Genomic DNA, 108,219 nt, shown 5'->3' with positions numbered 1-108,219 from the left:
GGATGAAATCTTAAAAGTCATTTTATAGTGAGTATTAACAATTTCTCCTCTCTAATATTATAGGACTGGATTTTACAAAACATGAGTTTTACATAGAAGATAGAGAACATGGAAAATACTTCAAGCAAAGTGACATCAACCTGAAGGTTTAATTCTGTCAGTATTTCTGAAGTCAAATATTTCTTATAGTATTTATCAAAATTGTTATTTCTAGTTCTTTAATATTTATGAAAGTTGTATTTTTGTTGATGTGATGTGTAAATGCTTTATGACTATTGAATTAGCATTTCCATCTTTTCAGGTAATTTGTCAATATTTTTTTTTTATTTGGAAGGCATCTCTGTAAAGCATCTTTAAAGAAAACATTTAAAATGCAAATGCAATATATTATTAAATATAATAGTTGAGGGAGTAATGCTGTAACTAATTTTTTAAGGTATCTTATACGTAATATTGACTTTAAATTGTGCCAAAATAAATGCCAGTATTGTCCTAAAAAGTAATATTTGATTTTGATGTCATGTACTGAGTGGCTTCTGAAATGTGCATTTCATCTCCAAGCCATCCTATATATTAAAGTGTTTTTCTATGCATTAAGGACTAAAATTTTTACGTTCTCACTTTTATTGGCTTAATTAAAAAAAAAAAACCAGAAAGGTAGTAAGAAACTTCATTTTAGTAAAGTGAAGTTTGGTAGAATTTTGGTTTTTAGGTACTAGCTCAGTTTTTCTTTTTAAATGTATTTCCTACATACATCTCACATCTTATTCCAAAGAGGATGTGAAGCTTTAAAAATATATAACAAACAATAGGATAACATGAAGTGGATGAGGAAATTTCGATGATGGGAAATAAAGACAGGAAACTAATAATATGTAGTTGTATTTTGGATGAATACTTTTAAATGCATGTTATAAAAGCCTATACCTTTGATAAAAAGGTAGCTGTAAGTTTGGTCTGAGTTTTCTACTTCTAAAGGTGAAGGACTCATGAGCATTTTCAAGATTCACACTTAAAAAGTTTTTTTTTTTAACGTTTATTCATTTTGAGAGGGAGAGAGAGGAGGAGAGAATCCCAAGCAGGCTCCACACTGTTAGCACAGAGTCCTACATGGAGCTTGACTCAGGAACTGAGATCAGGATCTGAGCTGACATCAAAAGTGGGATGCTTAACTGACTGAGCCACGCAGGTGCCCTCACTCTGTTGATAAGAAAAACCAAACAACATGTTTAGGAGAAGCCCAGCCTTTGCTAGGACTAAACACCAATAAAGATCACAGGTTTTCATAATGGCTACCATGGGATACAGCACCGTGTTTTCAAGTATCCTGGCAATGACAGATTCCCTTCAATGCAAGCTGCTGTCAGCACACCCAAACTCAATTAAATATAAATAATTTTAAAAGTAGCAAAAATAATACTGAACAAATGGGCAACTGTCCGATGATTTGACTTGATCCAAGAATAAACATTAAATAGTGGAGTGGGGGCTGACATTCTTTGAGTTATGGATCACTTTGAAATTCTGATGAAGCTATAGACACTTTAACAAGGAGTTTTATGTACACAGTGTCATCATTTTGTGTATGATTTTGGGGGGAGGGGTCCATGAACCCCAGGTTAAGAATCTCCAATATTAAAGAATAAATAGTTTGCATGGCTTTCAAGTATTATTTTATAAAAATTATTTCATATAACTGAGTTTTGTATAATGAGGTTTTAGATAATATAAGGTTGTCAGTCTAATAAATTCCTATATTGAAAATATTTTATCTTGCCAATTAAGGACAGATCCCTAAGCTCATCAAATTAGCTGGTTGGAGGGTAGGTTTTATGCACAGATGACCAGAAAGATACATAAAAAACTGCCTAATTCATTTCCTGCAGGTGGAGGCATAGGGTCATGACTTTCCTTAGAAGATATCTCTCTTTTACAACCTTTGGGCAAATGATTGAAGCTCAAAAATTCAATGTCATAAAGCAAAACCAGATAATTTTAGCCTAAAAAATTGTTCAACTAGTTATCAATCATAGTTGTCATACAAATTTTTATTGCAGCAATTATTAACTTTTCAGTGTTAATAAAATTAATTGTTAGCTATCCAAAATAGGTTAATTGAAAATGGCTTCCTAGATCACCTAACTGAATTAACAGGCTACATTGGATTATTAAAAATAGTAAAAAGGACATTTGCCAAAACGGGCAGTCTGGTTTTAGAGCAGTTCATCTTAAGTCTTTTTGCTGGTACTTAGATACCATGTTCTGTTAAAAATCCCCTCCCTCCCCAGCAATTTTTGGCACAAATCATGCCATTTTTATATAGAAAGATATATTATTATGTTTTCATTGTTCATTCATTCACAAAAACGTATTGAGCTTGTAGGTATACTGCTGAATAATCCTTGACTCACAGAGCTGCCATTGCAGTGGGACAAAGGTACAGTAGGAACTAATACACTAATTCAAAAACAATTTTATGATATGAAAATGTAAGTTAAAAAAAGAGAAATGGTGGTCAAATGTGATTGAGTGGGGGACAATATGTATTTCTCTTTTGCCCTGTTCAAAATCATCTGACTAGATCATTCAAAAGATCATTTTTTTAAACTTTAAATAAACTTTATTTTAGAATAGTTTTAAGTTTGCAGAAAAGTCGCAAGGATAATGCAGAGATCTTGTATACTCCTCACCTATTTTTTTCCTATTGTTAACTTTTTACATTAGTATGGTATATTTGTCATAACTAATGGTCCATTACTGATACATTATTAACCAAACTTCATATTTTATTTGGATTTCACTAGTTTTTCCCTGATATCCTTTTTCTGTTCCAGGATCCCATCCAGGACTCCATAATACATTAAGGTATCATGTCTCCTTAGGCTCTAAGAAGGTGTTTTCATTCAATGACCTTGACAGTTTTGAGTGCTGATAAGGTATGTTACAGAATATCCAATTTGGGTTTGCTTGATTGTTTTTCTTACAGTTAGACTGAATTTATAGGTTTTTTGGGTGAAGACCACAAAAATAAAGTACTGTTCTCAGTACTTCAGATCAAGGGTATATGCTATCAACATAAGTTATCATTGATGATGTTTAACCTTGGCTAAGGTAGTGTATCCCAGGTTTCTCCGCTATCATGTTACTTTCTCTTCTGTTTCTATATTGTATTCTTTGGAAGCAAGTCACTAAGTATAACCCACATGTAAGAGAATGGGAAGTTATGTTCCACATGCTGAAGGAGGGAATATCTACATAAATTATCTGTAGATAATTTATATGGGAGATTTGTCTGCCCTCACTCCCCCCCCCTTCTTCTTCCTTCATTCCTTTTCTTTCACCATTTATCATATCATTCATTCGTCATCATATCAGTAGGAACTTAACAGGCATTTATTTATACTTTGGGTTATAATCCAGTACTACTACATTACTTATTTTGTTGCTGAAATTGTTCCATCTTTGGTCATTGGGAGCTCTATAGGATGTTCCAGACTCATCTTGTGTATTTCTGCCCCATCCCCAGAACCAGCCATTTCTCCAAGGAGCCCTGGTTTCTTTTATTGGAGAATATTATCAGAAATCAATATCTAGGCACTAGGTGTATCTATAGAATTTTGACCTGATAGTACCAGGCCAATTCCTGACTGTCAGGGGCTGCTTTTCTCTTTCTCAGAAAGCATCTTTGACTGTAAACTCAATATAAGCAACTATGAAACATAACTGCTAATGAAACTAATGTAAGCTTAGGTTCTGTTGGCAGAAAGTATGTAAAAATGAGGAATACTGTTTTCATTATAACCTCCATGGGACCTACAACACCTGGAAATCTTTGTTTAGTTTGTCTGGTCACAGTTTAAAGGAAAATTAATAAATGGTGGCACTTCAGAAGGGGCTAGCCAGATTCATAAAGTCTGGAATGATTAAATAAGAATGATTACAGAAGGGGCACCTAGGTGGCTCAGTCAGTTAAGCATCCAACTTTGGCTCAGGTCTTGATCTTATGGTTTATGGGTTTGAGCCCCATGTCAAACTCTATGCTGACAGCTTAGAGCAGCTTACAGCCTGGAGCCTACTTCGGATTCTGTGTCTCCCTCTGTCTCTGCCTGCTCACACTCTGTCTCTCTATCTCTCCAAAAATAAACATTAAAAAAAGAGGAATGATTACAGAAAATAGATATTTGACCGGAAAAGACTTAGGCTGAACACAATAGTTTTTTTCCTGTGATATGAAACATATCTTGTGCTCCAGAAGACAGAGGAAGAGATGAGTTATTCACCTAATTATTCACTGGTTTTCATCCAATATAAGCAAGAACTGGCTAATAGAGTTTAACCATGGGATGAGCTCCCTCATGTGGTAAAAATCTCATTACTGAAGCATGTTGAAACCATTTCATCTGTATTCACTAAACTCCATTTTTATTCTTTTGACTCTCTTTGAATTTAGTTTATTAGCAAAAGTTTCAGTTTGAGAGCTTGAAATTTTGTCTCAACTGACTCATGGAAGAAAATATATTGTCTGCCTTTCAGCCAGGCTGGATGGACTAGAGGGCTCAAGATTGGTATAGGAGCACAGGATGTGAGGAGAGACAGAGACCTATTATAGTTAGTGACATTGTCATACTGGTTCACTTGCTTACTACAAAGGTGGCTGGAATTGTAATATGCAAACACAATGCACATCTGTCTACCAAGGTTAAGTGTCTGTATGAAGCAACACTATCCTCCATCCACCTACATTTATTTAGCTGTTAAATGGCTGCTAGGTAACAACCTGCCCTATTTTACCTTTCCTCTTCCTGATGGGTAAGATCTACACAGCAGAGGGGAAAGGTCCAGCGATATCACAGACTACTTTGTAGTCTGTCCTAATCAGTTTGGAGATATCGCATTGTACTAGATACAAAAAATTATATTCAACCAAGTAATATCAATTCTATTTCTACACATTGTTTGTGTAATCAGTTAATGTAATAGTATTTATGTCTTAAATACTTAAAATTCATTTTGGATAAAGTCTATCACTGTTATGGAGTAAATACATGTGAACTACCTTAATATATCTGTGTTTAGCATTACCTGTATTCTGTTGGCTGAATCTTCCTTTTGAGCTCAGAACTTTGCTGCATTTGCAGAGCTCAAGGGAAAGGCTGTCAGGAGCTGGGGCCACCATTACACTGATTTAATGATTTATTTACTGAAGTGTTGGTTTCAATAATGAATGAAATGTAGTTTCTACCTTGTGCTTAGGGAGCTTAGCATCTGAGGAAGAAGCATATAGTCTACAAAATGAGGCAAGATTTGTTGTTCTTAGCCATGAACACTTCATTTTGATTGTGTGTGTATCTGACATACTTGAGGTGTATTTGTTGCTTTTTTGTATGGACATCTCATCATTGCGTGTTCTTATCCACATCTTTTCTTGACCCAGTAACTACTCTTTCATGGACTCTTTGTGCTTAGGGCTTCCTGTCAAGAAGAGGAACAAATTATGATTTCTAATATCTTGGTGGTGGTGGTGGTGGTGGTAATAAAGAAAAGGATTCGGGAGAGACAAAGCTGCATGGTAAGCTGATGCATGTTATCTATTCTTGTGGGCCACAAGGAGAATAGGCAGCTGGGCCAGGATTAGAAGCTGCTGGCCAATGGTATACTGTCAACTCATTTTAATTAGAACATGAAAAACGTTGCACTTTCTCCCCTTTTTGCAGATGCTACTACCTTCACAGATGGGGATAATGGAAAGTTTCTGGTGGAATGTGAGATGAGGTAAGAGGAGGAGAAGGGAGGATGAAGTTGGAGGAGGTGGGTCCAGTGGGGTGATGGAGCCTTCTCTTATCAGATAACATGGACTCTATGCAGGTCTTCCCAACTTTGGATTCAGTAGCGTCATGTTGGTAGCTTGTAACTGGTCACAGTGGGAATATTTACACCATGCAAATTGGCAAACACTACAAATAAGGGCTATTTCCTCTTGAAGAACCAGTTGCTACACAATTACCAGTATATTGCTGAGTGTGCCTATGGGCCTAGAATCTAGACTCAAATACCAGCATATTTTCCTATTAAAGAAAACAGGTTCTTGTCTCTCCATATCCTGGACATGAATTCAACTTTGTGGCTTCCCTAGAGTTGATGGGAATGGAGACAGTCTATGGAAACCTCCTAACTGCATACATACATGGACACTCTGTTCCACATCCAGCATTAAGGCATCTATCTCCTGTTTTTTGGAAAGATATCTCCACCACCAAAGGAGGGAAAACACTTCCCAACTCTCCCCTTCCCTTCCCCATTAAAGAAGAAAATAGCATTAGAATTAACTTTGCATATTTATATATTAAGAGTAAAACCATCTGTATTTTTATTTTTATTGTTTAGCTCATGAATAACACTTGCTTTTTATAACAGACATAATTTATTTTACTTTGACCAACAAATTGTTGCATATGTTTTTTCTGCCCAGTACTTACATGTACATATGATAACAATATCCTGATTTTCCAGTCCATCTCTATATTTTGTTTGGAGTTGGCCTGCTTCTGGCTCTGGGAGTAGGCAGTACTTAGATCTGGCCAAAGTCATGGTGGATGGCTCAGTGGGCATGTGACCAATCAAGGGTCCCAACATGTGGAGGCAGTTGCAGACATTGTGGAGAGACAGGCATGTATTTTTCTGTACTGGGTATCAATTTGGGAAAATATAATCCAGTAGCTGCTAGGGAAGGAGATTCTACACAGTGCTTTAGTCCCTGGATCCAACAATGCCTGCAGTCTTATTTACTCCTAGATTTGATAGCTACAGAGTGCCTGTAAAAGTTTTTATTGGCTTAAACCAGATGGAGTAGTCATGCAACCAAAGGAGTTTTAACTGATACTATATGTTTTACAATTAAGAGAATTAGCAATCTTTCAAAAGAAATCGATGACACCTCTTCTGATGCCAAATGTTGATATTTTCAGTACAAATAAATTGTGTGCTTACTTTTATTTTTTCTTAGTATTTCCTGCAAAAATATTCCAAAATATTTGCTTTATAATTATAAATAAACATGTATTTAACTAAAATAAACAGACTTTATTTCAGACAGTCTGTATACTGTCTTATGTAGGAGCGATCTTCTTTGGCTCATTCACAGTTTTGGCTGCTCTCACCCTTTGTAAGGCTCCTCCTCGAATAGGCAGTTTTTTAAGAGCAATGTCTGTATCAGCCAGAGGTCCTCCCAGTAATCGGGCAGGAGTGCTTTCCACTGTTACTACCCGACCAGAAGGCACCTGGAAAAGCAAAAGGTATATATCTAAGAGTTCATTTGCAAAATTTCCCAGTAAGAGAGAAACCCATTCATCCTTTAGCTGACTTTGGAAAAGATACCAAATTATAGCAGTTTCTTGGAAATCCTGGAAGGCTGATCTGGTCTAAACCAGTACTGGGTGAGAGTGGAGGTACTTTAGAGATAAATATGCCTTAACTATGGGAAATGTGACCAGTGAAAAGAACAAATATGAGACAAAACCCCATGGAAATAACATTCTATGGAGACTAAATTCAGTATCTACTAAGAAAAGTCATGAAGCAAAAACCCTTACCGTTGTGTTAAGGCCTTTAATATCTGTCCTATGAAATATTGCATTTGGAGGTTGCCCACTGTATCTAGAGGATTCTATAGCTTTTTCCTGAAGCCTCTTTGCTTTCTGAAGATTTTTAAATTAGAAAGAAAGTAGTATTAATTTCTATTAAAGCATTAACTATTGTACTTAGAATGAAGTATATGAAGTACATTTAATTGTGCCTGGCTTATACTTAGACTGTTCATTAAGTAGCCCTGTAACCTACACTTACTCACTTAGGCTAAAAAGATCATTATTAGTAAGTTATATCTTTTATACAATGCAGAAGACACCAGTCACCTAAAACCATTACTGAAATTTCCAGAGGTACCAGTCATATATGACCAAGGAATAAGGCGGTCCTAAGGAAATCATGTTCAATTTTTAGCACATAATTTAATAAGCTACTAACTTGGGTGATGCATATTTTCAAAATATTTTTCATAAATTAAACTAATCAGAACACTTAAATGCTTCAAACAGAATAATATAAATTGTATAATTTGTTGCACTTATATTAAAAAATTTTTAAGTTTATTTATTTTTTGGGGGGGGGGGAGAGACAGAGAGAGAGAGAGCGAGAGCGAGCATGCACACACAAGAACCATGGAGGGGCAGAAAGAGAGGAAGAGAGAATCCCAAGCAGGCTCTGCCCTACCAGCACAGAGCCTAATGTGGGGCTCAAACCCATGTACTGCGAGATCATGACCTGAGCCAAAATCAAGAGTTGGACACTTAATCACTGAGCCACCCAGGTGCCCCTGTTGCACCTATAGTTAAACTCAATAGTTGAAGCACTGCCACAGGTGAAATTCAAGGTAACAAATGATCTGCATTCTTAAACAAATGAGGGGATGATTTTCATTAATTATTCCTTAAAAGTACAGATAGTTGTGAGGATGTTTTATAAGTTGGGAAGAATTTTTATTGAGAAGGGGGAGACATGGTACCTCAAGTGAGCTTTTGTTCTTAACTTTGGTTTTGCTACCTTAATGTGGTTTCACTATTTTCAGGGCCTAACTTAACATTCAACAATTTCATATCTAGTGGAAGAACTGTAACATTACATAAAAGCATATCCAAAGTATTAATGGAAAAAGTGGGAAAAGTTTATATATAAAAAAAGTTTACATAAAAGTATATCCAAAAGTATTAATAGAAAAAGGAGGTTTTGGAAATACTTGCTGCTTCTCACATATCTCAAGTAAACATTCAACATTATAAACTTTTTAGATTAGTTTCTAACTTATTCCTGAAACAGCTTACCACACATTTTTCCAAAGGGATGTTTCTTCTCAATTCTCATTTAAGCTTTAATATAACGTTACTTTTGATGGTCATGGAAGGGAAATACCCTTAGGGGAGAGAGTACAGACAATTATTTTTTCTGTCCTTCACTCTACTTCTTAAAGAAATGACCAATGAATAAGAAGACTCAAAGTGGAAAGTAGGAGCACATTTCTCCTGCTCATTGCTGGCTAACTATCATCTCCCTTATGCAATCCAGGAAATCATCCTTGATTCCCATTGCTAGATCAAATAAAACTCCAAGTAGCGTCTTCTGTAATATGAAAATGCATAGTTTCACTTATTATGCTACATTGCGTGTGAGGATCTAACAGTGTTGGTATTCTATAGAAAGGTCAGCAGAAGGGGTGCCTGGGGGGCTCAGTCAGTTAAGCGTCTGACTTCGGCTCAGGTCATGATCTCGTGGTCTGTGAGTTTGACCCCTGCATCAGGCTCTGTGCTGACAGCTCAGAGCCTGGAGCCTGCTTCGGATTCTGTGTCTCCCTCTCTCTCTGCTCCTCCCCCACTCATGCTCTGTCTCTCTCTCTAAAAAAAAATGAATAAACATTAAAAAAAAAAAAAAAAGATCAGCAGAAGGGCCAAATGAACATTCCTGAAAAAGTCTGTTTGTCTGAGTTGACTATTTGTTGTGGATATCACAAGATTTTAAAAGTCCTACCTTTAAAGTTTTAGCATTTGATGTTCTGGCCAAGAAATTTTCCCATGATTTAGTAGCCAGTTCTCTTTGCTTGTGTGTGGCTTGTATCTGAAATGAGAAAGATAAGTAAGAATTCCAGTTTCTATGGAAGAATACCAAAGCGCTTTTTTAAAGCCCTTACTTTGAAGGAAGACCTAGATTTTGCCAATGTAAATTTTAGAATGACTAGCAGAGGATTAGAATATTCAGAGTTCAGCAAAAGTCTAAATATGGAGGAAAAATCCTTCCTTCACTATGTGGCTAAGGTTTGAACTGCTTTCCATGAAACGTAATATAAAACTGTTGTTATAAAAATATAAAATATAAAATAACAATAATCATTCTCCAAAGACTGATTGCTTTATGTGATTATCACTTGTGAAGACACATCATAATCCAGAACAAGCTAAGTAAATGACCCAACGGCAAATTCACGGGAGAAAATAGATTCCTACTGCCATTGATAATAGTTTACGCGAGGTTACTTCAGGAAAACTACTAATTTGTGACTGTAGCAATTTAACACAAGCAGTTTTGTGAGAGTGCCGTTTGGTTGTGGTGATGCAGTCTAGGGAGGTAACCACTAACTGCAGGCTACTTCTAAATTATAGAAACAATTCTCAACAGGCTATTTACTAAATTATAATCAGAGGACACATGCCCTTAGCATATATTATTAAATTTATGAATTATGAACCTAAGAGTATTTAATTAAACAACTACTTAAAAATAAATGGGGTCAAAGCCATGATAACACATCAAAAATAACCAACAAATCAACAGTTGTTAGTCCACACAGCAGACGTTCTGCCATTCTACAGAACTAATGAGGCAGCAGGACTTCCAAGAGGGCTCTCCCGCTTAAGAGAAATAAATTACTTAAATGGCAACATCTATGCAATAAAACCTCTTAAAACTTTCAAGCAAATTGGTGTCTAAGATGGAGCAGAATTCACAGGTGGATGCAGACAGAATTCCTACTAGGCTGTAGATACAAACGTTTAATAGACTATGTGAAAGATCAGACAATAGAAAACTTTGGAAATCACCTTAGAGAGTTGTAAACATTTAATTGTAATCATAAAGGGTCACCAACCAGAAGTGGGGAATCTGCATCACCTTTGTATCTGGAGACAAGCTAAATAGCTACTTAACCTGTTTGTTCAAAACTTCTGTTGTATTCAGTTTCTGACTGAACACAAAGCTTTAGGAGAATGGCTTATATTTTCCTGGAAGGTTTTTCTGATTAAAGTCAGAGGCCAGCTTACCTCTGGATTTTTAGATAGAACATTCATTGTAAGTTTTATGGTACTGAAATGAGGATGAAGCTTTATGGATATGCCTATGGTTGGCATGCCAGTAAGGGCCTATCACAGAGGGATGGATGAGGGCCAACTTTCCCAGTGAGGTTAAATGTACAGTCACAGAGATACACTATCAGACACAATTTGCCAAGTGTATACCCTTAAATAGACCACAATTTTTGGAACTGACATTTCAAAAAATGTATCTCAGTTGTCTATTTTTTAAAATGTAAGCCTGTAGAAATCAAATTACAATGCCATAAATTCATACTGAATATAGTAATTGAATCTCAGGCTCTTAACTCCATGGTTTCTTTAAAAATTTCACAAGAACACTGAAAATAACTATAAGAAAAAACTACACAATAACTCTAAGTGCTGAAACACAAATCAGGCAAATATATCCTCTGGTCAACTAGCTTATACAATGAAATTATCTTCTGCCTTAAAAGTATATGTGACTTACTTTTGCATATACTTTTTGTTCATTTTGCACATCTTGGTGTGCTTGGCTTTCAATCATCTCACTTTGAAGAGAAGCAACCATCTTTCCAATATTTTCTGATGCTGTTGTAATAGCTTCCAAAATTTTTTTATCTGTAGTGACTGGTCTTAACTTTTCTAATTTTATTTCTTCATAGATTTCATTCCATATTTCTCCAATCTGTTATAATAAAGTTTAAGTTTAAAAAGTTAAATTAACCAAAAATAAATGATATAATTTTAGGTAATCCTTTATTTGGGTGGTTGTTCCAAAGTTAACATCTACTGAACCACCCTTTCCCATCTTACTACTTGGGAATAAGTGCATTGGGAATAATTTGAGGCAATAGTTACATTTGAGTATTCAGAAGTAATTTATTAAATATTTTATAGTGATAAGGTATTTGTGGATGAGGCTCTACTACCTAAGTCTAGTTTACTGTCATTGTCACTGCCCTCTGGTTTATAGTCACACTGTTTTCATAGTTGCAGAAACTGCTGCTTTAGTCTCATCCTCTGGAACTACTGATGTTTTCCTCCCCAAACCCATGTATTAAAAAATGAGTTAAGGAGTGCTTGGCTGGCTCAGTCCATAGAGCATGAGACTTTTGATCTCAAGAGTCATGAGTTCAAGTCACACACTAGGTATGGAGCCTACTTAAATAAAAAAATAAAGAATATAAATTGCTTGAAAGAAAAAAAATCTAAGTCAGGCTGAACTTGTAGGACATTGAGCATGGGGATTCCTGGGAGTCTAGAGTCCTGTCTCTTGCCCCTTATTTTCTACCTAAGACTGAATCGTAAGCTGTTAAAACTCCATGGTTTCATCATACTGACAGCTCATATTCTAGGTTGTCTGGAAATTAATGTGCTTGAGTATGCTTATATTTGCAGAAAATTTATATATCCAGGATTGGGAAGAAAAGGAGCTTTGTTTTCATTTGAAAATAGGTTTATTCATTGGCAACATTCAAATATATAATACTAATATTAGTAGAAGAAAATGTACTTAAAAAGACGTTGCTGACACTTCAAAAGCATTTATTTGCCAATAAAGATATAACCATCAGGGTGAGCAACCTAATATCCTTTAACTGATATTTGATTACCATATAAACTAATAATAAAATCTTTAATAAAAATTAATTGATTTTAATAAGCAATAATTCATTAATAATTCAATTAATTATAGCTCCTAATGCTCTATAAACAGAAGAAGTTATATTTTAAAAATTCTGTAAAACTTCTGAATGCCTCTGTCAGTAACATCCATCTTCTTTTATAAATAGTTAGATGAAATCACATCCCATGGAAAATAGCCAGTTAATTAATTGCATGTTTCTGGAACAGTATCAGATGCAAAATGGAAAATAAAAACTATACAGTACATGGTTGACTGCTTACAATACATGGTTGACTGCTTACAACTATGAATATAGATCTTTTATTTCCCAATTGATTTTTTTTGTCATATCAGAGTGTAATAACAAGATTATAAGAAAGTACTTACTTTAAAATCAAGGTATCTATGTATGATACAAAGAGTGACAAAATCTTCAGCAGATAGGCCAGGTAAATTTTCAAAATCTAAACAAAGTTTATAAAGAAAGAATTACTATAACAAAGCAAGTAATTCCAAAAAAAAAAAAAAATAATAACCCCATATATCTATCATAAAAACTAATGCAAACAGTTATTTTTGTTTCATCTTGATTATAGAAAAGTTAGTTTTGTGAGCTTTTGGCTTCCTCCTATAAGAAACCTCTGCCAGGTCATCCTTATTGAGTCACTGCTGTGGTTAAGACAATGATACTGTATTTTCAGAGACTGAATAATGTTTGAGTACCTTTTCCCTTAATAGGAAGCAAGGACTAGAAAAAAAAAAGAAAAGGGAAAAAAAGAAGGACTTTAAAAATGCAAGTATTTCAGAATTCTTGTGTTTAAGCCTAATCATCTAAACTAACCACTTTTAATCCTGGCTGCACCTAGAACTGCCTGGGGAGCTTTGAAAAATGCTGATGCCTGGGCTCCATACCCAGAGATTCTGATTCTAATTCATCAAGGGTGTAGGCTGGACATTAGAGTAACAATGAAACATGCATTTATCTGTATCAGGGGACTTTTTGATCATGTCTGAAAAATAGACTCCAAAGCAAAATGAACTTGCACACTCTGCAAAACAGAGGCTCTTATGAATGTGACAAGTAGCTTCTTACCTAGTTTGCCCAGCACAGCATAAATTTTTGCTCTGATATTCTCGGCAACATCCATAATTGCAATAGTTGGGCAGTTTGCAGGCAGTGGCATGATTTTTTGCTCTTCTTGGAAACTAGTAAATAGAGGTTTCTTTGTATCTACTCATTGCATATCATGAAAACACAGAAAGGACAGGTAAAAACATTAGTAAATTAATTTAATTTGAAATTTTACTCCAGACATAGAATATATATTATAAAACAGTGCATTGTATATGGTTATTCTTGTGAAAGCATAAGTAAGCCAGTTATTCCCCATTCTATGGCAAAATTTAAAGCTTTTTTATTATTTACGTACAATATGAAAATTTCACAAAATAACTATTTTAGGGGTGCCTGGGTGGCTCAGTCAGTTAAGTGTCTGACTCTTGATTTTGGCTCAGGTCATGATCTCAAGGTTCATGGGTTTGAGCCCTGAATCGGGCTCTGTGCTGACAGGGCAGAGCCTGCTTGGAATTCTCTCTTCCTCTCTCTGCCCCTCTCACGCTCTTCTCTCTCAAAATAAATAAATAAACATTAAAAAATTACTTTTGGGGTGCCTGGGTGTCTTAGTCAGTTAAGCATCTGACTCTTGATTTCAACTCAGGTCAAGATCTCACAGTTCGGGGTTCAAGCCCTGCGTCGGCCTCTACAGTGGTGGCGTGGAGGCTGCTTGAGATCCTCTCTCTCCCTTTCTCTGCCCCTCCCCTGCTCATGCTCTCTCTCACTCTCAAAATATATAAATACACTTAAAAAAATAAAAGTGATTCATCCTTATATACAACACCCAGCGCTTCTCATAAGTGCCCTCCTTAATAGCCATCACTCATCTAGCCCATTCCCCCCACCTCCCTCCATCAACTCTCAGTTTGTTCTCTATCATTAAGAGTCTCTTGTGGTTTGTTTCCCTCTCTTCTCTTCCCCCACCCCTTTCCATATGTTTGTTTGTTTTGTTTCTTAAGTTCCACATATGGGTGAAATCATATAGTATTTGTCTTTCTGTGATTGACTTATTTTGCTTATTAGCACAATGTATTTTTACTCCACGTCATTGCAAATGATAATATTTCATTCTTTTTGATGGCTGAGTAATATTTCACTGTATATATATACATACTACCTCTTCTTTATCCATTCATCAGTTGATGGACATTTGGGCTCTTTCCATAGTTTGGCTATTATTGAGCATACTGCTGTAAACATTGGGGAGCACATACCCCTTCAAATCTGTATTTTTGTATCCTTTGGGTAAACACCTAATAGTGAAATTGCTGGATTGTAGGGTAGATCTATTCTCAGTTTTTTTGAGGAATCTCCATACTGTTCTACAGAGTAGCTATACCAGTTTGCATTCCCACTAACAGTGCAAGAGGGTTCCTGTTTCTCTGCATCCTCACAAACACCTGTTTCTTGTGTTGTTAATTTTAGCCATTCTCACAGGTGGGAAGTGATATCTCATTGTGGTTTTGATTTGTATTTCCCTGATGATGAGGGATATTGAGCAACATTTCATGTGTCTGTTGGCCATCTGGATGTCTTCTTTGGGAAAGTGTCTATTCATGTCTTCTGCCTATTTTTTAACTGGATTATTTGTTTTTTGGGTGTTGGGTTTTATAAATTCTGTATACATTCTAGATACTAACCCTTTATCAGATATGTCATTTGCAAATTATCTTCTTCCATTCAGTCAGTTGCCGTTTAGTTTTGATTGTTTCCTTCGCTGTACAGAAGCTTTTTATCTTGATGAAGTGCACGTTTGCTTTTTGTCCCTTGCCTTCAGCCACGTGTCTACTAAGAAGTTGCTGTGGCCAAGGTCAAAGAGGTTGCTGCCTGTGTTCTCCTCTAGGATTTTGATGGTTTGATGGTTTTCTGTCTCACATTTAGGTATTACATCCATTTTGAGTTTATTTTTGTGTGTGGCGTAAGCATGTGTATGGTGTATGCATGTCACTGTCTGGTTTTCCCAACACCATTTGCTGAATATACTGTCTTTTTTTCCATTGGATATTCTTTTCTACTTCGTTGAAGATGAACTAACCATATAGTTCAGTGCATTTCTGAGTTTTCTCCTCTGTCCCATTGATCTATGTATCTGTTTTTGTGCCAGTACCATAGTGTCTTGATGACCACAGCTTTGTAATACAGCTTTAAATCTAATGTGGATGAATCTTAAGAACAATATTGAATAGAAGAGATCCAGTTGTGCTTGGAAAGGGTCTATGAGTAGGGTCTTTCTGGGGTGTTTACAATAGATCATTTCTCTTTGTTTTTCCTTTAAAAATCATTCCTATTGTGGTTTAACTTACATGCAATAAAATAATTGTAACATTTTATATATGTATTACATATACATATGCAATGTATAATGTAAACTGTGTATTAGTCACATAGATGTTGACTTTATAATAATTCATTAGACTATTCATTTGTAAAAAAAAAAAAAAAGTAAACTGCATGAATATGAATCAACAGAAATGTGCAAAATACTATACAGGCACTCTATTTATATCCCCAATTTTATCAGTAAATGAAATGGGTTGAATCTATTTGTAAAAGCAGGTAACTCAAAGGAACTTCTTTAGGACATGGTGTTAGGTTTTGTTTTGTTTTGAGTTAAACAATATAATCAAATACCACTTCCTGAAAATATCTATAAAAATATGAATCTGCTGATAATATACTTTTCTTCCATTCATTCAGAATTTATGATAGCAAGTTCTTCAAACTCTTGTGAAAAGAACCTTAAACAAAGGGGTGAAAGTTCTCATACTTCCCTCATATCTTAAAGATCTCTTTCTAAAAATATGGGTGAAAGATGATGAAGTCCTATGGATGTAATTAACAGGGTGGTGGCTATTCTAACAATATTTTATTATATATTTGAAAGTTGCTGAGAGTAGTTCTTAAAAGTTCCATCACAAGAAAAAGATTGTAACTGTGTGGTGACGGATGTTAACTAAACTTATTGTGGTAATAATTTTGTAATGTATAAAAAACTAAAAAACTAATGCAATGTAAAATTCAATTATGTCTCAATTAAAAATATACATCTAATTGCTATTATAACAGTTATAAATACACTTACCAATGATCATCCCATGTTTATCACGTTTTACTCCTAGTTCTTTTTCTTCCTTTCTCCATAATTTAATTAAAAGACTAGCGGCTGTCTGGTCCTTCTTCCCTCGCCAAGCATTAACATGAGCCGTAGTTTTGGGATTATCACAAAATTCAACCATTATTCCAAGTACTAGATTACAGAATTTTTTTTGGTTCAACTTTTGCAAGGAAACAGGAAAGAAAAAAATGCAATAAATTTTAAAAATTATTACCTTCAAAAAAGAAAACAAACATTTGTATTACTGATCAGTAACTTTCTTCTAAATGACTGCCTTAAATTTCAGACTGAAGTATGATTTGGGACAATCTCCTATTAAAAAGTATGTTTTCAAACATTAAGAATTAGAAAATATAAAAAGAAAAAGATTCAATATAATTCTGATATAGTCATGAATATATGTCATGACCAAAATGTAATGATTAGGTTCAGTCAGAAAAAGAGAGATTATAAAAATAAATGAAAATGTTCATTTTAGGTAGAGCAATGGCAACAGTACTATACATAGTTCACTGTATTTATAGGATCTTTCCAATTTACATGATTTATTAAGGTTTATAAAGACTCATATTAACTATAATCTCATTGTGATTAAGAAAATAACTGATGGTAATTGCAAGTGGAAGTCATATATGAAAATAGATACAAATGAGATGTAATTTTGTATTTTGAAAATCAGCATCCAAAACAGTAAGCATTTAAGAAAAATCATCAAGCATATTCCTTTGTTTTGCTACTAGTTTTCAGCAAACCAAAATTTAGGTATAGAAAAGTCCATCCACAATGATAGCCTCCTCCACACAATAATTTGTGTCTGAAATATTTTTTGTTGATTAACTCATAGTATACCACTAATAGAATATAGCAAAGGAAACATGTAACCTGTTGTTTGAACTGCAAACATTATCAGTTTCCTCTTTTATAAAATGAAAGATTATAATATTACCTGCTTTAAAGAGTTATTATGATGAATTATACAAGACTGCCTGGCACATAGTAAGTTCTAAATAATATCTAACATAATTAGCAATTATTGCATACTGAATAAATATTTTAGCAGATTGTATTAAGCAGAACTCTTAACTGAGTTTTTTATTCCTATACATCACTTTCAGGAAAAAGGGGCAAATGTCAAAGGTTGGAGTTGATCTAAAAATTTCATTAAAGAATATTTTTTATCTGTAATTAACTTGATTGGTTTGATCCACATTAAGTACAATCTCATAATTATATTCATAATAATAGAAAACACTTACATGGTAAAAATATGTCAGGCACTATTCCAAACAAGTGTGTATGTGTGTGTATGTGTCTGTCTGTCTATACACACACACACACGTGCACACGCATATATAATCACTCATATAAATCTCCCAACAGTGCACGGGGTAGATACTGTTATCTCTTTTATAGATGAAGAAACATATTACAGAGATGTTAAATACTTGTCCAAGGTACACAGCTAACAAGTATTGGAGGCCTCAATCAGACTGATTGCAGCCTATGCTCATAACCATTGTGCTATATATGGCTTCTCCTAGCAGTCTTCTTCATGCCTTTCCATCAGAGAAACCCTAGTGGTGAAGGAGAGTGAACACAATTGAGAAATGTCTGTGAAGTCTTTTATATAATCTTAAATATTCCTATAGAATTTATTATTTTATAATTATTTTTAATGTTGATTTTTGGGAGAGAGAGAGAACACAAGCGAGATCATGACCTGAGGCTTCACCAACTGAGCCACCCAGGCGCCCCTATTATATAACTCCCTACTTTTGAGTCTTTAAATAAAAAGATTCTAGGAAGATATGCCAAATTAATTCTGTGACTTTGAGAATCTCCTGACACATCACCATGTGTCTCTGGGCACACCTGTACTCTCATCAGAGAAGCATGGTGAGGTATACATCATTTAGTAGAGCCACACATATATTCTTCCATATTATGTCCAATATCTCTGAATTTTCCAAGGGTTTCTGGTCATGATTCATTCCTGTTTATCAAAGTTTATCATTATTTATGTTTTGTATGTAATTTTTTATATCTAATGAGTTTGCTCTCCTATCTGTAATGCCAGCTAATTTTCTTTCAGAGAGATGAAGGGACACAAATAACTGTAGTACATTTGCTAAATCCAATTAAGTTCATTATTCTGTTAATAAAATCATGAATGGTGGCAATCACAGGCAGGGACAGAATATCTCTCAAAGTTTTACTGAAACCAAAATAACTTTTCCTCCCACATTGTCTTGACTATGGACTTACTTAGAATTCAGGCCAGTAGAAAATGACTTTGAGGATAATTGAGGGTCTTTGCCATTCTTAATTGGTATTAGATGGCAACTATATTTCCTGACAGGCTTAATATATCCATTCCTGTTCATTCTGTGAAATGGTCTATGACATACTAATTCCTCGCATAACCTACAAACTATACACAATTCTTAAAAAATACTGATCTTTACTCCTTTGTGTAATGTAGCCCTTAACTTTTAATACTAAAAGAAGCTAGAAGTTATCAATAATGATTATACATTTTGATATTGTCTAGCACTTCACACACTATTTCCTTAAAGGTTGGTGGGGAAAAGAAATCCCATAAAACAAATTATCTTTTGTTATGTATTTGTGAGTTCTGACCTAAGTACACTGGTTTCTTCAGAGGAGGGATTTTCAGAGCTTTTACCTATACAAATGCAAATTATGATCTCCAGGTGAGATTTTGTTTAATGTTTACTTCTTTATTTTTGAGAGACTGGGAGAGTGAGCACAACTGGGGGAAGGATGGAGAGAGGGAGGGAGACACAGAATCTAAAGCAGGCTCCAGGCTCTGAGCTGTCAGTTCAGAGCCTAACGCAGGGCTTGAACCCATGAACCGTGAGATCATGACCTGAGCCAAGTCAGACACTTAACTGACTGAGCCACCAAGATTTTATTTAAAACAAACATTTAAACATGATTTGGGGACACATTTAATTACAGAATAGTGTTCTGTGGCAATTAGCTTTGGAAAGCTTTAATAAAGACATATTATTAGTAGTATTTTATAATTGTTAACAATCATACTTACTGCCAGTAAATCCAAAAGGAGAAAAATGCCTTCCTTTTCAAGAAAATAATCCTCTAAGGGATAACATCCCAAAATACAGCACCTTAAATAAAAAGGAAGTTATTCCTTTAACAAGGATTCTACTATCTATATATATTGTCTACTTCTATATCTTTGACTATGTTAGATGCCTCATTTAAGAGAAATCACGTATAAGAGTTTTCTGTGACTGACTTATTTCACTTAGCATAGTGTCTTCCAGGTCCATCCATGTTGCTATAAATAGGATTTTCTTTTTTTAAGGCTGAGTAATATTCCATAGTGTGTATATATACCATATTTTCTTATCCATTCATCTATTGATGGAACATTTGGGTTGTTTCCATATCCTGGTTATTGTGAATAGTGCTGCAATGAACATGGGACTGCAGCTATTTCTTTAAGATCCTGATTTCAATTCTCTTGGATATATACGTAGAAGAGGGATTACTGGATCAGGTGGTAGTTCTATTTTTAATTTTGTGAGGAACCTCCATGCTCTTTTCCATAGTGGCTGCACCACTTGGCATTCCTAACAATGTCAAGAGAGTCTCTTTTCTCCATATTCTTGCCAACATTTCTATATCTATATATCTCTATATATATCTACCTACCTGTCTATCTATTTACCTATTTTTGTTTTGAATAACCACCCTAGCAGGTATAAGGTGATATCTCATTGTGGTTTTGATTTGCATTTTCCTGATGATTAGTTGTTCCATATGAATTTTTAGGATTGTGTTTTCTATTTCTGTAAAAAATATCTTTAGGATTTAATAGGGATTACATGGAGCTATACATCACTTTGACTAGTATGACATTTAAACAATATTAATTATCCCAATCCATGAACACAAGAAGTCCTTCCATTTATTTGTATCTGCTTTCATTTCTTTCATCAGTGCTTTATAGTATTCAGGGTTTAAGTCTTTTACTTCCTTGGTTATGTTTTTTCCTAAGTACTTTATTCTTTTTGGTGCTATTCTCTTTGATGCTATTTACTTAATTTTCTTTTTGCATAGTTCATTATTGGTGTAAAGAAATGCAACTGATTTTTGTAGATGATTTTGTATCTTGAAACTTTATAAGCTCATGTAAGCTCATGTAAGCTCATCAAGAGATAATTTTACTTTTTTTCTGATTTAGATGCCTTTTATTTCTTTTTCTTGCCTAATTGCTCTGGCTAGTACTTACAGTATTGAGTAGAAATAGTGAGAGTGGGTATCTTTGCCTGGTTACAAATCTTAGAGGAAAAGCTTTTAGCTTTCCACCATTGAGTATAATGTGGGTTTTTCATTTATGGCCTTTATTGTGTTAAGGCAAGTTCCTTCTCTACCTAATTTGTTGAGAGTTTGTTTTTATCATGAAAGGGTGTTGAATTTTGTCACATGCATTTTTTCTAGAACTGAGATGATTGTGATTTTTGTTCTTCATTGTGTTAATGTGGTATATCACACTGATTGATTTGCTTGTATTGAGCAATTCTTGCATGCCAAGGATAAATCCCACTTGGTAATGGTGTATGATCCTTTTAATTTGTTGTTGAATTCAGTTTGTTAATATTTTCTATAGGACTTTTGCTTCTATGTTCCTCAGGAATATTGCTCTGTAGTTTTTCTTTTCTTATAGTATCTTTGTGTGGCTTTGGTATCATGGTGATGCTGGCCTCATAAAATGATTTTGGAAGTGTTCCCTTTTCTATATTTTGGAAGAATTTAAGGATTGTATTAATTCTTCTTTAAATGTTTGGTAAATTTCAACTGTGAAGCTCTCAAGTCCTGAGCTGTTTTTGTTAGGAGGTTTGTTTTTTGTTTTTTAGAGAGGGAGAGAGAGCACAAGCTGGGGAGAGGGGCAGAGGAAGAGAGAGAAAGAGAGAGACAGAGAGAGAGAGAATCTTGAGCAGACTTCACGCTGAGCACAGAGCCCACACAGGCTTAGTTTCACTATTGGGAGATTATAACCTGAGCCAAAATCAAGAGTCAGACACTTAACTGACTCAGCCACCCAGGTGTTCCAGGAGGTTTTTGATTACTGAGGCTCAGGCTTTCTAATTCTTCTTGATTCAGTCTTGGTGGGTTGTATGTTTCTAGGAATTTTACCTATTTCTTCTATATTGTCCAATTTGTTGGCATAGAGTTGTTCATAATAATCCCTTATGATCTTTTTTATTTCTATGGCATCTGTTGTGATATGTTGTTTCATTTACATCATTTATTTTGAATCATCTTCCTTCTTTTTCTTCGTCTAGTTAGTGCTTTGTAGACTTTGATATGTTTTCAAAACAAACCAGCTCTTATTTTTCTGGATTTCTTCCCAATCCCTCATTTATTTCTGTTATAATCTTTATTATTTTCTTTATTCTGCCAACTTTGAGCTTAGTTTGTTCTTCCTTTACTAGTTCCTTTATGTGTAAAGTTAGGTTGTTTGAATCATTCTTCTTTTCTATCTAGGTATTTATCCCCATAAACTTCCCTCTTAGCACTGCTGTTGCTGTATCACATAAGTTTTGTTATGCTATACTTTCATTTTAGTTTGTCTTGAGAAATTTCTAATTTTCCTTTTGCTTTTGTCTTTGACCCAGTGGTAGTTCAAGGGTGTGTTAATCCCCATGCATTTGTGAATTTTCCTAACTTCCATTTGGTATTGATTTCTAGTTTTCTTCCATTGTGGTCAGAAAAGATATTTTGAATGATTTAAGTCTTCTTAAATTTGTTAAGACTTGTTTGTGACCTTGTAGGCAGAACCAGCCCCCCATCCTGTGGTTATCTAGGCGCTCTCCAAAAACTACCTCATTGACATAAACTCAGATGTGGTTGAAAGGGGCTTGTTATATATAACAAAAGACACAGCCTTCAAAAATTATTACTCTGGAGCTATTACAGGAACTGAGAATAAAAGACCAAATATTGTAACAAAAGATGTTCTCATTGCTCTTTGTGTTAGATCTATAGTCAGTTTTTCCCCCCAGATATGCTGCAGTGGGGCTGTCATGAATCCCACCCAAGCAGAAAAAAAGAAATATGTTAAGTGTTAATGATATTTGAAACTCAAGTAATTTTCTCCAAGACAAAATTTCATAAATTAATGTTAAGAAAAGCAATATTTATTTATTTATTGCTATTTAGGAATGCTAAGACATTTGGGGAAAAATATTGGTTAGGAAATACCTAATCAATTGGTTTTTGACTCTTCAAAGAGGAAATGAGTGAGGAACTGTATGAGTAAAAGTATAGATGCTTGTGTTTTTCCAGACCAGGCCAAAATGGAATGGATTCAAATCACAAAAACAAGAATTTAAGTTTATATACAAACTTGTATCCTGAGTTACAGACAAGATTGCTTTCCAAAGGATGTTAGTAAATATCATTTCTGGACTATTGAAAAAAGAAAAAGGCAAAAAGGCAAAAAAAAAAAAGGGGGGGGCATTGGAAGAGTTATCTTTATGGTGTGATGTTAAGGGAAGAAAAAAATTTTTTATGAATTTAGCAAAACTTTAATTGAAGCTTAAATTGTGGTACAAAAATACATTTCAACTGATTTAAGAGAGAAATTATTGCAACAAAATTTTCCCTCCTCTATCATATACACTAGAGTTAATTTCAATTATTATCCAATCTATAGTTTTAATTGTTCTAGGCTTTTATTCCATACAAATTTGTGCAGTTTTAAAAAATTAGATAGAAATCTTAAATCTATTTAAAAAAATCAGACCTCAAGCCAACAAATGTCATGAGGTAATTTTCTTGTATTACAGTTCTAACTTGGTTACAGTAATACTCACCAAATGCTGTCCAGTGTACTAAAAAGAAGTACATTATAGCCTAATCCACTCTGAAACTTCATGGGGTCGGTTTTCATTACATGAAGAATTATATCCACTCCTTCTGTTCCGAAAATTTCCTAAGAGATTTATTTAAAATTATGTTTTGAAATAATCTCATCCTTTTCTATTTCATTTTGTCCCCTAAAACTTTTTTTACCAGAGAAGCAGAAAACACTGTTACTTTATTACACAATTTTTTGAATTAATACTCAGTCTCAGGAGTTTAGGACAAATTATTATAAAGCTAATCATTTTAAGAAAGGGCATCAATCACTATGCTAGCTTAATGTCTCTTTATAATTTTTATTTTTCCCTTTCTTTAAAAAAAAAAATAAACCATAAGCTTGCCCCATGATTTTCTTCCACATTATAATGAATGTAGTCCAATATCCTGTCAGATGAATGCTAGATAGCAAAAACTAATTTAAGAGGCTAAAATTCTATCATGGAAGATTTTTTAATGCTCCCAAGAGAGAAATATACATACATATATGTATACATATATATATTTCTCTCATATATATATATATGAGACTCATATAAGGTTTTGTAAAACCTTTAATAATTTATATCAAGTTATTACCAGTTAATATTTCTCCCTTAACAATTACCTTTCCCATTGCTTTGTTGTTCAGTTCTGCTACCCAGTAAGCAAGACTATGAGCATTTTTCCAGAAGAACACAGGCACAGGATGACAGAATACAAGGAAAAATTGCACCAAAGCTCAGAGCGAGGTGTGGATTTACTGTTCTTGCTGGCTTTCCCTAAAACCCCTCTATTGAAAACTTCATAATCTTTAATTTTTATCTTTCCAATTCTATCTTTTGCTATTTATCAATCTTAGAGACTCAGAGTTTATTATAGAGTTTAAAAAGATCAAAGGGAATTAAGCTCTTTTTTTCTAATTTTTAATTCTAGTTATGAATTCAATTTTCTCCAAGTTTTTATTTAAATTCCACTTAGTAACACAGTGTAATATTAGTTTAAGGTGTAGAATTCAGTGATTCATCACTTACATACAGCACCCAGGGTTTCACACAAGTGCTCCTTAAAGCCCATCACCCTGAATCAAATGTAAACTCAAAAAAACATTTATAATGCTACAGCCACTTTGGAAGAACTGTTTTCCAGTTTCTTAAAAACAGACACCTATTTTATGAACCATTAATTGCACTCCTAGGTATTTAGGAGAAATGAAAGAATGATGTCCACAAAAAACTACTATAAAAATGTTCACTGAAGCTTTCTACATAATAGTCCCAAATGGAAACAACCTAAGTGTTTATCAATAGGGGAATGGATAAAAAAAATTTGGTATATTCAGAGTGAAATACTATTCAGCAATAAAAAGGAATGAACTGCTGATACCTGCAACAATATCAATATATTTCAGAAATATAATGCTGGATGACAGAAACCAGTTATAAAACAGTAAATACTATGTGGTTCCATTCATGTAAAGTAAATAAATAGGCAATACTAACTTAAGGGGATAGAAATCAGAATAGTGGTTACCTGAAGGCAAGTGGGGGGATGGCTGCTAAGGGGCATGAAAGAATTTTATAGGGATGGGGCACCTGGGTGGCTTAGTCAGTTAAGCATTTAACTCTTGATTTTGGCTCAGGTCATGATCTCACAGATGTGGGATCAAGCCCCACGTCAGGCTCTGTGGAGAGCATGGAGCCTGCTTGGAATTCTCCCTCTCTGTCCCTCCCCTGCTAGTGCTTGCTCTCTCTCTCTCTCTCTCTGTCTCTCAAAAATAAATAAATTAAAAAAAAAGAATTTTATAGTGAGATAACAATAGTCTGTTTTAATTGGGGAACTGGTTAAATGGGTATATACATTCATCAAAACCTATCAAAATATACACAAAATATATATTTTATCGTATATAAGAATACTCTAATTACAAAAAAGAATATTAAAACTTCACAGGATTAAAAAAACACCAACATTTATGAACACCAAGGAAAAGTTTAGAGGGAGGAGTTAAGGTGGCAGACGAGTAGGGGGACCAGGATTTCCCTCCTCCCTCAAACACAGCTCTATTGAGGTTAGAGCATTTGGAACACCAGGAAATAAATCTGGCGGGGGGGCGGGGGGGGTGGTTAGCAGAAGGATCTCCACGGGTTGAGGGAGACAGCTTAGTGGGTCAGAGGTGCATGTATGCAAACTGGGGGAGATAAAACAGTGTAGGCATGGAGGGGAAGGAACCTCTTCTTTGGAGAGACAAAAGGGAAAGACAGAGGCTGTGGAATTGTGGTATTGTGTTAGTACAAGAGTAAAACCTCTCCAGACCACGGACTGGGGAGTGAGAAATATGGAGAGTGCCAGTTTCTACCTTGCAAACAGCGCCAGGAGCTGAGGATCGGAGTTTTAAAAATTGTGTGGCTTTCTTCAGACTGACAAATTCCTGGACACTCACACACTACCAAAACTCAAACAGGAAGAAATAGAAAATTGGATCAGACCCATAACCAGCAAAGAAACTAAATTGGTTATCAAACATCTCCTAACAAGTAAGAGTCCTGGGCTAGATGGCTTCCCAAGGGAATTATGCCAGCTATTTAAAGCAGAGTTAATACCTATTCTCAAACTGTTCCAAAAAATAAAAATGGAAGGAAAGCTTCCAGACTCATTCTAGGAAGCCAGCATTACCTTGATTCCCAAATCAAACAAAGACCCTACTAGAAAGGAGAATTACAGGCCAATATCCTTGATGAACATGGATGCAAAAATTCTCAACAAGATACTAGCAAATCAAATTCAATAGCATATAGAAAGAATTATTCACCATGATCAAGTGGGATTCGTTCCTGGGCTGCAGGGCTGGTTCAATATTCACAAATCAATCAATGTGATACATCACATTAACAGAAGAAAGGATAAGAACCATATGGTCCTGTCAATAGATGCATAAAAAGCATTTGACAAAATACAGCATCCTTTCTTAATAAAAACCCTCAAGAAGTCAGGATAGAAGGAATATACCATAACATCATAAAAGCCATATTATATGTTATAATATAACATAACATCATGAAAGGCCCTAATACCATCCTCAATGGGGAAAAACTGAGAGCTTTCCTCATGAGATCAGGAATACAACAGGGATGTCCACTCTCACCATTGTTGCTTAACCTGGTGTTGGAAGTTCTAGCTTCAGCAATCAGACAACAAAATGAAATAAAAGGCATCCAAATTGGCAAAGAAGTGAAACTTACACTCTTTGCAGATGACACGATACTCTATGTGGAAAACCCAAAAGACTCTACCAAAAACTACTAGAACTGATACAGGAATTCAGCCAAGTCTTAGGATATAAAATCAATGTACAGAAATCGGTTATATTTATATACATCAATAATGTAGCAACAGAAAGAGATATCAGGGAATCAATCCTATTTACAATTGCACCAAAACCCATAAAATACCTAGGAATAAACCTAACCAAAGAGATGAAAAATCTATACACTGAAAACTATGAAAAGCTTATGAAAGAAATTGAAGAAGACACAAAAAAAATGGAAAAATATTCCATGCTCATGGACTAGAAGAATAAATATTGTTAAAATGTCAATACTACCCAAAGCAGTCTACGTATTCAGTGCAATCCCTATCAAAGCATTCTTCACAGAGCTAGAACAAACAATCCTAAAATTTGTATGGAACCACAAAAGTACCTGAATAATCAAAGTAATGTTGAAAAAGAAAACCAAAGGTAGAGGCATCACAATCCTGGACTTTCTCCCGTTTATTACAAAGCTGTAACCATCAACACAGTACGGTATTGGCACAAAAACAGACACATCGACCATGAATAGAGAATCCAGAAATGGACACACAAATCCTTTGTCCTTTGACAAAGCAGGAAAGGGTATCCAATGGAAAAAAGACAGTGTCTTTAGCAAATGGTGAGGGGAGAACTGGACAGCAACATACAGACGGAAGCTGGACCACTTTCTTACACCATACACAAAATAAATTCAGAATAGATAAAAGACCTAAATGTGAGACAGGCAACCATTAAAGTCCTACAGTAGAAAACAGGCAGCAACTTCTTTGATCTCGGCCACGGCAACTTCTTACTTACATGTTTCTGAATGCAAGGGAAGTAAAAGCAAAAATGAATTATTGGTACCTCATCAAGACAAAAAGCTTCTGCACTGCAAAGGAAATGATCAACAAAACTAAAAGGCAACCAACAGAATGGGAGAAGATATTTGCAAGTGGCCAATCAGATAAAGGGTTAGTATCCAAAATCTATAAAGAACTTACCAAACTCAACACATGAAAAACAGATAATCCAGTGAAGAAATAGGCAGAAGACATCAATAGACACTTTTCCAAAGAAGACATCCACATGGCTAATATGCATATGAAAAAGATGCTCAACATCACATATCATCAGGGAAATAGAAACCAAAACCATAATGAGATACCACCTCATACCAGTCAGAATGGCTAAAATTAACAACTCAGGAAACAACAGATGTTGGCAAGGATGTGGAGAAAGGAGAACCCTCTTGCACTATTGGTGGGAATGCAAACTGGTGCAGCCACTCTGGAAAACAGTGTGGAGTTTCTTCAAAAAATTAAAAATAGAATTACCCTACATCCCAGCAATTGCACTACTAGGATTTTTTCCAAAGGATACAGGAGTGCTGACTTGAAGGGGCACATGCACCCCAATGTTTATAGCAGTGAAATTAACAATAGCCAAATTGTGGAAGAGCCCAAATGTCCATCAACTGATGAATGAATTAAGAAGATGTGGTATATATACATATAATGGAATACTACTCTGTGATGAAAAAGAATGAAATCCTGCAACAACACAGATGGAACTGGAGGGTATTATGCTAACTGAAATAAGTCAGTTAGAGAAAGGCAGATATATGATTTCATTTATATGTGGTATTTGAGAAACTTAACAGATGATCATAGGGGAAGGATAGGAAAAATAAGATAAAAACAGGGAGGCAAACCATAAGAGCCTCTTAAATACAGAACAAACTGAGGGTTGATGGAGGTGGGTAAAATGGGTGATGGGCTTTAAGGAGGTCACTTGTTGGGATGAGCACTGGGTATATATGGGAGTAATGAATCACTGGAATCTACTCCTGAAGCCAAGATTACACTCTGTGTTAGCTAACTTGAGATTAAAAAAAAAAAAAAAAAAAAAAAAGTTCATAGTGCTAGGTGATTGGGAGATCTGAACAAAACTTGGATTCATAGGCATACTTACCTTTCTAGGAATATGATGTTCACAAAGACCAGATAAGATAAGTAATATATCAGATTGAATTTCCAAAACAATGGCTTCTTCTTTGTCATGAGACTTGATTATATTTTTAAAAATGCCTGGTATGAAAAAAATCGAAAGAATGTAAACTTACTGGACATTGTATTTTTATTTTGATCAATTACTGTTTTGAAATCTCTTCTTAAAAAAAGAAAAAAAAAGAAACTCCTTATAAAATTTCAGCTAAAGCAACTATTTTAAAAGGGGCTGTTTTCATTGCACAGTTACTTAGAAGCTGTAGACAGATGATGATAAAGGGATTCTTTGAACACTGACTACAGTCAGTAGCCCCATATGTAGAGCATGTCTAGTACAGAATTAATGGAGTGACATTAAAAGATGCCCTAACAACCTGATACTTTGCCCAGCAAACAAAACTCTTTAGAAATATACAGAGTGCCATGAGGCAGAGATGAGTGCTGCTGCAAATATATGACTAAAATGCCTGATCCCAACTTGCTCATCTCCTTATGGTTAACAGGGTCAATTTTAGGCAAAGGTAGATCTCTCTAAATGTTTTATTTTTCTGTTACTTCTTTCTGCATTTTCTCCTTATGTCTACCTGGAGGTGTCTTCAACAACTTTAGATAGCAGTATTCCCATGTCCTTTGAAATCTCTCCCCTGCTTTTAATAAAAATTTAGAAAGATTGGAAAAGAGCCACTTACACTGATGGAATGACAGTCACAATAAAATTTTGCCTCAAAAAGAAGTTTTCCTTCAAGCTTTAAATGAGGAACAAAAGTCATTGCTTCTCTGTTAAAGAAGTCCTTGGCATTAGCAGGAAGGGGTGGAGTTATGTTCCAAACAAAGTAAGAGGGCCACAGAAATCACAGCTTATTTCCATAGCTAGCCCTGAAGGGATGATTTTTGGTCCCATTAGAACGAAGGACAGGTGCTGGATCAATCTCTAGGGGGCTAGTTGAGCATGCTGGAGGCCCGGTTTAGGAGCATGCCAGGGACAGATGGGCCAATGCTCCTTTATTAGGAACACCTAGGAATTCAATCTCATTAGCCAGAGGTCAGATTCTCCTTTCTAGAGGATTTCATTTTCCTTCCTACTTGAGTGCAGGTTTGTTAGTTTTCATGTTGTCTATCCCACATGTTATGTTAATATTGAATTATTTCCTTCATATTTCAGTATCTTTTAGCTCCTTGCCTTTATCCTCTCCTTGTTCTATTCTTTTTTTTTTTAATGTCTACTTTTGACAGAGAGAGAGCGAGCAAGCGTGCGCGGGGGGGGGGGTGTTTCAGGGTGCAGAGAGAGGGAGACACAGAATCTGAAACAGACTCCAGGCTCTGAGCTGTCAGCACAGAGCCTGATGTGGGGCTCGAATTCATGGACTGTGAGATCATGACCTGAGCCGAAGTCGGATGCTCAACCGACAGAGTCACCCAGGCGCCCTCTCCTTTTTCTAAGTCATCAGATATATTTATTCCAGGTTCCTTTTCCTAATACATCATTATACTTAACTTCCCTAATCAAAACCACTAATGGCTCCCCATGCCTAAAGACAATGCTATTCAAAACTCTTTCTAGCTTGGCTCCTAACTAGACATATTATATCTCATATTATTTGTTTTCATAAAACATTTATTTTCAATTTCTGTTTTTTATTACTTTTAAATTGAAGTATAGTTGATGCATATGTTCAGTTTTATGAAGACTTCACTTAAGCTAGTTCAGCACACATTATCATACATATTTTGACACCATGTCTCTGCCCCTGCTCTTCCCTTGCTTGAAAAACCATCTCCTTTATTTTTCTGTTTGAAAACTAGCTTTACCCTCCTACCCAAGCTCAATAAAGCTTCCGGCTTAATCCTGCCAAGATTACCCAGCCTTAAAAACTATTGATAACCTCTTAGTTTCTGTGGTATTTACTCTCTGTATTACTCATTAGGGGCCTTACTGATGGTGTTAGGTAACACATGCTATTTTTCTATGATAGACATCTTTTCTTTTGTTCTCATTAAGGCCAAGGTCCTGTGCCTGCACAAAGAGTATTATAAACATTTGCATTTACAATGCAATTACTATTTGTTGAACAAACTATTTGTTGAGCCTTCTGTTGGATTGAGTAAGGGAAGGCCACTACTGCCTCTAAGAACTCACATGATAAAGATCAGCTTCTTTTAAGTTAAAGGGAAAGGATTTTAAGAAGAAAAGAATCCTTCTACATTTGTTTTCCCTTGTCTCTACCCCACTTCCTACACAAGTAAGATTAATACTCCTTCCTGGACATATGAAAAATTGTATTTTCTAGACTCCATCCAGTTAGGCTGGTACTGAGTTCTGTACAATGGAATGTGCATAGAAGTGATAATATCTACTTTTGGGTTTGGTCATCCTGAGTAAAGTCATCAAGAGAGTGAGTGTTTTTGCTTAGCACCCTTCTCAATATCCTCATTTTAAAAGGCACCGCTATTAAAGGGTACCACTCTACTCCACTAATGATGGAAGAGTAGGCACTTTAACTTAACATTGAGAAGAGTTTTTGAGTAGGCATTTGTAATTAATTGACATCCAACAAATTATCTCTTACTCATGAGGCAATTGCTGAATTTGAATATAACCAAAATAGCTCTTTTCAAAGTCAGGAAAGGTTAGGGCCAGAGGACTATTTATTTCTTAACTAGAAAAAGGTAAAAAGCTTTTAAGGTGTTCTGAGTTTATACTGAGCTCACATGTATGTACTTTGGGGTAAGGTGATTCAACAGTCAAATCTAAGTTGAAAATCAAGGATATGGGGCACGTGGGTGGCTCAGTCAGTTAAGCATCTGACTGGCTCAGATTATGATCTCATAGTTCATGGGTTCTAGCCCCATGTCAGGGGTTCTAAGCTGACAGCTCAGAACCTGGGGCCTGCTTCAGATTCTGTGTCTCTCTCTCTCTCCCTCTCCCCTGCACGCTCTCTCTCTCCCTCAAAATAGCCCCCTCAAAAATGAACATTGTTTTTTTTTTTAATCAAGGATATCCTGATATTTCATAACAGAAAAGAATATCCTATGTACATATCTGTATATCCCAGCATACCAGTGTTCTGGTATGTCAGATACACTGGAAAATGGAATGTTATCCTCTTCCTGGCCAAAAAGTAGTGATCATATTACTAGAAAAATGAAACAGTAGCCCATTACAAAAAAAAAAAAAAGATAATCCTAAATGAAATAGTATCTGAATTGAGTAAACAGATGTTTACAGAATGAGTGATCATGATGTTTTAGTAAAGACAAACTGTCTTATATAGCAACAATATGAAACAAAAATCAAGAGAGTATTCAGGGGTTTTTAAGCTATAAAGACAAAATAAATTTGTAAGAAATATTTCAAACAAAACCTCTAGTTTATAAATATTCTACTTTCATAAGTATACAAACATGTTATGTTTACCTATCAGTTGCTGAATTGTTCCCTTTTCACAAAGATCATTGTTTATAGTCTCATCCTCAAGATAGACCATGGCTCTCAAGAGTCTTAAACTGTAACGCATCTGGGCAAACTTGTTGCCACGGCCGCCTGTACCATGATAACTATTACCATGACTAAAGAAGGAATCTGTGGAGAAATATTAATAATTTAATACTTTGTATCAACTTACAGCATAAAACATTTCAAATAAAATAGAATACATCAAATACCTTATATATGTATGCTTAATTTTAAAAAGATGTTAAAATTTTGTCATACTTGTTTTTTTTAGAGAAATAAATAGTATCCCTTCCCCCTTCTTCTCTTCCCAGAATGGAAATATGCTTTAAAATTTTACTCAAATGTATCATATTGTGTGTATCTGTGGTAACTTGCTACTATTCTTCAGCATTACGGTTTTTAAAGTAGTCACACTCTTACAGACTGAAATATTTAATTGCTTTCAACATTCATTTTATAAATAAATCACAGTTTATCCATTCAGTAGTACAAACTGCTACAGTGAACATTCTGGTTCATGTCTCTTATTCCCACTGAGAAAGGTTTTGCCACGTGACACCAGAATCATATAGGATATACCCACATTGAATTTTACTTAAATTCCTAAATTGCTTCCCAAAGTGGTTATATGGATACAATGTATAAGACCAATAGATTTTCCCCAATCTGTTAAATGGAAAATGATAGTTTGTTGTTATTTGAATTTGCATTTCTCTGAGAGTACCAATAGGGTTGAATATCTTTTAATGTTTTTTTTCCTTTTTTTTAAATTTGAGATTTTGTCTGTGATTTGGCAGTCCTTATTCTTTGTCACCTTCTCTACAGAGTTATTTTCTTCTTGAGTTCTTTATGAGCCAGGACTCTAATCTTTTATTATTCACAGAAGTGGTAAATGTATTCTCTCAATTTGTAGATTGTTACTTTATTCAGATTTAGTCACACAGGCAATTCTAAATTTTACATGCATTCATCTTAAATTTATTATTAAATGCATTCATCTTCTGTATAGTTTAGGCTCTTCTGGTTTTTAAGTCTTTCCCTACCCTGTTATCATGAAGATATTTTCCCATGTTTTCTTCTAAGATTTTTAAAGTTTAACTTTTCACATTTTGGGCTTTAATTTATTTTGCATTTCATTTTTTTTAACAAGGTGAAAGAACCTAATTTTTATTTTCACTGAAAGCAATATCATCTCTGATAATGCCAACCTCCCATATATTCTATTTTCATTGATCTATTCCTTGTCTAATACCGTACAGTTTAAATCACTATAGCTTTATGGTAGGTCTTGGTAAATACTAAGGCTAGTTCTCCTTTCTTTTTTACAATAATATGCATTCTTTAAGAGGTTCTTTAGGGGTACCTTTGTGGCCCAGTCAGTTAATTGTCCATCTCTCGATTTTGGCTCAGGTTGTGATCTCACAGTTGTGAGATCGAGCCCCATGTTGGGCACGCACCTGGTGTTAGGACTGCTTGGGATTCTCTCCCTCTCTTTCTCTGCCCCTCTCCTGCTTGTGCGTGCTCTCTCTCTCAAAATAAATAAACAAACAATTAAAAAAATAAAAGTGTCTTTAGAAGTAGCATTTTGTTTAAAGCTAAAATAATGTTCAAAAAAGTACTGTTGTGAGTATTGTGTATAGGTTAAAAATGGGTTTCTGGAGCTGGAATGCCTGCATTAAATCCTGGATGTGCCACTTCCTGTGTGACCAAGAACATGTTATTTTTTTTTAATTTATTTAAAAAAATTTTTTTAAATGTTTATTTATTTTTGACAGAGAGAAACAGAGCGTGAGCAGGGGAGGGGCAGAGAGAGAGGGAGACACAGAATCCAAGGCAGGCTCCAGGCTCTGATCTGTCAGCACAGAGCCTGACGCGGGGCTCAAACCCACAGATTGTGAGATCATGACCTCAGCCGAAGTCGGACACTCAACCGACTTAGCCACCCAGGCACCCCTGTTGTTTAACTTTTTTGATTAAGTTCTACCCATCTGACCAACAGGGATAGAAATATTACCTATAACCCCTAGATTTGTTGTGAAGACTAAATGAGTTAATACTTGTTAGGTGTTTAAGGCCTTCCACACAGTAGGTACTCAATAACTGTTAGCTCTAAGTCTTCCTCATATTAGACAGCATTTCCTCTTTTTCCTTATAATCTTTTGTAAACATAAATGATATAAAGAATGACCGAAGAATTGTTTTATTTAATGCACAGCAGTTTACCAAGAAAAAAATTAGTAACTCAGCATATTAGAAAATAGAGGATAAAAAAAATCAGCTATAATTTTTTCCCTCTCTCATGGATATATGATTTTCTTGATCTACTGAAAATGTATCATACCAAATTATTTCTAGAGCAAAATTACTACAAGAATTCAGTATCTTCCTTATAAACGTTTTTTTTTTTTTAAAGAAAGTCATTTCTCATTTCCTTTCTGAGAATGATGAGAATTGAAATAAAGTATTTGTACAAATTGGGAGTTTGTTAATTTGGTAGGCTATTTGTGGAGTCATTACTTCTGGCTGGAGATTTTAAGCTCCATGAAGGTAGAGATTTTATTTTTTTGAACATAAATGTATCTTTAGCAGCTAAAACAATATCTATACCCAGTAAGTATTCGACAAATATTTGTTGAATAATTAAAATATTTCCAGGACTTAGTATAATTGTTGGATAAGCCTAATGATACAATAATTTAAATCAGGTTATATGAATGATTTCTTTTACTGAGAGGTACGCGTTACCTATAGTTAGGATATTTACTAATGTGTCAGACTTTAAATGAAATCTCAGATTTTTTTCCCTTAAAACAACATGTAAACACATGAATATATTTACATGAATATAAATCACAAGAAACCAGATATATATTTTTATTTCTTTGCTTTAATTAATTTTATTTCTTTTTCTATGCATATATTGAGAGTTCCGTTGAAATTTGTAAATTAGAATTTTCACAGGGATCACTCACCTTCACTCTCACACCATTGTAAGAATGCAAGGACTCGAGCATTTCCCTGACACAACATATACTCTTCTGTTAGTAAAGGAGCCACTGATGACAAAGTGGCAATTGCGTGCAGTTGTAATTCTTCATACTGTGCTGCAGACCATTCAATTGTTTTCTGTTTCTCAGGTTTTTTAACATAGGTAAACAAAGCCAAGATAACTTTGCCATCAATTAATAGCTATGAGAAAGGGCAAAAAGTACTTTATTAGAAGCATAATTAAAACAGTTTTATTTAATCTAAGAAAATTAAAAATTTCCAATATTATGTTTTATTATGATCATTAAAAAATTATTTCCTTCCTAAAGATCCCAGCCTATGTTAAATAGCAAAACAAAAAACAAAAACAAAAACAGCAATCGGCTATGATCCCCTTTATCTGGGATATGCACTCTCTAGCTGACAATTGTATAAAGCAAGTATTAATGTTTTCATATATGCTGCTTATATATGTAATTTAGCTTCTGCCTATTATTAAACCACAGTAGCAGAAAATTTGGAGCAAACAAACTGCTGCCATTTCTCTCTTCCCTTCACTTTTTGAAAAAGAAACACTTCACAGACTCAATTGTATACTATAAAGAAATCAATTTTATCCAAAATAACGACTATGGCTAACTTTTAAGCACCTGCAATATAACTTATATAAATTTTCTATTCAATGAATTCCACTCAGGTCACAAGCCATATTTATAATTACATGTCTAGAATTTTAAAATGGTACTGAATCCATTATTTCACTAAAACAGAACAAAAATGTATAGCTATTAGAATAGGACAATGTTGACAGTTGACAATTGTCAATGTTATAGCTAATTCTTTTTCTTTTCTTTTCTTTTTTTCTTTTCTGTTTTGAGAGAGAGTGTGTGCCAGCAGAGGAGAGGGGCAGAGGTGGGGGGAGAGAGAATCTCAAGCAGGCTCCACACTCAGCTCAGAGTCCAACATAGGGCTTGATCCCACAACCCTGGGATCATGACCTGAGCTGAAATCAAGAGTTGGACACACAACTGACTGAGCCACCCAGGTGCCCCACGGCTAATTCTGATTGATGCTTATATATGGTTCACAAGATAGCAACACATGATATGCTATATTCTATTCAATTTTCTTTTCATTTGGTATTCTTTTTTAATTTTTTTTTAATTTGTTTTTAACATTTATTTATTTTTGAGACAGAGAGAGACAGAGCATGAACAGGGGAGGGGCAGAGAGAGAGGGAGACACAGAATCTGAAACAGGCTCCAGGCTCTGAGCGGTCAGCACAGAGCCCGACGCGGGGCTAGAACTCACGGACCACGAGATCATGACCTGAGCCGAAGTCGGACGCTTAACCAACCGAGCCACCCAGGCGCCCCTATTTAAATTTTTTTTAACATTTATTCATTTTTTGATAGAGACAGAGCATGAGTGGGAGAGGGGCAGAGAGAGGGAGACACAGAATCTGAAGCAGGCTCCAGGCTCTGAACTGACAGCACAGAGCCTGACGCGGGGCTCGAACTCACGGACCATGAGATCATGACCTGAGCCAAAGTTGGATGCCCAACCACCTGAGCCACCCAGGTGCCCCTTCATTTGGTATTATTCTATAAAGATTTTTTCACAATAACATCTATGATTATTTTCTAAATTTTCTACTAGTCCATGTGGAATGAACACAAGATGTAGATGTGAGAAAATAGGAATAAGAACAATGGCTAGTTCTAGCATTACTATAAGTACTAAGTAGATAATGTTTTCTTAATTTTTTCAATGTTTATGTATTTTTGAGAGAGAGAGCGCGAGCGCAATTGGGGGAGGTGCAGAGAGAGAGAGGGACACAGGATCCGAAGCAGGCTCCAGGTTCTGAGTTGTCAGCACAGAGCCAGACGTGGGACTGAAACTCACAGACCCTGAGATCATGACCTGAGCCAAAGTGGGGAGCTTAGCCGACTGAGCCACGCAGGTGCCCCTAAGTGGATGTTTTCAAAATACTCCATGAACTTCAAATAATAGGACAGGGGCGCCTGGGTGGCGCAGTCGGTTAAGCGTCCGACTTCAGCCAGGTCACGATCTCGCGGTCCGTGAGTTCGAGCCCCGCGTCAGGCTCTGGGCTGATGGCTCGGAGCCTGGAGCCTGTTTCCGATTCTGTGTCTCCCTCTCTCTCTGCCCCTCCCCCGTTCATGCTCTGTCTCTCTCTGTCCCAAAAATAAATAAAAAATGTTGAAAAAAAAATAAAAAATAAAAAATAAAAAAAATAATAATAGGACATATATTTATCATCATTACTATTAATGGACCACAAACTTACGACATAAAACAAATTAGTTGATTCCACTGCTTACATACTGTATTAAGAATCTCACCACAGTTGTTATGCTATTTGACTCTGTTGTCAATTAAAATTGGTTTGTAAATTGTAGTGTACATTTTGTCTCCATAGCTATCATTTTAATAGTTATAGAAGACTCCACTGTACTAATAAAACCATATTTTATGGAATGATTTTCTATTTGGCAATTCAGAAAATACACTTAGTTTCTATAGAGTATATATTTTTGATGTAAATAATAAAGCTATGGGACACCTGGGTGGCTCAGTCAGTTAAGCGTCTGACTTCAGCTCAGGTCATGATCTCATGGCTGGTGGGTTCAAGCCCCATGTCAGTTTCTGTGCTGACAGCTCAGAGCGTGGAGTCTGCTTTGGATTCTGTGTCTACCTCTCTCTCTGCCCCTCCCTCATTTGTTCTCTGTCGCTCTTTCTCTCAAAAATAAGTAAAACATTAAAAAATTTTAAAAAAAGCCATAACTTTAAAGACAATTTTTCTTTCTCTGGGCTTTTTTAGTGTGTGTGTATGTTTTTCAAAGTTGTAATACCGAAAAATCCTGAGTTCCTTTAACCCTCATAATAATTCCATGAGGTAGGTGTTATACCCATTTTGAAATTAAGATATGTGGGATTTTTAGAAACTAGACAGCCTATGTGGGATCACGTTGCTAGAAAATGGCAGCAATGCATTCTGCCTGACTAAAGCCTTAGTCATAATATGATCAGAGACAGACTATTAGGCTGGATGGGCCTATATGGATTTTCTTTAATTTTTTTTCTTATTCAAGAGATCTAAATACATAAATAAATCAGTAAGGTTCTCCTGCTTTTATTTGGTTTATGTGGTTTAAATTTAGGTAAATTCACTGTTTATTAAACAGGTAATCAAAAGAAATTTTGCAAAGATGAAATTCTGCCCAATAAAAGTTACTTTCTATAGTAAACCTATGTGTTGATAAAAGATTTGCAGTCATGAGTTTTAAAAAGTTACACTACAAAGTGAGGCAATTTTAGCTTTGTTTTGATTGTTTTTCTTTTTACCTGTATAGTAGGTAAATCTTTACATAAGATCACAATTATATTGAATAGCAGTTTCTTCAACTCAAAATCTTCATAGGAATTAGAAAGCTTAAGACCTTTTACCAAAGGATTTTGACTTTTAACTGTTAGGAGAAAAAAAAAAAGAAAATAACAGCTAAAATAATGTATAAAACTCATCAGGATAATTATAGGTTGAAAGCTTTATAGTTTTTACCTTCATTAAAAGTTGCAAATAGTATCAAATCCCTGGTAAAGCCACATTCCTAATAATAAATACACAGAAGGATGATTTAATTAGATGGAAGTTACAGATGTCTATATTTACTTAATATTTAACTATCTTTATCAGATTCCCTTTGTCATTTATTTGACTTCATAAACTACTCATAATAGAAAGGGATGAAAGCAAGAAATGTGAAGCCAGATAAACTTGTAATTTATTTAATATAAACTTCCTTCTATTGGTTCTAAGAAATATTTTTAGATTATTCTATATCTTATAGGATGCTATTTAAAATTTGGTAAGAACCCAAAATGTATTAAGACTATAAATTACTCATGTAATTTATTATTTATACCCTTAAGTGACAAAATGAGGGAGAAAGATGTTATTTTCGACAGCTTTTCTTCTTAAACAACCCTGCTTCCCACCTTTACCCCAACCAATCTCATTATGTCAAAGGTTTGGTCAAGAGATAACATAACATTTCCTAGTTAACATTAAAAGCCCTGAAGAATAAACAGAATTGCAAACATTTCAGCATGAGGTAACTCATTACAGACAGAGATATCCTAATTGGACTTTGTAATTAGGGAGAGTTTACAGGGACAAACCCTGGGCTTTAGAGCTTGCAGCATTTCATTTGTACTGCTTTAGGATCCATACAGTTTCTTTAAAAAAAACTTTTTTTAATGTTTATTTTTGACAGAGAAAGAGACAGAGTACGAGCCGGGGAGGAGCAGAGAGAGAGGGAGACACAGAATCTGGAGTGGAGTCCAGGCTCTGAGCTGTCAGCACAGAGCCTGATGTGGGGCTCAAACTCACAAGCTATGAGATCATGACCTGAGTCGAAGTCAGATGCTTAACCGACTGAGCCACCCAGATGTCCCCCTATAGTTTGTTTAAATGTGAAGATGTTATATGACTCATAAAATGCACCTGGATGTTTGCAAAGATGCTAATGAGAACTTATTAACTAACCAGGGGCTTCCAGAGAAACATACAGGTCTACGCATACATTGCAGCCTTGAGTAGGAAGCTATGGAGGATTGTTGCCCCATTTGCACATTATAAATTCCATGACTGTTCTTTGTTGGGATCATTTGATAACCATTGATATGAGACTGAGGCCTTCGCTCCCAAATTTCCTTTAAGCACAACTTAGAAAGTGTGTAGCTGATATGTGAATGTCATTGCCAAAGATCTCTACTCTGGGATGTCAATCATTCAGTGAGGTTTACATTATAAAATGTGGGAAGGCTCAGCTTCTGGGATGGCAGAGTAGCTCCTATAAAAAACCTTTCTTCAGGTAACAATCATAAACCCTGACCAAAATATAAAAACAATGGTTTTGTGACCAAAACCAAGCAGACGCTGGAAGGGACTCAGAACTTTGAAGAAAGAAATGGATTTCCCATTTTTTAAAAAATGCAAACTGCATGGGTTTCCCTTTTTAAAAAAAATGGCTTTTAGACTGAGGCCAGGCCCTAGTCTACACCTTGTATGGATGATACAACTCAGAGTAAAGCTGTAATCTTAGTGGTTTGAAGACTCAGAGGGCAGAGGTAATCTCAGGGCAACTGCTACTACTGGAATGTGAAGAGAGAAATCCCACATAAAGGAGAGAGCCACAGAAAGGGAACCTCAACTTCTGTGTATAAACTCCCAAATCTCTGGCTAATGCCTGAATCATGCCAGGGCAGGGAATTCTCAAGCATCCCAAGTGAGGCCAAAAGAAATGAACTCAGATTTGACCTGTCATCCACCATAGGGATGAGTAGCCAAACTAAATGCCTATTAATACAAAAAAAGTATATATTTGTCAGAGGAGTACACCAGAATCCATGGTATAGATGCTCATAATAAACCAAAAGACAGGAACTCTCAGCAGAGAAATATAAACTATAAAAAAGGAAACAAAAATTTTTTTAAAAATCCCAAAAATGTAACATCTGAAATAAAAATGTACTGGATGGAATTAATAACAGAATGAAGAGGATAGAAAAAAAAGTCAGTGAATTTACATATATAGACCAATACAAATTATTGAATTTGAAGAATAGAAAAATTATTGAAAAAAGTGAACAGAGCCTCATGACAAACATACATGTAATCTGAATTACAGAAGAAGAGGAGAGAGAGAGGGGCTGAAAAAATACTTGAATAATGGCCCAAAATTCTCCCAATTTAGTAAAATTAAATACTCAGGAAGCTCTATGAATGAACCTCAAGCAGGATAAACAAACACAAAGAAAACCACATCTTGGCACATCATAGGGAAACTTTTGAAGACCAAAGATAGAGTGAAAATCTTGAAAAACAGCCAGAAAGAAATGTGATACACTGTCCATGGGGAAAAAAGTTGAAATAATAAATATTTCTTATCAGAAACAATGGAAACCAGAAGATGCTAAAAGATAAAAATGTTCAACTTAAGAATCTATATTCTGTGAACACAAACCTCAATAATTAAGCTGAATTAAGGATATTCTCAGATAAAAGAAACTAAGGGAATTTACTGCCAGCAGCCAGCAGATCTCCATCACAAGAAATGGCAAAGTAAATTCTTTAGGTGAAAGAGAAATGATGCCAGATATAAACTCATATTATCAGAAAGCAAAGTAACGTATCATAAATGGTAAATATGTAAGTAAATTATAAAATATTAAGAGAATCTCAGGTTTCCAAAAGGTTGCAAAGAAGAACTGGCAGAGTGCAAGGGTATTGGTGACCATAATGACATTACAATATACCTGGGCATCACAACAAAGTTCATAACTATTACAACATAGTTTAGGACTCCTTCCCCCCATACCAACTACTTCCACAATTAAAATTAATGCAATTTGATTCATACTTACAATCATTGGTGCTCCAGGATTTTGAGCTATAATTGTAGTGATTACTAATATATCATTTCTAAGCTGACGATCATAATGACTAAAACCTCTCATAAACAGATTTTTAAATACTTCCTTCAAAGTCCTAGAAAGCAAAATCATATCTTTAAAACCATATTTTTGTAAATGCTACTTAAGTGTCTACCAACAAAAGCCCCCTTTTTATTTTTATTTTTTAATGCTTATTTATTTTTGAGAGATAGAACACAATCAGGGGAAGGGCAGAGAGAGGAAGACAGCGGATCCGAAGTGGGCTATGCATTGTTAGCACAGAGCCTGATGCAGTGCTCAAACTTACAAACCCCAAGATCATGACCTGAGCTGAAGTCTGAGGCTTAACAGACTAAGCCACCCAGGCACCTCCCCCATTTTCATATTATACTATTCATTTCAAAGTATTTGTAATCTTTTCTACATTTCCAAATCTGCCTCTACATAGGATTCAAATCTCTATCACATAAGAATGCATCAATCCAAATCTATACAAGGTGGGTACAGTGCTCTAAAATAAAGATTAATTCATATCATTTTCCTTTGTAAACTACTTAAAGGCTTTTCTTTGTCGTTAATATTAAAAAGTCCTACACCTCCTTACCAAGGCTAATCAAGCCTTTCATGTTATGGTCCCTGCTAATTAGCTTCATCTCTCCCTATTCTACTATTTTCTGCTCTCGATATATTGAATTTCTTTCAGTTTTTTTTTTTTTTTTTTTTAATGTTGCTAGGTTCTATTTTCACTTCTGTTCCCCTGTCTAGGACGCAAAACTCTTCTCTGTTGCCAATTCACATTTATCATTCAGATACCAAATTAAGGTTCATCAGGAAGTATTTATTAACTCTCTAAATCTACATCAGGTTTCCTGTACAATGGGCATTTGTTGCTTTGTCTTCTAGCACTCACTTGTCCTTCTTCTTCTTTCTCTTCTTTCTTTCCTCTTTCTTCTCTTTCTTTTGTTCTCCTTTCTTCTTCCTCCTCCTCCTTCTTCTTCTCATTATTATTATTACTATTGAAAGATTTTATTTTTTAAAGTAATCTCTACACCCAATGTGGGGCTTGAACTCACAACCATGAGATCAAGAGTCTCATGATGTACCGAATAACCCAGCCAGGTGCCCCTCACTTGCCCTTCTTATGATAACACTACCCTTATTTTTATTTGGGCATTTACTCTTTCCCCATTTTTGGTCTTGCAAAGATGCCTTCAGCTTCCTTTTAGCCAGAACATTTCTTTGTCACTAGTAATTCATTCTGGAATGGCATATAGCCAATCCAGACTACGCAGGGCCTACAGGGACTCAATTCGAAATATTTTCTTTGGACTTTCAGAATAGCAAGTCTTTTCTGCTTCATTTGGGGTTGTGACGATATGAACGTACACTTCCTAGGTCTCACCATGTGGATCTTGGGAATAAAGACAACACACTGGAAGACTGCAAAGGGATGACGAGGGCCCAACTCCTTTTATTTGCTGAGCCTTGACTACAACTGCCCATGAAACAAGTTTTATCCTTGACTTTGTAGTTACATAAGCCCATAAATATCCTAAATGGTTTAAATCTGTTGGTCTGGGTGTGCTGATTCACTCTTTTCTAAAGAACATGTAGCACCTTGTGATAATGTCTTTCATAACATTTAGTTGCTATTGACTTGTCCATCTCCTAACATCATGCAAATTCCATGAAAGCAGAGACCATGTCTGCATTGCTTTCATTTGTATTTCTATGGCCTAGTAGTGAAGTTGGCACAGAGAAGACAATTACTTGATGAATAAATGAGTAAGTAACTTAAAGGCTCACTTATATTTCTTGTTAATGCTTATTGCAACATCTGGAAGACAGTAAGTACTCAAAAATAAGTTTAGTGAATGAACAAATGAAGTAGTTCTTTTAAATGTCTAATTTTACTTTATACTTATTCAGAGACATAACTTAGTTTTAATTAATCTACTTTAAAAGCTTTCCAAATAGAAAAAAAATGGCTTGATGTGCAGATGCATTTATACCACAGCATAAAAGTGATGTCCTGAAACATAGCCATTACATGACTCAAAAGCCTAATTAAATACATATTCAAACAAGGATGTTAGTGATGTCACTGGCTATCATTTTAAGGTTAAAAAGCATTCCTATCTAACTACATACTTACAGCAAACATTCCAAGTTACTAAGCTGTTGTATGATTTCTTCCTTTGAAGATTTTTCCAATAAGTTCCAAAGTATTTCTGATGAACGAAACAGAAGCTGTCCAGAGGGATCTGGGTCATTGAGGTGGGCACAGATTCCACTGGCTGCTTGGGCTTTCATCATTAAAGTACAATTAACTTCTTAAAATAAATTTAAAAGTTATTTATGTTGTATAGTTTTGGCATTGTTAAATAAAAACAAAAATAGTTGAGAATGAAGTATTTAAATTTAATAATATACAAACCAGAAGTTGAAAGATGTTGCAGAGCTTTAAGTACCCAAAGCTTCTCAACAAGTTGATTTTCAAGTAAGGCCAATGACTGGACCATTTTTTTTGCCAATCCTCCAACTTCAGCCATCTTAATCTTGTATGATGAACTTGCTTGCTGGTAACCTAAAAACAATTAGTTAAAAAATATGTACAGTTATTTCACATAGTAATCATCTATGTTCAGACAAAGGAATGAGTAATTTATTATTATAAACAACAGCAATAACAACTTAAAAAGTGTATGGCATTTTAAAATGGTATAGCACAAGGACAGGAAAACTTTTTCTGTAAAAGGCCAAGTAATAAGTATTTTAGGTTTTGCAAGTTATAAGGTTTCTGTCTCAAATACTCAACTCTGCTACCATAGCACAAAAACAAGCATAAGTAATGCAGAAAATAAATGGATGTAGCTGTGTTCCAATAAACCTTTATTTACAGTGGGCTGATTTTAGCTTTGGGGTCCATAGTTTGCTGGTCCCTGGTGTAAAATTTGAAATAGGACCGCAGATCCGAGGGGGCACATCTTGAATTCTAAAAAAGAGCAAAATATTTCTTATTTGTCCATAGATATGCCTCCCCATAAAGAAAAGTGGTATGATTACAAATACTAAATGTTTTCACTATTTAAGTCAATGCATTACTTCAGTTGCTTTCAAGGAAAAATGATGATGTGACATGACAATGACATAAGTGAAAATATAATGCTGTTTTGATAAATGCTAGTGAATAGAATGGTATTTTAGGGAAGTGTGATTCTTGGCAACGCATAAGAATTTCCTTCTGCCTTAGTTCCTATGAGAAACATTACCTCCTCTTTTGACATAATTGCACAGGTGCCTGCCTGACTACATTCAATGAGAAACATTAAATAAACATTAGAGGGTACTTGCTCACTTGATGCAGCTATTTCCTCTCTTGGTGCTGTGAATTATCTAGCTCCCTGACTTCTTCACTTTTGAAACCAATGAAGTTCTTTGACTTTGCCATAGTTCTGAGAGGTCTGTCAGTTTGTGTTATCTTTCTGAATCTCATCTTTGGCAATGGACAAGGCCCTGTTCATTTCTGGGATGGGTTCTCTATGGTATACCCTAGTTACTTACTTTAGGAATTTAAAAAGTATGGAGAAGAAAAAAAAAAAAGAGTATGGAGAGGAAAGCAAAAATTGCCTGTAATTTCACTATCAAGAGATAGCAACATTAAGATTTTGGTATATTTCTTGCTAATATTTTTAATGTACGCATATAATTTTAACAATATACTTATATGTGGAATTTTATATTCGATTGCAGCCACTAAACATTTTTTAAGATTCTCCCCATTCTGTAAAATATTTTCCCAAATCATGATTTTTAATTCCATACTAATCTATCATATGGATGGACCAAAATGTACTTTCAAACTCCCTATATCTTTTTCTATTGAGTTCTAGTTCTATGGAAGCATATAGTAATATTAAGGCTCATGGACTGGATTCCTGTCTCCAGGGCTGTCTCTTAAATTGTTCTACTGAGGACTTTTCTCTGTGGTTCCAGATGTCCAGCCATGCCTACCACTAAAAACCAACTGTGTGACAGTAAGAGCATTGCCTAGGGCTCCTAAATTTTGGAGCCTGATTAAATTAAGGTCAGCCTCACCACACTTTAACTACTCTGTTTTATCTTAGACATCATTTGTCACCCTTTCTTTCCATCTTAAAGGGTGCCTGTCTCTTGCCAAGGTTAACCCTATCCCTGTGCTCTTAATTCCATCCTCTTCATGCTTTCTTTGGGACTTTCACCCTCCCATTTTTGAGTTACTAGCTTCTTGTTCTGTCTACAAACCTCATTTTCCCCTCTCCTATAAACAAATAAAAAACAGTAAAACCCAAATATCCCTCTTTGATCTTCCTACCAGCTCAGCTCTTCTCCATCTTCTTCTTTTTTCTTCACCACCTGATCTCACAATTTAAGTAAGCATTCACTGCCTCTACTCCCTTACTCCCCCTGCCTCTCTTCTGACAATCCTGTACCTGCCCTGACCACCTCATGGCAATACATCCACCAAAGGCTAGCTACAGCTTTTCAGGTACCACATTAATTTGGCCTTTTCATTCATCAATCGCCGAAGCCTTTACTACAGTATTTGATGCTAAAACCACTTCTTCCTTCATCAAATTTTTCATTCATTGGCGCCTAAGACATAACAGTCCTGAGGTTTTCTTTCTCCTCATTGAGCCTTTCACTGCTGATTTCTTTGGGTCATTTTTTTCCACATGTCAATATGGGCACTGTCCATGCTGCCATTCTTGCTCCTTGGCTATTCATATGCTTTATCTCCAGGCAAACTGAACTATCCTGACGGCTTCAACTTTCATCTCTATTTGTATAAATTCCAAACCTGTATTTCTGGTCTATTCTAAGTATCCACTGTCTACTATCTACCAAACACTTCTACCTGTCTATATCACCAATAATTCAAATGTGACATTTAATAATCTCCTTACTCTGTGCTTCAGAGGTCTTTCCATTTTCCTTAGTCATAAGTAATCTTTCTTTACTACCATAGCTTATTTCCTCATCTCTTAAGAAACATATCACTTAAATTATTTATGTCTTCTCTCCCTTCCTATACTGATTATAAATTATAGAAACTATGAAGGTAGGAACTATGTCCTAAATAATATCACCCACAATGCAAGTGCCCCCTGGCTTGATACCACCCATTTCAGTGTGACTCATTTTACCATTATATATTAAGATCCCTTAGCTATAATATACAGAACTTTCTTCCCAAAGATGAGTGAGAATGTTATTAGCATTTAGAATTTAACATCTAATTGGGTGGAAAAGATATTGTGAATAATTATAGAAGGGTTAGAAAAACAATAAATAATATCATTAACAGTATTAAATAACATTAATAATAATAATTACAATTAAACTAATTTAGGCATTACTTTTAAAACTGTATCCTAAATATTTAGTATTAGAATAAAAATATCATGCAAATAATTACATATATATGTGTATATATATATATATATGTGTGTGTGTATCTGTCTATCTATATCTATATACATATACACATACATACATACATATATATCCTTCTTATAAAGGTCATGGATTTAATGATTTCTTTGGAGTCTTCCAGAACAACAGACAATATCTTAAGAGTAATTGGGTGAGGTTTTCCAAGAACCACTGACTCATCAAGACCCCTGGCTCTAGGGCATAAGTGACTTATGGAGATGTGCACAGGACCACAATCCTCAATAAAAACCACAGGCCCCAAGCAAAGACAAGACTCATTCTTCTTTCCTTTATGAGTCTCCCAGATGCTCTATCCATATTTACACTCTATGTCTTCAATAAACTCTGCTCTTACTACCTCTCAGCTTGTGTTTGAGTCCTGTGGGAATACCTCTGGGTCCTTGGATCCCACTAGCTTGCATCAATCCCACCATGTCTTTGTAGGTTCAAAGAGACAGAATAATGTTTTGTAGACGTAAGTTGTTACTAAAAGACCATTGAAAACTTCACCTGTAATATGCTTCTTTGGTGGTTCTGCATGATAGAAGTCAACAATACACTTACAAATTTGTATCCTCAATTCAGAATTTGGTATTTTCATTAATTCACCTGCCAGAAAGATAAATGAATGCTATTTAATAACACTGTCATAAGTTTATTTGCAAATTTAAATGTGTGAGTAATATGATTAAAAATATCCTCACTGGAAATTCAAGCTGGATCATGTATTTTATACATGCACACACATACACAACATCCATACATGAAATACCTTGGGTCTATCCTTATAACATTTGGTCCCTCAATCAACTCAACCTCTTCTTCCCAAGGAGAAAGGAATGGTGATTAATAGCATAAATGCTGGAACCAGATGGTTTTAAAATTAAATACTGGCTCTGCCGTTTACTACCTATGTAAACTTGTATGTTTTCTCATCTATAAAATTTGTATAACAACAGTTTCCACTTTAAAGATTGCTGTGGGGATTAAATGAGTTAATATGAGAAAAAGATGAGAATAGAGTCTGGCATATAATAAGTTACTATTATTATTTTGGCAAGATATAGGTTATACACACACACACACATATGCACATGTGTTCGTGTGTGTGTCCCAACTGGAGACTGGAGTTGGGAGAATCAACTTCAGGGCTGAACCAGATCTTGATGGAATCTGTGAGGGAAACAGATAATGAGGTGTTCCTGGAAAATCTGTGATTTGCATTAGGATTTGCACAATGTTCACCTCTGGGAGTGGTCAGTGAGTAGGGACACAAATGGACCAAAGGAGAAAGCACATAGGAAAGCTTCACACTTGCTTTAGGAGTATCTATCTGCAAAAAATACCACTAAAATAAAAAAAAGAAGAAGAAGAAGAAGAAGAAAAGAAGACAATTTCCAGATGATTCCCTTAATTTTTTGAACACTTCCTTTTATGTTGAAAAATCATTACATTTTGGAAAAACTTAGTCAACAGAAACAACTAAACTTTTCCAACAAAACTAAACAAGTTTACGGGAAATTCTAAGGTTTCTCATCTGCTCCCCACCCTTTTAGTTCTTGTAAGTTTAGATCATTTCTCACGGTTTCCTGTTTTATCTCAGGACAGAGTACCAACATTTTCCCTCATACGTTTCCAAAATCCTGCTCTTGAATCAGAAATAATTATCACTTAGAAGAAAAAAGTAATATGACTTACTACTAGGAAGAAGCTGGAAGTTATTAGTAAAAATGAACATTTGTTCAACCCCTTATACTCTATACAATTATTTTAGCTTAAAACTCATCTTTTCAGCAATTAAAAAATAAGGGACAGGACAGTAGTATTTGCAGTCAATAATCAGTGAAGGGAGCTCATTTTAAGCAAAGAGTTCATACTTCCTTCACTCTTCTATAGGCAGGCAAGCAGTTATTCAGCAAAGACCAGACTGACACAGTAATAAAGAGACATGTATTTATCATACAAATGCCTGCCAACACTCTTATGGAGGCAACATTTAAAAACAATAAGGGCAATAGAGGCATTTTTTAATGTTATCATCCAAACATGCATCTTTTTTTTTTTAATGTTTATTTATTTATTTTGAGAAAGAGAGAGAAAGGGAAAGGGGCAAAGAGATAGGGAAAGAGAGTATCCCAAGCAGGCTCTGTGCTTGGGCCCAGTCCCACAAACCATGAGATCATGACCTGATCTGAAATCACGAGTCAGATGCTTAACTGACTGAGTCACCCAGGTGCCTCCAAACCTACATATTTTATGTATTAATGTTATCATGTCCTCCTTTGGGTTGGCTTCCCATTGTAAATTTCCACTGATGGTAGAGATTCACAGAGTTCAAGTTTCCTATTAGTTTCCAACCTGCCTGCTCCTTAAGGTCATCTTATCTAACTCCCCACATTTATTCTAATTTCCTTGACACCCTTACTCCATTCTAGCCCATAATAATTTCTCCCAGAATCTACCATAGAAGACTAATGAAACTTATTTAGATATAAAAGGATGTCTCACCATTTTATGATTTTATATAAAATTTTAGATTATTTAATGAACAATTTGGATCCCAATGATTCTAGCAATCAATTAGACTAGCAATTATGAGAGTTTAACATTGAAAACATTTTTGTGATTACTGAGAGGAACACATGTCTGATTTACAAAAAAAGTTAAATATTTCAACAAACTAAATAACATCAAGACAAATAAACATCTGCCAGTCCTTAAATTAAGGAACACAGAATCTTGTTGGTATTATAAAATGCCTAAGTGGATAATGATAACAAAAATTATCATCAAGCACGCTATGATTAATTCCCAACCAAAAACAAGAAAAGAACCTACATTTGAGGGACTCTAAGACTTAGTATATAAGACACTTTTTTCTTGACAGTAGGGCCTGTCATATGTTACACCCCTCTACCTTAAGCAAATCTTAACTTACCCAGAAGAGCGATTGAATTAGCAGTATCTTCAGCATATGTTACTTCATCCGATACTTTCTTTTTCAAAAATGGCAAGCTTCAATAAGAATGAAGAACAAATGAATTATGTTTAATAAAGTCTGTAATTGAGCCATTTGTAAAGTATGAGAAATTTTCCTTTCTAAAGGAAACAATGAAAATAATATCCTATTCTGTAGCCCTGGGAGAATTGGCAACTATCAAAAAAATTTTTGTTTCTAACTAAGTGACCAAAAGGAAAATAGGTTTATAAAAATAAAGAGAGATGGACATAAAAGGCAAAGGTTAAGAAAGCCATCTTGCAACACTGTATAAATAAAAACCTTAAGAATCCTCTTTTCTCTCTGAAGGCAAAGTAATAATGGATTACACGTATACCTCTATCAAAATTAGGAAGACACTGAATAATCAGATACAAATCACAGACCTCGGCTTACCTAGAACTTGAAAACTGCTCTGCTCAGGGGCTTTTAAAGTTCTGAAAATCTGATAGATGAATGGTCTATTTGTTCTCAAAGGTTAGTGACCTTTTCCTTATTAACTGGATTTTCCTTATTAACTGGATTAACTGGATCCTTGTTACCATCCACAAAATAACAAATACACTTTTTAAGACTCTAAAGAATCCAAGTTAACAAATATTAATTATATTAGACTTCTATTTCACAGCTACTATAGCAAAGCTATTTGAAAATAGTTTATTTAAAAATCATAAAAAGCAGGGCATTCAAACCTAAGTCATTAGTCTAAATGTGAAAGGAGAGATAAAAGTTATTTCTTAAATACAAAATATTAACTATTTTGGCATTTCATGAGTTCAAAATTTGAATCTCCTGTACTATATAAAGTATAATATATCCTCTCTATAGGACTTTTAATTCATGCTTGTCAAGAAAAATTTAAAGATATTTCAAGGGAAATCTTTGAAAAGCACAATTTTATAAATCACAGAGATTCATTTTTAGTGTTTGTTAGAACTTTTCATTTGAAACCAATAACTTATTACTTGTTATCCAGCTCGTTGTTGAATCTCTAAAGTGAAGAACTCTAAAATTACTTTTTGTCCTCAAACTTTTCTACCAAAGAAAACAACCTAAAAGATAAAGCTAGAAAAGTTCCCCCCAAAAGGTTATGAAAATAATATGCATTATATCTCTGATGTAGTGAGAAAAACATAGGCACCAAAAACAGAAAGGCTAGTTTTTATTTTTTATTTTCAATGTTTTTATCTCCCAAAAATGTCTTGAGGAAAGAATCAATCATGTGAGGGTGAGGTATGGAGAAATGCAGGATGAAAGCAGAAATTATGAAAGAAAACTATTAAATAATTTGAATAATTATGAAATATGAGGGAAAGTGAAGAGTGCAATTCAAGTCTGTCATATTATGTAAGGAAATATTCAGTTGCAGCTTTCACACAGAACCAGTTCTTGGTCAAGCTCCATAAGAGCATTGCTGTTGAAAGTAATGCTTATACACCTGGTATTCTAGGACTTGCAGAGCCTCAGAATTTGAAATGATAACAATATAATCCACATCAATATCATAATTTGCAATTAGTACATTAAAAAAAAGAGAGAGAGGGAGGGAGCCAAACCATAAGAGACTCTTAACAACTGAGAATAAACTGAGGGTTGATGGGGGGTGGGAGGGAAGGGAAAGTGGGTGATGGGCATTGAGGAGGGCACCTGTTGAGATGAGCACTGGGTGTTGTATGGAAACCAATTTGACAATAAATTTCATATTAAAAAAAAAAGTTCTTTAAAAGCACCAGAGTAATAATTTACTTCTTTTTTTTTTTCATGGTCTGTATTAAAAAGTAAGGTATGGTAAAGGTATTCAATAAATGATTTTTGGTTATTTTATTCAGATATCAAAGAAATTAAATGTAGATAGTTATAACATTTTAAAATATTATTGCTACTAAACCTAAAAGTGAGAGTTAAAACTACCATATATATATGCTCCTACTAGTGTTATTTGTGTATTAAAAGAAACATGCTATTTAAAAAGTTGAATTGTTAGAAAGATTTAGAAGGTTAAATTATCAGAAAGGTTTATTGCTACTTTGAGAAATCTCCTCTACTATATTATATTGAAACCTAAAAATGGATGTCTTGATTAGCTACTATGTGGCAGCAAGGAAGCAGAAGATATTCCTAGTTGCCCCAAATGGGTGAAGAAACAATAGTATGGAGGATAGAATATATTAATTTTATAATGCTGACCTCTAATTTACATTTAAAATATACATAGAAAAATAACTGGTGACATTTTATTCTTCATTGGAATTTGAAAAATCAATAAAACATGACTCAGAAGTTAATATATCTTTGAGAGCCAAATTTTCTAAACAGAGAAAAAAATACTAGGCAAACTATTTAGTATTGTTCATAAATCTTCTCAAAAATTCTCTAAAAAAATCATAATTTCTTGCTTTCATCTCACATTTATCATTCACTTGAGAGCAACTTATTGTGAGAAAAAATTTTATTATAGTTTAATCTCTTGTGGCTAGAATCTCCCATTACAATAAAATTGACCACCTCTGAAATATCAACTGGAATCAAGTGATCCAGTGAAGTTTTGAGTTCTTTATCACATACTATACCATGATGCATATCTTTGTAATATAAAATAAAATAATATGCTACATGCTAATGTAAAATAAAGTTAAAGAAAAAAACTTACCCACATAATTTTAGGATATTAAATGCAGATTCTATAAAGTGGGGCTGGTTTTCAATTTTTTCTGCACACAGATTCAGAATTTTAAATATTTGTGCTAAATCCCTTAGGGGCTTTAATATTTTTAGTTAAGAAATAAAATTAAGATTAATATTTTTATTAACATACTCTATAGCACTTCTCTCAAGAAAGTCTATAGAATTCCATCTATTTTGTTAAATGTGGTTGACACTTTTATTTTTTATTTTTTGACACTTTTAATTATACTAATTTTGAAGTCTAAAGAGGAAAACTTGGAACCATATATTTTTTAGGAATATTATTTAATTTTTGTCTCAGTAATCGCTTATTCAAAATATCATTTTCCCTTACCACACCTTTAGAATTTGATTACCAACTACTACACCATGGATTCAGCTGATCAATAACTTACTATTGGCAATAAGAAATAACACATAGAAAAAAACAATAGCTCAATTTTATACTTTGTTTTTCCCCTACCCACACACAAAACATACACTGCTCCAGAATAAGCAACCCAAACCTACCTTATTTATTTTATTAACATTATTCAGATGCATGTTCTTATTTTTATGTTGTAAATTGGCTGAGATTTTATTTCATTTAAAACTCATGAAATGAGAGGCACCTGGGTGGCTCAGTCAGTTAAGCATCCAGCTTCAGCTCAGGTCATGATCCCATGGTTAGTGAGTTCGATCCCTGCATGGGGCTCTGTGCTGACAGTGGGGAGCCTGGAGCCTGCTTCAAGTTCTGTGTCTCCCTCTCTGTCTGCCCCTTGCCCACTCATTCTGTCTCTCTCTCAAAAATGAATAAACATTAAGAAAAAACTAATGAAATAAAAATTTTGCTTTTATATTAGTCTAAAAGCAAAATTTATCTTCTCTAAATCTTGAGGTAACAGCACCTTTTATCTATTTAAAAACCCCAATTGGTGGGTGCCTGGGTGGCTCAGTCAGTTAAGCATCCAACTTTGGTTCGGGTCATGACCTCATGGTTGGTGGGTTTGAGCCCCACATCAGGCTCTCTGCTGTCAGCACAAAGCTTGCTTTGGATCCTCTGTCCTCTTTCTTTACCCCTACCTGGCTCTGCTCCCACTCTCTCCCTTTCAAAAATAGATGAACATTAAAAACAAACAAACAAACAAACAAAACCCCACCTGGTGCATAACAGCCAGTTCTGGAACTCTCTGTTACCAATCTGGTAAGATGACTACAGGGAGTGAGAGTTTCCTGTGACAATTGCATTGCCTTTTATAATAGCTAATATATGCAAAGGTTAAAACAGTAACAACAACAACCCAACAATAAACTGGTTCTTAAACACAGTTTTGAGCTGCACTGGTTTCCACATATTCTGATCAGGGTGGTATATACAGTGGGAATAATATATTTATACAATGTTTTGCAGGTTATCAAGCACCTGCATGTACATTATCTAGCCTTCCTAACAACATGATGAGGTGCTGTTATCCCGATTTTCTTAAGAGGTGGAGAAGTTAATACGTTTATCAACAGTACAAATAATCAGGTAAGTTCGTAAAAATAAGACTTTGACTTGACCCTCCTAACTACATCCATTGGGGCACCTGTAAAGTGACTCTTTTGGCACAGGTCATAATCTCACAGTTGTGAAATCAAGCCCTGCATTGGGCCCAGTGTGGAGCACAGAGCCTACTTGGGATTTTCTCTCTCTCCCTCTCTCACTGCCTCTCTCCCCTGCTTGTGCTCCTTCTCTCTCAAAATAAATAAATATACTTTTTAAAAATTGCCACTATCTGTGCAGAGTTAATCGCATTATAGTGTTTCTTCAATTTTATATTCCCTGGTAAACAAAACATATAATTCTGTGAAAAATACAAAATGTTAGATATTTTCTGTGGTAGACAGGATAATGGATTGCCCAAAGTTGTCCATACCTTAATTCCTAGAACTTGCAAATGTTACCTTACATGGCAAAGGGACTTTTCAGATGTGATTACGTTAAAAGCCTTGAGATGGGACTGTTATCCAAGATTATCCAGGTAGGCCCAAAGTAATCACAGGGGTTCTACATGGGAAAGAGAGAGGCAGGAGAGGATCACAAAAGATGTGACCACAGAAGCAGAGATGAGAGTGGTGCTACTCTGAGGAAGGGGCCATGAGCCAAGGAATGCCGGCCACCTTAAAAGCTGGGAAAAGCAAAGACAGGGATTCACATCTAGAGCCTTCAGAAGGAACCAGCCCTGCCAACACCTGACGTCAGCCCAGTGAGGCTGATTTTGGACTTGTGACCTCAAGAACTGTAAGAAAAAGCTTTAGGATGTTTGGTGACACTAAGTTTGGGGTAATTTGTTATAGCAGCAAGAGGAAATGAATACATTTTCTAATAAAAATTCTCCCATTTCAGGATAAATGAAACAAACACGTAAAGATCTAGATACAGATATAGATATATGTAAAGGATACAAGTCCATTCTGATAACACTGCACCAGTTTCTTGACAGATTTAAGTTGTTCTTCTTCTAAATCATCCTAAAACAAGTTATCTATTTTAGTTCTTTTGTACTGTTAAATATGTTGAGATATTAAAAATTTTCCTGAATATAAAAAGAAAGTCAATTGAAACTGTTAATTATTAAATTACTATATTATAATGCAAGCATTATAAAATACTTCCTCAAACAGTGAAGGTAAAAATAAATATATCATTTAAATTTGATTAGGAAGGGGCACCTGGGTGGCTCAGTCGGTTAAGTGTCTGACTTCAGCTCAGGTCATGATCTCACAGTTCGTGGATCTGAGCCCTGTGTTGGGCTGGGCTCTGGGCTGACAGCTCAGAGCCTGGGGCCTGCTTCAGATTCCATATTTCCCTCTCTCTCTGTCCCTCCCCTGTTTGCACTTTCTCTCAAAAATGAATAAACGTTAAAAATATTTTTTTTAATTTGATTAGGAAATTGAGAATCAAAACTAGATTAATATAAAAGCAGCATTTGTTTCCATTAATAATATTAACAATACTTGAATTCACTGAGCATTTTTCTATGCCATGCACCATTATGCTCTATTGATGCATGTCATTTAATTAATTTTTAAAATAACCCTATTAGGAAGGTACCATTACTATCTCTATTTTCCAGAATAGGAAACTCAAGTGGAAACGCTAATTTGTCCAAAATCACCTAGCTAGTAACTGGAGGTGTTAGGAGTCAAAGTTGGCTATCTGACTGTAGAAATTGTATTTTTAACTTCTAAACCAAGCCCAGTGTAATGGCTCAAACATCTTCAGCAAATTAAAACAAAACTCAAAAAACAAAACAAAACAAAGAAACAAAAACAAAACTCAATACAGTGATATGTTTGTTTTCATAACTGAATCACACTGTCCTTTTAAAGTTCTTAAATTGTTCATAAGAAGCTGTGGCATTTTCTATACATTTTTTTTTTTTTTGGTCTGCCTTTATTTAAAAACTAGTTGGAACTTTATGTAGTTGGGTTTTCTTTTTTTTAATGAAGGCACATTCAAAATTAAAAATAACTTTCACAAAACACAGCCAGCAAGAGATAAATTATTCTTATAAGGGCCATTATTATTATTGTGCTTTTTCTCTATGTGAAAATGTGAGACTAAAAAATGCTAACACAGTAACTAAATTTTTGGCCTACTAATCACTAGACACTTTTTTTGATTGGCTCTACCATGATCAACCCATTTTCCACATATTAAAAGCATGAAATCTTCATCCTGTAGTCATGTTATAGTGTGTGCTGGCTTTTAGGCATGCAATCAATTCTTAGGTAATGTCAGGAGAGTGTGGTGTGTGAGCATGCATAAAATGCATTTATTATCCTTCCTCCCAATGCCTACACTCTCCACTTTGAGGCTCAGATCTGAAATAATTTTATTTCCATTCCATTCTGTATAAGATCCCTCTCAAAGTAGATTAACTTATGAATATGTCTGAGTGTGTATATATCCAGATTTCATGTCAGGAAATTTTAAGTAGTACATCATGAATCACTTTTTCTACTCTTGTTCCCCACATCCTTTTTGGTAACAAGCAATTAATAGCAATTAATGGAGGAGTCTTCCTGTACTCTTGATACCTTCTGTTTATATCTACCATGGATTTGTCCATCCCAGAAAACCAAATGAAATCTCCTCCTCCAGCCTCCATACCAGGTAAAACACATTCTTCAAACAGTCCTTGAATATGAGAAATGTTCCTATTTGAAATGTTTTCAACAAAAAGGAATAAACAAGACTTATTTTGGGGGAATACATGTTACCTTTCAGGGAAATCATAGTTTATAAGTGATACAGTAGAGAAATTTTCTCTCAAAGCTTACTTTATCAGTTTCTTCAAGGAGTTTGATGACGCGATTTAGGTCCATGGTCTTGAAAGCACCCTAAAAAACATACAACTCTTACAATTCTGTGTCATGAGAGTCAAGAAATCACATCAAGCACACTATTTTCCTATGATATTATCCCTCAGCAACTTAAAAGTATCTTATGACAAAAAGATAGTGAGGAGAAAGGGATAATGGAGGGATGGGCAAAATGGGTGAAGGGGAGTTAGAGATAGAGACCTCCAGCTATGGAATAAGTTACAGGGATGAAAAGTACATACAGCATAAGAAATAGAGTGAATGGTATTCTAACAGTATTGCATGGTGACAGACAATAGCTACATTTGTGATGAGCATAGCATTAACTATACACTTGTGGAATGACTATGTTGTACACCTGAAACTAATGCAACATTACATGTCAACTATACTTCAATTTCTATAAAAGATATGGAGGGGAGAATGAAAAGCAGATGAGACCTTATAGGAGTAAATAAATTTTGGAGTTGAAAAAAATAATAAAAATGCCTCTTGAATTCTAGTATTATCTTATAATCTTATGGTCTTTAAATTTCAAAACACCTGTAATAATCGTGGAAAATGAAATGATCTGGTACATATATATTCCACATCCCACACATGCACAATACGTTGAGTTTGTCTATGCAGATATACATAAGACTCGCTTCTAAACTACAGGTAGGAGATCATCTTCCTGAACTAGGTATCCCCTTTCTCAGTTGGTATCAGCATTCTTACAGTCATCAACATTAGAAAACAGAATGTCCAAGTTCTATAGATTTTACATTTTAAATATTTCTTTTTTTTTTTCAATTTTTTTTTTTTTAACGTTTATTTATTTTTGAGACAGAGAGAGACAGAGCATGAACGGGGGAGGGTCAGAGAGAGGGAGACACAGAATCTGAAACAGGCTCCAGGCTCTGAGCTGTCAGCACAGAGCCTGACGCGGGGCTCGAACTCACGGACCGCGAGATCATGACCCGAGCTGAAGTCGGCCGCTTAACCGACTGAGCCACCCAGGCGCCCCATTTTAAATATTTCTTGAGCGCAACTGATTTATTGACAGAGTTGTGAAGGTATCCTGCTGTTCTCAGTGCCTCTACTCTCCCACCCTTCATGGTCCTCTACTCTATGGTGAATAATAAAACTCAATTCTGAGTTTTTTCCTTCCTCAAGGGAAGGAAAAAGAACAAATGTCCTTCCTTTGTGCTCCCATAGCACCCTAAGTTCCTTATCCACTACAATTCCCATTATGGTTCTAGAATGGTTTGCACGTTTATCCCCCGCCACACCCTACCCAAAGCTCACTCAAGGCAAAGACTTTTGTTTTCTGGCACCCCAGCTCCAGAAACTGGGCCTGGCATATGAAGTTATTTGTAGGTAAGCGGAGAAGGAAACAGGAAGTGCTATTATCCCAAATTTAAGTACTTATACAAAAATCTCCACATTTTAAATTCAGTTTTGGGGATTAATGCTTTGTTGCATGACGTTTTCTTCCCTTTTTTTTAACCTTTTTTAAGTTTATTAATTTATTTTGAGAGAGAGAGAGCACGCACATCAGCACAGAGACCACTTCAGATCCTCTGTCCCCCTCTCTCTGCCCCTTCCCTGCTCATGTGGGCTTTCTCTCTCTCAAAAATAAATAAACATTAAAAAAATTTTTAAATAAAAAAATAACTTCAAAAAAATTATATAAAAGATGATGATATAAAAAAATTCAAAAGGGAAGAAAATCCTACTTATTCCTATCATCTAAATACATCTACTTTTATATATAATTTTGTTTTTATATGTTTATTTTTATATGCTACTTTTTGTTTACATGTATAAATATATAATTTAACTTAGTGTTAACACCATTGTATTTTGATTTCTAAATCTATAATACATATCTTTCCCTATGTCTACATAGATATTATTCTATTGCCTCTTAAGTCTAGAATTTCCTTTCCTTTCACAATTACAAACTCATATATTCTAATCTCAGGCAATGTCTTTCAAAAACAATTTTCAGGGGTGCCTGTGTGGCTCAGTTGGTCAGGTGTCCTGCTCTTGGTTTCAGCTTAGGTTGTGAACTCATGGCTCGAGTTCGAGCCCCACATCCGGCTCCACAATATCAGTGCAGAGACCTGCTTAAGATTCTCTCTTTTTCAAATAAATAAACTTAAAAACAAACAAACAAACAAAAAAACAATTTTCAGTAAAGTGTTCTAATTTTAAGTTTGTAGGGTATCTGAGTGAGTTTAACTCCAAATGCTTTTTACCAAAAAAATTAATAATCAAAAAAGATTTTCTAAATACTGATCTTTACCTGGCATTATGGTTATCCTTAAAAACTGTTATATTTTACTGTTAAATTGTTTAAATTATTAAATTTACTGTTACCAAAAAACTTGATAAATAGAATTTTGTCTTTTAAGATTTGAGTTCAGTGCCATCTGCCACTACCTCAGTTGTCTTCTTTCTTCCTCTTGGAAAAAATAGGTTTTTGTTTTAAGATTTTCTGCAATATTGTTTTTGAAGGTTGGAAAGCATATTGAAATGAAAGTCAATGCAACATTTTCTTTTTAATACCTGCATGTATTATCAGAATTGTTTTTCCCAAATGAGCAGGTATAACTTTTATTAAGAAACAGAGAGTAGTAAAGGTTAAAGCATAGATTCCTTTCAGATTTATGTTGATTACTTCATGCTACTCTGTGTGTTACTTGCTTAGCATATATTATATTTTTAAGATTTCTCCTGCCCTCCCTCCTTTAGCCTGTTCCTCCTTCCATCAATATTTAGAAGCAGCTTCTATGTTTCAGAAACTGTGCTAAGTGTGGGGAACAACACTGCTCTGACCTCAAGTAGCTATCAGTCTGGCATGGAATACAAGTAATACAGATAAAAAGCTACAAAATGCTCCCTGGATGCTGAAAGGCGTGCTCTGGAAGCACACAGACTGGAAGCACAGAAGGCATGACACAGTTGCTGTAAAAAGTAATTGGCAGGGAGAGGTGAGAAGGAGTAGGATCTGTGAGATGAACTGAAGGTTTGAGAGGTGGAGACAGGGAGTAGCATATGTGAAGGCCTGGAGGCAAAAGAAAAGGCATTTTGAGGATGGGGAGGAAAATATAGTACAAAGGATAGTGGCTACAGATGATGCTAATTGGGTAAGTAGAGGTCAAATCATGAATAATAACAATAATGATCATAACAATGATGTGATGTCTATTTCCAGGTACAGTTGTACTTTCCACGTATTTGCTAATTGAATTGTATGAGGTAGATACTATTATTAACCCCACTTTACAGAATGCCTTGTACGTATCCTATGCTAAAGATCTTCAAAAATATTGAATGGTTTGAGAGACTGGATATATAAACAGACAATGGCCAGACTACATATGGCAACAGAACTCTAGCCTGTAATCTCTGCAGCAACCAAACCCAGGAGCTATTTGCTCAGGAAAGTCAGAATTTGGCAATGATTGCCAGATTCCCTATTTTTTGCCCCTCATATTGCTATGTAGGACCACCAGAGAAACCCAAATATGCTTCCCAAATCAATCACATAGAATTCCCTGTTTGTAGCTAGCCCACCTCCAGCTTCCCCATGGCAACAACCTCCAAACAGAGCATACCAGAAGCTTTCCCTTTTTTCACTACAAAGCTTCCCTGCCTGCCTTAGAGTCTCTGCCAAATGTAAGTAATGTTAGCTGACTTCCTATATAGCAAGCTCTGTATATTAAATAGTGCCTGCTTATTCTCATCAGGGTGGTCTTTATTTCCACAGGCTTTAACCAGAGGAGTGTAACAATAAAAAGGCAATTTTGTTTGCTGAGTAGAGACTGAACTGGAAAGGTCTAGGCTGAACTGGAAAGGAGGTAGGAGACATCTGTAACTTGAGGCCTTGACTAAGGTACTGGCAACCCAGGCCGACAACAGGGAATGGAATGAAAAACATCAAGGAGGTAGAGTCTGTGGGACTTAAAGAGTGATTTGATTTGGTGGGAGAGAGAGGAAAAGGTGATGATGCTCCTGGGCTTGGGCAATTATAGAAGTAGTGTCACCCTTTGCTGAGACAGGGAAGGCTGGAAGAAGAGGCCTGTGTTGAGGCTGGAGATAAGTTAAATTGGGGGGCAGAGATTTCCAAATCAGAGACTTAAAGTAATAATTGGAAGAGTTTGGGTAAATGAGATCACACAGCAGAATGAAGCAAAAGAGGACATACAGATGTAAACATGAAAATAATTGCTGTTAACATAAGATGTTTATAGAGAATTGTAAAAACATTTAACAAAACATTTTAAGATCAAGTCTAATAAACTGTTTTGAAGAAAATTAAACCTTTACTTACAGTTACAGGATAAATTTATTTTCCCATTTTACCAAGGGACAGGTCAAAGGGGAGAAATCCTGCTCATTTGATACATGGTTATGGGGAAAGGAACTAATATTTACTGTGGTCCTTTTATGTGTCTGTCTCTGGCACTTTATATCCTTTTTTTTCTTTTTTTCCTAAGTAGGTTCCATGCCCAACATGGAGCTTGAACTCACAACCCTGAAATCAAGAGTTGCATCTTCTACCAACAGAGCCAGGCAGGCCCCTCCACCCCCTTTTTTAAACTTTATATCTTAAGTAGTCCTCGACTTTACCATATAGAGTTGATGAAACTGGGGTATTGAGACCTAACTTGTTAAGGTCACATAGCTAGTACCTGGGCTAGCAAGTCTGTCTGATGCAGGAGTGCTGGTTCTTTGCACCTAAGTTCTCTGCCTGACTTCTCAACTGACCACAGAGGTTATGTCTAGCAATTACCCCAAAACCAGGGTAGGCAATTTTAAGGACAGTCCATGGCAGTATTACATACAGTGGCAGGATAGGACTTCAACTAGAAGATTGTGGAGGTTCTCAGAGGAAGAGCAAATTTGGGCAAGGAAGCTAAGCCATGATACCTATGCAGGCCAAGTAATCACAATTTATTTATTCCACAAACATTTTGGAGTATCTACACTGTGTCAGACATTGTTCTAGTTGCTAAGGATATGGTATTGAATAAAACACAAAATCTCCTGCTTTCCTATGACATCAATATGTTTTGTCTTGCACAGCAAAGAAAACCATCAAGAAAACAAAAAGGCAACCTACTGAATGGGAAAAGATATTTGCAAATGATATATCTGATAAGGGGTAAATATCCAAAATATATAAAGAACTTTTACAACTCAACAGCAAAAATCCCCAAATAATCCAATTAAAAAACGTGCAGAGGACCTAAACAGAATACATTTCTATAGACATATAAATGACCAACAGATACATGAAAAGATGCTCAATATCACTAATCATCAGGGAAATACAAATCAAAACCACAGTGAGCTATCACCTTATACCTGTCAGAATGGCTAAAAACAAGCAAAAAAAAAAAAAAAAGACAACAAGAAATTACAAGTGTTGGTGAGGTTGTGGAGAAAAAGGAATCCTCCTACACTGTTGGCAATAACATAAATTGGTACAGTAGGGAGGTTCCTCAAAAAGTTAAAAATATAAGAACTATCACATGATCCAATAATTACACTACTGGGAATTTACCCAAAGAAAACAAAAACACTGATTTGAAAAGATATATGCACCTCTATGCTTATTGTAGCATTGTAATGTTTACAATAGTCAAGATATGGAAGCAACCTAAGTATCCACTGATAGACAAATGGATAAGGAAGATTTGGTATATACATGTAATGGAATATTACACAGCCATAAAAAGTACGAGATTGTGCCATTTGTGACAACACAGATGGACCTAGAGGGTATTATGCTAAATGAATTAAGTCAGACTGAGAAAGACAAATACCATATGATTTTACTCACATGTGGAATCCAACAAAAAACAAATGCATAGGGGCACCTGGGTGGCTCAGTCGGTTACATGTTTGACTTTAGCTCAGGTCATGATCTCAGAATTCATGGGTTCAAGCCCTACATCAGGCTCTGGGCTGACAGGTCGGAGCCTGGAACCTGCTTCAGATTATGTCTCCCTCTCTCTCTGCCCCTCCCCTCCCCCTGCTCACACTGTCTCTCTCTCTCTCTCTCTCTCAAAAATGAAAAAATAAAACAAATGAATAAATCAACAAATAAAAAGCAGAATCAGACCTATAAATACAGAGAACAAACTGATGGTTGCCAATGGAGAGAAGGTGGGTGGGGGAAAGGATAGAAAAAATGGGTGAAGGGAAGTGGGAGATACAGGCTTCCAGTTCTGGAATGAATAAGACACAGGGATGAAATAGAGAATATAATCACTGATATTGTAACAGCATTTTATGGTAGCTGATGGTAACTACACTTGTGAGCACAGCATAATATACATACTTGTCAAATCACTATGTTGTACACTTGAAACTAATGTAACATCATGTTACCTATAATCATATAAAAGTTTTTTAATGTTTATTTTATTTTTGAGAGAGACAGACAGAGAGAGACAGAACACGAGTGGAGGAGGGGCAGATAGAGGGAGACACAGAATCCAAAGTAGGCTCCAAGCTCTGAGCTGTTAGCACATAGCCTGATGGGGGGGGGGGGGGGGGGGGGCTCCAACTCAGACCACGAGATCATGACCTGAGCCAAAGTTGGACACCTAACCGACTGAGCCGCCAGGTAACCCACAAATAAAAAAATTTAAAGTGAATTAATATGCTTTGGAGGAGACAAAAATCACTGTTATATAGTTTACTACAAGATGACATATCTTTGGAGGAAAGAAAGTAGGAAGTGTTAAGATGCTTAAGCAACGGTCAGCAAAAGACTCACAGGGAGGGTAACATTTCAGCAAAGTCTTGAAGGAGGTATGAAAAATAGGGGAAAACTCCCGGGCAATGGGCACACCAAGTGCATAGGCCCTCAGGCAGAGGTATAAAATACACCCGGCAAGGTTGAAGAGAAGCCAGGAGGCCAGTGTGGAACACAAAAGGCTTTGTAAGTTATTTATATGAACTTCAATTTCTACTCTGAGCTCAGAGTCAAGGAAGGAAGGACACATAGGTATTAAGATATATTTCCTACACTTAAGGAATCCATATTCTAGGGAAAGAGGCAAAATTTAGACAAACGAAACAGTTGCTAACATAACACAAGTGATAATTAGGTGACAAATGGTGTGACTGAGACCTAGGACTATATTCATTTATGAGAAGATCTGTGAGGGTGAAAATAAATGCTTCCTATTGGGAGAGTACTTTACGTTGGAGAGTAGGGAGGTAGGGTAAGTTTTAAATTCAGAAAAGGGGGAAGGGCATTCATTTAGTAAATATTTAATATCACCTCCTGTGTACCATATATTGTGCTGGGTGCTACTGGGGAATACTGGAAGATAATGGGGGACACCACAGGAAAAGACAACAGGCAAGAATTCTATCTTCTTGGAGGTGGCACTAAACTGAGAATCTGGTACAGATTAAGTACAAATAATACATTGGGAAACCCTGAAAACACAACAGAGAAGTAGACCTGAGGCACTTTAGGGAAGGCAGAGACCTTGGATATCATCTAGTTCAGTGGTTTTGAGGCTAAAAATCACTCGAGAGAGTTTAAAAAAAATAAATTTATTTATTTTGAAAAAGAAAGAATGAGAGAGAGAGTGAGTGGGTGGGCACAAGCAGAGGAGGGGCAGAGAGAAGGAGACAGAATCCCAAACAGGCTCCACATCATCAGGGCAGAGCCTGATATGGGGCTTGAACTCACAAATGGAGAGATCATGACCGGAGCCGAGACCAAGAGTCGGATGCTTAACCAACTGAGCCACCCAGCCCCTTGAGACAGCTTTTTAAAAAGTACCAGACTCCACATTGGGGATTATGAGTCAGTAAATCTGGGTTAGGAATGAGCTATGGTACAGTTTTTTGAACCCCTCAGATGGCTATGATGGTCACCCAGGTTTGGGGCACGCTCCTCTCAAACAGGCTTGCTTTACAGAAAATAGAATATTAAGTGATTTGATCAGGGTAATTCTGTGTGGTGACGTAAGCGATAAGAAACTACTGTGGAATCCTGAAAGAGGTTGTGAGGCTCACAGGGAAGAAGGAGGACCATAAAGTGGTATTTATGGAAAGCAGTTTGGGAAGAGATGAAGAGGTACTGACTAGAAGGATGTGACATTCATCCAAGATCAACTGAAGCTTTGTGGTGACAGGAAAAGAGAGCAAGTAGTTCTTTTAAACTCCATTTGACATCTCTTGTTTTTTAACACACAGTCTGGAACAGTGGGGGTAGGGTTGGAATTTTATTTTTGTTATTATTTTGTTTTATAATCTGAATCCACATGAAACTACTTCCTACAGCTATCCGGGAGTTAAATGTTGTGAAATTCTGTAGCACTGTTCATACTTTACTGCAGCTATAATAAATTAAGCACTGCTACTTCAGGTGGGAAATGAGGTCCTTCAACCAGTAGCAATGACATCACCCGGAAACCTGTTAGAAAAGCAGAATCCGGGGCTCCTCCCCAGCCCTACAGAATCACAGTCTGATCTTGATAAGATCCCCAGGTTTTCCAAATGGGCGTTAAAGTTTGAGAAGCACCTCTAGAGGGCTTCTGATTCTTTAGAATGAGAACAACATTAAAACAAATAGGAAATTGGGGCGCCTGGGTGGCTCAGTCAGTTAGGCTTCCGACTGTTGATTTCTGCTCGGGTCATGGTCTCATGGTTGGTGGGTTTGAGCCCTGCCTTGGGCTCCGCCCTAATGGCATGGAGCCTGCTTGGGTTTCTCTCCCCCTGTCTCTGGCCCTCCCCCACTCATGCGCGCGCTCTCTCTCTCTCTCTCTCAAAATAAATAATTTTAAAAATAGGACATAAAGGTAAACAATTTGTGATTTCAAGCATAGAATGGAGCTGACTTAAAGCACTGAGATAGACTCTCCAAAGTCACTTTTAGCTACCAGTATATACTTACTGTCTCTCAAGTGTTCCAAGGGTTCCATGAGTCTTTCCTCTACTGGTCTAAGGCAGAGGTCTAAAAGGTTATCATTTCAATGATGGCAAAGATGGCTAGACCTCACTCCGATTAAAGAAACTAAGTAACTCTCAGTTAACTTCTCATGGCCTCATTTGTAAGAACAACTACAAAGAATACCCAAAAAGGTTGAGTGATCATTTCTCCTAGCTCTAAAAAAGTTTTTATCTCCTTTCTTTTGGTAGAAACGGCCTTCTCCAGTACTTTGAAAAATATTAATGCTTCTCCAAGTACTTATTAACAAGCTAGGAACTCCAATTAATACAAAAATAGTTCTACCTGAAAGAGAATCCAAGGCTCTGTAAGGAGGGGTAATAATGAAAGAAAAGGAAAAAAGAAAGGGAAAAGGGAAGGGAGAAAGTACACACACATATACACAGGTTTACTAGTTTTGCTTTACTTGATATGTTGTGGACTACTCTGGCTTTGGCCTGTTAAAAGCATTTCCCTTTTTTTTTTCTTTTTAACCCATGCTAGCCTGCCTCGTGTAACTGTGCCCCCCATCCCTGCCACCTCTTTTACAGCGAGTGAAGGAACAAGAGCCATTAGATACCAAATTCACCTACTTCTCAGTTGTGCCCGGTTTCTGGGCACAACAATGGCGGTAACGTTGAGCCCCCCTGCAGCCTTGGGAGTGGAGAGCTGCTGCTCCTGAAAGTCTTTCTTCTCCCTACCCTATTGGAATACGTCCACAAAACTGATAAGGTAAATTCCCCGTTCCTCCTCATGCAAAATTGCTGTTGCCCACAGTTAAAACCGTGCAAATGTCAGAGAGTCCTCAGGTAGTTCAATCTTATTCCCAAAGAAGAGGTCCCCAGTCAACTGGCCACTCCCAAGGAACTCTCCAAGGTTCCAGGATGTGGACGTAGGAGACAAGGTTCCTGACGCAGCCTGGGACTCGCAAAACCTCCACAGGAATTCCCATAGTGACCCCACGTCATCAGTGTGAAGAGGTAGGGTAGGATTCCTCCAGAGAATTCACGCTTTAGGGTTTGATCAATACTCTCTAGGGAGGGGCAATGGAACCCTAGTATGAAACAAACGACGTGGAGTTTACAAACACTTCTGCCACGAATGGAGATCCAGCCGAGGGTTCCGAAGTGAAATATCTCAACAGACCAACTTAGAAGAACTAATTTTGTATTCCTAATAAAAATAAACTCAAAACCAAATACAAGTACAGTAAAATATGTAAATTCTGTTCTCTCTCAACTCCGGCTCCATAACCAGCCTCCAATTTCATATGAAAATGAGGCTACTTTCTAATTTTGACAGATTTTCCTTCCCTCCAGGTGTAGGTTTTAAAGTGGGAGCTAATTTAAACACGAGAGATTTTACCCCTATGTCAAGAACATCACTTAGTAACAGGTATCTACGTACAAGCCCATTGCAAACAAAATGCTCATTAAATCCATGATTTTGCTACAAACGTGTCCTTTCCTCCCACGCCCTTCGTGGTCACACTTTTCGAAGAAAAGCGGCAAAACCTTGCTTATTCTGTTTAGTGGGACGGTCCGGGAGAACCTCGCGCCACAGTCCCCAGACAGGTTGGCTGACGACAGCTGGACCCTCCCTCCGGCGGCAGTTCTCGGAAGGATCGGCGTTGCCTTGGGAACCTCCGTCCCGCGGGCTCCGAGTGTTTCCACTTCGGCCCCCATTTCCGCCCTTTGCTGCCCCCAGGCCTCTCCTCGCCCCCCCAGATCCCAACCTCCCCTCCACACTTCCCAAAGCACAGACACCCGACCATACCTGTGCGTCCTCGTCCTCCGTCACCACCCCGACCACCGGGATTTGGCGAGGGCTGCCGGACCTGTTCCTGCGGCCCGGTTCCGGGACCTCGGAGGTCCCCGCGGCCTCAGCTACCGACATGGCTGAAGTGGGAGGGAGGGAGGGGTGGGGGGCGGGGGTGGTCCTCCAGTCCTACACAGTTCCCTTAGCCTCAAGATCCACAAAGTCCCCCCCACCAAGAAGAGAAAGCCGCCGGAGAGCCGCTAGGGTCGCGAAAAGCCTCGGGAGTCCGGCAGTGGCCTCGGCCACCACGACGCCACCCTTATTATCAAGCCACCGCAGCCCACCGGCGGACTTCGGCTCCAGCGGTCTGGCGGGTTGTTAACAAGCCACAGCGTTGCCAGGGGCGGGGTCAGGGGCGGCAGAATCGTCGGCTCCTACGGAAGCCTGGGGAGCCAAACTACCCCAAACCCTAAAGGCACCTCCAAGTTGCGAGTAGCTCAGTTTGGTCGCTGGCGGGAGGGAGGCGGGAGTAGACGACCCCAGTACGTGGCAGTGGCGTGTTAGCTTGGCGTCATGTGTTCTCAGTCTTGCTAGTTTGCGCCGGGCCTTAAAGTAAAGCAAGAGTGGGTGGAGAGATGAGGGGTGGATGTGGGTTGTAAGAGTGATGGATGATGGATAGGTAGTTTTAGAGGTGGAGCAGTTTATCTCACCTCAGAGGAGTGACCCGTGTCACCTACAATCCCTGCCTTTTCCCTCTTCTGTGCTTTCGTGGCTCTACCAGATAGTTAAATAACAAGGCATAGTACACAGTGTTAGAGGTTTTGAGTCAAATCATGGAATCTAGAGCAAGTTAACCCCTGGAAGCCCCACGTTCCCCCTTTTCTCATAAATTTTTAACATTTCTCCTCAATAGGATTGCTGTGAGAAGACAGAATGAGATGGTAGTTTGCAGATTGGCGTTTTGCACTTAAGTACCCAGGTAAATGGTCAATATTATCATTATCTTTATTATTACTGTTATCTATCCATTGTATCCTGAGTGGAGACACAAGGAGGGTCACGACTTTAATGGAAAGCTGCTTATGATAATCATCAGTATAACTTAATCACCCCAAAGGCCATAGCTATGAAAATATCTTAAAGTCCTTTAAACCTTTTCATCTTTTTTTAGCCTGAAGAAACTCTTCAAGATTCATATGTGTTTTTATATTATCTATAAAGTTTATGGCCTTAAAAATTACGGATAACAAACTGCATGAAAATAAATTTCACTTCACCTCTCAGCATTTCTCTCTTCATTTGTAGAATGAGGTGGTCGATCAGTCATTTCTAAGTTTCTTTAACCAGTTCAGACACTGAATGACATTTCTGATGACACAAATAAAAAGAAATGGAAAAACTAGATTGGGCATGCCAGCACTTGATGTAAATCATAGCCAAAGAAACCAAGCTGTTTTGAAAGAGAACTGAGTGTTTCTAGTCTCCATTTCCTCACTTATATTCATTCTTCCACTTTCCTCATCCTTTATCCCCTGAAAGTGCCCTGGGGTCACCACTACATGTGGCCAAAGTCTGTGGACCCTTTCTTGTCCTCATCTTGTACGTATCTCTAGTATTTCTCCCCTTCTTGAAACTCCCTTGCCTGGACTTCAGCTCTCTTTTTGTTTTCCTTTTATCTTTACTCATTGGCGTTTTTAGAGCTCCTTGAAGGCCTTAACACCTAGAGGTGGGTCCAATAGGTGTAAGATTGCTATTACTCCAGGAGAGTATAAAGGTTGTGTCAAGTGTATTAACATGAGCTAAATTGCTGTTGCACATTCCAAGTAAACTATATCAAAAGGAGACTGAAATCACTTGAGTAAACACAAGGGGATCCTGTGAGAATGGCACCCAAAACCAAGATAGTAGTGGAGAGCTGACAGTCGGATGATTTGTTTAATCTTTTTTTGTGTATTGAGCCTAGCATCTCCGGATGAGTAAAGATGAAGAGGAGGGACTGTCAAAAAAAATTTTCCACTTAAAGCAAAGTTTATCTGGGAGTTATCAACTGACTATAGTGTTTCAGCACAAAAGGTGAATCTGATGAGAATCCATAAACCTCAGTGACTGGAAAGTCACACTCTCCTCACTGGACTTAATTGCAGACACTTTCCTAACAAATGAACAAAAAGATTTTTATTTTACTTTAATTGTTTACAAATCTATATATTCATTCTGTCCTATATCCACAGTACCAGTTCCCAATGCTTAATTAGCATGACTCCTGTGAACGCTCCCTTTCTAGCACTTAAAAACTCTTTTCCTGCTCAGTGAAGTCAGTGAAATTCTTCATAGGAAGGGGTTCCCTTACCTAGGAAATTAATAGATTCAACTTTGTAATTTTTTTTTTTTTAGCTCTAATGGTATTTGTTTTTGTTTGTTTTTAATCTTTTTAATGTTTTATTTTATTTTTGAGAGCGAGGGACAGTGTGAGTGGTGGAAGGGCAGAGAGGAAGACACAGAATCTGAAGCAGGCTCCAGGCTCTAAGCTGTCAGTACAGAGCCTGTCACAGGGCTCAATCCCACAAACCACAAGATCATGACCTGAGTTGAAGTCAGACACTTAACCCACTGAGCCACCCAGGTGCCCCTAATGGTATTTGTTTTTATTATTTGACAAATGAGAGGCAACCAGGATGGAAATCCTAACACCCCACATGCAAGCCATCTTGAGTGAATTATTTGTTGTTTCAGGAAGGTTCCAAGCTTCTTCCTGCATTACCTTTGCATATTGTTGTACATGGGACTGTCTTCAAATATCTAGCTCCCTGTGAAACCCAGCTCATGTGACTTTTTGTGGGAACCTTCTTTACATCCTCTGTTGGATGCCACTTTATCATTATGGTTTTGTTCTTACCACATACTTAATGGTGTTTATTGACTCAGGTGCCCAACCCCTTCCTCTAGAGACTTTGAAAGCAAGGAAAGTCATTTCCCCAGATTTGCACCCCAACCCCTCAGCATAGTATCTAGAATAGTGTTTCTGAAAGCTTAACATGCATCAGAATAATTTGGAAAACTAATTAAAACCGACTGTCTGAACCACACCTCCTGAGTCAGCTTCAGTTAAGCCTAGGGGAGGTCCAAGGGTTTGCATGTGTAACAAGTTCCTAAGTGATGTTATGCTCTTGGTCAGGCTAATGGTATTCAACAAATGTACATTAAAGATTTCAACGATTATAAATTGGTTTTTAAATTTTAACTGAAGCCAAATTAAGGCATTTCATAAGTTACCCAGAGTAAGGTAAATTATAAGTCCTTGCTGCTCGAAATGGGTCCTTGAACTACCTACATAGGCATTGTTAGGTAGTTAGGGGCTTGTTAGGAATACAGAAGTTCTACCCAGGATGGACCTCCTGAATCAGAATCTCCATTTTAACCAGACTGCCAGGTGATTAGTGTGCATATTGAAATTGAGAAGCACTGGTCTAGCGTGATGCGTGTATATTTTCATTAATGTTGTTTGGGAGTAGTTTTAACGATCTCCATAAAATTGGCTTTCACTGAGTATCCATCTGTGTATTTTCCATTTCCTTTGTTTTCTTACTGGTGATAATATTTGTTTTTCTTTTTGTTAAGTGCACCAAGTTTAAGCTTTTAAAAAGCTTTAATTGTTTATATTAGGTAATGAATTTAATTTTTTCTGATATTTTATTTATTTTTGAGAGAGAGAGAGACTGAGCACAAGTGGGGGAGGGGCAGAGAGAGAAGGAGACAAAATCCGAAGCAGGCTCCAGGCTCTGAGCTGTCAGCACAGAGCCCAGTGCGGGGCTCAAACTCATGAGCTATGAGCTCATGACCTGAACCAAAGTCGGATGCTCAACTGACTGAGCCACCCAGGGCCCCGGTAATGGATTTAAGTTTAATCATTCACTGAACCTTTTAAAATGTATTGTTTGAAGACTCTAAGTTAAGAGCACAGGACAGTTTCCTGACACCACAACACAGAAGGATCTAAGGGTAAAATGACTAACTATTGAAATGGTAAATTATTTCAGCAAAAAGATAAATTAATAGTAGAGAAATGTATGAGAAATAAATTATGGAGAATAGAAATGTTTCAGTCTGATAACAATTTTGCAGAATTAAACATCTGTTTAGTTACAAATTGCAATTCCTTAAAAGCAGCTATAGATTGAAGATTAACTTGACATTTTAATAATATGTTGTCCTATGTACATTTTTTACTTTTAAAATAAAGCTAAGTATATTTTTTATTTATTTATTTTTTGGTTCTAGTTCAGATTTTTTTTAATGTTTCAAGTTTTTATTTAAATTCTGGTTAACCTATAGCATAATACTGATTTTAGAAATAGAATTTAATGATTCATCACTTACATATAACACCCAGTGCTCACACAGCTGCCCTCCTTAATGCCCATCACCCATTTAGCCCACCCCCCACCCACCTTTCTCCATCAGAAAGTTTGTTCTCTGTCATTAAGAGTCTGTCTTATGGTTTGCCTCCCTCTAGTTTTCTTTCCCCTATGTTCATCTGTTTAGTTTCTTAAATTCCACACATGAGTGAAATCAGGGTATTTGTCTTTCTCTGCCTTACTTTGTTTAGTGTAATACACCAAGCTTCATCCATGTTGTTACAAATGGCAAATTTCATTCTTTTTGATGGCTGGGTAATGTTCCATTGTGTATGTGTGCACACACACACATACACACACACACACACACACACACATGCACACACACCACTTCTTTATCCATTCATCAATCAATGGACATTTGGGCTCTTTCCATAATTTGGCTATTGTCGATAATGCTGCTATAAACATTGGGGTGCATGTGCCCCTTTGAATCAGTATTTTTGTATATTTTGGGTAAATACCTGGTAGTGCAATTGCTGGGTCATAGGGTAGTTCTATGTTCAACTTTTTGAGGAACCTCCATACTGTTTTCCAGAGTGGCCATACCAGTTTGCATTCCCACTGAAACTAAGGATATTTTGAACATTAATAAATGTAGTATTAAGAAATAACATTGTTCTTCTGATATTTTTTCCTGATACTTGTTTGCACACTGCCTAATTAAGCAATATTTAGTAAAATTGTAATTATTCATTAGCACAACTTAAGAATGTTTCTAGTAAGTATTTTAGATTACATATGAATTCGGTAGTTTCTAAATAATGCCAGATGTTCCAAATGTTCAAACAAATGTTATTCTTTTGTGAGTCAGAGTAATTAATTTTAAATAGAATTTTTATAGCACATAAGAAATGTAATTAGAGTATAGTCTTTGTAGGTTAGCTTTAGGGGAATTATGTAACAGAAAGAAAACATATAAAGCTGGCATTTTATCTACTTCAGTGTTTTAAAAAATCTTTCAGTTTGTGACAGAAACAAAGCTTAAAAGAGAAACAAAAATAATTACCTCTTTCTGACAGAATCATTAGTGCAAGTTTGGGAGTAATAAATACATGGGACAGAACAAAAGTAAAAGATCAGCCACCTCTGAAGTCAACTATTCTAATAAAAAATGTACTAATAATCCAAATTGCAAGTGACTTTTAAATAGGAAGATAGAAGAGCTATTCATGTTTAATGGAGAAGCTAAATGGTAATATGTAAATGAAATGAATTTATGGAGTGATTTGTACCTAACCAAAGCTTCAGTCCTGTGACTTAGGAATATTCCATGAAATGAAAATGTTCTCCAGCTTTTAGAACTAAAAAGAACTATTGTGTTCACATGGTGGGGGTTACAGTGTAGTAAACCCAGGATAGAACTGTCTTTATTGTGGAGCAGGATTAATCAGACAAGTGTATTCCAATGACATTAATTATTCAAGGTTTATAACTGACTTGACTTGCTCCAATTCCATGGACTCTGTATTAATTTGCTAGGGCTGCCAAAATAAATACCACAGACTGGGTGGCTTATACAACAGAAATTTTATTTTCTCACAGTCTGGAGGCTAGAAGTCCATAAGGTGTCCAAAATTGGTTTCATTCTTGAGGCCTCTCTCCTTGGCTTGTAGGTGGACATTTTGTCCCTTTGTCATCACATGGTCTTCCATCAGTGTCTTTATCTCCTTTTTATTTTTAATGTTTGTTTATTTATTTTGAGAGAGAGAGAGAGAGAGAGAACGGGAGAGAGAGAGAGAGTGAGTGGGGGAGGGCCAGAGACGGGGAGAGAGAATCCCAGGCAGGCTCTGCACTGTCAGCACAGAGCCCAATGCGGGGCTTGTTCTTAGGAACCATGAGCTCATGCATGACCTGAGCAGAAATCAAGAGTCAGAGGCTTAACCAACTGAGCCACCCAGGTGCCCCTTTATCTCCTCTTCTTTTAAGGACACCAGTTATCCTTGGATTAGGGCCCACCCATATGACCTCATTTTACCTTAAATACCTCTTTAAAAGTCCTATGAATTAATATGAATTTTAGGGGGATTTAATTCATCCCATAACAGATCCCAACATACTTTGGGCTATAATTTGAATTCTTCTAAGAACAAATTAAAGGATAGAATATGCTTAGTTAAGGCAATACTGGTATTCTTACCTATAGGACATTGATTATTTCTCACAGAAATGACAAATGACTATTCTGATTTAACAATCACTATACATTTGATCTACATGAATCTGTCCCTGGGAGATGCATCCACTCTCAGAGCTTTCAAGTGATCTGGATTTTGAGCCTGCGGGGGGCCCTGTGCATGACTTTGTCAACATCATTTATGTCATGTCGCATTTTCCATTTGAAGAATCCTCTACCAAAGTTAATTTGCCAGCCTAGGTTCCCTAGAGCCTGCCTTAAACAAACAAACAAACAAACAAACAAACATTTACTTGCTGCCACTTTATTAGTGGGCACTGTCTCTGGAAAGCAGGTGAGGAAAAGATAGAAGTTGAGGCAGGCAAATATAGGTGTTACTTGAGCTGGCCATAGCTTTGGAACAAATGCAGCCAATTGCTCAGTCTTTTATGATGTTTTCATGGAGGCCTTAAGCATTATTATACTATGGAATAGCTAGCTTATCTGCGGGAAAGGAAGGGAGAATTTATCTACCAGCTCCCTCTTGTGCTGCATCTCTTTGGTCAAAGATCACTCCTCAGGGAGAGTTGCCAGATTTAGCAACAAAAAAGTCCCGTGCAATTGTAATAGAATTAAATAAAAAATTATTGTTTGTCTGCATTTCAAATTTAACTGCGTGTCTTGTATTTTGCCTGGCAACCCTACTCTCAGGACATTAACGCCCATGCATTCCCTGGCAGCTGTCAGGGAAGCCAGAGCTTCCACAGATCCTGCGCACAGGCACCAAGGTTGGTTTCTCCTCAGTACAGCAGTGTGGCGATGGTGGCAGCCAGGAAGCAAGGCAGGAGGTAGAGACAGTGATGGGGAGGGGTGTGGGCAGGAGGATGCAGGCACAGCTGCATGCATGTGGGGTGATAAATAACATAATTTTCTCTAAAGATGAGTCAGCATTCATTATCTCATTAGTATCTTCAGGACCATACTGCATTAGACACTGGGAATACAGCAGTGAATAAAATACAGTTTCTGCTTACAGAATACAGCTCAACTATTATGTTGAGTCCTGGTTTAAAGATACTTAACACTAGTGAAATGAAATAATATTTTTTAAATTTTTTTAATGTTTTTATTTATTTTTGAGACAGAGAGAGACACAGCATGAGCAGGGGAGGGGCAGAGAGAGAGGGAAACACAGAATCTGAAGCAGGCTCCAGGCTCCGAGCTGTCAGCACAGAGCCTGATGTGGGGCTCGAACTCACGGACTGCAAGATCATGGCCTGAGCCGAAGTTGGATGGACACTCAACCTACTGAGCCACCCAGGCGCCCCTGAAATAATTTTTTTTTTAAGTTTAAGTAACCTCTACATTCCACGTGGGGCTTGAACCCACAACCCCGAGATCAAGAGTCACACGCTTTTCTGACTGATCACCCAGGTGCCCTGAAATAATTTTTAAAATACCACCTCATTAGATAGATATCTTCCTAAATGACTACTTTGGCAAAAACAAACAAACAAAACCTCCAAAAGCCCAAAACCATTTCATGTATTGCTTTCCAGATGCTTCTAGAAAGAAACAGACGGCCTTCATCAAATACGGGAAGTATTATTCAGTAAGAAAGAAAAATTCATTTGTATGTAACACTTTAAAAAAGAGGTTAAAACACATTAAATAATACTTTTTATTTAGATGCTCATAAGGCAGATCTATGAGAATGATATAAAAAATGGCATGTAATTTGATAGTGATATTTTGGCTATTACAGAGTTTTAGCAAATAGCTATTACACAGTTATAAAGAAAACAGTATTTTCCAAGCAGATACAAAATATCAAATGAAAGATCAAAGGCAAGAAAATGAGTATCATTAATTAACAATGGAAAATCAATTCCAATTTGAATTGCACATTATCCTTGAAAAACTTTTAAAGATAAGAATTATTGCAGTCTAGTTCATTCAGTGTTAAATAGAATCATGACAAAGAACAGAACACCAGAATGGATTAGTCTGACTTCATATAAAGAAACCCAAATGCACAGTGAGTTAAATACAGGCAGAGGGAGTCAAATAGTGAAGTAGAAGTTGTCAAGATCTTTTTAGTTTCTAATAGGCTTTCCTTAGGGTGTGGCCTTGGTCCTCTTAGACTTTTGCCAGGTCTCCTATTGTATCCACAATTACGGCAGCAAGATGGAGGAATAAGATAAAGAACACGTGCTGCTTTTCTTTGAAGAGACTTCCAGGAAGTCAACCACAGTGCCCCTACATCTCACTGACCAGCTCTCAGTCTCATTGTTACACCCAACTGCCAGGGCAGTTGAGTAATGTGATGGACAGCAGCTTTTAAAGAAGTAGGGTAACCAGACATTGGGAGACAACTTCCAGGCCCTGTGTAGGCTGAATGTCTGCAAAGCTATGAAAGACCTTCAAGGAAAATCTTAAGAGAATTAAGATTGAAGTTGACAATTTGAAGTCATAAAAAAGCACCTGTCTTAGTGATTTAATTTAGCCTGTCCAGCCATGGGGAGAGTCCTATATGTATAGTCTGCTCTAATTGTGCATGACTGCATGATAGAAAGCCAGTGATTTGGAAAGTTAAAAAAATCTCGGTATGTTTGTGTGTTAGGCTGAACTAACCAAAATACTGTTTTTGGTATCATATGGACAGAATCTGTGATTATTAGCACTTTATAATTTTCTTGCATTAAAAAAATTAAAGAATCCATTCATTCCTATAAAATCCACTGTTCAAAGGTAAGAACAGACTGTGTTTCCACTAAAATCAGTACATGTTCATTTAGAGCAATTACATATACTGAATATCCACCAGAATATTTTTTTACTCACTTATAAACAATTAAGGGTAGAGCATCTCATTTTCATGATGACACATCACAAATAGAAATGTTAACACCGGATCAAGGCATGAGCACATGTAGCAATGCTTTAGGCAAAAATTCACAAAATAATTTCAACACCACATTTTAGGCTATTTGAATACTTATTTCAAAACAGAGATTCTCTAGGCTGACACAGGTTCAGTGTTTATAATATTCCTAAAGAAATACTTATGAGTTACATTTATGGTACTTTATTTAAAATATCACATAAGAAACCTTTACATTTCACAAATAAACCTCTATTTGGGGGAAAAACTCTTTGTACAGAATTTATTATGAAATAGTTTAATGGCAAAAGGCAATTAAAAAGAATTAAAATTTTATCATATTATGTAAGAGATAAACAATACAAAAATCAGATATGATATTCTTGAAGCCCTTTTACACAAGTAATTTTCATAATTTGAAAGTATGAATATATCTTAAATTGCTATTATCAAATTAATGTTGAAAGTAAAATTCCTTAATCAAGTCAAGATTATGCTAATTTACAAGAAATTAATCAGATTAAAACGGAGTTCACTAGCCAATACTGTATGTAGCAGAAAATAATTATCTCATAAATACCTATAAATATAATTTCTTCATACCTTAAAATATTTTAAAATTTAAATAAAAATCTCTATATGTAGATAATCTGGGCTAAATTTCCATATGTGCTTTGAAAAATATATGTTAGCATGAATATATTCTTATTTAAACATGATTTTAAATATTCTTCATAGAGGAGACATATGAAATCTGCACACAAAAGCTAAGTAGCATGATTCAGCTCGTGATTACTTCCCTGTTAAGAAAAAACTTACTTAGTTTTTTTGCATAGGATTAAGACTGGGTATATTTTCTACATTCTTATAATTTTCTCAGGGGCACTTCTCAAAATACAAACCCCTACTACTTTCAAGTTCCTAACACTTTCTCACATCTAGCAAGAGCAGAATTCAGTTCTACTTCTGAGGCCAGAGTAATGATTAAAAAAAAAAAGTGATTATGAGAAATAATGATTAAGAAAAAAAAATCAGGTAGAAAATGGTAAAATAAAGCAATTAAGAGTCAATTAAATAAATAAATTAAAAGTCAATATTTTTGCAGTATTAGAAAGGTTTTTAAACATTTAGAATTAGAATTAGAATGCATATATTACATTTATTCTAAAACTTCAAAATTATTTCATCTTTGTAGTACTGAAAAAGAAGAATTTATCATTTGAAACAAAAGTTATATACTATATACATTTTTATAAAGTTTGTTTTTTCACATTTTCAAAGGCCCCATTTATCTGTAATAGTGTTATATTATTGGCTACTTAATATACACATGCAACAATATAATTCAATAGTCATATAGCTTTTAAAAATGTCTCATTGTATTTTCACATTAAATGGTGAAAGCACTGGTCTTGACAGAGGGTAACTTGAGGAACAAATTGAAAATATGCTATTAATTTCACTAGTGTGCTACAACAGTGTATGGGTGTTTCCCTTTAAAAGTTATCACCCAAGGTAGTTCCTACTAAAAACTAGCAAGGAAGTGATTATCAAGAGGGAAAAAATAGAATTAAAATTTTAAAAAGGGGGAGCTCAATTAAGAAGTACAAGATACTAAAATTCACCAAGAAGAGAACACCAGAGAATCATGAGTGATTTACCAAATTGACAGGGTGCAGTAGGAGGGAAAGAGCCAATGATGGGAAAGGTAGCCTCCACTAAATAGAACTCCTTTTATTTTGGCAGTTGCATTCAGTAGTACTTCAGTGGGTATAAGTTTAGAAATGTTATAATTTCAGGATATATAATTACATAATGCATATAATTGTATCTTATCTGTAGTTTTCTATTTTAATAAGGAAGGAACAAATGAAAAAAATGTAGGGCATTCTAATCAAAGTTTGAACTAAATGAAATTTTAATGTGGAGTGTCAGCACTGAAAATTTTTATGAATAATTTGTATGATTATATGTCTCTAGAGTAGATTTATAATTAACCACTTTTCTTAATATCCTTCATGCTTCCAAACTGCTCCCTCATGAATGGTTGAACAGGCAGGAGGACTTCTCAGGGAGAGAAAAAAGGGATGACCAACTCTTCAGGGACTTTTAAGATTCTGCAGGTCCTTAGCCATTCATTAAAACTGCTATGGTCCTACCCTGCTGGAGTCCCTCACTGCATAGGGTCATATGGACTGCCATAGGTCTCCAGGGTCAGGTCCCAAGCAAGAGCCTCTTGCAAGGTGAGGAACTGTAGATTATCCCACAATCAATAATAAATTTATGACTGTAATATTTTCATATATTTTTGATACCCACAACACACTGTGAAGAATGTCAGTGCCTTTACTGACAAAAGAGGAAGCATCTAGATTGGCATCATGATGGTAATGAATGCATAAGGATGGAGCAGGGGCCATTAGCCTAGTGGTTAAAACCGTAGCCTCGGAAATATGACTGCCTACATAGTAAATGCTGGCTCTGGCTCTTACTAACTGTGTGACCTTGGGCAAATTGCTTTTCTGTCCTTCTGTTTTCTCCTACGTAAAATGAGGATATAACAACCTCTGTCATGGAGTTGTAAATATTAGATGGGACAGTACGCGTAAAGTGCTTAGAACAGTGCCTGGCATATTATAATCCCTCAATGAACATCAGTAAAATCATATACCAGAGAGAGTGGGGACTGGCTAATGTACAACAACATAGATCAGCTGACAAACAACCCCTTGTGTATAAACTTAATACCCTCCCTGTCACTAGAAACAACTGTAAGATTCCCTGGATTGGTACTATAGTAAAAAAATCAGTTTTGGAAGCCAAATATCACGGTCTTCTCCCAAATCAACATATTAATATGCAAATGAAACTGCTCTGTAAAAAGGAATGAAATATTTCATAAGGTACATATTATCAGTATGTATTTCATGTCTCCTTTGCATTTCAAATACGTCAGATTCAATTTGTTTTTTTAATTTGTGTTTGTTCACAAAGCACACTGGTTCATACAATTAATTACATTCTTCAAACCCTATCTTATGAGAAAAATATAGGAATGTTACCATTCACCCTTACCTAGATGCTAATGTCACATGTCCTTTCTTAAAGTTAATGTATGATTATGTGTTTCTATTTCTTAAGCTGGATGACAAAACCTTAAGTAAGCTTCAGGGGAAAAAATGCATCCATTCAATTATATTAACACTTAAAATTCTGCTGGTTTGTAAAGTTTTTTTAACATTAGGTTACATCTATATTATTCGCCATAAATATTTTTGCCTGATTATGGAATACAGTTTATTAAAATAACAAGAGTGTTATGGTTGTGTAAAACAAAACATGTAAGTTGACCACAAAAATTCATATTGCCAAAATTGATCTCTGTGAAAATTAATTTCAAGAAAGTTCTGCCACTAATTTGATTGAGATCTTACTGTAAGGATTTCAGCCCATGTCAATTTGACAATGCACTTGCAAATGAACATAAAGGAAGTCATAAAAATAATGGCATGAGCAGAATTCTATATGGCATCAATGAGCACCATTTATCATCACATTACTGTAACCCTCTCTGGTGAGAGATGAGGAACTGCTCCTCCAATACCTTCTTCCAGAAATTGGCTCTTTTCCCAACCTTTTTTAATTCTCTTTAGCTTTCGGCTTATGCATGGAAGGAGTAAAATGATCTTACCCAGAATTACAACTGAGGGCAAAACAAGAGCAAGAACAAAGTTTGGTGGTGTATAAAACCTGTAGTACTCTTCTTCAAAAGCCCGTTTCCATCCATAAATTAAAACATGGAAAGTACTTATGAGCAGAGCAACGTATCCAAGCGTAGACTTGGGTAGAGGAGGAAGAAAAAGAAACAAAGTATAAGAAGTTATTCAAACTCATAAATTAACCTATCCAGCTACACCCATGTTTATAGTGTGCTAAAACTATTTCATCTTAAATTATTGAGCTACGCTTTGTTCTCTCCTGAATTAAAGAATTTTAATATCTTCATATATTTCATATATATTTATTTATATATTTGCACATCTTATACAAATAAGACCATACTGCATATAGCTTGATACTGTGATTATTTTATATCAAGAACTTTCTTCTCATGTCATTAAATATGAAAAATTTGACCCTAATGTTATGTAATATTCCACTGAATGGATGTGTTACAATTTACTTGACCATTCCTTTTTTGTTTACTCATTTACTCTGTTTCCAACAGATCATTTACTCTGTTTCCAACTTTCCTCAACTATAAGCCCTTCTCTATATCTTGGTTTATTTTCTTATAACTTGTTTCTAATAGTGGGATTACTGGTGAAAACATCTGGGTTTTCCTTAAGGATACTGATGAAAACTGCCAAACTTCTTTATGAAGGTTATCCACATTTCCACCAGTTGTGTGTATTAAAAAAATAGTATGTATGTATGTGTGTGTGTGAATGCTGAAGGGCATTCTCATTCATATACACTCCCCCCCACACCCTGCCTTACATAAATATACTAGTTGAAGGTAAACATGTAAATATTGAACATGAAAAATATTATAGTATTAGTATATAATATGAATAGCATTTCAAACATGTGGCTTTATTGACCACATTAAATGAAATTTATATTAAGAGTACTTCTGTTAGTTTATAGGCAAAAATCTAAAAGGTCAGCATTCTGGGTTCCCTAAATTATTACGTTTGATTGCTTACTTTGACAAAATGGTCTGTGTAACATTACATCAGTATAACGATGTAATGTCTAACTTCACTGGGAAAGGATCAACTAGCAGAAAATTGTCCTGTTTGGCAGTTACTCATCTCTATTTAATGATAATTTGCATCCGTCTAACACCCTTTATCAGAGGGCCTTCTATCTCTTTTCAGATGCGATTAAGCTAACAATGGGAAAAGTTTTCACATTTTCTTGCCTTCAAAAAGGAAAAGTTAATTTAGACAGGGATATGCCCTTAACTTAAATGAGTTCTTTAGATGAATTGAGCAAATAGGCAAAAACAAAACAAAACAAAATTTAGTGTACTACCCAATGACAGTCATCCACATATTGTGCTATAAACCATTTGGATACAACCATTCCTGACTTTGTGATAATATAGGTAGGGTCTAAGTTTGAATTACATGTTTTAAAAATAGGCAAATTTATTAAATAACCATTACTGGAGAAGGTGAATTGTTTATTAAAGAACACAGTGCTACTTTGAAAACCCTTTATATGTACTCATATACACATATATACAACTCATATATTAAATACATATACTAACAAGATCCATAAGGCTGGTTGCTTGTCATAACCCAGCAGCCCAGTTACCTAATTTGCCACTGCTTGTGTTTGTGTGTATACACACACCTTTCTTTTACAATATTCAGACTGACCTTCTCCCCAACTTGAATTCAAATTAATGAGATTTTTCTAGAAAGATCAAGGTGGCTCAAAATGTAAAATAATTATTCACTCATTCGTCTAATAACAAACTGACTTTTGGCACTAAACTTGATCTAAGCTTACCCGTCCCCACTTTCATTTTTTTTCTTTTTAAAATAACCTTAACTCGTAACATAGTAAGCAGTGCTATCAGAGTCTTCAAGTAGAATCCTGTACTGGTCTTTTACTTACTAAACCCAAATGGTCCTAAGCTGGCTTCCAGCAGTTTTTGTTCCTTGAGCTAGATGTATAAATGCAGCCCCAAAGGCACTCTTTTATAAGAAGCATATTTAAAATTAAACTGTATTTAACACTTAAATTCTATGCCGCCCAATCCCTCAACCCACATACCTGAATAAAACTGAATTCCCTCCAGTTTAAAGCATTGCTCACTGAAGGGATAGAGGTGACTGCCAGGAGGGAGAGTAAGCCAAGGCTCATTATGCCAAAGGAGATATACATTTCAATCCTCCAAACTTCTTCCTCGTTCCAAGAGTTCTCGATATTTGCATGAACCTAATGAGAGCAAATGTGAATTTCTTTTATTTGGCAGAACATTAACTGATTCAGCACCGTTCACTCTTGGCATGAGAATACATCATATATGGATATATTCAAGTTGCATTATTTCAATTTAAGAGACTATGATGGAGAACCTATTAGTGGATGTTATTGTTCCAGGTGTGGGGAAAAGAGAAGAGGGAGTTAAATAAAAGGAGGACTAAGACTCTCTCTTTCCTTGCATATGTGTAAGGGGGCGAGTAAATCTACCATCTGCATTATAAATCACCACCATTCCTGGCCTGAAGTCCCAAGAACATGAATGCCAAGTGGTTGGTTCCAAGGTGACATAAAAAACGTACTGGCAGTTACAATTAGTTTTGAGGGACTTCTCCAAGTTGGTTTAAACTCGGTTAAATATTTTGGATACATTCTGGTCTTAGATCAACTTAGAACCCAGGAAGAGAATTTCTAAATTATGTCTCTATCTTCCTCTCTCACATGAAGAATATTTATATGTTAATTTATCTCTTTTTTTTTAACTTCTTTTCTTCAGGAAGCCGAGATTTCCATATGGATAAAATCATACCGAACGCAAATATTTATTCTCTTGAATTGCCTCATCAATATACTTTTCCAACTATTCAGTTGCCTCACTCAGATATAGTACTTTTCCAAATGTCTTTCCCTTACATTGATAATACATATATAATCAAGTCAGACTTGATTAACTCTGAATGTGTGGTATTCTGCACAGGGATTACTTTTAGAATTGTCTATTTACTTAAAAAAAAGGTTTATTTACACGTAAACAATATGATTAGAGTATACATCAAGGGTTGGACTCCTTGGGTTAAAGCTTTGTTTTAAATAAAATCTGTTCATGGATAACAGACTCTAACTTAAAACAGTTTAACTTTGTCCAGTTCCAGTTAACCAAACAAACTTGAAATAAAGAAAGAAAAGCTAGTTCTGAGCATGAGGTCCCTGGAACAATCATACCAACATCCCGAAGAAAGCCACAGAGCTCCTCTTTGGAAAAAGGCTCTTGTTTGATACCTTTTTGACATCTATACAACAATACAGAACAAGGACATACCTCAGCAGGACATACCTACAGCTTACAACCTGGATCTACCTGGCCTCCTGGTTCGTTCATTCATCCCACAAATACACTTTGGGAGTGCCTTACTACGTGCCAGGCACAGTTCTAGGCATTAGGCATCTATCAGTGAACAAAATGGACAAAGGTCCCTCCTCTCATGAAATAATGTTCTGATTAAGAGGAGGCAGACAACAGTAAATATAATCAACAAGGAAAACATAAAGTGTATTAGGAGGTGATAAATGCTATTGAAAAGAGTGAAGGTAGAGCAGAGGAGGAGGGACTGGAAGGAGGAGGAGGGACTGGAGGGAGGAGGAAGAATCTAGGGGTTGAATCAGAAGCGCATAGCAGAATTTAAAAGGGTGTCCAGGCTCAGCCTCCCTGAGGAGGTGAGATCTGAGCAAACAACTTAACAACCAGTGAGGGAGCTGGTGCAGCAGACAGCAAAGCCTTAGCATTCAGTTAGCGGAAGGGGTATTTTTACAGAGACAATGGCTTCAAGAACATCAATTTACCAAATTTTTTTCAAATAATTTTAGGTTGAAATTGTTGAAACAGGCCTAAGTATCTAGTGCTACAAAGCTGGATCATGATGCCTTGGTTCCTTACAAAATGCAAAAGCTCACATTTGTTTTGGTGCAGTGTCCTTGGCTGTCACAGGTAAATGCTACAGCAGATAACTTCAGTGAAACCCTTTACGTTACGTTTGCTCAGTGGGAATTATTGAGGAAAATCATACTCGGCTCCATCATCAAGCTCCTTCCATGAAGCTTTCCCTGAGATTTTCTTGAAGAGCTAAGTGCTATAAAGGTTCACCTGAGGAACTAAACCTTCACCAAAGTATCTTTTCAGCTTTTTTGATATCAAAAACCTTATAAATGTATGTCTCCTGATCTTGGCTTCCTATTCTGTTTTGTATTTTCACTAGTTGTAATTTTGTCGCATATGTTTACTGAGAGATGCCTCATTGTTTCATGGAACATGGCCAATCATAAAACATTAACTCAATGTTTAATGCTGAAAACAATCACTGCAATCATAACATCAAAAAAAAAAAAAAATGAAAGAATTGAATCCTTTATTTCTGTTCTTACTCTTCAAAGAAAGGTATAGTAGCAGTTTTTATCCTAAATGATTTTGGATCAGCCACGTAATTCTTAAACAGAAACACTGTGTGAAGAATAATTCTTTCCCCTCCCTAAATATACCAAAATTTCTATTACAAGATGTGTAAAAGCTCACACGACTTTAAATCTTACATTTTACAGATGATACTGATAAGGTATTTTACTAGTATCCAGTAAATAACGAGCACATTCCATACCTGCTGATAAGCCATGTTGAGAAACAAGTATCTCTCTGACCTTCTCATTGGTAAGCAGAGGCTGTAGGCAACATGGACCGAAGCGAAGAAAAAACTTAGTAATCCAAGCTGTTTTCTACACTGTAACCAGGTCTCCAACCAAGGTGGAAATTTCCTATATTTGGTGCCGTAATAAAGCTGATACGCAGCTGCCAGGAGACCTGCTAGGTATACCAGGGACAGCAAAGTAATGGCAACTATGGGCAAGGTTTTATTCACAATCTCAATAGGAATCTTGTAAAAGTCACTCTGCTGGTTTCTAGCATATGGGTGTATCACATCTCTGACAAAGGAATAAAGAAAGAAAAACGTGGCTAGACTTATGGCTACCACCACTGGCCCTCTCCAGAGAGTAAATAGTCGCAGGGGTAAATTTTCAATCTCCCTGGCTGATGATAATGATCCCAAGTCAACAGGAATGAAATTCAGCTGACGGGCAAGTTCAATAACCTGTTGTCGAGCTTGAATATTGTTGCTGCATATATAGACCTGTGGCAAAAACAAAAGACTCATCATTACTATTGTTTGTAAAAATGGTGACAGTGACGATCGCATGCTCCACTTCACCCATGGAACGTCATTTGTGACGACCTTGAGGGATGCAAAAAGTTAAGGAGGTAAAGCATTTATTAACATATTTGTCTATTTATTAATAGGTTAAAACTGTCATAGAAACAACAAAGTCCTTGCTACCTGTGGTGACCTGAAAATAAAATGCAGAACAATCCTGCTAGAGCCTGGGATCGGGAAGTCCTCACGGGAAGAAAGCCAGGAGGAAAGAAAGGTTTCTAGACCACGTGTTTCGGCAGCAGTGGCACGGTAAGGTTGAGGTGGAGTTTGGGCTGCTGGCCCTCTCCTGCCCACTCCAGCTCTCACTCTCACAGGCATCAGTGTGGGGTTGGCTTCCTGGACTTTCGAGGACAATATTCAGTTCTAGGACTGTAGTGATTCTGTCTAGTAGAGGGATTACAAGTACTGTCCTTTATAGATATTCAGCAAGAGAGAAGATGGGCATGAATTCTGGGTGGTTGAATTTGCAATTAAAATCTCTAACTTATGTCACAATGACATACTATTTATAAAATTTATCTTTGGTTTAGAAACTGATTGACCAAGTATCTGAAGAACCATGAATCTCAAGTTATTATTATTATTATATTACTTCACTGGTCAGAATATGACATTCTTTCATCTATAAATAGTGATACTATACCTATGTGGGGGAAAAATGGTATTATAAGGTTTAGTTAATTTAAATAGTAAAGCAACTGCCATTTTCTAACACTAAGATGTTACCTCTGTATAATATAATGACGTGATGAGTGGGGGGTGAGGGTGGACTTTCAAACTACACAAACCTCTTAGATAAATTACTGTAACTGAGAATTTAACAAGTATTTGTGAATTGTCACCAATTCACTGCTGAAGTGAGCCAGTATAACTTACGGGGAGGTCATCTTACTCAGGGCTAGAAAAACATTGCTATAAAATCTCTGGGTAATGTTTGGGGAAAACAAATTCCTAAATATATCCCTGAAGATGTTTATATAAGGTCTCTGGAACAGACCACACTAAAATATTTGCATGCTAAAATTTGCATTATGCTAATAATGTAGAGCTCTTCCAATTATTAATTTTACTTAACATTAACCAGAGGAGTAACAGACTCTATACTATTATACAAATGTTCACAAATTTCTAAAATGGAGTGGGGAAGAATACATATTCCAAAGAAATAAGGAAAAGCATTCTAAGGTAATTTATTACAGTTTTGACAATGGTGACCTTTTTTTTTTACTTCTTGTTAAAAAACCCTAAAGTAATAAAATTTAATTATAGATATAACCTATAAACTATAACATTTATTTAAATTTAAATAAATTTAAAATTTATTTAATTTATAAACCTAAACGTATAAATCCAACTTTTGTAATAAAGGCAGAGGGCCAAGAAATACAAACAAAACTATTTATGTAACTCACTTTAAATTTAATTATTTGTTCCACAGTTGTTGTTGATGAATTAAAATTATCAAGGGGTGCCTGGGTGGTTCAGTTGGTTAAACATCCGACTCTTGATTTCAGCTCAGGTCATGATCTCACAGTTCATGAATTCAAGCCCCACACTGGGCTCTGTGCTGACAGAGCCTCTCTGCTCCTCCTCTCTCTCTGCTCCTCCCCTGCTTGCTCTCTCTGTCTCTCTCTCAAAATAAATGAATAAATAACAATTATCACAATTATGGGCAAAGGATTAAATTTAGGTTTAAATTTAAACAAATTTAAATTTGGTATGTATCCATTCCTAAACTTTGATAGATATACAGAAGAAAAAAGGATTTAGAAATGACCTTTGGAAAGCTGGAAAGTATATAATCTTTTCCAACTCTTCCAAATCAAAGACCTGAAAGTGAATGGTTATCATGACTGGATATGCATGCAGTGGTATAATACTTGAATTTATTTTTTAAGGCATTTAATCTAAGGCATAAACTGTCTTTATCGACAAAAATAATAAAAGTCTTTTACCACCATGATTAACTATGATGCATGACTACACCTTTAAAAGATTTTTAAGGTGCACTATTTTACACGTTTACTTCTAAAAGTTCTCATTCCATATAGGCATTGATGGAGCTCCCATCTGCTTTATTCTCAAGTTGAACTAGATAGAACCCATATACTAAAAAAGAACCTAAGAAATCCAGTCTGCCTCTCCACACAGATTAAAATTTACACTTTAAATAAAATGGGCTGCACTATTTTAAATTCTATGAAGAATCTATGTAAAGTAAAAAGGTACTACTAAAGAATTCTTCTTGAGGATCCTACTAAATAGTGTTTCATATGAGATGGAATCCTGTTATCAAACAGCTGCCAGGAAGGAGAAGGGAGGAAGAAAGTTTGGGAGATAGAGGAAGAAAAAAGATATGTTTGTTATTGTTTCTGTTTTTGTGGAAGCCAGGAGAGACTCAAGGCAATGTGTCCCATTATTCATCAGCCAACTTTGCCTTTCCCTGAATTAGCTGGTGACAGGAAAAGTCAAGTGACAGGAAAATCCAAGTAATTTTCTTAGCTTTCCACATTATTTTATAGGGGTAGAAATGTACCCTTACAAGGTCAGGACACGATTTTTCAGATGCTCCTATACAGTTTTCAAAATGATAATCCTTGGAGAGTCAGAATTTGCTTTTTAGAAGTATGACATTTTTTTCACCACTTAAATTAGGGATTAGGAGGTACAAACTTCTAGTTATAGAATAAGTAAGTCATGGAGATGAAAGTAGAGATAGGGAACATAGTCGATAGTATTGTACTAATGTGTGGTGACAGATGGTGACTGCACTTCTCGTGGTGAGCACTGAGTAATGTACTGAATTGTCAGATCACCATGTTGTACACCTGAAACTAACAGAACACTGCATGTCAACTATACTTCAATAATTAAAACAAAGAAACGAAAATTTAAAAACAAATTTAAAAAAACACAAAAAACACATACCTGCCGGCTGGCATCCTTAGGTCCTAACTGAAGTGCCCAAGCTGAGACAACATTAAAGCCTTTGACAATCAGGGAATCTGGGAATAATGAAGCCAAATATTCAGCGTTGGATTCTGGATATTGGTTTATCCTCATGTTATTGCTCACATCAATCAGGATTTTACCCACAAGCAGATGTCTCAGGTCCCACAGGGAGGTGTAATGTTCTCTATGTATAGCAATAAATATTATATTTGTTTTTGTCAGAGCATCTTCATGATGAGTGACATCTACCACATGAGGAAAAAATTCGGAAGCAAATTTAGGATTTCTACTTCCTATAACCACATGATAGCCACATCTAATAAGTCGAATCGTCAGCGATTTGGCAAAATCCCCACTTCCAATGACACCCACGGTGACCTTCCTTGCATCTTTGATACCATTGATGCCATTAGGCAAAAAAGTTTCGCTAAGGTTCTTAGGGCTTCCCATCATAGAGATCGATTCCATGATACAGGCTCTTTCAAGATCACCAGAGATATCCTAGGGGAGAGAAAATAAAATCTTCATCAATTACTTATGACCAAACATTCAAACACTTCTAGACATTAAAATACTACCTCTCATTTCTAGAGGTGAAATATTTTGGCAAGGTGTATAAAACCTAGAACCCAGCAAGACACAATTTGTAAGCTAAAAAAGGATGTCAGAGTAGAAAAATGAACTGTCACAAAGTTGATATGCTAAAGTGTGGCTTCTAAATTTTTAATGGACACATGAATCACCCAAGAATCTTATTAAAATGCAGATTCTGACTCAGTAGGTCTGGAGTGAGGCCCAAGATTCTCCATTTCTAACAAGGTGATGCTGATGCTGCTGGTCTGCTGACCCCTCATTGAGCAGCAAGACACCATGGCACAAAAGGAACCAGACTGAAGTTTTCACCTAGAAACATGGTTCTAACAAGTCTGATTCCCCAGTTTGGCAACAGGTCAGAGGGAACCAATCAGAAATGCCACTAGAGGTAGAGGGGACCGTGCTGGCATGTGACAGCTCACATGACAACAGAAGACAAAAAAGCCACAAAAAACAAAAAAAAATATTTAAACTAAAACTGGCTAGAATCATTTAGGATGGAGTCAATCAATGATCCTATACACCTCCACAGCTAATGAGTGACTTTATTCTTAAATGAGAGATAAATCAGCTAATAAAAAATGAACCCCTGCATTTAAATAAGAGTTAAAGAAAAACAGGCTTTAAAATACAACAAAGGATTCCACTGACTTCTGTTATTCACCCTATATCCTATACTTTACTGAGAAAGACAGCATCCCAATGAAAACGGGGTTAGTAATGTGTTTATGGTCTTAAATTACACAATACTTATGAAATCTTTTTCTTCCCCTTTTATTTGTTGGCTTCACAGAATAGGATGCAGTTTATTTTCCCTGAAAAAATTTATCAAATTCTTTTTTACTTAAGTAACATCTGAAATGTTGATATGTGTAATAACTTGCTCAAGAAGACACATCAGATGGCCATGAATCAGTGTCACTGCTGGATCTGAACAAAAAACACTCTTCCACTCCATCCCCATTGCGCAATGTCTTTTATGCTTACAGCAGATGGATTTAACGGATTTTACAGGAACAGGTAGAATGCTTCAAAAAACATGTTTTTGGGGTTTTAATTAAATGACATTTGAAATGTAGAAGAAAGCCAGAAAAACTCAACTTCTTACCCTAGAAATGGATCACAATGACTCAAAAAACCTGTAAGTTAATCTTCAGAAAAACAATAATAATATTGCCTAATACTCACATAACACATTCTATCTGCCAACTGTGCTTTTTTTATTCATTGACTGAACCCTGCAACCACTCTGTGAGACAGGTGCTAATGTTGCCATGCCCACTGTGAACAGGAGGCACCACACATGCAGTAGATGACTAATTTGTCCAAGGTGAAAGGTGAGAAAGTCAGGAGCCATGATTAGAACCCATGCAGTCCAGCTAAGGCATGTTGTCACTTTGGTGCATGTCAAGAATTTAAGAGAGGGCTTTTTCTTTGAGTGGGGGGTGACATGGAATAGTTAGTTATGGTTGTGCTCAACCACAGAGTAGTATATTCTCCTTCTCTGGCCATGGTTTGCTCCTCAGCATTAGCTAGTGATCTTAATGTCTAACTCAGATCCTGGGAAGGGAGAAAACTCCCTATTTTTGAATCTATTACACGTTTCCTTTCACACTTTTCAAGATAGAAGGGGGTGGTAATTATCTGCTTCCCATGCACTCAGAAGGCCAGGCAGAGGTCAGAGGCACCAGAGTAATACAAAACATCAACATCCTCTTGGAGAAATCATGGGCTATCTTGGGAATCAAGAGCAGTTAAAAAAAACAGATATAATTAAATCAATGGTCATTTCATTCAACAATGCAAGGTGAACTGGCCAACTTGACCCTAATCGTATATGTTACCTAAGGGGGAAAGAGTTATCAGACTCACACACAGGAACCCAAGTGTCCTGTTTCCCAGTCCTGAGTTCTCCTGAGTAGAGATTGTGGCATCTCCTAAATACGAAAACTGCCCCACTGGCGTGACCTGAGGTTTGCTGACTCTGCTTGGTGCTATGGGAGTAGTAGGGGATCCCAGCACTTGAGTAAATGAAGATGCAGAAATCCAATCTCAGAGCTACTTCTTCCCACAAGGGAGAATGGCCTGCTAAAGCAGTGGTTCTCAGCTCTTGCTGCACACTGACATGACCTGAGGAGCTTTCAAACCCAGCGATACCCAGTCACCTCCACCACTCCACCCATTTTTGTTTAACTGGTCTGCAGTCCAGCTTGGGCATCAGGATTTGTTTGTTTCTATGTTTCTGGAGATCATCAAGTGTTTTAATTAAATGCAGCCACACTTGAAAACAACCCTACTAAAAGATTCAGGATTGAAGCTAATACTTAAATTTGGTATTTAGAAAGAACAAATGTGGCTTTTTGATCCTCAATTATGCTCGTTTTTACACTGTTGCTCGTAATAATGAAAAGTAACACTAGCAGAGTAACGGTTGCCCTCTGGAGCAGAGGAAGCTGAGGAAATGCACGCTGTCCTTTCCCCTCTCCTTCTTGGGCAGGAGCAGAATCAGAAGGTCCACTCACTATTTTGCAATTTCCCTTTTTCCACTTTCTGGAAAGGGCAGTACTGCTCTTGAAACTGTGTCATCCCACTGCCCAGCATACTTTGTTCCTGTTGTTTCATCACATTCAACATTTGGAATGGTCAGTGATGGTATCTTTTCTTTCTGTCTGCAAAGGGACTCCTCAACTCTCCAGGCATCAGGGGTTCTGCTGATTGGAGCAGATGGGAGTTACTGACTTGCTCTGGAATAATGTCTATCAAACTTTAATGTGAATATGATCACCTGAGATCTTGTTAAAATGCACTAGGTCTGGTGTGAGGCTCAAGATTCTGTGTTTCTCCCAAGCTCCTGGGTGATGGCCCTGGTCCTTGTAGTTCATGGGCTATAATTTGATTAGCAAGGTCCTGGAGTCTCTCTACCTTCTCAGATCAAAGAATTGAGAAGACTGTGTCATTTATGGAAAGTTTTGTTTATGTGGTGTTGAGGAGAAAAGACAGGCTGAGGCCTCCGAAATCACCTTGTTTCCTGAGTCTCAGTTTCCTTTGTTAAATGGAAAACAAAGAGGTTGTACTTGACTCCTGCAGTCCAATACTAAAATCCTTTTGTCTCCAAGTCTTAAGGCTATATAATAATAGTAATATCACTACTTTATATTTCACACTGTGACACTTCAACTTTATGAGCTCGATTTAAGTGTGATGTAAGTAGCACATGGGTGGGTTCCTTGAAATTTCAAGGTCACAGTTTTTCTTGAATGGCCATTCAACTTGCTGTTTGCATTTAATACTTGAAGTGTATTTACCATCAAGGTAAAAAAATTGGATTATACTCAGCTATGTGGCCTCCCTCCTAAGATTTTGTTTAGAAGAGTTTCCTTGACATTCCTCTGGCTGAATGGCAGCTGTTATGCTACATAAATAGAACCTAATTTATTTCACATATAAACATCTAGGGCATTCATTTTTGATGACAGTAACTCTGAAAAGGCTGACCTCAGATATCTTGATAACATTCACAACCTGATGATTTAGATATGCTACCAAGAAAATGTAATCCCCCAGGACCATGATGTGGGGTAGGTGTATTTTTGACTTTGCAAGGCCACATCTGAACCTTTCTTCTCTCCTGCAAACACTTGGCTCCACTGAGGCTCGTGGCACCTCATAAAACTTTCTTATAAGCACTGCTTTTATCTACTGACTTCTAGCTTATTCTTTATCACTTAGTGCCTTTGGCCCCCAATACATACACAGTCTTCCTCTCTACACCAACAGTGGTCATCCTTCTCCAGTATGTCATCATTCAAATGGATAAACCATTCAACCTCATGGCCTCTTGTTTCTGTCACTTATTCATCAAAAATAATGAATCTCTGCCTCCACCCCACTCAGTCACTCATTTTCTGAGCCTTCCAATAATCCTAGTCAAATATTCAAAGTGATAATTCTAGACAGCAGAAGAAATCTGATGCATTGACCCACTGTTTTCTCACTCTCCTTCGACCTCCTCCTGGTTTCTCTTTACCCATCCTAAATTCCAAAGGATATAATTATTGTCACTTGCTTAAAAAGATTAACTCTTGTTAAGGACTAAATGTTTGTATCCCTCCCTGCCCAAATTCTTATGTTGAAATGCTAACAATGGGAAGGTATCAGATGGTCTGGATTTTATAAGGTGATTAGGTCATGAGGGTAGAACCCTCTTGAATGGAATTAATGCCCTTATAAAATAGACCTCAGAGAACTCTTTCTCTCCTTCTGCCATATGAGGACAACAAGATGATAGTCCATGAACCAGGAAGTGGTACCTGAATCTGTTCTGTAAATAAGAATGCAATAAATATTCTTGGGGCACCTGGGTGGCTCAGTCAGTTAAGCATCTGGCTGTTGATCTCAGCTCAGGTCTTGGTCTCAGGGTCATAGGTTCAAGCCCTGTGTTGGGCTCCATGCTGGGCGTGGAGACCACTTAAAAAAAAAAAAAAAAAAGAATGCCATAAATAATCTTTGTTGAATGTATCAAAAAAAAAAAAAAAATGTGAGGTCCAGGGGCACCTGGGTGGCTCAGTCGGTTAAGTGTCTGACTTCAGCTCAGGTCATGATCTTGCAGTCTGTGAGTTTGAGCCCTGTGCCAGGATCTGTGCTGACAGCTCAAAGCCTGGAGCCTGCTTCAGATTCTGTGTCTCCCTCTCTCTCTGCCCCTCCCCCACTCACAGTCTGTCTCTGTCTCTCAAAAATGAATAAACGTTGAAAAAAAAAAAAGTGAGGACCTAAAGAGATGTAAAAAGTCTATAGGTAAGATCCCTCTCTTTGCTGATCAAGACATGTTAGCCCAAAGTGAGTAAGTGATATGCCAGTGTCATGGTCACTGGCTGAGCGCAGAAAAAACATCCTGATGTTGATTGTCCTGATTGTGTCCTTTATTGAAACCTCAGTCCTAGTCTTTCAAACTGGTGTACCCTCTTTCTCACCTTCCTTACTTATTATCCTTTCTTTAAAAAATGTAGTTGCCTTCGTCTGTGCTTTTTCAGTATTAAAATATAATTATGCTTATTCATTACAAGTATTATTTTCCATGTCTCCAGTAAAATAAAAAGTGACTTGAATACAGTTTTTCATTCCCTTTTTGCACAATTAGCTCAATTTATCATTGTTTATAAAAGTGTCTCAACCTCTTACCCCCTCCGAAAGACTGACTAGCTAAGAGAAAGAAATTGCAAACCATTTCTAAATACCCTGCAAAATATCTAGGATGGGTATTTTTCTTCTGTAAATAGCTTTTAATCTATGAAACAACAGAGGGGGAAATGCTGAGTAAAAAAACAAAACAAAACAAAAAACACTTCCTGAAAGAAAAAATAAATACAGCAGATCAGCACAACAAAGAAATAATAAAGGTGGTAAGAGTGTGTGGGGGTGGAGTTGCGTGAGATGGGGTGGAGGAGGTGGTTTGGAATTTTCAGGGTTCCCAGTAGTGGAGCTGCTACCAGGACTCAATCTAATCAGTCTTGAGGGTGGGGGAAGAGGCAGGAGTTCAAATTCAAATTCTGCTTCTCCCAATTTCACCCGCAGTGATGAGTGATAATAACCATGGCTCGGAATAAGTTTTTCCATCTAAAAAATGAACTGCCTGAGGAGTAAAAACTGACACCAATCCTTCTCCAAGGGGTGGGGAAGATAATAAATGGAAATCTCTGGAAAAAATTCTCTTTATCTCTCTGCTCTATTTTAAGAGCAAGATTTTTAGGGCATAATTTTCAACAAGTTTTGGCTGAGGCTGAACACAAGGCTGAAAGACGATTTAGGACACTCAAAGAAGCAGCCAATTACCTCCTAACACATAATGGCCTAAACACCCCACGGGTGCATAATTGGCTAATAAACAGAATGACTACTAGAAATACTTTTTCGCAAAGCAGCGCCGCGTGATACTCAGTGAGATGCGCTACATGAACCCAAAGTGATAGGTAGACGATCAGGAAGGCTAAGGTAACCTGCCCGTCCTTTCCCTTTGGGGCACATCCTACCTGGGACGATGTCTCTCCTGGCCTTTCTCCTGGGCCCAACCTCAGGACTTTCTGGGAGCTCGTGGAAGACCAAGAGGAGTAGAGGGCGGAATAGGTGGAACAGACACCCTTCTCCACCCTTCCCACTCCTGACCTCGAGATGCCAAGAGATCAGGACTGACGCCCGCAGAAGGCGCGGAATCCGGGGAGGACGGACGCAGCGCGTGGCGCCGACTGCATCTTGACCCTCAACTCCGCCGCCACCACCTGGTCTCGCGCTCCTACCCGACCCGCTCACCTCTGCGCCTCCCGCGCCGGGCAGGGACGAGCCTGGCAGCTCTGCGGACAAGGCGCCGACACCCCAGGGGCTCGTCCGCGCTCTAGGGCCTAGGGACCGCGCCTCCGACCGGCGGCTGCAGGGTGGCTGCCGCGGCAGTCGCGCTCCGGCGGCTTCCCCGCCTCCCCGAGCTGGATCGCGTATTGCCGGAGAGGAGGAGGACGAGGGAGGCGCGCAGAGGCCGGTCTCGCAGTGACGCGCCGCTAGGGGCTGCGCGCGGGGAGGGCGCTGAGCGGGCCGGGAACGCTAACTGGAGGGCCCAGCGGGCGGAGGTGTGGAGCCGTGCGGCGTCTGGAGGAGTCGGGGAGCTCGGCGGGGTCAGGAGAGGGCGCGGAGAGAGCTGGGGAGGACTGAGAGAGAGCGCCGACCCAGGCAAGCAGTGCCGCGGGGAGCCCGGCTGCCTCGCTCCAGCTTTGAGTATCCCCTGGACTGGGAGCTGCTGAGAATCCGCCTCTCGCCTGCGGCCCCCACTCTGCCCTCAGTCTCCGCAAGGCTCCCCCTCGATTCCTTTAGAAGCAGCTCTAGAAAAATCAAGCCCACTTTTCTACTCCACTGCTTTTGTGCTGCGTAGTCTCCTTTCCACTCTAGACTTTGCTTTTTATTACGCCGTGCACCACCCCCTCCCCGTTCCCTCTTCCATACTCTCAGTTCCTGACAAGTCTCCACGAAACTGCGCTTTATTTCCTCTGCGTGTTCCTTCCCTCACCTTTACCCACCCAAACCGTCTTTTGTCTGGATTGTGTCCTTGTAATAAAATGTTTAGAAATGCCCTTTCATGAACCATATTTAAAAACTCCCTCAGATAGAAGGATCCTCACAGCCTGCGGAATGCAGATTAGTCTGTTGACTTTGACCTTTACTGTAGCTGGTGCCGAGCTAGCTGTGGAGTTGGGGAACAGAGGGGTTAGACAGGGAGTCAGGAGAACTGTGTTCCTAGGAAAGCCACTTAACTCTTGGGGCCTCGATGGCCTTGAATGCCCAGGGAATCTCTGAGCTGTAAGGACTCTTTTGGCTTTGGGATTCTGTAAATTTTCTCCCTGCAGATTACCTAGTCAGGACTCCTTTATCTTTTGCAAGAGATCTTTGTTTTCACAATTAAAATCAATTTGGGAAAATTCTCAAATTCGGGTAACTTTTTTTTTCATACGTTAATTCTCATTTCAGCAAATTAAGTTTAAAAATGATCTCTCCTGGTGGTTTATTAACCGGAGGTGGGGGGAACCGAGAAGGGGGTCTCTGATCGATCATTGGACAACTGCACTTTCCCCTCTGTAGTCCATTCACAGATTAACCTTTGCAAATGCTGGTTTGGAAATACATTCTTTGTTTGACTTGACATTTGCCCCGTCCCCTACCGCCAAATATTATTAAGGTTTAAAGTTTAGGCATAAGCTAAGCTTTTAGTGATGTTGGGGTATTGACAGCTGGTGAAATTCTTTCCATTTTGGTAACTGGAAAAAAAATAGTTAAATTTTATACCAATTTTTATTATTTTGCTTCAATTGTACTCTCAATGAAATTAGCATTTTTTAGCACTCTGGAGGACAAGGGGAGGAAATTCATGAATCTTAGTTGTTAATGAAAAGCATGCAGCTTCCTCGTGTGTTTTTTCAGAAAAAACAATGGCATTATAAACTTTCACAAAGGGTTATTTAAAAATGAAGCATTTTCTAACTATCCTAAAGCTGTTAATTATTGTGCAAAACATGTAGGTAAACCATATATTTTATTATTATTATTATTAATTATTTATTCTTAAAGATTTTATTGTTTTAAGTAATCTCTACGCCCAACCTGGGGCTCGAACTCACAACCCCAAGATCGAGAGTCATATGCTCTACCAACTAAACCAGCCAGGCACCCCTAAACCATGTATTTTAAGTATTTTTAAAAGCTATCTTAACATTGGACTATCCCCCTCCCACCCAAAGGTCAAGTTATATGCAAAATCACTTAAAAGAGAATCAGTCAATAATTTGCAATTGCCAGAAGGAATGTCTGCTTTTCATATTTGAACTATTAAATATCCCTGATGGAAAATCTCATGTTGCCAATTGTGTCCCCCAAAATTGTTGGCATTGATGCAAAGCATGATTCCTTTCAGCTTATTCCAGGGTAACTGAAATTTTTACTACTGTTTTTCAGTTGGAGTTTTAGAATATAAAAATTATTTTGCAAGATTTTTCCAGGTCATGATGTGCTCTCTGAGAAATCTCTACAGTTCCCTGAAGTAGTAATTGATTCCACTCAAGTGCAGCAATAATTTTATTAAATGGATCTCTAGTGGCCTAGAGGTGTTAACACAAGTTTTTTTTGAAGTTATTACACAATTGAGTAACTTTAGAATGGTAGTTCTTAAGATGTGTAACCATGCACTGGTTCCTCAAGATGCTCTGCCAGTAATTCATTCACTACAAAAATATTTATTGAACTCCTACTATATCCCCTGGCTGCGGCACTAGAAACAATGAAGAACACAGATAAACTTATCTGTCCTGTTAGAATTTATAGTTTGGTGGGGAAGCTAAATTAGTAAACAAATGCAAATAAGATTTATACGAATTGATTTATGCAAGTAAAGTAATATAAATCATGATAAAAACAACAGACTTTGAGATAAATAATAAAAAGAACTTTTTCATTTTCATGATTCACAATGCATATTATGGATTAGAGGCTCAGAATTTCTACTGTGAAGACTTACTTAATCTATTTTCCACAAATTCCCAAATTTATTTTGAGCACTGAAACTTTGTGAGGAATACTTCTTCATAAAATAGAACCATTTTTTGTGAAACTGCTTTTTTCAAACCAAAGGATCCAATGAACATACTTTTTTTTGTCAGTGCACATTCATATATTTTAATAGATTTATAAATATACATACCATCTGTTTAAAATAGGTTTAGTTTGAAGACAAAATTATATAGAAACATAAGTACATTTGTATATTTCAATAGATTTATAAGAATATATTTTATGGATATTGTCTGAGGAAAAAATGACAGAATATTTCTAAATCTATTAAAGTATATGAATATGCATCTGTATTAAAAGGTATTTTGTAGAATGTATTTCCATATATAAACATGGTCTAGATAGTTATAATTCTTAATCACTATGTAGTTCATTATATTGCATAAAGCCCTACTTGGGACTTGATCTCAGGACCCTAGGGTCATGACCCTAGCCAAAATCAAGATTTGGACACTCAACCAGGCGTCCCTGGGAATATTTCTTTATTAAACATTTAAAATGCATATTTTAAGGGATGCCTGGGTGGCTCAGTCAGTTAAGCATCTGACTTCGGCTCAGGTCATGATCTCACAGCTTGTGGGTTCAAGCCCCACGTTGGGGCTCTGTGCCAACAGCTCAGAGCCTGGAGCCTGCTTCAGATTCTGTCTTCCAATCTCTCTCTGCCCCTCCCCCACTCATACTCTGTCTCTCTCTCTCTCTCTCTCTCTCTCAAAAAAATAAACATTAAAAAAAGTTTTAAATGCATATTTTAAACTCATTTTTATTGTTTTATCAATGATAAGTGTATGCTTTAATTCCCATCCCCTGTTTCTCCACACACATTTAAAAATGTGTTTTTTTAAAGACTTTTTAAGGTAATCTCTACACCCTATATGCGGCTTGAATTTATAAAACCTAGATAAAGAGTAACAATGCTCTACTGATGAGCCAGCCAGGCACCCCTAAAAATGTGTGTTTAAAAATAATGAAAAAAATTTTGGTACAAGCAGATTTGATTCTGGATCTCATGGATGACCATCTTATAACTCACAATAACCATGCAATTTCAGATCCCATTTTTTTTTTTTTTGCATTTTTTATTGCATTGGTACCTAGCAATATTACCCTGTCAAACCTTACTGAGAGAACTCTTACAGCTGACCAAAAAAAAAAGACAAAAAACCCAATTATAAAATGGATGAAGGATTTCAATACATATTTCTCCAAATAAGATATGCAAATGACCAATAAAATCATGGAAAGATGCTCAACATCATTAGTCCTTAGAGAAATGCAAATCAAAACCACATGAGATATCATTTCACATCCACTGGATGGGTGTAATCCAAAAGTCAGTATCATAATATCAATGTTGGCGAGGAAGGGGAGAATTTAGAACCCCTATACATTGCTGATGGAAATGTGAAATGGTGCAGCTACTTTGGAAAACAGTTTGACAATTCCATTTCTTGGTGTTGAAAACATGTCTACAGAAATACAGAATACAGAAACTTGCACACAAACGTTCATTGCAGTACTATTTATAATAGCTCAGAACCCAATGTCTATCAAGTCTATCAAATAAGGAATGTATAAATAAAAGGTAGTATATCCATATAGGGGATATTATTCACATATTATTATAAAAAGGAATGAAGTACTGATACAGTGTGTGGATGAATCTTGACAATGTCTGCTAAATGAAGGCTGCCAGTCTCAAAAGCCCATATATTTTATGATTCCATTATATAAGTTGTCCAGAATAGGCAAATCCATACAGACAGAAAATGAATTAGGAATTGCTAATCTACTACCTGGTGAGGAAGGGGTAGGGAATGACCATTTAATGGGTAGGGGCTTACTTTCTGAAATGATGAAAATATTCTGGAATTAAATCGTAGTGATGGTTGTACAACTTGGTGAATATACTCAAAACCACTGAATTGTACACTTTAAAATAGTAGACTTTATAGTATGTGAATTATATCTCAATAATTAAAAAAAATAGTAATCAGGGATTGTCTCAACAAAACAAAACAAAATAGGGGCGCCTGGGTGGCTCAGTCGGTTGAGCGTCCGGCTTCATGAGCTCAGGTCATGATCTCACAGTTTGTGGGTTCAAGCCCCCTGTCGGGCTCTGTGCTGGCGGCTCAGAGCCTGGAGCCTGCTTCAAATTCTGTGTGTGTGTCTCTCTCTCTGCCCCTCCCCGACTCATGCTCTGTCTCTCTCCTTCAAAAATAAATAAAAACATTAAAAAAAATTTAAAAACCCCAAAACCCCCAAAACCTTAATGAGTGAGCAGATGTAGACAATTTCTAACAAGGCATCCCCTTCGAGTGAAGACCAGATAACATTAAATCTGTGCTCTACTAAGGTATATTTAGCGGTTGACAGAAGAGAAAAAAGTGATGGAAGAAATTACTCACTCTTATTTTATTTATTTTATTTTTAAAAATCTCTTTAAAATGTATGTATGTATTTAGAGCACAAGCAGAGGAAAAGGACAGAGGGAGAGAGAGAGAATCTTAAGCAGGCCCCATTCTCAGAAAGGATCCCAATCAGGGCTCAATTCCATGACCCTGGAATCATGACCTGAGCCAAAATCAAGAGTTGGAAACTCAACCAAATGAGCCATCCAGGCGCCCTACATTTTAATTTATGTATGTTAAACCCTGAAGATCTACAGAGTTATAGTTAGTACCATGCCCACCTTTTACAAGCTGTCATTTAACTTCTATCAAACAATATTGTTCTTTACATTCACTTAATTAGCTTTGAACTTTTTGTGAAAGCCTGTTCTCCCACTTACAATTGTGTGACACAGAACAAGTTGCTCAGTCTGTTGCTGACTCTTGTCTCAGTCTCAATTTCCTCATCTATTAAATGGGTATAATAATAGTGTCCACCTAACAGTGGTTGTTACGAATATTGAATGAGACAGTGTAAGTAAAGAGCCTAGTACTTATTAACTAGTGTAAATGCTAGATATTATTTAACAACTTGCAAACTTGTTTGGTTTTATAGTTGTGTACATGCTCTAAGCATAAGAAATTTATACTAAGTTTTACATTTGAATATATTCTCGTAATTAAAAAGTTTTTTTTTTAATGTTTATTTATTTTCAGAGAAATAGAATGTGAGCAGGGGAGGGGCAAAGAGAGAGGGAGACATAGACTCTGAAGCAGGATCCAGGCTCCATGCTGTCTGCACAAAGCCCAACGCGGGGCTTGAACTTATGAACCATGAGATCATGACTTGAACCGAAGTTAGGTGCTTAAGTCCCCCAGGCTCCCCTATTCCTGTAATTTTTAATAAAAAAATGTAAGTCCACAACATTGCTATTGAGGACTTGTCCCCCTTCTTTTTTCTTTAAAAAGATTTCATACTTCAAGTTTGGGAAACACTGGTTTAGAATAAGCTTAGGTTTTTTTGTTTTTTGTTTTTTCTCTCCATACATCACTCTATACTCTCCACTACCTCACTGCCATCACTTTTTAAGTCTTAAAATTTAATAAAGATCAACCATACCCAAGTTTAGTCGCCTTGTTCATAGCTTAGAGTTTGAGTTGAAATACTAGTAGGTAAATGAAAAAGGCAGCATGTTGCAGTGCAAATTTGTGGAATAGGAGTTAGAAAGTCTTCAATGACTTATGTGAACTTTTAGCAAGTTGCTTATTACTCTGGGTCTTAGGTATAGTGTCTTGACTACGAAGACTGATCTTCAAGTCCCTTCAAGGTCTAAAATTCTGACATTTTCAGTATACCAACTATTGTTCTGTGATAAGTTGTCATGTCACCTAGTACTTAATAGAGAGATGTGCCTTTCAAGGTGCCAAACTTTCATGTGGTATCACCTAGTTGGAAGGTGATTAGTGGTCTGCCCTTTTCTCATTTGGTATCAATTTGAATACACAGCAAGATTCTCCAAAGTAGCAGAAGGTAAAATGGTCAGAAGTAGAGAAGATATGGATTATTTAAAGATTGAAAAATTAACTAGAAAATTCACACTTGGCTGCACAGTATTAAAGAGTCATTCCTGATTTTTTTTTCTTTTTTAACCCATCATATTCTTTTGATATCATTTTAGGCACCATCTTAACAGCCACCATGTAAAATGTTGTAGAAAGTTCTTGTGGTAGCTGGTCTTCAGAGATGGCCTCCCAGTGAATTACACCTTCCGGTATTCATGCCTTTGTGTAGTCTTTCCCCACACTGAACCTGGGCTGGCCCCATTTAACAAATAGACTGCAGTAGTGGTGATGCTTTGTGACTTCTAAGGATAGAACACAAGAAGCCTTGTAGCCTCTGCCTTGGTTTCTTAGAACTCTTATTCTGGGGGAAGCAAGCAGCCATTTGAAATTTACCTTGAGACCACCATGCTGTGAGGAAACCCAATCTAGACTCATTGAGAGCCCACATAAAGAGACAGACACCTGACCAGTCTGCCCAGTTAAGGTGTAAATCATGTGAGGGAAGAAGCTGTCTTGGATGTCCAACACAAAACATCAGATGAAGTCAGCCCCAGCTACCACCGGATGATGAAAGCATGAAAGACTCCAAAGGAGAATCACCAGAATGAGGTCAGTCAACTCACAGAACTGTGAGAAGTAAACAATTGTTGTTTTATACTGTCAATATTGGGGCAAGGTGTTATGCAGTGGTACAGTAGCTTGTTTAAGGACCAAAAAAAGTTCATTTTCTTTTTGATCAGTAATACCCATTTTACATCTCTCTCTTAAGAACTCCTTAAAAAATATTTCCATTAGCACTTTTTTTCAGGAGACTATTTCTTTCTTTGTTTTATTATTTTAAAAAAATCACAAAGACATTATTTCATGGTTTCATGTCATTTCATCATTTTTTAATGCCTGGTTTAAGATGTAGGTTTCTGGAATAATTGAGTTATCTCCAACATTACAAATCCTGTCATTAATACTCATGAAAGAAATCAGCTTCAAGAAACAAAACCCAAGTGCTAGTTCTATAAACATAAATGTTTGACCCTATGACTATAAAGGGATCAGAGAAGATTAGGAAAGGAAGAGATATAAAACAGGAGTCTATTTTATAATCACTTTTATTTTTTTAAAGTTATTTTTAACCTAGTTTATTTATTTTAAAACACATTTAAGTAAAATTGTAATGCACTTTGAAATGTTGGAATTTTATCACTGTAAATCCAACTATCTCTAAAAAAGATATGGCCATTTCATTTTATACAAATGTTATAAGAACTGACCACAGCATTTATACATGACAATTGTTTTATAATACTTAATTTCCTATAACACTCCAAAATAAATTCTATTTAGGTCAAAGGGTCAAAATTTAAGTCATATGATAAAGAAAATCAGATAAAACCAAAGTGAACATTAGTCATATTTCTAGTGGGGAAAGGATTCTTTATGTTTGAATAAATGGAAGCAATCCCAAAGATAAAGAATTATAATTTCAACTAAATAAGAGTTAAAGTTCTGTGTTTTTAAAAAACATACACTGAGGGGAAATGTTTGCTGTAACTTAACAAAAGATTAATGTCAAATATTTAAATAGCTCACACAAATTCAAAACAGAAGCAACTTTAGGCTCCAATAAAAGCACAAAAGAATTGAACATTTTAATAAAGAAGATATAAAATTGTTTAATAAACAGAGACACTGGGAAAGATACCATTTATAGGCTTTCATAATCTCTTCACTCTTCTCCTGTTGGTTAATTTTGAACAATCCAGTATTTATGCAAATCATCAAAGGTTTTACCTTAAGGTTTTACCTTAAGTAGGCCATTGGCTTAAAAATGCTGGGACAACATTTCTTTTGTTCTCACCTTTATTATGCAGTTATGTAATAAAGAAATTTCCAGACTTTCTAATCTTCAATGTATAAAGTTCTTCCGTAAACTTGGGTAGAAAGACTCAGTATCATGAAAATGCAATTGTCCCCAAATATATCTATAAATTCAGTGTGACTCCAATAGGTATCCTGTCAGGATTTTTCATGGAACTAGACACATTAACTCCAAGATTGACACGGAAGAGCAAGAGGTCAAGGACAGGCATGAAATTCCCAGAGAAAAAGAATATAGATGATTTTTCCTTTCAGACACAAGGCTAATACAAAACTGTGAAAACTGTATAACATAGGGTTAGATAAACAGGCCAAGGTAATAGAACAGACAACATCTGTTCCCTGGGCACAGAGAAAAAAAGTGTGATTTATGGCAGAGCAGGCCTTGTCTGTCAGTGGGAAGGAAGTGCTATTGTTTATATTCTTACACAAATTCATTTTATGAAAAAAAGTGAAGTTGTACTTTATCCCACAAAAATTAGTTCTAGGAAAACGAAAGACTTACTATGAGAGGGAAACTTGAAAACCTAGGAAAATATCTTTAAGGAAGAAGACACAGGATTTCACTCATATGTGGAATTTTAACAAATAAAACAGATGAACATATGGGAGGGAGAAAAAAAGAGAGGGAAACGAGGCTCTTTTTTTTTTAAATATAATTTATTGTCAAACGGGCTTCCATGCAACATCCAGTGCTCATCCCAACAAGTGCCCTCCTCTATGCCCATCACCCATTTTCCCCTCTCCTCCACCCCCTATCAACCCTCAGTTTCTTCTCTGTATTTAAGAATTTCTTATGGTTTGCCTCCCTCCCTCTCTGTTTGTAACTATTTTTCCCCTTTCTGTTCCCCTCTGGTCTTCTGTTAAGTTTCTCAAGATCCACATATGAATGAAAACATATGCTATCTGTCTTTCTCTGACTGACTTATTTCAATTAGGATAATAGCCTCCATTTCCATCCACGTTGCTGCAAATGGCCATAGTTCATTCTTTCTCATTGCCAAATAGTATTCCATTGTATATATAAACCACATCTTCTTTATCCATTAATCAGTTGGTGAACATTTAGGCTCTTTCCATAATTTGGCTATTGCTGAAAGTGCTGCTATAAACATTGGGGTACAAGTGCCCCTATGCATCAGCACTCCTGTATCCCTTGGGTAAATTCCTAGCAGTGCTATTACTGGGTCATAAGGTAGTTCTATTTTTAATTTTTTGAGGAACCTCCACACTGTTTTCCAGAGCGGCTGCACCAGTTTGCATTCCCACCAACAGTACAAAAGGATTCCTGTTTCTCCACATCCTCGCTGGCATCTGTCTATAGTTTCCTGATTTGTTCATTTTAGCCACTCAGACCAGTATGAGGTGGTATCTCCGTGTGGCCTTGATTTGTATTTCCCTGATGATGAGTGACATTGAGCATCATTTCATGTGTTTGTTGGCCATCTGGATGTCTTCTTTTGAAAAGTGTGTATTCATGTCTTCTGCCCCTTTCTTCACATGATTATTTGTTTTTCGGGTGTGGAGTTTGGGGAGTTCTTAATAGATTTCGGATACTAGCCCTTTGTCCGATATGTCATTTGCAAATATCTTTTCCCATTCCATCGGTTGTCTTTTAGTTTTGTTGATTGTTTCCTTTGCAGTGCAGAAGCTTTTTATCCTCATGAGGCCCCAGTAGTTCATTTTTGCTTTTAATTCCCTTGCCTTTGGAGATGCGTTAAGAAATTGCTGCGGCTGAGGTCAGAGAGGATTTTTCCTGCTTTCTCCTCTAGAGTTTTGATGGTTTCCTGTCTCACATTCAGGTCTTTCATCCATTTTGAGTTTATTTTTGTCTATGGTGTAAAAAAGTGGTCTAGTATCATTCTTCTGCATGTTGCTATCCAGTTCTCCCAGGACCTCTTGCTAAAGACACTGTCTTTTTTCCATTGGATACTCTTTCCTGCTTTGTCAAAGATTAGTTGGCCATACATTTGTGTCCAATTCTGGGTTCTCTATTCTATTCCATTGGTCTATGTGTCTGTTTTTGTGCCAATACCATACTGTCTTGATGATTACAGCTTTGTAGTAGAGGCTAAAGTCTGGGATTGTGATTCCTCCTGCTTTGGTTTCTTAAGAATAGAGAACAAACTGACAGTTGATGGAGGGAGGTAGGTGGGAGATGGGCTAGATGGGTGACATGGATTAAGGAAGGCACTTGTAACGAAGAGCACAGTAAGTGATGTAAGAAATAAATTACCGAATTCTACTCCTGAAACCAATATTGATTGCACTGTATGTTAACTAACTAGAATTTAAATAAAAATTAAAAAAGAGAAAAAACATAGGAAAATATCTTTGTGACCTTTGAGTAGGGATAGATCTATTAAATAAGACATACGTACAAAGATGTGAACCGAAAGAGGAAAAGATGTATCCATTTGATGCAGAAATTAAAGCTCCTTATGACCAAAAGAAACCATAAAGTGATTGAAGAGTACTAGTCATGTTGTAAAAACATACGTGCTATGCGTATAAGCAAACTATTAGCATCCAAAAATAAAAACTGTACAAATTTATAAGAGCAATGGCAATCCAAAAGAAAAATGGTTGAAAACATGTGCATGGTATTCACCCTAGCAATACTATTCCTGTTATTTGCCTCAGATACTTTTGTCTCAGAACCTGTTTACACTCTTAAACATTATTGGAGAACCCCTAAGAGTTTTTGTTTCTGTGGGTTATATCTATCAATTTTTACCAAATTAAACCTGAGAGATTTAAAAAATATTTATTATTTAATTTCAAAATAACAATAATAGACCAATTACATGTGAACATAAATAAGTTTTTGAAAAATTAGTGTATTTTCCAAAACAAAAAGTGAGAAAAGTGGCACTGTTTCATATATTTTGAAAGATTTCTGTAATGCCGAGCTTAACGGGCAGACTGATTCTCCTAGTTGTTTCTGTACTCAGTCTGTTGCAATACCACAAGTCATGTAGCCTCTGGAAAACTCCACTCTTCACTTGTGAGAGAATGAAAGTTAAAAAGTCAAATAACATCATAGTATTATTTTGGGGCACCTGGGTGGCTCAGTTGGTTAAGCGTGTGACTCTTCATTTCAGCTCAGGTCATGATCTCATGGTTCGTGGGGTCGAGCGCCAGATCGGACTCTTTGTTGACAACTCAGAGCCTGCTTGGGATTCTCTTTCCCCCTCTTTGCCCCTCCCCTGCTCACACTCTTTCAAAATAAATAAATAAGCTTTAAAAAAATCTTTAAAAAATAGTAAAATAACATCTTAGTATTA

General features: G+C 36.5%; 2 protein-coding genes and 1 long non-coding RNA gene across 6 annotated transcripts; 1 reads left to right on the top strand and 2 right to left on the bottom strand.

The window, feature by feature from the left end:
- Positions 1-7,059: 7,059 nt before the first annotated feature.
- Positions 7,060-68,420, bottom strand: CFAP69 (cilia and flagella associated protein 69). Of its 4 annotated transcripts, none has more exons than XM_049641413.1 (23): positions 68,085-68,420; positions 57,314-57,373; positions 55,433-55,498; positions 52,971-53,080; positions 50,261-50,337; positions 47,833-47,931; positions 44,285-44,434; positions 44,003-44,180; positions 41,818-41,941; positions 38,951-38,999; positions 38,737-38,858; positions 35,355-35,571; positions 32,344-32,508; positions 28,894-29,009; positions 23,603-23,721; positions 19,804-19,885; positions 16,701-16,893; positions 13,598-13,735; positions 12,892-12,968; positions 11,365-11,562; positions 9,577-9,663; positions 7,590-7,694; positions 7,060-7,277 (listed from the first exon to the last, which is right to left on the bottom strand). In XM_049641413.1, exons 1-23 carry the CDS (start codon positions 68,202-68,204, stop codon positions 7,107-7,109), a joined length of 2,823 nt encoding a protein of 940 aa, XP_049497370.1. In that variant the 5' UTR covers positions 68,205-68,420; the 3' UTR covers positions 7,060-7,106. The 4 variants fall into 4 exon arrangements, with proteins under 4 accessions (XP_049497370.1, XP_049497367.1, XP_049497368.1 ...); XM_049641410.1 differs by lacking the exon at positions 68,085-68,420 and adding an exon at positions 67,823-68,028; XM_049641411.1 differs by lacking the exon at positions 68,085-68,420 and adding an exon at positions 67,823-68,028 and having other exon boundaries at positions 44,003-44,177.
- Positions 68,421-68,523: 103 nt separating this feature from the next.
- Positions 68,524-86,997, top strand: LOC125929891 (uncharacterized). The gene is made up of 3 exons (XR_007459991.1): positions 68,524-68,608; positions 68,980-69,045; positions 86,549-86,997. It is a non-coding gene; the product is annotated as an uncharacterized LOC125929891 (long non-coding RNA).
- Positions 75,660-96,843, bottom strand: STEAP2 (STEAP2 metalloreductase). The gene is made up of 5 exons (XM_049641415.1): positions 96,312-96,843; positions 89,391-89,915; positions 85,854-86,381; positions 83,275-83,439; positions 75,660-81,320 (listed from the first exon to the last, which is right to left on the bottom strand). Exons 2-5 carry the CDS (start codon positions 89,880-89,882, stop codon positions 81,033-81,035), a joined length of 1,473 nt encoding a protein of 490 aa, XP_049497372.1. The 5' UTR covers positions 89,883-89,915; positions 96,312-96,843; the 3' UTR covers positions 75,660-81,032.
- Between the last annotated feature and the right edge of the window lie 11,376 nt (positions 96,844-108,219).

The sequence above is a fragment of the Panthera uncia genome, chromosome A2, assembly GCF_023721935.1.
Source record: "Panthera uncia isolate 11264 chromosome A2, Puncia_PCG_1.0, whole genome shotgun sequence".
Lineage (NCBI taxonomy): Eukaryota > Metazoa > Chordata > Mammalia > Carnivora > Felidae > Panthera > Panthera uncia.
Note: the sequence above shows the minus strand (reverse complement) of the source record. Positions and strands in the feature narration are given on the sequence as shown.

Bases quoted from the DNA above. Each gene is read 5' to 3' on its own strand.
- CFAP69 (XM_049641410.1), bottom strand. From the start codon at position 67,993: ATGGGGGCCGAAGTGGAAACACTCGGAGCCCGCGGGACGGAGGTTCCC. The intron at 23,722-28,893 runs GTAAGTATGCCT...TAAATCTCTTAG, and splicing joins AACATCATATTCCTAGAAAG to GAAATTTTCGGAACAGAAGG. The intron at 19,886-23,602 runs GTGAGTATTACT...TTTTTATTTAAG, and splicing joins AGTACACTGGACAGCATTTG to GTGCTGTATTTTGGGATGTT.
- STEAP2 (XM_049641415.1), bottom strand. From the start codon at position 89,882: ATGGAATCGATCTCTATGATGGGAAGCCCTAAGAACCTTAGCGAAACT. The intron at 83,440-85,853 runs GTATGGAATGTG...TGCTCTCATTAG, and splicing joins TCAACATGGCTTATCAGCAG to GTTCATGCAAATATCGAGAA. The intron at 81,321-83,274 runs GTATGTGGGTTG...CCTCTACCCAAG, and splicing joins GGGAATTCAGTTTTATTCAG to TCTACGCTTGGATACGTTGC.